Source organism: Diadema setosum, chromosome 9 (assembly GCF_964275005.1).
Source record: "Diadema setosum chromosome 9, eeDiaSeto1, whole genome shotgun sequence".
In the NCBI taxonomy this organism is placed as follows: Eukaryota; Metazoa; Echinodermata; class Echinoidea; order Diadematoida; family Diadematidae; genus Diadema; species Diadema setosum.
In genome coordinates, this window is record NC_092693.1 from 19,868,494 (window position 1) to 20,012,672 (window position 144,179).

General features: G+C 37.2%; 1 protein-coding gene across 2 annotated transcripts; it reads left to right on the forward strand.

The window, feature by feature from the left end:
- Positions 1–20,335: 20,335 nt before the first annotated feature.
- Positions 20,336–91,560, forward strand: LOC140233051 (core-binding factor subunit beta-like). Of its 2 annotated transcripts, XM_072313161.1 has the most exons (6): positions 20,336–20,512; positions 25,245–25,331; positions 28,432–28,548; positions 42,187–42,303; positions 43,252–43,365; positions 91,440–91,560. In XM_072313161.1, the coding sequence occupies exons 1-6, from the start codon at positions 20,426–20,428 to the stop codon at positions 91,509–91,511; spliced, it is 594 nt and encodes a 197-aa protein (XP_072169262.1). In that variant the 5' UTR covers positions 20,336–20,425; the 3' UTR covers positions 91,512–91,560. The 2 variants fall into 2 exon arrangements, with proteins under 2 accessions (XP_072169262.1, XP_072169263.1); XM_072313162.1 differs by lacking the exon at positions 91,440–91,560 and having other exon boundaries at positions 43,252–43,536.
- Positions 91,561–144,179: the final 52,619 nt, after the last annotated feature.

Below are 144,179 nucleotides of genomic sequence, written 5' to 3' on the forward strand. Positions count from 1 at the left end.
TAAAAAGAAAAGACGAGAGAGAGAGAGAAAAAAAGGACAAAATGAAAATCCATACTTCCTGTTGACAATACCTGTGAATCGTGTTTGTAATTATGCCGGCATCAGGGGTATATTCCTTTCGCGGATGTGCCTGCGATCAATTTCGTAATTCTCTCCAGACAGTTAAAAAAAAGTGGAAATTAAAAAACCAAAACAAAACACTATATAGATCTATAGGAAAGATTTTTAAGGATTGTGGAAATTTCGGCATCGCAGTTTTTCGGTCAAATTCCATCAGAGATTGGAAATGGAGAGCGAGTGAAAAGCATTTTAATTCTTATCTTATCTTGCTGGCATACAGTCCTACTGAAAATACTGCAGAGTTAGCGTCACTAAAGTTCCAAGTGCATACATGCTTTCGTGTGAAGTTGCTCTATCAAACCTAAGAAACTCTTCCGTAATCTATATAGTAGTTAAGGTTTATACCAGTGAGCTCAAAATGGGTCTTTATAGATGCATGTCGCAAAGCTCAGAGCTGTAGGGTTCACGGGCAAAGCGTTATACATTCCGCAGCATACAACTATCCTCATCACAAAAACAAAAATGTGAATAGGCCTATGTTATATATGCATATGTTCTTATATTAGTCTTTACGTTTATGTATGCATGCATGTATGTATGTATAATGTAGGACCTATATCCTTTTATACATGTGTATGCATACTAGTAATGTATATCAGGGCTCGACATTAGCATGGCCCGATGGCCTGGCGCCACTAGAAATTGGTGTCGGGCCACCAAATCATTTGGTGGCGCGATTGGGCAACTAAGATTCAAAATGGATTGTTACTTCTGCTTTTGTTTCGGACCACTAACCTGCAGAACATCAAAATAACAACAAAAACTATAGTGAGATCATCTAGTGACCACCAGACAAAAAAAGTTAGTGTCGAGCCCAGTTATATGTACTGTATAATATATTATGTCTATGCCTATGTGTATATGTATGTACATATTATGTACATGTTTGTTATGTGTTATGTATATGTCAATGTAGCCTATACGTATATGTACGTATATGTAAATATATGTACATGGACATGCACATGTATATGTATATATTATATATGTACATGCGGGTGTATATGTATAATATGTACGTATTTACTAGTGCAAAGGACGTTTGCAAGAATGTACACATTTATCTCTGTTAGAAAGTAGATAGTAACAAGAACGGGTGAAATATTACCTCATTGTTTTACATAGATTGAAGCCCCTGGATTTCTTTTTTTTTTCTGTTTGTTTTAACGGTCTACTGCCGTTCTTCGTATTCCATTATACTCACTTTCACTCATAGACCCATCAGATAATCCCCTCCTGAACTAAAGTTGATTAACAGTCATCCTCCTTGATGCAACAAATAAGAAAAAAAAAAATGAGACAATTCGATGATTCCATGCACGACACGCTGTCCCAACTTGACCCACGGGTGAGGTTCATTTTCTCTTTCCATCTGATTACTGCAAATTACTTGGGGGGGGGGGTCAAAATCTAGCCACTGAAAGTCACTTGAAAAGAATACTGCCTTCGAAATATTTCGTCTTCCCATTTCGTTGTTTTTTTGCAGTAAACATCCCCCGAGCATCCTACACGTGTATACATAATCTTCCATCACTTATTCTCTCCGAATGACTGCAATGAACTTTGTATCAGGTGGTGTACGTATCCCACCATATCACGTGACCCAACGAAAGTAGCAAAACAATGGGAGCGTGCACATAACCATGGACATGCAGGTTTCATACATGCATGGAAGACACACAATAATGGCTTTAGATTATTGTTTTGTTCGACAAAAGAGCTTGTTTACAGCATGATGATAGAACCATGAAGTTTCCATGACCCTTCGACAAACTTTCGCCATTACAAAGAGAAGAAGCACTCCAGAATAATGAACAGACAATCGACTTGTCAGAAAGTCGTGTCCGACATGTCATGAAAAAGCGCTTTCAAGCCAGAAACACTTGAACAAGTTTAAGAGGGCGTTCGGTTTTGATTCCTTAGGATTTAGCAGTTGACACAAAGTATACACTGCATAACATACATGCAATCCAAATACATCCTTTTACATTGATTTTGCTGTTCAAGGGGCATGCTATACAGTATCTCGCCAATACAACAAAGGGAGGGTATAGTTTTGTTTGAGGATCGGGAATTCAGATCTTTACTTTTTGCGAGATAACTAGAAACCTCCTATATGAAAGATGAAAGAGCATACAATTCTAGAGGAATTCAAAGTTTATTTGATGAGATTCGGTTTTCAGATGGCCGAGATATCAAAAAAAAAAAAAAAATGAAACAGTGGTGCCAATAAAAGGTGGGTCCCAACTTTTACTAGGATCTCATTGTTCTATTTTCATCAAATAAACTTTGAATTCCTCTTGAAATTGTATGATCTTTCATAATTTTTTTTAATTCATGTTCCGTATTCTACATTTCATATTCAGGTTTTATATTCCATTTGATTGCGAAAAAGAAATATGTTTAACACAACAGTCAATTTGAGATAGAACAGCACAAATGTATATGGACATAATGAGGAACCTACTGAAAAGCAAAGCTTGCAGGATGTAGGTTCCAAAGTTATAAGCGTTTAGTACAATATGCTAATCACGAAAGATAACGAAACATGCAATGATACAATATGTCATATCTCATATTTCATAAGAGGTTTCTCATTATGTCATAGAAAATTGGGAACCTGAAGCCCCATCTAAACCAAAATTATACCATCCCTGTAATATGCAAATTTTGGGGAATTGCCCGAGTTTTTTTTTTTTTTTTTTTAATATAAATCAGTCATATGGGCTGGCTTAGGTGTTCACAGTCCCTTCAAAGACTGTCACCAGTGACTCTGAGCATTGTGGTATACAGAAGCAGTGCGCTATTGCCAGCATTGCCGCGCAGAACAATATATTGTATCGTGTTTGCACGTTTACAATTCATTTGTCTGAATGTATTTATCGTAGTTATCTTGACAGGAGACAGCAACTACAATGACATTAATCTGCATTTTCCATCATAATTATCTATACTTTCTGAATGATGTCCACCATCAGAGTAGAATCAACAGAACAAGCAACTGGTTTCTCACACCAGCTTATATGTCTGCAATCTTGTGATTAAGTTGTTTGTTTGCTTCACTCTAAATTCCTTAGATTGAGATGAGGGACAAATCCAAAATTAGATTGAAAATCTCAATGTAATAGATTAAGAAGTCAATTTATTTTTTTCAGTCTAATTCTGGATTTGTCCCTAACCACAATCTTACAGACTGATTTGCAATCTAAAGGTGCAATCACACATCGCCGGTTTAGATGGCGGTTCATGGCGGTTCAGCAAATCGCCGTGCTCCGCCAAAGACCGTGTTTACACCGTACACAAACCGTGGTCATCCGTCACCCATCCGCCATGAACCCCGAGAACCGCCGGGAACCGCGGGGAACCGCCAGAAAAATTAAACATGTTTAATTTTTCGTGGCGGTCTTGGCGGTTTGAAATGGACCGTGTTCACATCGCCGTTCATCGTGTTAAGAACGGCATCCTCCGTCTTTGCACCGCAAGATCCGTGATAATACCGTGTTAACACCGCCATAATTTTCAAGCGAAAAGAAACAATGAACTTAAAAGAGAATAGTGGCTCCGGCGACACTTCGTGGCGGAGCAATAAAAAATGGAGATAAACGCAAAGATGAACCCATAATGCAAGATCGGGCAAATATATTGAATGCTACAGTTTCCTTACTTCTTTAACACATATACAGTAACAAATAAAGTTTAATGTTCAAAAAGTTGTTAGGTATGTTGAATAGTACATCATTTACATTAAAAGGTAAGTTCAGTCAAAACTTAACAGCTTTTAAGATGGCCAGCAACGTGTTACACACAGAAGACTTATGTAAATATGTTGGGTTCTGCTTTCGTGATTATGTATGCCATTTTTGTAAGACTGCATGTTGATACAGATATGTTGAAACTTAAGAGAGTAGAGGGAAAAGCAATGTTGAAACTTGAAAAAAAAAAACACCATTATTATGTTACATGAACCTGTAAGGAAAGAGGAAACTATACACATAATACTATATATGCTTCTTTGATAATGTATAATGTACATATTATGTCTTTTTATTGACTGTTATTAAATATATTATTATTATATTATCATCATTACCGTTCTTATATAGCGCATAATACCTTTGGCAAGGTCTCTATGCGCTTTAGAGGGGGAACAAAAAGATAAACAGGAAAAGGTAATTTCAGAAACAGTAACATGCTGCATAAATCATCATCTACAATCACTATGTTACTATTTTAACAGTTAAGTATTTAAAAACATTTTTGACTTATTGATGGAACTTGCATGTTCTATCGCTTGGGATGCTGTTCCACAGTTCTGGGGCGGCATAAACCACGTTTGCCATATTAGTTTGTCGTAATTGATCGAGGGTATCACATAAAGATTCCCCTTACAATTTAGGAACTCTCCTAGGCTCATATTTCACAAGAAGCTGTGAAAGATAAGAAGGAGCAATTTTGTGAAAACATGGATAAACAAGCAACAAGATCTTAAATTCAACACGCGACATAATTATGTGAAAACTTGATTAAGAAAGAATTAAAAAAAAGAGAGATGTTGAAACAAGCAAGTACTTGTACATCACTAGATAAATAAACCTACAAATGATCAGGAAACTTTGGAAACTATTTTGGATTCTGCTTTGATATGTATGTCTTTTTAATGACAGTTAATACGGATATTTTAAAAATTAAAAGAGAAAGAGAAAACTTGAAGATAATTGCTTGTTGCATCACTCAAATTGTGTTTATATACCTAATAAAGCAAAACGCTCCTTGTTGAAACCCATTGAGGACAAGTGAAAGGGCTCTGATTGCATCCAACTACATGGGCTTGGTATGGACTCCTCCACCTTCCGGGACGATACGTGTTACTACCGCGTCAATCCGCGTTTGCTCCGTGTTCAAAACGTGTTGAGAACGTAGTCAAAGTGCTTTCCGCCATCATTGGGACACGGTTCACGGCGGTTTGAGAACCGCCATGAACCGCCATCTAAACCGGCGATGTGTGATCGCACCTTTAGGTATTTAGACGGACTGATTTCCAATCTATGGTATTTAGACAGACTGATTTCCAATCTAAGGTATTTAGAAAGTTGCTTTGTACTTCGTCATCAGCCCGCTCCTGTGATTTGTCAATGTCATTATTGTGATCATGAATGATTTTGAGTGTACGGAATTTCTGAAAGAAAACTGGAGAAAGGGCGGACAACTGTCTTTTAAAATATTGATTGCTTGTCCATGTTGTCAGCGTTATGTCGAGGTGTAAACTCAACTGTGCGCGTGGAATAGTGACACAGCTTTGCAGGGAGATCTGCAGTTTTAATAGGCCATTAATAATCGTTATCAAAATAATCATTATCAAAATTCTACATTGCGTATGCAATCAAAACATGACTCATCACTGTATGCTGACATTAATATTTCATAAACCATTAAGGTATATCTTAAGAACACCATGACACGATATAAGAAGATTTAAGGTATTGTTTACCATTGGGAGCAGTGATTAAAAAAAATGTTCGAGTTATCACATTTGCTGCATAATGTGTAGGTCAGTTGTATCTCAAAACATCCTACCATATAAAAATCTCGCAATAAAGCCTTAAATAAAAGGAGATATCGCTATTTTTCTCAATAAACCATATCTGTAGACGGTTTATTCTAGAAACAATTTTGTTGTAACTATTGTTCAAATTTTGTATATCTAACAATACTTAACATGGGTTGTTCTGATTACCTTTTTAGATTGGTTGTTTCTCTGTCCCTAACTCACGTTTTAAAACTATTTTGAAGCACTTAAGCTGGGTTTTTGTTTCATCTGCATATGGTAGATAATGCCTTTAAAGGAGCCCAACATTGTTGTCAGGAAAGCTGGTAGATTATGTCGTCGGTATCTTTATAAACCTCGACGTACGAATAAACATATTGTCATGCGACACCTGAGATACATGAAAAATGCCACAGATCATTAATTCTGTAAATTTCAATAAACACTCCCCTCAACTTCCGGTTTTGCAATAATTATCATCCCTCCGCATGCAGAGGGATGGAGTCATTAAAATCTGATGTGTAGAAATAAAGGTGTCTGTTTACATAACACAACAGATAAATGACCTTCATTTTCTGATAGATATAGTAGTGTCAGATTTCCTTTAACACAGAAGACTATTCGAAACTGGAGGAATGTCAATTACGAATTACGAAACTAGCACTGTGAGGGTGACTGTCAACAAAAGCTTAGAACAATATATTATGGTGAATGCAATGAATTATAAAGAATCATTTTGAGAGTAGATCGAAACCCCCTTAATGGCCCATCCCTACTCATCGCGCAGCATAATATTATCGCACTGCATGACTATGATGTAGGAAACCATGGACCTACAAAACCTAAGGCTGAATATTTCACCAGGGCAACAGTCTTTGTTTTGAGACACGATGGTTCACTCACGTACGGGAGAAAAAAAAAGTGGACAGATAGTCAACAGACAGCCTTAAAGGCATAGTCCGTTTCAGCTAAGCTACATTTTCCATTATGCATTGTCTATATCCAGATAACACTCGTTTTACTGACTCGGGCTGGCGACATGTTTGGCAGCATACTGTTTATAGTGTAGAAATTTTACTCTAAATTGACATCTTTTAGCCAGTCTCAAAGAAATAGGACCTTTTTATGACACGTTGTGAAGCCTCATTGACTGACTAAAATGGCGAGCCCACGTCATGAGTGTGATTTTATACGTCTAAAATGGACCCGTTTCTTCTCTGCCCCCCTTTTTTTGTACTGCAATAAACGCTTCCCGACTGAAAGTTACTTCCTTTAAGCTGATCTCATCCTCATACACTTTTTAACAGGCCTTGGCAACGCCTGATTCGTAGGAGGACAAGAGATTCAAGTTAAATAACCGCGCGGTCTTGACAGCGTATAATGTACACATTTTGTCACATGATCACGATTGTCCTGGTAACCCGTTTGAACTCTTTCTTCAGTGACCAAAATGTGCACAAATACACACACACACACACACACACACACACACACACACGCAAGAAAAAAAAACTAAAAGAAGGCACGAGAATCTGACGAGACGTGTTTTAAAAACATAACAGCTAGATTCGAATTAATTGAGTTTGAGGCAGACCATCTATTTATATTCCACAGTCTCGTCTGGTTCCATGTTCTCGGAAAGCGCGGTCTGTTTTTAGACCAGGCCATAACCCCCATAAAAATGTCACATCTTCCTGTCTTCGCCCTTTAAAGGTATTTGCCCTTATTTAGCCCACGCTCGCGCTGTTTTCTTTTGAGACAGCATTGGCCGACAGTTTTGAAACGGGTCCATAGATCTGTTAAATAAGTCGAGGTTGCTGAAGGTCTATTTCCTGTCAATTGAAAAACGAAAGCTGCTTAAAAAAAAAAAAAAAGATACCTTCATAAGGTATCGTTATCAACCTACAGATGAGCTTCTGTAGGTTGGAGGTCGGTAGCCCTCATTGCGGTGCAGAAGCGTATGCACTTTGGTAACTGACACATACCTTGCACTTACCGCGGTGTTCATCCATTCATCGCCACTTCTCCCGATTCTTGGGCATGATATCGCAGCAAAATCAAAATAATGTTTACATATTGGTCTGTAATAACCCCTAATAATACCAAGAAAATGATGAATTTAGTGTGAGAATACTAACCTTAAGCTATCTTATAACACTTGGAGAATTTGACACATGCTTCTCCAGATACAAAAAAAAAAAAAAAAATCATGATTAAATTGTTCGATGAGCAAACGTTATTTCTATGTTGAATACACCTCACAATCCTTTAGTTGCGAGATGGAAGAGCCTATAAATCCTTATTTTCCATGGTGCGCGTTTGTATACGTAACTTTCTGCACGATATATGACTCCTTTCAATCTTGTTTCCGGGGGAATAAAGGCAACTCTAGGTGATGAGCTGGACATGCTTAAAGAACACCCTAGAAAAATTGTTTGGCGGACTTCAGGCATATAATATAAATCCATTACCGAACTGGTCTATATAGTTTAATGGGGATAGCAAAGGATTACCAGTTACTGCCTCACGATACCTTTAAGTTTAGCTCACAAAGGGCCACATGCGGAGGCGTGAAGAGAGGGTGCAAAAAACAAAAATGAACAGACGTGATATAATGTCACAGGTGGATAGTCTGCGCGTAGTATCTGACACTTAATCATCAACATTATTAAGCCTCCAAAGCGTCTGGCAAGCGCAGATATAAATGCTGTACAGCACACGATATATCCCCTTTCCCCTTAAATATGATTGAAATTAACCCATGTGAACATGATAATATATATTTCAATTTGACAGTTCTTTTTTTAGTAGTTTTATTATTTTGATTAAGTTATATTCAAACTCTTAAATAGATACATATAAGGTGGACAAGTGATACATCTTTAGTCCCTATATAATCTTTGCCACCAGAACAACGTATACATTGAAATCTTGACGAGTTGCCGTAAAATGAGTTTCATACCCACGAAATAGATTTGAATGCTTTAATTTTTACGTGTCCTGTAAACCATCTGCTTTCATTTGATTATATATTCCATGGTCATTACACGATGGAAAACACTAAGAACACTATACCTGTAGTTTCTGACGAGTATCCTTCTGTTCTAATAGTTCCTCATCCTTTACTTGCAAAGGGGGGGGGGGGTCGGGTCGGACTCACTCGCGTGTATCCGGTTGAGTATATACCAGCACCGATAAACGTATTTCCCTTAAAGGCATTATCTCCTTTTCGAAGCGTCCATTGTATAATCTTCAAGGTGAAAGCTTGAATTTCATCTAAAACTACAAACAACTAATTAAACAGGGAGGTGTTTTTATTATCCTCACTTTCCCTTGAATGCTCTAAAGTAATACCTGCTTCATTACACAATGTCATGTATATGAGAATAGGTTAATTGTAACAAAGAAAAACCCTGACCAACATACCTGTGTGTGTGTGTGTGTGTGCATGGTGTGTGTGTGTGTGTGTGGGTGTGTGTGTGTGTGTGTGTGTGTAACTATTTCTTGCTATTCATTCAGGAAGTTCCTTTTCGAGATCTCTTCATCTAATGAGTTGAGCAATTTAACCAGAGGGGAAATGATTAGTAGCCCATATTATTATAATTTCAACATTGGGATACTAACTTAACCATAAAACATATGTCTTATGAGGAACATTGTACGTACAGTCGCACTTATTTTGTCAACCAAACACGCAGTGCTGTTATTCTACATGTATGTATTTTTTTTTCCTTTGGAAGCTATTGATTCTTGCACCAAATACAATGTTGAAATCCAGTTGTTATACCTTTGATGAAATTTAGCAGGTTAAAACACATCTTGAAATTCATGGATTTCTCCCAAACGCTTTGATACTTTAAAACTTCAATCAAGTCTATGTGTGAGGTACGTATGAGACATGATAAGAAAATAAATGAACTTGAGAGGTCCTTCTTAATGGAAAAAACAAAGTAGTTTTGCGAAGAATTTCTTGGAACGCTTTGCTTCGTCCAAAATGGCTTGTATACCCTTTGGTTTTCTAAATTACTGTCTATCGAAGATGAAAATATCTACCTTCAATAAGTCGTGGGATATGTCACCTTGTCGGATGGATTCTCCGAGATTTTCAATTATTGCAGTTAGTTGTGAGTGAATCAGCTTTTGAGTACTCTTATCGCGTTAAATGCTTTACAAAAAAAAAAAGATAAAAACGACAACAAAAGGAATTCCCACCAGGATGTTCTTTGCAACAACCGATATTTCTTTCCGCCTGGAAGCGGTTTTCACCTGTAGTACATTTTAAAGAAAAAAATCCACTATACTTAGCTTCAGATCCAGTCCCTTTGATTTCTCCGCCTGTACAAATGAATTCATCATGGCAATTAAACAACGATGTTCGCATCAAAATATACAGATAAGAGTACTACAAGAATACTCAAAGGAAATTATGTGTATGCAAGAACATATACAGGTTCGAGATGGCCTTGATAGGACAAAGTAAAATAAAATAAATGAAGACGAAAGAGTTATGAAAGTGAACACATGTTCAAGGTTAGTCTTATATGCTCATAATTTATACCCATATTCAAATAAACGAGTAAACAAATAAGCAATTAATGATTGTACAAGAAAATTAAATTGCTTACTTTCACAATTCTTCGCAAGACCGTGATATCGGCCATTAAAGGCGGTGCTAGTTTCCTTAGTATACCTACTGTACTTGGTCAACATGTTCAAAATCATATTTATAAATCAGATGAGACGTTGATGTTATCACCTTCCGGCTCTCTGAAAACAAAATTAAAACAAAATTATCCCAGAAGACTAATTGCTCCAAAGACAAATAGAATAAATAAATAAACACTAGAATAAAACAGATAAATAAAAAAGAGATACAGGAACAAACTCCACTAAATATATCATAGTCATTCCATTTGATGGAATTTATTCGTGAATTCATTTGAAAATAGAAGAATTCAGTGAAAATACCGTGCGAACGAATATCTATAAGCCCAAATTTGGCGGAACATTACTACCTCTTCCAATTTGCAGGAGACACCTGAAACTTTATAAATTTCATAACCCTCTCCTTCGGGGTTAGATTGTAATGAAACTTTCACTATTTTGTTGAGTTGATATTGCCCCGTTTATTCCAGTCAAGTCGTAAACGAACTGGAGTGTTACTACAGGAAGATTCTTACACGTTCTTCGTGGTGTTTCCTTTTCTTCTTCTTCTTCTTCTTCTTCTTCTTCTTCTTCTTCTTCTTCTTCTTCTTCTTCTTCTTCTTCATCTTCAGCTGTTCAAGATTCATTTGATCACAAGAGATGTGGCGCTGTGACGTTCCCTGACAACATGGTGTTTCCTCTGTTATAGCGGCAAAGTTTCCATCAAACAGCCCCCGCCGTTTGAGATTGACTATTCCCCTGCAGTTTCCCTAAAAATTTTCCCTGGATACTTAATAGGTTGTCTAAAGGGCTTTTTACACTTGTAAATTTTTGCTTAGCCCCGGACTATCGGTGGGGCTAAGGGGGGGCCTTAGCCCCACCGATAGTACGGGACTATCCTTAGCCCACTTTCTGTTTACACTCGTTTTTGCCAAAGTGGGCTAGCCCCACCGATAGTACGGTACTATCTGGCCCTGCAAAATAGCAGGGGTTAGCACCGCAATTGCGGTGCTAGCACCGCAATTGCGGTGCCAAGCAAGTGAGTGTAAACAGAACGAAAAAATAATCCTGGGCTAAGCGACGGAGACGAAGTGCGACCCTCACTGACCAATCAGAAACGAGGTAATCAAGTGCTGCCGGTGCGTGCGTGTACGTGTACAGTACACAGCGTAATTATGAATATTCATGTGGTTTGGAAAGTCCGGGGCTAAGAAAGACGAGTGTAAAAAGGTCAGTTTTCTCCTTAGCCCCGGACAAGAGATAGTACGGGACTAATTGGCGAGTGTAAAAAGCTGAAAAAATTGGTACGGGACTAACGATAGTCCTGGGTCAGAGAAAGTCCGGGGTTAAGAAACACAAGTGTAAAAAGCCCTTAACAGTCGACCTTCCGTGAATTACTTTGACTGAGTAGTTGTATACAGTGTAAACTTTGGATCATGTCCAAGAAGTTCGTGGAACGTTCACAGAAACTGGACGACTTTGAGCTCCAGCCAGCGATTATCTTGTCAAGACTCTATCGTAACTGGAAGATGAATGCTACCTTTTCAAATAGAATAACTAACTTCCCTCAACCTTAAAGAGCAACGAAGAGGACGTCCACCCAAAAACAAATAAATTCTAAAAGAAAAAGAAAAAATTCCCTACAGAACGTTGCAAAATGACAAAAAAAGCGGACAAGAAATAATGAATAAATGGCATCATGAATTGAAAATGTCACATTTCTTCGGAAAACATTTCTTGACCATTCCTTATGAATATTCAAATGAGCTAGTCATGATGCCATGCACTCACAATTTTTCATGTATATTATGTATGAAATTCGGAAAAAAAAATTATTACTAGCTAATACAGGTAAGAGCATATTCTTATACGAAAATATATCACAGTTAACATTTGTTCTTCTTTATTATGGGCGGTTTTAAGACAAGTTTTATATTCATACAGCTGAAATATGACATTTTGTCATTTCTGTATATGAAATGAATTAGAAATTGTGAGAGCATGACATTGTAAACTTGCTGATTTGAATATTCATGACGACTGGTCAAGAAATATTTTACGAAAATTTTTGAAATTTAATTATGTCATTACTTCCTTATTTCTTACCCGATTTTGATGATTTGATTTGATTTGATTGTTCCATATCTCAAACATAAATACCATGATACAGTCGATAGAACATAAGATTAGACTAACTTTGTAATTACACGAGAACACAAAAGACAATTTTGCAAACATGAAATGTGGGGGACCTACTTAAAAGCAAAACTTGTATTGTATAGGTCCCTGGATGAAAATGTTGGTTTTAAAAACATACAACCTAACAACGAAAACTATGAAAGGAGGGAGTAGGACGTAAAAGAAATGAGAACAAAAAGAGCAAAGGAAAAAACAAACAACGAAAGCACATTGGAAAATAACGAGATAGTCACCTGTGATACGTTTACAAGATTCCTCGTCACCCGAGCGACATAGTTAGGTAACCATTGTAACTGTAAAAATGTGCAAGAAGCATATTATGATACATGATAATTTATGAATTCAGGAAAAGTCTTGACGTGAACGACTCCGTAAGAAGAACGAAAAGCATCCCGGAATACCTGATAAACAACGAATCCGATAAAGAAAAGGAAGTTAGCATTGTTCTATATACAGGGAACATTTCACTATCTCTCTTTTTTAAATGAAGTTGATACAATTATTTGGAGTGGATTTCTTCTTTCGGGATCCTCTTTCTTGCCACTGTGTCTATTCGTCTTCTCAAAGGAAGAGATCATGATCAATAATCTCTTCTTGGGTTTCCGACGTTTCCGAGAGGAATGGTTTCTCTTTGTACTCTTCTGGGTATGATAATATGGTTACAGCTCGTTATTCCGAAGGTTCGTTATTCCGAAGGCTCTGAAGTCCGAAGATTCGTTATTCCGAAGGTTCGTTTTTCCGAATTTCATTTTCGGATGAACAAATCTTCGGAATAACGAACCTTCGGAATAACGCCACAAAGATAATGTTCGGAGTAACGAACCCTTTGTCATTTTCGAATTAACGAACCTCTAGGTATAGGGAATTTGTGTGTTTCGGATTAACGAACCTTCGGAATAACGATCCTTCGGAATATCGAACCTTCGGAATAACGAACAGCACCCGATAATATACGAACATATATTTTCATATTATCTATGATCACCGGACAAGCAATATCCTCCATTAGTTAGAGGTCATTTGCATATGGCACGTCCTGTTGTCCTTCTGTGTTGCAGCATGTTTTCTGGCTAAAAGTAGACCTGTATACAATCTAGAATACACTTGAGAAAATGCAATTCAGAACACAAAGATGGCTATTAACATTGCTTGGGATTAACGAAACATGACATAGCACAAGACTTATGTTGAAGTACGCTTGAAACATCGGCTGATTTCTATCACATTTTAGCTCCCAAGTTTATGAATATCTTCAACTGACTTCATTTCTGCAAGTCGACATTCACAAAAGAAAATCAAAGGGGAAAAAATGTCTCAGTTGTCCGAGAAAAAATGTTTCAGTTGTTCAGGGGAAAAAATGTTTCAGTTGTCCGAGAAAAACATACCATAGTATTCTATTTGAAAGTCACTACCATGTTCCAGCGTAGATTTTCATTCGCTCCTTTGTAATTGATACCATCATTTTAAAGAATTTTCGTCCTGGGTCCTTTGATGAAAAGTCAAGTGTTTACACCTGCTTTTTTTTTAACCTGTGACTTTTTTTTTTTTAACGATAAGAGAGATCTGATTAAGGTATTTCAAACATCGGCTCCAGAGTCCAGGATTCATGATTGATTTCATGTTCCTATAATTGCAGGGTTGAAAAGAGTGTAGTCTTTTTAATGACTAGTGTGTCTTTGTTGTTGTCGTGGTGTATTTCATTTAGTAAGGGTTCGTTATTCCGAAGGTTCGTTAAACCGATCTCAAAGTCGATTCAGCATCGGCTCGACACATATTTGACTCCAGGTATTAAAGGTTTACCCTAGAAAAGAGAACGTTAAAGGAAACCCAAACCCAAAGAGAAATGTGGATTGAGTGAAAGCAGCAACATTAGTAGAATTAACATAATTATCAGTGAAAGTTTGAGGAAAATCGGACAATCCATGTAAATGTTATGAATTTTTAAAGTTTTGGTGTTGGAACCGCTGGATGTGGAGACTACTAGAGGTTATGGCGTCATGTGTAGACAACAATATAAAGAAAATATAAAAAGATAATTTTTCATGAAAATTACACATACCGTCAACTTGATACTGACATATTATGTTACGGGTAGCAATTATTTCCCCCTGCTTTCTGAAAGCGGTTAGTCAAGTGCTCTTTCATTTATGCTAGAAAAGTGAATTTTTGTGGAATTTTCTTTTAAAGAGAGCACCTTAGTGTACCTCCACGACCTTAGCCGAGTGATTTTCGCTGGTGTGCAACGGACAGGCATGACTGAAGGGACTTAGGGATGTGGACATGGTGATGTCTAAAACGTCCCGTTTGTGTAAGTCTTCGAGGAATTTTTCGAGATCAATGGATTTTTATGATAGAGACATGCTAGAGAAAAGACAAGCCCGGAATAGGAGTGATTTTAGGGTTGGGCAATTCAGCACTTATATACATATTACCAGTTTGTAACTCTGGAGATAAACGTATACGCTGTCAGAGGACGTCAAGGTATTGAAAATAGTCCGTCGTGCCTATCAGGGTGAAAAAAATCATTGGAGAAGACTATGCTTACACGTTGATAGCACCCCCACCCCCCCCCCCCCCCCAAAAAAAAAAAAAAAAAAAAAATGACCGCAGCTCTACGGTCCAGATACATGGTCTGGATATTTTACACAGAACAAAACATTATCAGAAGAATTGTGCGTATATCAATATCTTTAATCATGACGTTTAAAAAAAAAATATTTTAAAAATGATTTTGCCATGGTCATGGTGTCAACTGAAACTGATTGTGGCGACTGAATTATTGACTGATTGATTTATGATTTATATAAAGGTAAAATAGATAAGCAATTGCAGGCAACTGATGAATCGATCAACGTTTGAATAAACTATAGTGTATATGAAAACGATAAATGTTAATAACTAATTTATTGATGAAAACAAATGTGAATGAACGGCACAAAATGGCCAGATATGCAGAAAACATGAAAACTAGGCCTTCCTACCAATCTCGATCATATCAAAGGGACTCACGCCCATTTATATTAAAACGTTTTGTCATATTGTGTTGATTATCCTGCGACTGACGAATTGCATAACTTTCGATGGAGTTGCGGCCATTAAAGCGTAAAATTAAAACTTTTCAAATGGTAATCTAGACATAGCCGTAACGAAAAAACAACAGCAACAACAACAAGAAAACATGAAAGAAAAAGTTTTAAAACCTGCAGACAAAACAACAACAACATTGGTCAATTAGCAACATAAGTGAATGTTTATCACAGTTGGAGGGCGAATGCAGGGTGTCAAATGGCTGGCCTTAAAATCCACCGGATAAGTAGTGTTGCAGGTATGTGATATAGCTTACGAGATTCCAGTGGGTATACACATTTTATGTGGTGATGATGACCCGATCAACGGACGCCAGTGGGCGACGTTCGCGAAGACATAACATGTTAATAGCTTCGCAATTACATTCCTCTCAAATCAGTAACGTTCTTCTTCTTTTCAATGTCAGCGGTCTGGAATTGTTTGGACCTATTCAAAGGGGAATTCCTGACCATTTAAAATGTTATCTTAAAAGAAAGATTAAAAAGCAAACAAACTATAAACACAACAGTAAAGCTCTGATCAAAATCGGATAGAATCGGACAAATCGGGGAAGATATGAAATTGTGAAGTGTTTCTAATTTTCATCAAACAGTTCTTGAGCAGTAAAAATAATGCAAATGAGCGAGTTAATGATGTCATCGCCTCACAACTTGCCGTATAGTTCGTTAAAAAAAAATCTTGAAATTTCCATTTTGTTTTCAAGCGCAATCATGTCCCAGTCTCAAATCCGTACATCTTACTGATTATCATTATGAGATTATTCGGCATCACGTTTTAGCAGGAAAACTTAATTTTCGTACTAAAGGTACGAAATGGAGTTATTGTATCTGGACTTACTGTTTGAATTTCGAGAACAGTTTCGCGTGGGATCCTGGAAGCTTGATCAGCTCGTCTGATTTGGTGGCGGGAAACATGGTTGCCGATCGGCGCAGGCGCACAGCTTTTATCACATACCAAATGGTTTAAATAAATACCAAAAAAAAAAAAAAACTAAAGCTGGAGCTCCATTTTATGAGAAAGAGATGGGAAGAGAGCATTATTATAATGAGAAATAGAAGGAAATAGATAAGACAAGCTGACAGGAGAGAGGAAAGTAGAGATGAGAGTCGTGAAGGAGGATTGATGATTTTAAACAGAATATCTTTGTCATGATTTATTCCTGAATTGTTTCTGAATTGTTACTCGAACTACATACGACTTTTTCTTAAACTTGGGTCCAAGTTTTAAGAGCATCTGCTACAGTAATTTGAAGTCAGTTCGATGTATTCTGGATTGTAGGGACTATATCATTGTCACATCACTTTCTTTAAAGGGAACGTAAACCCCAAGAACAATGTGGATTGAGTGAAAGCAGTAATATTAGTAGAACACATCAGTGAAAGTTTTAGGAAAATCGGGCAATCGATGCAAAAGTTAAGAATTTTTAAAGTTTTGGTGTTGGAACTGCTGGGAAAGGAGACTACTAGAGGTTATGACGTATGAGTGGACTACAATATAAAGAAAATATAAAGGGAAATCAGTAAAAATTAATTTTTCATGAAAATTATACATTCCCTCAACTTGATACTGACATACAATGTGAGGGGTAGCACTTATTCCCCCTGCTTTCTGAAAGTGGTTACTCAAGAGCTCTTTCATTTTGGTAGAAAAAGGAATTTTTGTGAAATTCCTTTTATATTTTCTTTATAATTGTTGTCCTCTAATACATCATAACCTCTAGTAGTCTCCTCATCCAGCAGTTCCAACACCAAAACGTTAAAAATTCATAACTTTTGCATCGATAGTCCGATTTTTCTCAAATTTTCACTGATGTGTTCTACTAATGCTAATGCTTTTACTCAATCAACATTGCTCTTTGGGTTTGCCTTCCCTTTCATGGTGGAGAGAGAACGTAATCATGAAACAGGTAGATCTCGCTTAGGATTATGCACAAGGTCACACTCCCCATTCGGAACTCAAGTCATGTACGCCACTGGTTTCCACGAAAAGTCATAATAATAATATTATACACATACTGACATTCGGTTCCGTTTTACTCGTGTTTAATTATGTGGATATGTGGGTGGGTGCGTGTCTGTTTGTGTGTCTATCTCTGTGTCTGTATGCATGCCCGCCCGCCTGTCTGTCTGTCTGTCTCTTAACGAAAGGCGAAATGAGCTCACTCTGCATCTGCATTACTACCCAGCCAAGTCTGTTCGGCTGGACTTGGTGATAAACGGCTTTTTAGTGACTTGTTGGCAACAATGAGACATAGCTTGCTTTTGTGTCAGATTGCAAACAAGACATCTTATCCACAAGTAGATGCCTGATCAAAGCGCGAACCGACCAATATGATGATGACTTTGGACTTTGTTTGACTAACTAAATAGCCATCAATCGACCGGAGGGTTTTAGTGTTACAAACAGATATAATATGGCGGCGGATGATTGCGTCTAAATTCCGGAAGTGTTTATCATTTGTTTTGTAGGTCACGAACTCTGCATTGCTAGATTAGCCTTGGGTGATCAGAGGGACCCAATTAATTGCCTCCTGCCAGTGTATCTAGAGTATGTTTTGGGTGTTGTGTGTGTATGTGTTTTTTTTTCTTTCATTTGAGGCTTGACGTCACAAACTCTGCATGTGAGAGGTGTATCATACGATCCATGAATTCATATGACACATATAAGCAATGATTGTTAGTGAAAACAACAATATAACACCACTTCGACATCAGTTTTGTAATCCTTTTGTCACCCATAAAGAGATTATCTCTGGTAGAAGATTAATTAATCGTGGTGGCTTAATCCGCATCAGCGATGGAACAGTGTGTCTATAGAATCAGTCAAGAGTCAATTTGTAAAAGAGAAACCCGCTATCGGGCCATCAGGTTGTAAAGACAGAGTGAAAAAAAAAAGATTAAAAAGGGCGTGTCGTGTGTATGTTTCCTTTGTGATTCTTCCAGTTTAAAGGGATGGTATAGTTTTGGTTGAGACGGCGAATCGGGTTTTAACTTTTTACAAGATAATTAGAAACCACTTGTATGAAATATAAAAGAGCATACAATTGAACAGGACTTTAAAATTTATTTAATAAAATTGGTTTTGAAATCACCGAGACATCGAAAACAAAAGTTAAACAAAGTGGTCCTAATAAAGGTTGGGACCCAACTTTTATTAGAACTTCTCTGTGTCTGGATATCCCAGCCATTTCAAAACCGATTTTTGTCAAACAAACTTTTAATTCCTTTTAGAGTTGATATGCTCTTTTATATTTCATATGAGAAGTTTTGAATTACATTGTATCTCGTAAAAAGTTAATCCGGATTCTCATCTCAACCAAAACATTCCTATAAGCTCGTTCTTTTATATAGTCAGCATAATACATACTGAATGCATTTTCCTCTTTCCCTTCTTTGTATGAACACATTTCGTGAGATCGAAAGGGTTCATACCGTGTAATAAATGCTTGTCCCTTGTCCTGTGTGTTTCCAAGGAGCTTCATGAATATGAAGAAAAAAAAAATCACCTCCACGCAGTATTTCTTCTTCTCCCAACATTCCATCTCGTTAGTCATTTCTGTCATTATCGAAATTGAGCAAATATTGCAAAGTCATCACAATGTTATGTAGAGCATATACCAGACGCATGCTTCTATTTCGCAGAAAACATGTACTATCACATTTCAAGGGCCAAGAAACGCTGGTGTTCGAGAATGAAAGCCGCGGAAGACTGCGATCGCTGAGCGCCAGTCACACAGCGTTCCGTTCTCCGTTGACTTTGGCGTACGAACTGTTTTCTTCGCGTGGTAATTCTGGAGAACACATATCCAGTCTACCCACGCATGGCGATGACGTAGCGGTGCTACTACACGATGAGTAATAGGCAGCATGCCGTTCGGTGTATCAGCCCTTTCTGCCTGACTAATAGTTAGTCAAACGCGTTGGAATGTTGCGATAGGTAATTCGGAGATCGATTAACTCGTTTGTCGAGATAGAGACTCTCGACGTATATTTGTGTCAGCAAAGAGATCTACGTTGTAGTATAATATTCTCCTCTAAGAGTCTATAGCTTGTGAGAGAACAGCAGTGATGCACCAGGTATATGACTATGTGCTCTTTGAGAGAGAAGTTTCAGATGCCACAAAACAGAAACATAACGTCCCGTCAACCTGTTCCTTGATCCATCATACAATGATCATTTACCTAGAATCTATTAATATTGTCGCACTTTGTTCGGTATGTTCCATTCACCTTTTAGGGAAATCAAATCGTTTGTTGAACACCCTACATAAATTGAACATGAATAGGTATAGCTATAGAATAGAACCAGAGTAATATGTTTATTTTATTAGTGACTTTAATGACGAATTCAGAGATACAATGTCCTGGGTTAGAGCAGGATATCCACATGAAATCAGTACAAATAAGTTTACCCCTACATTGGAGTGCACTTGCCAATCTAACCTAGCAGTGGGGTGTATGGGCCATTGATCCAATCACTGTGCAATTGCCTGCAACGTCACGAATGTGGGGGTGGCTTATGCTAATACGGTAGTCGGCTATGAATGAGCTCGTCATCGCTCTGTGAGCACGCGCGAGTGGGGCTTCAATAAATTCCTGTAAACGGGTAGCGACTAGACCAGCTGTGACACGCGTGCATGTATTGGAAGCACGGTTTGCTGGATCGTCTGCCTTCGGTATTGGGAAATACATTGATCGGTGTGCGCCTTTACAAAACCGAGTGATACCCGTGCTAAGTACGCAAAGGATTGGCCCACGAGAGAGCGAGGGGAAAGCCTACCTTTTCTTGATTTTTACTTCTACCGTGCCGTGTAACACAGAAGCAGTACCGATGTCAACTATGCCAAGAGTGGTGTCGGATCAGAGGAACAAATTTGAGAATGATGAATTATTTAGGAAATTGGGTCGAGAATCGGAGGTACGTATTCCAACAACGCAGTGTTACACGAAAAAAAAAAGTCTCGCGCGGACTTTAAAGTAACAGAGAACTTTATATAATAGAGCGTGATGATTTTGATACTTGACTTTGTCAATATCATGTTATCGGACACTTATTCACAGCTCAGATTTCTCGTTGATATTATTATTATTATTATTATTATTATTATTATTATTATTATGAATGTAGTACCGCCTCAACGCGTATTTTCTGTCCGGTGTGAAGAAGTGTATTATTAACCGTGCTCAGGCGTACTCGTTCTGTTCAGCACGTTTTATCACGAATGCGACTTTTCGTGCGAGAGCCGCACGTTGCCAGTGTGTGTGTGTATATACTGGTGTATCCGTTCCGCGTTCCGCTTGGCGGAGTTCCATGTTTGGCATTGCGTAATTTCGCAAACCTTGCCCTTATCCCCCAACAGAACGGATTCAGCACAACAAAACAAACATCGTTTCCTCTTCCGCGAATTATACTTACTGCAAAAGAAGTTCAGTGACACGTACCACGTACCGTACGAGGCAGTAGTAAACAGTCTTCTTGTTTCGTGTACCCATTGCCAGGCAAACGCATTGACATTGTTCAGGCTCAAATAGGACATGATCGCATGATGCATTTGTTAGGCAAACTTGATCTCACTTTACCCAGTGGTATGTCACTTTACCCAGTGGTATGAAATTGCACTCTAACTGTTGCATTTATGCTGTAATCAAATCATCGATGCTGAATAGGTGCCATTGTTTCAGTTCAGATCTGCGATAGGATGTCCAATGGGCAATAGGAAAACGTGTATAGTAGTTAACGCAATTCCGTACTTTCGATTTGACATTTGAATCCGGTGATAGCAGTGATAAAGAGGAACCGATTGCGATAACGCATCAGGTATATGTCGTGCTATCATGTCGTACACGTACATTTCTTACACATGTTGTGACCTAGTACTTTGACTTAATGAATGTGAAATACAAAGGAAAGTATCTCTTCCCCTCAACAAATGGGTGATTATTTTGTAATCAATGTAGAAGCGTCAAAAGTGCCCTTAAACAAGTGCAAAGCGTATGAAAGTCAAAGCTGCTATATGCTGACTGTATTCTGCCTCTACAAAACAATGATAGGTATTTTGTGACGTGATGTACAAAATATTAATTGACTGTGATTTTGTATAGCTGAATTCTTTTACATCCTAAGCTACAAATCAAATATGTGATTTCGACCTAGTAAATCTACGTAATCAGGTAATAGCTGGATAAAAGAATAGGGCAAGGTGTTGAGTCTAACGTCTGTAAAAAAATTACTCTTTATATCTCCCCTCATCTGTCATGGGTTCTAATTTTAATGCCCTTATGGTTCTAGCTTGCCATATTATCTCTCCATTAAGCTGCGGTCATGGTATAAACTTCGATGCCATCTTTTCCATCTTATTCTCGAACATGGAAATATCACTGATTTCTGATAAATGTTCAAATGTGTGTTTTCTTATGATGTGGTGGCTGGTTTCACTTTAAGTCGTCACAGTCGGAGATGAGAATTACTGCTTTACCGTTTAACAAACAGGAAGAATAGGGTGTAGGCCTATCTGATACTTGTTCACTTGGGAATTATCATGCATAACTTTATCGGGTAGCTCGGGGTTAGGATAGATTGAAATAGTCACCAGTAGTGCTCACTTGCACTGCATCATTGGAGTATGATCATTGGTGACAACACGCGTGGTATAGACATTTTTTTTTTTTTTTTTTGCGAACAAAGGTAGAGATGCATCGTCTGTTCAAGGAGGTATCACAATATCATACCTCCTTAACGATTTGCATTGTATTTGTAAACTACCGACTGAGGAATGACCCATATCAATTCATTTCTGTTCATTTGTCGACCATAGTGGCATCTATATGGTGGGAATAGAAACTATCTTCTCTGTAATCCAGTGTGTCAGCTTGGGGAATCACAGGACACGTGAGGAAAAGGTCTCCACTCCACGAGCTACCATCTCGGGCTCGGGGTATGACCGGGTGCTGGCGTCGCGTCGGCTTTTGACGTTTACTCGCATTGTCGCTGGTAGCAGCCGAAATAGGACGCTGCATGAAAGGACAGTGGAAAATCTATTTCAGTTCATTATTATGGCCATGGCGTCAGTTTAATCACTTTTGTCGGGTTATCAGTGGAAAAAGGACATATTTTGTCTTGTATATCGTTCATTATTTCGACATGTCATGCTGATTTAACTACCGGTTCGGCGCCTCAGACCTTCCCCATTACACACAGTCACGCCGAGCTGACGGGCAAGTCACCGCACCATTCTCCGACCTGAGCACCAGCAATTCATACATGAGATCGCGAGAGCGAATGGATAGGAATAGAAGGGGAACCAATGGATGAAAAAAAGTGCAAGCTCCGATTGCACCCGCCATGAACTCGTCGGAGTGTGACGGGGGTCTGCACCCCGTAGCGAGGAAGGTCGTGCCATTATAACAAAAGAAATTAATGAAAGGAATGGAGGGCGGGATGTTGCCTACGTGAGTCTCCAACTCGATCATGAATGTGACGAGATCAATAGCAGTATTGACGAGTCAGAAACCTTTACAATAGGTTCCGGTCTGGCTGCGATGGTCAAGTAATAATATGATGGCGTAGTGGTCTCGCAAGCCATCGCCAGGACTTAGGGCCGAGCCGAGCAAGCGTTCGTGGCGCCCTGTCCCAAGATGGCTGCTGCCTGCCCAGCAGAAAGAACCCGTCTTCCGTGACAGGGCTAATTCACCACGCTGATTTCCCCGCCAGGGAATCCCCACCGACTCAACCAGTGTACCGTTTCCAATTTCCCGACTGCTATGTCCCCCAATAAAATACAGTCGATTCACTTCTCGTCGCTGCCCACAAAATAATGCAATCTTATCTGATTAGAAGCTCGCTTGCAGACAATCACCACCCAATTCCAAAATTAGATCTTTTTATAATGTGTTTTTTTTTTTTTTTTTGTCACAAAGATGATTTTATCCTCAAATAACCACATCGATATCTTAAAATAGATTTTCTGGTATACTGTAGTAATGTTTGATTGAGCAGAGTATATTGCAGACATATTGAAATTGTAAAATGACATTTGTTTTTATTGCAATGTCAACGTAACGACGAACACATTCATTACAGTTCTCCCCTTGCTGTGTACAGTGATTATTACTTTTTGTCACACATGTGCCTTAGACACGAATTAAAAATTTCAAAGCCATTGACTGAGGGAATAGATAGATATGGACATGCGTGATGAAAATAAGCCAGTCGTTCTGATCTCGCTCGGCGAGCTTTATAGCCTTTCTGTGCAGTTGGAAATCTGTATACTAAGGTGTCGCGTTTGTTACCAAATTTACGTTTAAAGCAAATAACCCAAGTCGTTATGATCACAGCGAACTTCTCCATTGAGTTATATAGATCTGAAGATGTCCAGCTTGTTACCAAATTTACATTTGCAACTTTACTTGATACCTTCACTGAGATAATATTATAATGGTCTAGTTTGGGGGTTTGTTTTCCCCCTGAAATCCTTCATCGAGTGAGAGTGGAGTCCAATTGTCAAGCCTTCATTCGGATATGTAATGGGTTAATACTTCAGTCATTCAACAGAGATACCAATTGTCACTATTTAACAGCATTTTATTCTCTTCTTTGCCCCAAAATACAACAGGTTAGAATATTTTTTCTCCCATTTCGTATTGCTACGAATGTCTATATTGCAGGGAGGTAGAAATACTGCTCCCTTCTCCCCCCCCCCCCCCCAAACAAAAAGCCTTTTCAGCTATTACAATACTGCAGTGCTATTTTACAAGGTTGGCATCCTAAGTCAATGTCGTGATAACTCTCTCTCTTCAAATTCCACTTTGTGACGGGCACATGTATATATTTCTCTGTGAATAAAAAGAACATTTTCCAGAGTTGGAAAATTTAGTTCTATATCTGGTGGATACGACGTTAAAATTCACGAGTGATAGTCATTTGCTGGTGAACTATTTTCATGGAAATAACATGAATGTTGATAAATCCTTGGAAACGTTACTGCAGGCGTTATCGTTCATATTAAAACTTCCCTGAGTCTCTCATTAAAAAGGAAAATATGCATCAATTGCTTTGAAATGTCGCTTACAAATTTTCTGCTTTCCATGGCCGTTACATATAGTTGAAGTGCACTTCTATAATTTCGTACGATTCAATCATTCATTTAACAAAAAGCATATATAATGAAAGGCATATTACCATGAAATATATTGCCATGGAAACCACGTAATGATGCATATGTGTAAAAAAGCAGACCTATGTAATAGGCAATGACGAGTGAAATTTGATTTTAAGTTTTAAGAGATATAATATTTCATTCACACTTATAATAAATAAATCAAATATCATGACCATTCCATGATAGTGACTGCACTTGTTAACTAGAGATAGATAGATAGATATAGATAGATAGATAGATAGATAGATAGATAGATAGATAGATAGATAAACAGATACGTAGATAGATAAGGGAATAGATACATCGATCAGATAGAGAGGGGGAGGGAGAGACAGGGGAACGGTATATATATATATATATATATATAAGGTGGATATACATGTGACTCAACTATATATATGCATTTATTGAAGGATTATGGTGCTGTGAGTTCAATAACCTCTCTATATTTTCTCTCATTCCCTTCCCACTTTTGTTGAATGTCTTCCTCAGATTCGGTATACAGGTTATCGTGACAGATCGCAAGAGGAAAGACAGATGCGTTTTGTCAACAGCTGCAGGGAAGGACACGCGCAATTAGTAAGTCACTGTCCATCAGAGCAGACACCACTTACACAAAATGTTATGTATACATATATTTATGTATTCATATATTTATATATTTATATATTTATTAATTTATATATTCATATATTTATATATTCATATCTATTTATATACAAATCCTCATTTTGAGTAGTATTATCAATGATCGGGTCATCAGTGGTTTTGGTACTATCACAACATCATAATTCTGATTACCACTATCATCATTATTATCACCAATATCATCGTTATGGTCAATAACCTTACAAGGATGATTATTATCATTGTACATCATATTGTCATCACTATGTACCTGTCTTCATCATTAATATCATAATTCTCGGTATATTCGACGTACTCCTCTTGTCACGTTAGCCTCGCCACACACTTAAAAGCTCTCCCAATGTTCCAGAAATGCGTTTCACACATTCATTAACATATAGAATATAGCTCAGTTATAATATTCTTTTCTCATGTCTTCCGAGGTACATGTACAACTGTATTTCGTCGTGATTGAAGGTCTTCCCGCATATTGCGAGACCTTTATTTTCATGAGGCTAAGATAACGACAAGATATGTGAATTTTAACTTCAGTATCTAAACCGAAACCGTAATTCTCCAGTACTGCTGGATCCATCCTAGATTGTATAACAAGATCGAGGCCTATGAAGATAACCATAAAGGTATACAGCGTTGACATGCCGGCATTTTAAGGAGCTGTCAAAACTATTGCTCGCTTGTGAAATGTATAAACATGACTTGGAACTGCCAATGACAGACACATAGGCCTATGGTGTTTAATGTCATGATTCTTAAATCCTTTTGTGAACAGCCAAATCTTTCCATAGAAACACAAAACACAACTGAGCATTATAATACCAGGGGTTTCAGTGATATGATACACTAATTCTCATCAAAAAGACCGAAAGAAAGAATGAGCTGATGAAATGATCTTGATATAACAATATCACGCCGGTACTTTAATTCCATGCAAATCTTCTATTTGTTGATCAGACAGTGTTTCACAAGTCACTCTTTTTTTTTTTTTTTTTGTTTCTTTCATATACTGCTCGACCTTTTTTTTTTCATTATTTTCATAAGTTTTAACCGCCAATGCTGTTCCATCAAGATGCTTTCTGATGATCGATTGCAGGATTATTCCTCCGTCAATCTTTATGCTGTGCTTACCAAGATTTCATTTCTCTTATGGTCGAGAGCTTATTCCTTGAAAGGAGACAAGATTATGACGGTGATAATGATGGTGCTCTCACAAAAGGAGTTGAAAGCTATTGTTGGTCGCATAAATCATGCACAAACGAGTACATCCATCGCTATTAGCACGAGCATTATACTAAAGGCGCATTACCTCATCCAAAACTCTCAGCTGTGTCCGCATCACGATCTCGTACCTCCTACCTATGCCTGTCCGCTATCACAGGCTCACTCCTGGCTACCCCAGACGGCCAGTGACTCGCGCTGGGGCTTCTATACCGATATTCCTTCTCCTCCCAGTCGCGTAGGATTCATATCCTACGCCTAATCCTAATAGCCTTGGGGCCTTTCGGTAGAGAAGATCCCTAAATCCCCCTTTCCGTGATTAAAATACCGTGTATTAACAGAGCGAACAGAAAACAATGGTCTGCGAAATCGTGACGCGAAAAGAAAGGCGCCTGTCCCTCGGGACTCGCATCTTTAGAGCATGCGTGATCTTTTCTTTCTCGTCCTAAGCTTATAACTTCGTGCCTGTATTTATCATACCTAAACCTTTCTTGGATACTGCTTTACCTTAACTCAAGCGCATGTAGGAATTACAATCCTCAGTTTTAAATTCATTAACAGTATGCATCGAATTAACTCAATGATTCCAGTTTATCGTACTATGCCTTTCTGTGGACTATGATAGTGTGCAAGTCAAGCAGGCACGAGGCGGCGGCGTTCTGATAGAGTTGCAGAGAGTGCAGTTTGAGTGACGGTCATACTTTATTGTACATATCGCAAATTAATAAGCTGAATGAATTTCGCAAGAAAAAAATTATATAATATTATACTTTCTAATGTACATTCTGTACATACATAGATTCTCCGAATGACAGTTTAACCCTTGTCCTGGATGCCATTTCACCATACCCTCCTTCGATAGAATTTCATGACTGTCACTCTGCTCGCACCCTGATTTTGCTGTAGGCTACCGTCCCTATACCACTGCCAAATCGAGGTACTTCTAAGACAGTAAATCGTCTAGTAGTGTAGCCTGTAGCTACGTGCCTCACACAATTTTCCTTCAACAAACAGCGTGCACATAGAAAAAAAAAATATATATTTCCACAAAAAGAGAGAGAGAGAGAGAAAGAGTGTACACCTAGCTGAGAAATATTGACTGATTAGTTCAAGGTTGCCCTTTTTCCCCAAACCTTCGACGATCTAAGCAGCGGAGGACGGCGGACGTGTATACTGTGCACATGCCCCGCTCGAAGGGCTCCCAGCCGCCGGCAATGCAGGCACGGGTGTCCTTCCCGCTCCCGTTGTGCTCTGCCTGCGACGACCTTGCTACTTCCCTTGTTTACAGTGAACTTCTACAAAGAAATATAGCTGCCATATTGTGTGTATAATGCATTGGCGTATATCAACTCAAGATAATGACGATAATCGAAAGAAACAAAACAAAACAAAACTGCGTGTTTGTTAATGTGTGTTGGGGTAGGGAGAGGGTGGTGTAGAAGCAACGCTGCAGTCCTTGTTTCCAAATGAATGTGGGTGGTTATTGTACTATTTTCATATCTCTTAGTAGGACGATTTGCAAATAAAGAGATCATGGACAATGTCTATGAATTGACATGGTTTTCAGTATTCGCGTCTTTTTGCAATGAGGTTGAATTATAGGTCTTGTAAACGTGTTCAAAAATATTGTTAGAAAAAAAATGTAATGCATTATTGTACTGTTTGAACCTGTACTATTCAATGGTTTCTCATTCTCAGTACAACCGCTAGAGACCCTTCTGTGATTCAAAACCTACCTTTGATATACCAAGAGGTATCACACCTTTTATACTAACTTTCCATCTATTTTTCTCCCTCACTCCCTTTCGTCACCCAGTCCTTCGTAGCAACCGGCACAAATCTCCACCTTCAGTTTTACCCCAACTCATGGAGCGAAACGAGCGACAGAAAACCAACCAAAGAGTACGTCGACTTCGACAAGGAAAACGGAAAGGTCAGTGAGCAGGAAAATCTGTCCGTCTATATTTCATAACCCCTCCCCTTACAGTTGGCTACAATTACAAACAAAAGTGCTGATATTTGATGAACAAGAATACAAGAGCAAAATGCTGGTCGAATTTCATTTAAGTAATAAAGGGAAATACAACTTGATAAGATTTAGCAATTTCCTTCGGAATTTTGCTCATTTACCCCCCCCCCCCCCCCCGAACAATTTTGAAATACCATTGGAAAACCACTATGTCTGTAGGGCAGTTCTTTTTATTTGTACTGCCATGCTTTTATTCTAAGTTTCTGAGTATGCAGCCGAATTATTTATAAGTGTAAAATGTGAAGTAGTATAAATCCAAGGAGTTCAGTCAAATAAAACAATTTTAGTACTATCTTTGTTTTTTCATCCATAAATCTTTGACATTGTAATTCAACTGATTGTGTCATAAACACATAACTATTTTATTGTTGAGGTAGTTGTAAAACAGTAAAAATTGTATATGTATCACAAACAGCCCTTGCCTATGATAATAATATACCCGACTGATTTGTGAATTTGTCAATGTCAATAAACACTATTGTAAATGTTTGTGTGAGATATCCAGCTTGACGTTAGCGTACTTAGAATAATGATGCTGCTGCTGTTTAGGGAAATTAGGTTTGACATGTATACAGTTTCATGGCAGTCCCTTTATGTCCGTACCAATGAAGAAGACTAAACAACCTCATTGTTTAGGACATAATTGTGCCAAAGACTCTACACCTGAAATATCTGGAGGATCATGAAAAGGAACATGGCCTCCCTGAGCCGCTTATATGCTTATACATTTAGTGAGTAGCTGATACCATCTGCAATTTAAGTTGACAAAGATAATATGTATGGGTTTAATGTGTAAAATGCTAGTGATTTAGACATCAGTTTTCATACACTCCATTGCATTGACATTCTCGTTTGATTTAAATGCTTAGGAACTCACACACAGCAAGCTTGAAAATTTGTGTTAAAAACTGGATAACATTTCAAACATTGAGGAAAAACTGATCATAATCATGATGAGATCTTTAAAAAGGAGAAAATTTGTATTAAGAAATTGGACATTTCTAACATTGAGGAGAAATCAATCATAATCATGGTGAGATCTTTACAAAAGGAGAACTCCGAGAGTACTTGCTTGACAATAAAGTCGACAAAAACGTTGAGGGCATAAAGAAATTTCAAAACTAAAAACATTCGTGACCGCAAAGATGATTATATCAGTCATGAACGTTGTATTCCTTTTAACCTCCACGCCATCAAAACAGTATAGGTACAATTATCATTTACATGTTTGTAGTGTACATAAAACCATGGAGGTAGATTTTGTGTAAAGTTAGACATAATTTTGCGCGGCGTAGTTTGGCGGAGGTTTTCTTGAAGGGCAGGTACATTGTCAAAGAATCTCATTTTCTGAATCTTATCGAAAAGAGGGGAACTGTTACTAGGAGAACAAAACTTGGTGACTGACACAAGGTGGACGCGACTCCCAAGAACACGGGAGCGACACCTTGCCGGTTAGACGAACACTGATTATCGGCTCAGCCAGTATTTTTTCATTCTTATCATTCAGGCTTGATAGATTACAGGATGAAATGGTGTGAAGTAAGAAAGAGCTGTCTATATTTAGTCTGCAGTATCATAACTATGTTGATATCAACCGGGTTTTTTGAAGGTGACGTGTTTATAAACACCTATCGTCATTCAGTGGTCTGTGGTGTCTGCTACACCACGACTCTTGACTCGGCCGAAAAGAAGGTCGCCAACTGGACACCGCAGAGCATGCCCGCGATGAGTCTCGATCATCCCCCACGACCATCGACAAATCTTCCGTCACTAAATTTGCTTTTAACCCCACTATATGAAACAGAAGTTAGAGTGCTATAATACCAAGATTCTCCTTCGCCATAATACTGTTGCTCTGTAAAACATGGAGGAACCGAGGTTTTCCTCGGTTTAAAAAAAAAAAAATAAAAGTACATTCTTTCCACATAGTATTTTCTTTCACCCATCGAGGAGCAATTTTTAATATCAAAGGAAGACCAACTCACCTTATTTCGGTGATAAGTAGATAGGAGTAACTGAATAACCTATATCGGGTATACTATTCTCACGAGCACAGAATTGAGTCTCGGTCATTTCCGTCGGATAGTTTTTGTACCATTAACACACCTGTATTTTGAAAGTCTTGGTATATTGGGGGCCTGTTGTAGCACACGACGTAAGGCTTTCCCTCTGTCGGTTGTCAGCAGACGAGCAGACGGTGGTCTTCCCTCGTAAATTTGTTATCTACCATAGATGAAGAAGTATGATGCGCACGCGCTGAATGTAAGGAGAGGTGCGACGCCACTCGTTTCGGTGATTATTCCCGAACCATTAGGGCCATGTGGAGAGAGTAACACCATACGTTATTACAGAACCCCTAAAAAACATGTGTGAGAGGATTTATATACTCTTCCTTAGCGCATTAAGATGTTTTCATGCTCATCGTTATTTATGTAACTACCTCTGCAATTTGTCTGCAGAAGGTATAGATGTACATGTATGTCAGTCTAATGCATGAACCGTGTTATATCGCGCGGCTTAATCTATGTGTGATATTATAATATTTCAACTGCAGTCTCCGTCTTTTGGGAGAGTGCTCAATTATCTTTTATGGTCTTTGTCTCAGATTTCTGTGGAACCCTCTCGACTCTATACAAACGATTTTCTATCATCTGCAATTCTCCGTTTAATGACGTGTCACGGTCAATAACTCTAGGCGGGAAGTGCTCTTGACCCTGCAGCATTGACCCATAAACCTGTGTAATGGTCACTCTGCTCTGTCCAAGCAAGCTTGTAGCGGTCACTACGAGTGCATTATGCAGCTCAAAGTGTGCATAAAACGCTGTCATCGTTATAGGATTGGCTTAAATAAAAGTTAGGAAAAGAAGAAGTGATAGATATTGCTTCTGAAATTATAGAGTGGATGGTTTTGGGGAATGCGCAGCAAGTATATGGAAGGCTTCCCGCGGACGATCGGGGCAGATGTTTCACAGACTACCCGAGTAGGAGCCTACATTATATCAAGACATGTCTTCCATTCACTTCTGTAGGAGACTCGGGTCATTGGCTTTAATTCACGAGATTAATCCGCCCGCAAACATTCGATAACTGCTTTACACTGTTAACGACATCATTCTCTGCTATGTTTATGACCTGGCACGGATAATGATGTGATACTTGTCAAGGCAAACAATATCTGTGCCATTATCATCATCTATGAGCGTGAGCCAGAGACCGAGAGACAGGGCAGAGCGGAGGAGAGCCTAGATAATGATCGTTCGATGTGCTCCGTGATGTCACAATCTAATCGTTGATGCATTGATATTTCGCAGCATGGCGGGGGGAATAATAGACTTAAGCGACTGCTCCTCGGTCTCGCGTTTAACAATGACAAAAAAACGGGTAAACATCTCACCTGCAGATAATACCGTGTGACCTTCATCATCATAGGCCAGAGCTCTGGCGTAGCCTTTTGTTGGGGGACTATGATCGTTGTTACTCAGAACCCAGCGAGAAATAAGTCAATGGAACCGAAGTGGATCCGCCATTTTCTGTCCCTATTGCTTAATTCTTCCTGTTTTCTCTCTTGCTTTCTAGTCTCTTTTTTATTATTGCGTTTTGTAGCAGTTTCTTTTGCCTCTACCCCACCCTCTCCCCTTCCATTTTTCCTCTATTTTTAAACGCACTGGCCCTGACAATAGTTCATAACAAGCCTGCATACAGTCAAATATCGGGGAAACATGATGGAGGCAGACCTCAGCTTTGCGAAGTGATCTGTGAATGTTCGCGGTCGTTGCACCCATTTTGTTTTGGGCAGCGTAATCTCCCTCTCAGTCCTTCTCTCTCACTCTCTCTCTCTCTCTTTCTTTCTTTCATTCTGTCTTTCTATTTCTTTCTCTCTTTCTATATCACTCCTTTCGTAAGGCAGGACTTTTCAGTGCTTTAATAGCATAAGCCTTGTTGGTGTACGGCTTGATCAAACAAAAGCATAATTGCTTTAAACATAGAAGAAGGAAGATAGACGAGAAGGAGAGATCGAGGGAGAGATAGACCGGGGAAAATCTCTTATCCTGATTTGTAATCATTTCAAACACCAGATGAATTATATCCGAGACTGTTACTCGGAGAATATCTAGGTCTAAAAGAAGACTGTTAAAAGCTGTGATAGAGACCATATCCGTCGCGCAGGAAACCCAATTCTTAAACTACAATTCTGCAAAAACTTCATGTGGCAAGATTGAGTTGCCGATTATGCAAGTTTCTAAGATGCGGCATGGTTATACATTTATTAATCTGCAATGTATAAGATACGATTATGTATATGATATTATGTATGCATGATATATATTTGTTGTTTAAGTATATTTCTTTTTGCAATTGTTTTGTCATATGTCTTTTTTCACACTCGACCATGAAAATCGACGAGCACAAATTGAGGCGGAAGATCAAAAGTGCGAGATTCATAACGCAATTTGATTCTTTACTTTTGAAAATGCATTGGTATAATATGATATGCTGGAAAAAAATGTATATGACTGTGTATAATACTTGAAAATTGGTCTTTGATGTGGGAATTTGATGATGATATCCGGCGCGGAGAGGTCCATTGTACCCATGTTTGCCTCCAGCCAGATCCTAAGACAAAATTCATTATGAGAGATATATCATTGGCGGCTTTGTCAGCGTACAATGGCGCACGATAATGAACTTGTTTGCGAAGAGGGGCTCGGTGGCCCTATACAAGAATACGATGTTTGTATTATAAAGATGAGCTGATGTCTCTAATAAATCTGAAGGAGCGGCTTCGACCCCTGGCTTCCCCTCTTTTCTTTTGTCGTCGGGAGTCGGGATTAGGGCGACGATCTTGTCTGCGAGCCCCCAATGTCAACGCACGCAATAGAGTATTAACAGGAAGTGATGGTTTTGATGGGATAGACGTATAATTAGTGATTCTCAATAACGCACAGAAGGGGCTGTATAATTTGCCCACGCTCCCCGAGGCATTTTGCGGGCCCTTACCCATATTATATTGGGCGAGCGGTACTTGGGGTTGGACTGTAGGCATTCAGAGCCCCGGCAACAATGGACGCAAAACTCCGGGGCGGAAATGCATTTTGTGCTGTTTTCATGGCGGGTAGGTTTTCTGAAAGTCGTCATGTTTAATAGCGGCTGTCATTTCGCGAGCCATTTATCATCATAAGTCTGTATATCTCTCACTCTCCTTTCTCTCTCTCTTTCTCATTTTCCTGCCCCCCCCCCCCCCCTTCCGTCCCCTCCCACCCCCTTCCCCCTTCTCCCGGCTCTGTTCCAGCTCTTCTTAACAAATTCAAGTGTGCAAGGGGAGTACGACGGCATGTTGTGTCAATGAACTCGTGGCAGAGAAAATGCGTGTTGATGTAGCGTAAATGTATCCTGTTTAGGCGCGCAACGTTTCACCAACATGGCCAGAGAGTTTGGGCAGTGAGATAAGCAGTCGCCCGCCCCTCCATGTCTGGCGGATCTGACCGCGATTTTTCATGGAGAAGAGAATGTACGGCTGGAGTAGGAAAAATGAAAGCAGTCGTTTTGACCTCGGTGACAAAGCAATGTCTGTTTGTTATTTGTGTCGGTTTTTGAGGCAGAATGTTCATACAGAACAATATTTAGGCAGAAATCGTATCGAAGAAGAAGATGAATGATATTCCTTTCCGATATGGAACTGTTTATAGAGGGGTTTGCGGATTCATAGCGTAGTCAGCTGTGGCCACATTTAGGTCCGTGTAAAAGACAAACTGGTGTCTTTAAAAATGAAAAAAAAAATGTATATGCCGGATCTGAATTTTATTTTCCTCTTCTTGATTTTGAAAACGTCATTATAACGTTCATACTTTGCAGCAGTCATGAGAAATCCCTCCTAAAAATCGTAATGATGGTGATGTATTAACACTGTCACTGCAATGTGCAACCTTCTTGGATACAATAAAATTGGATGTTTGACATGATGAGGCCGAGAGAGTTAATATTCATCGGCTGTCTAGTGGGGAATCCAAATGCATGGTATATTTCCTACCACCTTCATTTCTGTGGCCCTAAGATTTATAACATTTCGACTATCAAAAATTACTACGAATCTCACCACGAAGAAATTTGCGACTACACTGTCTTCACGAATACCTGCAAAGCTATGTCCTCTGTCAGTTCCCAGTTAACCCTTTGTGCTCTTCAAGGGCTGCTCGACACGGAAAGCCCCACTGAGTTGTACACACCGTCCAAAGTCTCTGGTATAGAAAGGGTTAACACATAATTGTTTTTGTGTGCCTTGAGTGTTGATTGGCACAGAAAATCCCCAAGCACGATGTATACACACTGTCCATTAAGTTTCGTAATGTTTGAACACACACTGCTGTCCAAAGTCCCGGCACAGAAAGGGTTAAAATCACGTAATTTCACTTTCGCAGACATTGTACGATGACAACATTAATTGCCATGCATGTGATTGCATTATGTTAATCATTATTGCCATGTGACTGTATGATCTCAGTCTACGTTGTGGCATGTATATTCTTCACCTCATATTATAGTAAGGTGTAAAATGAAGGCCGCAATCTGTCGAATGCGACATGTCGAATACAATAAAATCAGACAAAGATGGTGGGATTGTAAAAATGGCGTGAATTCCCGCGCTCACTTTCGGTTTTTGTTTTAATTGAGAACTTAATATCGAGCAATGTCAGACATATTGTTGTGAGACGTGTAAAATTCAAGCTATTGAGGATAAAGTGTGACGAAGAAGTTGAAACATCCATGGTTTCATGAAATAGGATGGATGATCATCTGGAGTGTGACATCCATTTCAATTCAATTCTATCTTTTTCATTTCTTTTCCCCACAAGTAAAAGCTGTTTCTAGTCATAAATTTTGATATGAAAAGTCCGCGGGTGAAAACCAAGAGGAATAGCGAGTTTGCAGTCAGAAAAATACATGAAGATAGCATGTGCTGCTCCTTTCCGTAATCACTCGAAGTAACCGAAATCGAGCTTGTCAGTTGAGGGGTAATTTGCACTGATTTTATGAAATTATTATCAAGTAGCATCGATTCAAATGTAAACACAAATGAATAAGCCTAACACGATATGACGGCTTCTTTCCTATTTCGCTCGGTAATTGAAATAAAAAATGCAGAATGCCTTTTCTGCGGAAGAAGATTCTTATGTACGCCATCATCTAGTGGCGCTAACAAGGGCGAAGCAATTTGCTGGCTAATGCCGAAGAGGAGGAGTCATCGGAGAAGCATCCCACGTTGTTCTTCGCGCCAAGAAGTGCGCTAAGGAAAATGCCTTCCGTGCTTGACTACAGATCGAAGCCAATAGATCACGTCCTGCCGTTTAGACTAGATAGGTTTTCCTCTTTGACACGTCTGTATTGTGACTACTCCTATTTCCATTCCAACGCCATTAATAATACAAGCACGCTCCATACAGCGAGAGCGATTGTAAATTAACCATTGTCCCCCTTCGCCATGAAATCGTATTATTTTTTCCCCGCTCCTTCGTGCATGCTCCCTCTATTCTATTCAATTGGCGGATCGGAAGTGCGGAAGGAAATCAATAGGTATAAAACGAGACTTCACAAATGATTGGTTTCTGAATTACGGGTCGCAGGACGCACGCACAACGTCATATACTCCGGGAGTGAGTATACCAACCAGTCAGGGGCAGTGCGGCACGGCACATTGGTCTGTGAACCAACGGGAGCCACGGGGGGAGGGGAGATGGAAAAAGTAGGTAGCGGGCATTGACATCGCTGGCTGGCCGGAAGTATAGCAGCGAGGTTTCGGAGAATTCGTCGCGCGGAATCGCCCGCATGATCCTCTTTATTTCTCTCCCTCTCCTCCTCTCTTACCGTCTCTCTTATATTCTATGTTTCTTTTTTTTTCTCTCTCTCTCTCGCTCTCTTTTCGCTCGCCCCCGCAAGCACCGACGGGCCGTATATTCACTGGTGCAACACAAGGTTTCTTCCAAGTGCGACCCGCTTCCAAAACGGCCACGCGGGACACGGGGTAATTACCCGAAGCCAGCAGGGCACATATCGTCTGCAATTAGCCCTTTGAATGTTTGACACTACACTTTCGCTTTCCGTTCATGCTGATTTCCTCACCGGCAGTCACAGGGTGTGCGTACAATAAAAGTGTTCCCTCACAGCCGAGGCTTTTCATCTCCCCCCACCCCCCCCCCCCCCATGTTCACGGACAACTTTTTCTTCTTCTTCTTCTTCCTTTCCAACCTGTTTTGGGACTGGGGTAATGTGTTACTGATTTTCGCCTGCACTGCTGTTATTTGATAAACAAATCTATCTTGTTTTCCTCCATAAAGCCGCATAGACGTACTCAGACCTCTTGAAAAGTGGCATTACTATGTTTCTGTCGGTCACTCGTAGGCCACAGTCTTGACCGGAGCAATTCCATAAATTGGCCTGAATGACCACAGAATGGTACTTGTCCTTCGAGAAAATAAACATCACAGGGTAATGCGTAATACGTCGGAGCAGCATTAACGTAAACGGTAGGACGATTGCTCTAATGTCATGACTGTTGCTTGTCTCATTTAGGAAGATGCTCATTTACCATCTATTTGGCAGAGGTATAGGCAGTTGAATCGTGGGTGTACCAGCCAAATTTTTTGGGGAAGCAATCATAAATTTGATTACAGTGATACGCAACTGAAGATTATCATTTGTCAAAGTGAGGGTGAAACTTAATACTTTCCCTAAAAGATATATCTCACTACAAAAAAAAAAAAACAACAAAAAAACAAACAAACAAACAAACAACAACAAAACAAGCAAAACAAACACACAAATAAACAAACCAAAAACAACAACAACAACACGCAAGGTATTCAATTCTGATTCATGACATAATTTTAACGATAAAGATATTTATTTTTCGTATCTGGAAAAATTTAAAACTTCAGGATAGCAAATTTTCGAATTGTTTCTTCAATTGTTTGTGTTTGTTTGTTTGTTTGTTTGTTTGGTTTTTTTTTTTGGGGGGGTTGTAGTTGTTTGTCCTTCAAAAGCGTAAGTGCGATTTGCCTAATTCACATTTTTATGTTGTAGTACCAGAGTGAGGCTGTCTGACAATTTTCAGTATACACTGCAGAGTCTATAGGTATATACAGAGTATGGGGTAAGTGATTCAAAAGGTCGCTAAAGGTCGCCAATTCTAAATAGCGTTCTCACCCCCTTGGTCAGATTGAAGGGAATACTCGATTCCCAGTCAGCGAAAAGACATAATTCGTGCCATAATTTAATGCGCCTATGAAATAGTGGGCATGGTGTAGTTGACACGTTTTTTCCGCTCCGTCTACCCGATTGATAATGATATCGACATACATATGATAGGTGTACGACTGGATTGCACCGACCATTAATACGGCCCACGACCCATTGTAGCTGACGACGTTGTATGCGTCATAATTCCGGGAATCACAAACACTTTATTGTTTGAGCTCTTGAGAGGGCGTCGTTCGTGTTTGTGCAACCGCGCATCGACCTTCGCCGGCGAAACGAATGACTGACAACGTTCTTTACGGTCGTCGTGCCCCTGCCGGGGCATATCGCGCGTTATAATATGTCTCAACATGTTTCAGTAAATACTCATTTAGTGGGGCAAAACAAATCTGGTGTGGTTACTATCTCTGTACCATGAATGATGAAATTCGAAACATTCTGGAGATTTGGTGAGGATATTATGACATAATATGTGTCATTTGCTTACAAACGATGACCCGATCTTCCGTCGTTGCTGAGAGGCGCTCTTATTATCGCATTTTCATCATTCTCCTTCAGTACTTCGTGGCGATCGAGATATGGACGCGGTTTTGTCAGCATCATCAGATCCGTCTCAAAAAAAAAAAAGAGAGAAAAGTTTACACGCTTTGTGTGACAAAATCATGCTCAGTTAACTCCAACTTTGGCTACTTCATTTCCTGTTTTTCCCTCTGCAGTGTATTCACAGGACCAGACGAGAGTCGCTTAAAATGGACATTGCTATCTCTGTTTATTTACTGAACCATTGCATCAGTCAGACCGTGTCACTGCCAGGGAGCCAGATCGACTTTCAAACCAACTAAAAGCAAATTATATATACAATTAGATGTAATTACGTATATACAACCGTCCAGACTGTATTTCAGTTATCTATTATACTGTCGCTAAACTGAGGAGTATCGAAATGAAATGAGAATCAGAGATACAGATGAATGGTTCCGGCAACGAAAATGCATCTTTTTCTACTCGAACTCGAAAGCTGGAGGAAAATTTAATACCAACAACCAAAAACATAATCTCCTCGAATGAGTGATAACGCAAGCATGGATGCCATCGAAATGAGTGTAGTATTAAACTTGATGAACCAATTTCAAGTACTTTGTTGAATGTCTTGCCGTGATGTATTAGTGGGCTAGCTTTAGAGTGTGTGTGTTTGGCATTGTATTTTATTATTATTATTATTATTTTTTAGTCAGAATAGTTTTGTCAACAAAATGACGCAATGCCTTTCTCGCTGCAGAAAGTTCGTCCTTTCAATAGCCATTGTCCTTGCACGTGATTGCGTGGTTGTCATCCTGTGTTTATCAGGAGATGAGCTTATTTTTTTAGGGTTGTCAGAATATTTCCCCAAATTGTTTACAACGTTTAAATACAAAAATACTCGTCTTGCATCCGGCCATTATCTTACCTCCCCTCCCCCTCTCCCCCGGACAAACCAAGATTGAGGTGAGATCTTCCTTTACAAGCTTGTGAGGGTATAGTTTGTTTTGATTTGGTTCCCTGTTTATATGTTTGTTTGTTTTTTGCACAACCTTCACTGTGTACATTGTATATTCGCATTAGTCATACAAAGGCATTTTCAGGCTATGGATCGCTTTACATGTCCTATAGCATCAAATAACTCTAGTAAAAAAAAAGAAGAAGAAAAAGACTGAATGAATGAATGAAACTTCAGCAAGAAGTAATAAAAAATACTAGAACAATGGCAATCGAAGGCTGCTATCTTTGTAGTGCTGCCATAACATATTCAGTGTGATTTTGCTCTTCATAGCAACTCTAACAGGTCTTTCTGTTTGGCTACCAGTGAAAAATGAAATCAGCTGTTCTTTCTTCTTTTTTTTTTAAAGGATATCAATATACCAAATAATTACCATAACCATAACGGTGAATGTCGAACGTTGAGGCAAACCTATATTTCGTCAGTGCTGTCTCCTCCTGATAACAAACCGCGAGATTGTTATAAGACCCTGATGCCGGAGGAACATGTACGTCGTGAATTCATTACAACATCGCGACAAAAAACGTTAAAGATATCCAGAAACAACAACAACAACAAAAACCCCAAACATGATAATGTGAAGTTAGCCACAATGAATTGAATCGGGAATTTACAATCAAACAACAAAATGAATAAATAGAAGAAAAAAATGAGAATACGGCGCACGGGTCTCTTTGACACGTCGTTACAGAAGCTGGAACGTCGAACACGCTTTCTTGATTGCCAATCAGTGTCAGCGGAACCATTTCCGTCAAAATTCCTCTCTTGCTCGTTAGATCATAGGAAAAATTTATGAATAATATCAATTTCACACTCGACTACCCGCACGCCGCTCTCTCTGTCGGTGTACAGAGGCCCACGTCACTCCGCGCTTTGTCTACCCTTTCTTCCATCCGCAGCCACGGTGTTGTGGTGTCAACGACAGAACAAAAAACAACAACAAAAACAAGAGACCCTCGCGTCGAAATGAATAGAAAAAGAGTGCAATGAGGTGTACCAATTATGGACTTCAGTATAGCGGTGTGAAATTTCACCCTTTGCATCTGCTTATCATTTGTTTCAGATTTCATATCTAGTTATTGACATCATGAGAAAAATAAACATATCGTGTTGAAAAAAAAGTGCGTCTCTAGGTAAGATTGCATGGACCACTGAAGTAGAGAATTATATCAATTTTCCAATATGAATATGACATACTTTAGACTGATTTAAATCCATTCTGTATCATGACTTTTTTTGAAGTTCAGTCTTTATACACTGAATTTTCAAATACTTGTTACTATTTATTGATCCGCACTGTAAATGTATTTTGCGAGTGTAATTTGAGTGGATAACTTGATAAAATGAAATGAAATGGAGAAAATTAATTGATAGCAAGGATTCGCAATTTGTCTGACCTTTTCGAGGAAATTTCAAAATCTTTTGATTTGAGTTTTGTCATCCCATGAAAAGACCAAAGCATCTGAGGAATTTATTTATGGAACATATTATCATCATTCCTTGAAATGAGAGCTAGGCGTTTTGCACTTTCTGGCATTACTTTTTTTAACACAAAATGATACCGATTAAAACGGACTTAAACCTTTTACTTGCTCACACACACACACACACACACACACACACACACACACACACACACACGAGAGATGAATGGGTGAATGGGTCATTGACCGGGTATCGCATAAGATTTTGTCTTATGACTTGCATGACTGTACGAAAAAACATTACGCTTTTAGAACGAACGCCACTTGAGGATATACAGCGCTCGTACACACAACAATGATTGAGAGCCTTTGAAGCACAGATACCCCAGAGACAAACGGGCAGACAAACATACACAAACACAGAAATACAGACAGACACATAACACATACGGTTGCATACAGAGACAGTAATAACGGGCAGGAAGAACTGCCATGTCACCCCCTCCCTATATAATTATCTACTTGAGGGGAAATTGTCATGGTTATTGGTACGATACGCTCACCAAAGAGCTGCAGCCATCGGCTGTGTCCCACGCGCTGAGCTAGGGGGTGAGACAAACCGAAGTCACACCGACTGTTTGGCGGTGGTGCTCCGTTCGTGTTTTGTCTCGGGGTTTCAGGCAGCTGATATGACTTTGCCTTCATGGATGGCTCTCATGTGGACATCTACACCTGAATCATAATGCACTTTTGGCTAATTTGATGTTCTATACTATGAGAAATAACCTCAGAAACAAACAAAACACCCCAAACATTTTGTTTTGGATAACATTTCATTAATATTATTATTATTATCATTATTATTATTATTATTATTATTATTATTATTATCGTTATTATTATCAATATCATCGTTATTATTATTATTATTATTATTATTATTATTATTATTATTATTATTATTATTATCATCGTCATCATTATCATTATTTCAATAATTTTAATTCTATGTTTACCTAGTTTATACGACATATTGCCGATTTTTTTCCCCTTTGAAACATCTTGTTATTACTTGCTTCTCCACTTCAAATATGGTTACAATGAAATAAGCAAGAACTGTCGATAACATGTTATGGACTGACAACACAAAGAGCTTTACCACAACAACATATAACCGCAGCCGTTCCCTTTCCTTGTATAGTTTACCGATCAACCCTCAGTCCAGTGAAGTGTTGCTCCGTCTTAAGCTCAGAAAGAAAACCAAACTCGTCACAGTTATTTAACGTGTAGTCAATTTCTCCTTTTTTTTTTTCTTCCCCTTGTTCCCAATAGGTATACCTGAAGTCACAGTTCATCCTCAACGGCGTATGCGTGATATGGAAAGGCTGCATAGACATCAGCCGGTTAGACGGGGTTGGCTATGTGGAGTTTGATGCCCAAAGAGCCAAGGTAAGACAGAGCCAACCACCCGACCTCCACATTACACAAAATAGTCCAAGAAAAAACAGCAAGTAATATGATTTATTGTCACCTTGGGTGTTTCTTAAAAAAGAAAGCAAAAAGGAAATTCATAGAAACGTGTTTATCTGTGTTTATTGCAAGGCATGAATCATAGTAGCATGAGTATACAAGCACTTTTCTTTTCTTTTTTTCTCGTGTCAAATAACATTCCTTGGCAATGTTCTTGATAATTTTAATGATGATAGCAGGTTTATGGTAATGATGATAACGAAATACAACACGAGTTGTCGTAAATATTAAGAAATAACATGATAATTCATTATTGCCGAGGATGGAAGTATCTTATTAACAAATGCGGTTTGGTCATAACGTTTCACGGATCGTGATTCTGTAATTATTCTCACTGACTTTCCTCGTAAAAAAAAAAGAAAAAGAGTCTTTTTGACATAAACTGTAATAACACGCAGCTTTTAAAAAGAAAATGACATCATGATTATTTGCAAACGTTGTTTTTAAGGCTCTCCTCTTTGTTCCAAACTAACCCATATTATCACAGCTGAAGAGGGGATATTTTATATTCGGAATTGCGTCTTTCGCCGCCATGCGAGTGTTTGTTCCGTGGCACGCAGATAACTTTATTTACAAGAAGGAAGATGAAATTATAGGTCCACGTGCTATGCACACAGAACAGAGCGCTTAGCGGGAGAAAAAATGAATATGACGGTCATTAAAAGGTCAGATCAGGCAGTCCGATGACACTTTGACCTTTAAAACCCACCAGCATAACAAGTCTACGTATACGATGGCATAACCTCATTGCGTCATCTCTGTTTTTGTTTTTGCTCACTGTCATCTCAGGTATAATTTTATTTGTTATGTGTTTATTATTATTATATTTTTCGCCCTCTCCATCTATCCCCCGTTCCTGAATAACAGGAAGAAGACATGATATACCGCGCCACGATGGAGCAGCAAAATAGGCGGCTTCGAGAGTTTGAGGAGAGGCAGAGGTTACACAGGGAAGAGATCGAGCGCGCGGTGGGGACAGAGGTGAGCACTTGAGCCACGCCCTCTCTCTCTCTCTCTCTAGAAAAAGAAAAAGAAAAAAAGAACGAAAACCAAACGAAATAGAAAACAAATGGAAATTATGACTCGTGTTGCTATGGCAACGCCTTTTGAACCGTGATCTGTGCCATAAACGATGTAGCCTTTCGCCGTCTGAAGGAGGAGGAGGAGGAGGAGGAGGAGGAGGAGGAGGCTGAGGATAGGGAGGAGGAGGAGGAGGAGAAGGATGAGGAGGAGATGTAGAAGGAGGAGAAGGAGCAGTTGGTGTCCTGGTTGTTGTTTGGAGAGTTGGGGCCGCCCTGCGCTGGAATTTAGTTGTTTCTGAAATGTGTAGTTGTTCATGATTTTTTTTTTCGTTGTTCGTTGTGTTTCTTCTTTCCGTCTGTTATCTATTGTGTATGTTTGTATGTATGTATGTATGTGTGATTGTGCTTCACACAGGAGAACTTTCCCCCTTGAGTGTGTAAGCAGATGTGACAAAATGATTCCTGATGCCGGAGATTTCAACTGAATGGATAGCCTATTTTTATCATGTATTTATGTATATTTATAAACTTTACCATCGTTCTTAATATGTTGTATGTATAAAGTCATAATTTATTTTTTGAGCCACACTGTATGCAACGCATATTATGCAAGCGTACAGTTTCGTCATCGGTCCATGGACTAAAGGAGGCACGGTGTTTACGATGGAAAAAAAAAAACTTATGACAACGACGAAAATGACCAAGATTCCATGGAAAAGTGCAACTTTACACAGCTAGTCTGTGGTCTATGTTAGTTTGATGCTGAAAGTGATGTTGTGTGGACGACACCCCGTGTGAATATTGCTTTTGTATATCCGTTCGCACTATTTCTTCTGGAAGAAATATTACGTAGTCTGTATGTTCGGTTTCAACGTGCTGATGTACTGTAAAAAAAAACAAAAAAACAGACATTGTTTTTGTACATAGAGTAGTGCTTGTTCTGTATCGAGATATGATATAAACCACATTGTTCCAGTGGTTTGGTTTGTTTTGTTTAATTTTGTTTTCTTTAAGGCTCTGAAATGATATTGACAATGGCACAAAGTCACCGAGACATCAATGTTTGAAGTAGTTTGGAGACAATGCTTTAAACTGCAAACAATGCAGTTTTAGACAACATTTTGCTTTGCGTTCTCTCCGAAGTTTAGCAAAAAACTTTCGACAAGTGTTTAGCAAGCTGGCATCATATTTATCTCTTTCTTGTTCGACACCATTTTGCACTCTCTCGTAGCTGATGTGCTCAACGCGGAAATTTCCCATGGTTTCTGACCTTTCTACATCTCGGTGGAATTTTTTGCCATACGTAGCCAGACATCATCTTCTCTCTGATAAAAAAAAAAAAAAACCCTCAAAAACAAACAGAAACACACCAATGGACAGGAAGTGACGTGTGCATTGTTCATTCACACAGGAAGCAATATTTTAGGAAAAGTACACCACAGGAATGGAAGAGCCTTTTATTTATTTATATTTTCAATTGATTCCAACAGCTCAATTAGTCACTCGACTAAATTGGTGGTTTCTCTATTGGTATAATGTGATGTATTCGTAATTTTGTCCCACGTTTGAAGCTGTTGGACAATCGAGAAACTATTGTCGCTAATTTCTTCTTTTTTTTATTCCCACAACCACATAGAAAGTGTAATGCACTTAAGGAAGGTCTATCAATATATAATTAAGCACAGATTATTCACAGTTGTAACCCAATATTACGTCGCAATTCAGTAATTGTATTGTATTTCACGAAGACGCATTGTGTGAAGTTGAGGTTTTTGATCGAAAGACTCGCTTGTATGAAACGAAGGTGCTGAATTGCGTTTTGTTTTGTTCTTTTTTTTGTACTGATTTTTTCAAAACACTAGATTAATCTTATATATCAGTCTTCCTGGTACGTGATTTAGTGATGAAATGTACCGACATTTTTTTAACAAGATCTCGAAATGTAAGTAATAAAGGTCATAAATTATGCCTCCATTGAAAGAAACATACCTCTCCTGGTTGTGATCTTGCTGTATTTGGTCTGTATCTTTATTGCTTTTTATCCCAAGATTAAGAGTTTCAATCCTTCAAGAATATATATTTATATTTGAATATTCATATCTATAACGTTTAAATTATTTACAAACATTGAAAAAACCCTGTAATCTGCTTTCGAGAAAACAAGAAAAAAACAACCTTATTCGATTTATAATTAGATGATATTTCATATCTCTTCAGCCGTTCCGCTGTCCGAGATTTCTGCTCATTTTAGGATGGTATGGAACTGAGTGTATGATATAACTGCATTTTAGGACTTTTGTTGCTTGCTTCAAGGAGTAGGAAAAAGGGAGAAATAGAAAATGAGGGAGAGCGAAGAAAGAGAGAGAGACCTTTTGAGTGAGAGGAAAAAATGGGGAGAGAAAGAAATGGAGGAAGAATGATGAACAGACAAATATTCGGAAACGGAGATAACAATATATGTTTGTCGGGGTATGTAGGCAAACACCAAGACAGTTGAACTTTACAATATGCTTATAAATCATTCGCAAAAAACAACAACCCACAATCAAACAAACAAAAATTCACTGAAAGGAAAATGACTCTACATTGAACCAAACTGATGCCGTCAATAATCGTATATGTATGTATGTATATATATATATATATATATATATATATATATATATATATATATATACATACATGAATATTTCATATATTCACGATATATTCACAAATATAAATATGTATATATCTATAAATAGGGATCGATCATGATTTACATGTATATATTATATACATATTACTATACATGCATAAAATTTTATACATATACACATATTCATATATATATACATATATATATGTATATACTTATTTAGTATTCAAGTCACATGAAGAGAAATAGAGGTAGAGAGAGAGAGAAAAAACCCCATGAACAGCTTCTTTTTTTTTCCCTGTTACTAATAGTACTTGACAGTATATGTACTTTTAAAATACTCAGTCTTTAAGTCTCAATCAAATTGCATACGTAAAATAATTAATCTTATATTTTGCAGAATGAAAGTTGGGAACGTATTAGTTATTAGCATCTCAGCAAAACATATTCTCGACCTGTGACGTGAACTTCGAAAGAACACTTATGTCACAATTCTTTTATAAGAAACACGGGGCAATATGTAATATTAAAGTAATACTCTCCATTTTGCCTTCATATCACAATTCTCTCATGATTAAAAGAAACACGGGTAATATATAATATTACAATATACTCTCGATATTGCCTTCATCACCAACCTTTTTAATTTCCAAAATATATGAACTCATTGTAGAAGTTTTCTTAATAAACCACCCATTGGAAAAGAGTAAAACGATCTTGCCTGAAATCGATACCTACGCTTGCAGTGTCAAGTTAGGGAAAAACCCTCAACAGTTTCATTGTCATTGTACAAAGAGTATCAATCAATATCAGAAATATTATTTCACTTATTTTTCCAATACAATGTTTTTCATTCTTCATGAACTTCAATTCAGGGGGAAAGGAAACATTGAGGTGTTTTTCTCACAGTGGTATTTAATTTATTGAGGTGATTCAACGTTCAAACAAATAAAATACCGTAATCATACTGATATCATGATTGCGTAGTATAAATTTAATTTCACAATTCAAAAAATTTGTATTTCTTTATATTGTTCTTTAGTTGCCTTTAATTTTGTTACCCTTTTCAAGAAATTTCAAATTAGTGATCAATTCTCTTTTGAATTCTGATAATAAGAAAAATCTGAACACAAAGTTGAATTGTTTTGGAGTAAGTAACATGTACACGCTACATATATCGTGAATTGTACGAAAATCAAAATTACGTTCGTGAGAATCACATCTTCATTTTCAACATCATAACCACTCGATAACATTTCCTCATCAATTCTAATATTAACATTGAATTGATTACTGATTATTTTTTTCGTTGTTGCCAGAGTCAGTTTACATGTGGGTAATGCACAACAAAGCACGAACAACTGTTTCAACAACTTTACAATGAATTCAAATCACATCTGATGTGAACCTCAATCGTGTCAATCGAACTACGTGTAGATTTTCCTTGAAAGGTAAAATCCTATGAAAAATTGAAATTATGTAGCTTTACTCAATTATGAAATAATTTTCCAACTTTCAATTTAAACAATCTACTGCACAATTATATTCTTCTGGAAGATTCAGTGTTTGTTGCCAAAATATAACACTTTTGGATAAGAAATTCTTGTTAATCAACCAAATAAGCATAAAACTGCTTCGTTGTGATATTGCAATGCCACCCAAAATAATAATCACAAATTCTATTTGAATCAATCTATCATCTTATATCATATGATTATCACATTTGATTAACACAAAGAATTCGTCAATATCAGATAATTTTCCATAATCCATTTCAATTAAATGATTGATCTTTACAACACTTTTTTCATGTCATTTAAAAAGATATATCATAATCTGTTTATTTTTTATATTTAAATTATTCCAAATAATTTCATCTTCAAATCTAGCTACTTAAAATATATCATGATGTAATTCAGCCTGTACTAAAGTGAGCAATTCTGAATGATATCGTCACTATCATTAATATTGTTAATAATGTCATTCATTATCGTATACTATCATTGTCTTCGGCATTTAAACCAAAGGAAGCAACAACATTTTGAGTAAATAGAATGAACGAAAAACAAACCTTGATAATTCTGCTGTTTTTATGTTTGGGGTTAATATCATACGTAAATTTCCTGCTAGGGTAGTCATGTACAATTGCAGAGAAGCTATAAAAAGAAAAATCATAACAACAACAAAACTGTTGTCTGTCGTCAGACCGATATGTGCGACATAGCACCTGGATGAATCATAAAATACCAGAGGTCGGCTTCAGAAGCCCGCCGCGACGGGCGGGCATTTAGCTGTATAGACAGAGACGAGGACGTGTCACTTGTGCTGTACAGTGCGCGACCACGTGCATTTTTAGCTGCGTTTTACCACACGGTTTGTAAAATGCAGCATTAATCTGCTGAATAGTGGTGCAATGTTAGATACACAGATAACAGCAACGGCTTTTCCGGGAAACAATACGTAAGATTAAACTGTGACTAACAGAGTAGGCCTACATCATGAATGCACATACCAAAGAGTTGTACTGCAGGCATTGTTGATACAGGCTACGTGAACAAGTTTACGGTAAAATACAGTATGTATAGGATAAACACCAACACAACATTCACCATTTTGCCAAAGCCGTGTGCCAATCATGCCATAGCTAAAAGCAAGAATAACATTGCATATACTGTCAATGCTATTTTAATAAACGTTCAGTGTGTATGCCAGCGGATGCCCTCAATTTTAGCTTTAAAAAATACTTAAATTTGTTTCTGAAAAAATGTGCCGACTGGAGCACCTGAGTAGCAACTTGAAATGTGTAAAAAAACATGATCATCACTAACACAATCACAAGAATACACATACATACACACTCCAAAACTCAGCATAATAGCATACCAACATAATCTTAAAGGCATAATTTACCATTTGCAGATGAAACAAAAACCCAGCATTAGTGATTTAAAATACTTGGTTCTAAAATGAGAGTTAGGGATAGAAACAACCACTGTAATTTTTTAATCCGTTGGATCAGTATAATCGATGTTAAGTATTGTTAGATACACACATGTGAACAATAGGTATAATAAAAATGTTTTCAGACTAAACCGTCTACAGTTATGGTTTATTGAGAAAAATACTGATATCTCCTTATATTTTAGGCTTCATTGCCAAAATTTTATATGGTAGGATTTTTGTGATACAACAGACGTACACATATGCATCAAATAATCTCATCTTGAAAACTATTTAACAAATCACTGCTCCTAAAGGTAAACAGGACCTGTAAAACCACGCAACACAATGACAGTCATCTCTGCATATCCCACGACGCTCTCCGTTGTTAAACTATGGTCAAATTTGGTATGCTTTGTATTCATTCCATCATGTCGCGGATGATTTACAATAGATTTGAAAGAACCGACTGTAGCAACTTTGTGATGAATAGGGATGGTATCCCTGGTTCACTGAAGCCTATCCTTCACTCTTGGATATCGAGGCATTACTTGCAGCTACAGGGCGTAACCCACATAATAAACATGTAGCCTACACATACACACACCCACACACTTTTTTTATTTGTTTTTCAATAATCTTTATTATTTGATTTATATAATTTCACACGACAACACATTCATCTTTAATGTATGCACACAATACACGCGCGCACCCCACCCACACACACAGCATGAATTGGTAACTCAACTTCTACATCTAAACAATCCTAAATTAAGGAATATCCCTCGTATCCGAAGTATAGTATAATTATATATATATATATATATATATATATATATATATATACATTTATTTATTTATTTATTTGTTTATTTATTTATTTATAAAATAGATAATGCGTGGTGGAAACTGTGTGATTTTTAGCCTTCATTGTCCACTGTCATTAAGTGTTTGAAACTTCTCTTCGTTTAATGCCATTCCTTTGGTTGAGACATAAATATATTTCATTATGATCCATTCAAATAAAATGGAATGTTTCTTTCGAAAGACGAGCCAACCGAAAGTATCATGTCAGCGTGTGTCATAACTTGGATAGAGAATTCTGTGCATTACACGTCGTCAGGAATGATAGGGCTTGGCGGAAATTCCTTGAGTTATTGATATTTGTTAAGAATGAAAGTTTTCATTGAAATCACGTTACTATCAAGATTAGCGCGAACGGAACACTATATATGTGACATTTCCTTGGATCAAACAGCTGGCAGAAAGCAATAATTTTATTATATACCAAAAAGTTTCCCGCGTATCAATTCAAACACGACAAAAATTAACATTTCTGCGAGGTTCATGTGACTCGGGAGGGCTTATGTTATTGTTTTATTTCTAAGGTAAAAAGCATCATGAAGAAAGTAATATATATATATATGTTTTACATATAAAGCTCTAGAATAAGAAATATATATATATATATATATATATATATATATATATATATATATATATATATATACTGAAGTTATTGTAGTGGACCCGGTTTTACAAAAAATATTACTATACGACCTATAACACGCAATATCGAAATTACAGCATTTTTAGAATACATCTGATTGAAGGGACGAGGAAGTGTGTGGTAACGTAGTGATAGTATATGGGAGAGTAATGACGAGTATCGTAAAGTGAGAGTGAAATGAGCATCACATGTTCCGAGAAACAGAAAGAACTCTTTGAGGGGAATTCCGAACCTGTTAAGTGTTATAGTCTGAAAATATAGCACATAGCGCAACTGTGACAGTTTCGTTTAAATCGGAAAAACTGAAAATTGAAAAGTTGTGAGGGGATGATATCGTCAGTTCACCACTTGCATAATTATTCATAATGACTGTTCAAGAACCGTTTCGTGAGAATTAGCGAAACTTGACAATTTTACAGATTTCTTAACTTTTTATCATATTTTAATCAAATTTTCATTGTTGTGCTAACCTATTATGATCAACTTTGATCACGCTCTTGTGGAAGCGTCTGTCCATTATAGGTGATGTTTTGTCAGATTTGGTAAGGTTTGGATACCAGTGAGTTGTCAAAAGCATATACACCCGTCCTATAATTTGGTCACAAGTGTACTATTTTTTTCTTTTTTTTTTCTGGTGAATGCCAATGTTAGATGAGTAATGAAATAGGCCAAGGTTGGCTTGTTCCACCTCCACTTCATTTACGAGTCACTTCATAATATAAACAGACTTGCTGTTCTGCTTTTCCGTCGTGTTGAACGATCTAAAATACACGAATTACGATTCACACAGTAACGCTTCACTGTTAATTAGTTGTCACCATTTTATTTTCGCCTACAGCACAATAGTATAAAAAGATAGCATCCGTACACTGGGTACACGGAAACATACCGTACATACTGTAGATGTACAATGTATTAAGGATTGGTCGATTATCAAACCATAGAAGGATTACTGTGCTTATGTGACCACGTGAATTTTCTTTTCAAGACATATTTAGGGGAGGGGGGGGGGTGGGCTCAATCAATAGTTGCCTGCTTCTCTTTCGTAGACGAAACGAGTTTACTCTCTAAATGGAGGAGAAACATATTATGATGATAATAGGGCCTATATACTCCGACTGCATTTATCATTGGTCAAAGAGGCGCTATCTAGCTCTTGTTTTTGTATATAATGCAGCGGCTCCCCACACACAATCTAGGATGACAATCGATGTGGTAGATATTCCTGCGACACTTAATCTATTTGGAGAATGGGATCATTTTCTTCATGAGAGTTATCATTTTAACCTCCTAGATACTTCTTCTTCTTCTTCTCCTCCTCCTTTTGTCTTCAGAGGAATCATTTTTATGCTGAGCACGCGAGATGACTGAGTTGATATCTGACGATGTGAGATGACTGAGTTGATATCTGACGATGTGAGATGACTGAGTTGATATCTGACGATGTGATGTGCCAAAGCCATTTTTGAGCGAAATTTTGTGATGCTGTGTAGATATCTTAGCAAAGAGAGTTACTATACCTGTGACAGTTTTCGTTTTGTCCGTAGATCCAAGGTATAGCACCATTTTAGTGTCATCAGTGGGAGGTATTACTCAAGTCCTTGAAAGTAGTGATAATGGCGCCAAAAGCCACGTCTTACTTGTTATTGACCTTTCAATAACCCGCCCTTCGGTAAACTTATTAATAGATCATCTCGTTCGTCTGTCAAATATAATCTGCATAGCATTCTGTTGACCTAGGTAATCGAACCAAGTTCTCGTCTGTTATCTTTTTGATGGACTCTCTGTCTCGACGCACTGAAAGGCGGCGGGCAAAAAAATGTCGTCTGCTATCTGATGACGGCCTAAATGGAGGACCACATTGAAGTCGCTCGTCGTTGAATTCCTCGGAAACCGCGCGCTCCAGTTTTTTGTCTTCTTGTGGTTTCTTGCTTCTCTTCAGATGTGGTCTCTTTTCGGTATTTCTCTTTCTCTTTTCCACCCTACTCACGACCCCCCCCCCCCTCCTCCTTCTCGTTGAACAATGCTTTACTTTGAGATTTCCAGGTAGGAAAACAGTGGTGTCTTTGTACCTTGTGTCTTGTGAGTCACGCTGGTGGTATTTCTTTGTGCACGTAGGACACAATATTTTTTTTCGACGTCTTGTTTTCGGCGTTAAAGGACGTTTTGAAGATAACAGTGATGATAGCTGGAACTACTGTATGTAGCAAACAAAACATGTTGATAAATCAGCTTTCTACTTTGAATGCCACGACGCTCTTACTGTAATACTTACACGACTCTATCTGTACGCGTATATGCCAGGCTCCATATTTCAAAGACAAAAGCTGCATATTATTACGCATATTTCACATTGCTTGCATAGCAGACGCATGATTCCTAATTCGTCCAATTATCCTTTGCCTACAAACATAGTACATGTATAGCTTTATTTCAGATCGGTAATGAACAGAAAGTTAGCACTAGCTTATCATGACAAGATCGTGATTGTGGTGTCGACATGCTTGATATTATATGCAAATGGATATCACTGAAAGCAATAGGGGGAAGCAACGAGCAGGTTTACTTCCCCTATAATATACGCATCATCATTTTCTGTTGACCCCTTGTGTACTATGATAGTATATATCCGGAGTGCCAATCGGCGCAGAAAACATAGCGTTGTACACACTCTCCAAAGTCCCTGCCACAGAAAGGGCTACCCCCCCCCCCCCCGACAGGGGTGGGGCAAGTATATACCACTTAGCATATGGGTAGCAAGCGAAACTACATGTATAAGAGGCGGTTGTCGATTTCATCTCCTTGATGACAAGAAAACCGTGACATTAACGCAAATCCGGAAATCATGGTATAAACATCGAGTCCTCTCACTATATCATTTAAAGCAGCTATACTACAATCATAAACAAGATGTAGAGAGAATATAGTCCTTTACACAATGCCAAGGAGGGATATAGTGTTCAAGTTAAGAGGAAATTATCTTCACGAGCAAAAGTTTAACAGTCAAATTATTAGAATAGTATGCTTTCTATGTGCGGAAAATAGAACTGTTTTAAGTTCAAAGTCGGCTAACGTCTTTTGCAAGTTATTCAGATTCCCCCTTAGTTTCATTACCTGATTTTGTACGACATAATTCCCTTGACCTCGTCGGGGATTATTCAAGCATTCAGGATTATTAGGGGGATGTGAAGAATAAAAACATTTTTAGATATTTTATGCGTGAGGGTGATGTGCAGTGGAGGTGTTGTCGTATCTTTGAGATCAGCATCAATACTGAAATTGAGGGATAATTGTGGTAAATGATGTGCATGATTTCTAATGGTGTCAAACTATGATTCTCATAATGTCTTGATTCTTATCATAGTAACAAATTATATTCGCTTCATTTGTTACTGTCTTCAATCTACCCTGTCATATCAGGCGAATATTACGAATGAAAAACGGTCAGTTTAGAGACTATTTCACCTTGTTTGACGGCACCGTCTAGGCCATACTTGTTAACTAATGCATAAAGAAACACTGACGTGACTGAAGCATGTACAAGTTTTCAAAATTATCCATACTGACTAAAATGACTGACTGACTGTCGAAATCTGTAAACATAAATGTCACAGAAGCATTGTTTTTTAATAATTTACTGTTATTCTCTGTCATATTCTTGCGCCTTCGCCCATAAAAGTAATTTTAGATATAGTGATAGCATGCATGTGATAAATACCACGCAAATGGGGTCAAAAGGGACCTGAGTTTTCGATTCTAGCAGAATCTTCGCAACTCAACTCAGAAAATTTTCAATGATGTAACGTTGTTGAACAGTGGTCAATTTGACTACTCATCGCGAAACGTGCAATGTCGCGTCATCCTAAACAGGAAATCATGCGCGACGGTATGATGACGGCCGGCAAACAAAAGAATAAGGGAATAATATCCCCGTTTTTGTTTGTTGGGGTTTTTTTTTACTAGCAAATTGATGTCAGTTGCATATCAACATACTGCTGAGTAGTGGCGATGCAGTGTCATGGTAAAGAAGAGAATTTTGCAGTGTGTTTTCTTTTTTTTTGGACATAATTATCATAATACTAACTTTCACAGTTGTCACTGACTGGTTCGTGAAGAAAAATTATGAATCGGAGGACACGTAAATTGTTTGTTTGTTTGTTTGTCTTAAGAACAAAACAAATGAATGGGAAAAAAGAAAAAATGTAATAATTTATCGCTCTCTTTTGTCCCAAGGGACGTATCAGTTTCTCCGTTTTCAAACAAACAAACAAACAAACAAGCAAACATCAAACGAAAATACGAACAAACTGTTAAAGGAACTCTGCTGGTCAATGGCGGATTTAACACAACCTGTAAAAAATAAGAGTAGTAGAACATAATCACGTGTTTTCAATCCGTAGTATAGATAATGGTCCGGCATCACCTCTGGAATCGTTTGTTTGTTTGTTTGTTTGTTTTGAGGGGGGGGGGGGAGGGAGGGGATGATAAATCAAAAGAAACGAAAATAGAAATAGATTGTAGAAGAAACTTATTTCACCATGAATGAATGCGCTTAAAACCAACACAGTTTGTTTGGTATGAATGTATTGGCTCCTATTATTTCTGTTGATTGCATTTTGTGTTTCCCCTGATGATCAAACCGTAAGGGGAATCGTAAAGTCATGGACAAAGAGTTTTCTGACCAAATATATTCTCTGCCGATTTGTCAGTCAGTCCCCCCCCCCCCCCGTCTATCTCCTCAGCTATATTTATCTGTTTGTCTACATACTTCTCCCCGCCCCCCTCCCCCCCCCCCCCCATCTCTATACATTTCTTTCTTCTTCTTTTTTTACCGTATTTGTCATTAGCACACACTTTCCTGGTTGGTTGATCAGTGGCTGATAGTCATTTCCAAAGCGCTGGACACAGCCAACCACTAGTCACGTGCTTTAGGCACGAACCATTTACCAAAAGTGAAAATGCATCTTTGTGTGTTTGTGTGTGTGTGTGTGTGTGTGTGTGTGTGTCAAATCGCCAAACTTCCTTTGTAAAATCACGCCATTTCTCGCTCGCCACAAACTTGTTCCAACTCGTCTGAAGAAGAAGAAGAAGAAAAAAAGAAAAGACCCAAAGCCAAAGTGAAGCGTGCAATCTACATTTCCGGTATTTCGTTATCAAATTGTGTCTATACACGTATTCTGGTTTTGTCTTGTCTGCGAATTTTATGACTCAGGGCTATAGCCGTATAGCAACGTCGCCCCGTCTCGTTTGTAGGATGCGATAGCAGCAAGATCCACCAGGTCCAATATGCTATGTGCTGATTAGCGCTGCCCGTTGACAGCATTGCAACTTGCATGAAGCATAATGTGAGTCAACTTGAGGTCGGCAAATATCGGAATCGGAAGGGGTCGTACAGTCGGTCTAGGTTGGTCTCTGGAAAGAAAATGATTCAACTCTTAACGGTTAATCCTACACACTTTGTGTGTGTGTGTGTGTGTGTGTGTGTGTGTGTGACAGCGTTCTTTGAGTATTCGCCACCACAAAAGAGGAAATTATTAATAAGGCCCACGAAGTGTTATTCTGGTTTGTGTATATCATTTTGAAAATGTTACCATGGCGTGTAATATCCCCCCGCATAACAAGGGAAACGGGATAGACAAGAGTACTACGTGTAGATTATTATATCTGTGGTGTGAACAACGATTTTGGTTTTTGCGCGGTCAATTAGTGTATACGGTCTATTTTCGTGACTTGTCCTTCGCACGGGTATCGATATGAAATGCGGCGTATACGAACTGCTCGTATAGACGTGAAACACAATAAACATTTCATATTGTAGCAAGGTTTTTTTAAAGTGAACTAAATGCTTTGTTTTGCAACGCAGCTGAATTCTCAAGAAGAATTATTTTGTCATATTGTCGTCTTATTGCGTATGATCAAAAGGTTCCATATGTATATATACCAAACAGGCGTGATTTTGTAAAGCAAATGAGTTACACTTATAGTTACAACTCTTTGACGGCACTTAATTGTAAACATTGTAATCATACAGCTGTAATGACGCACACACACACACACACACACACACAAACCCAGACACACACACATACACATACATACAAGCATACTCACACACTTTCCCCCGTAATAAACTATCAAGATTTCATTCAAATCGTACAATGTAATCATCATACAACGAAATTCACAGACATGCATTCGACTCTACGAAAACGAAAATAAAACAGACACACACATACACACACACACATAAACACACACACACACACACACACACACACACATAGACACATAGAAAAAGCTATAGTAGTATTCTCAGATTATAGTCAGTTCCGCTATCTAATGTCAAAAAATGGAAATAATTTGAATTGAAAAACAATGTCAACTTTCCATCCAGCTTTACGAAACGCTGCCCATTTTTTATTTATTATCATTTTTTTTTTTTTTTTTAGTAGGGGCGACCATGAAAGTTGGAACCTTGGCGACTACTCCAAGTTTGTTTATTTTAGCGCTATATTTTTTGTGGCATAAAGAAGTATACGAAACTGCATTTAACGCTTACATTTTCCCCCTCACGCTGAAGAGAAAAGACACTTCGTATATTATGATTTTTGACAGGTGCAAATGAGAAATAATTTGTCTATTTGATATACATATATACATAATTATATCTGCAAGTTTGTAAAGACTTTTTTCTTTACTAAATGCATTTAATGGGCCCAATATTATGTATTATTTTGTTTGCGTCGTATATTGGTATGACTTATTTTATATATTCTACATTCTACGGGTAGCATAATTGCGATACTTGATTAGCCACCGCAACAATATTAAACGACGTACTCAAGAAAGTTGCGCGGCTTACAATGATTATGTCCAACTCATGTGAACGAGTGGAATGGGGAATCAATATGCGATGCGTCAGGATGTACGCAGTGAAAATGTTCTTACCTTTTACACTTTTGAATCACGAAAATGCCTCCTTTGTTTAAGGTATAGCCACATTCATAAGGTAAGAAAGTGTGTGCCTGTGTGAGAGTAAGGAGGGGGGGGGGGGGGAGGGGGAAGGGGTGTATGGAGACTGCACCGGTAAAGTGGCCGTCAATAACGCTAGTGCGCAATTTGACACCGCTTTCATCTAAGCATACGCCTTGCGCATGCTTTGTCCGCACCACGCCGTTCAAAATGAAAGCCAGTTTTCTGCGTGTGGGACCACTACACGCTAACACGTCTCGAACAATGCCAGTCAAAAGTGCCTTCGAAATTACAGAAGAAAGAAGAATGGACTCGCGACAAAGGAACGTGCGGATTTGTGTATTTTGTTTGTCTGTTATCCGCTGAAAGAACTTTCTTTCACGCAGGCACGCAGAACTCAACCCAAGCCAGAAAATGTGTGAACCGAGAGCTGTACTTTTGGGGGCGCCCACCACGTGGTGTTAAGTGCAGCATTTTCTCTAAGCGCTTGATTTAGCTGCGCGGTCATTCAACTTGCCTCGCTAACCTTCGTGCGATTCAGCGATGCGACGTGGCGGGGCCTGCGGGCGGAGCAGGCGGGCATGAGACAGCTGAAGCCTGTTGGTCAGGACGTGGTTTGCGTCTGCAGTATATATCGCTGCGCTGTTGCTGTTCGAAGTTGCAAGAGCCTCCGGGTCTCTTTTCTCTTTCTCTCTTTTTTCTCTGCCTGCAAAAAAAAAAAGCTTGAAGATAGGAGAAAGCAAAGAAGAAGCGTTTAAGAGAGATAGATTGAAAGAACAGATAGATTGAAAGATGTTAGTACCCGAAAATTCAGAGACTGATCGACAGATGGAGCTACACAGATTTGCACAACTTTGTGCATCAGTTCGAGAAATAGAAAAAAAGTTCGAGTCATGTCTAAAGAGTGCCAGTTATGGAAGTGTTTCATTTTTAAGAAATCAACCACAGACAATATTCGTTGTCCATGCTTCAAGTAGCAGGGACCTTGTTTTGCGATTCTTACGAAATGAGAGTATCATTCTTGGAGTGCCCAGTGATTTCGGTTCATCCACTGCCTTCATTTCACTCCTTTTCGTCCTCAGCCTGTCAACTCTTTGAAGAGAATACCTGTCCTTAAAACAGTCTTGTCAATTTGTCTTGCCTGTAGTGTTTAGTCGTCCCCCCTTTTTTGCAGGTCAAGCTGTGCGGACTTGTTTTTTTATGTACGAATTTCCCACATTCACTCTTATGTATGGGCAAGTTGGTACCATACAACATTCAGCAATTATTTTGCTCCACACACTAATCTTAAAAGTGATGGTGTTAATCAAGAGCAGTCAGTATAGGGACAACAATGATGTAGTCGTCGACACGTATCCTGGAGCTACGACACGTGACTTAATGGCTATTAAGTTAAATGAAATGATAATGTAAAAGGGTCAAAGTCCATCATGTATAAAGGTGACACCGGACAATTCGGAGTCGTATCAAGTACGAACGATAATTATTTTTTAGCTACCGGAAAGACACATTATCATTGTAGGATTCTAAGTTTAGGAAGTTGGTTTAAGCAAGGAGGTATGAGAGAACATACCTCCTTGGTTTAAGTAATGAATCAAGATTGCTGAAGTAACGTCGTATAGGTAAAAAATAAATTGCGATCTCTCTGATTGGATATCAGATATCATGGACTATCGAGTAATACCACCCTCTTATTGGTTAGTGAACTAGTCACGTGACGATCCTTACTTTATCACTCCAACTGTATATGGGTGATGAATCTGTTAATATTTTCCAGTCTACTTTAATATTGTCCTCGCCAAGTCGCCGTGACGCTTGGTATATCATTTGAGGTTTATCTCAATGATTTGGGAGATGAAAGCACGAAAAAAAAAGGAGATTTATACAGTCTTCCATTTTTGGATGTAACCATGGTAACTGGACGACTCAACGCGCAATACCAAGATGCGCTGGTAATACCTCTCTGTCTCCCAGGTGTTTCCCTGGTTAACCACATTTGCCCGTCCAACTTCATTACGGAATCGGAAAGTCAAGAAAGACCTGGGGGTGTCAAAGCCCAGCATTTCTCTTCTTGAAGTTTCTGTCTCCCCTCGGAAAAAAAGAAGAAGAGAAAACCGAATCGAGCGGAGCATCAACCAAAATAAGGAGATTAATTGACATTTTTGGTTTCCAAGCCGGACGTGTGATCAATGGTGTGGTTTGGTGCTGACATCGCGAATGGTCCCACCGCGCGAGACACCCGGGTTTGACACTCTCAGTTAACTGTCAGGTGACGCGGTGGAATCGCCATCTTGTTAGAACTGAAGAGAGTCAACGCTGGACGGTACTTTCAAGACTTCTTTTGCAAATTCTCTCCCCCCCCTTCCTCCTTTTCTTCTTCCTTCAATGCTGCTGATGTCCCTAGTATACAAGTCATATTAAAACATATTGAGATTTGTATTAGATGATGGAAATTCTCAATTTCGTTGTGGCAATAGCAATTTAAACACTGATCGTCTGCACAGAGCTTATTCCAGTTAATATCTTGTAGGCATCCTTAGTGCTTCTAAATGATTAATTTTTTACCCTCACAAACCCAGCGTGTACACACTATATCTCATGTCCCTTGACGATTTTAGCTCGAGATGTAACTAACATGACTATACTCTCTTGGATTGTTTTCTTCGTAAATATTTTAATTTCTTTTAGCTTCCTTACAGTCAACTTAAAATCTCCCACTCGGTGGAACACATTCAGGAACAAAAGAAAGAAAGAAAGAAAGAAAGAAACAAACAACCACATGAAATCATGACGTATAGTAAAGAATGCGTACGCTACTTGTTGCTCGACTCATGACGCGATATACTGATACTCTTAATTGCAAGATTTAATTGCAAATTGGTTTGGAAATCGGATGCCACTCTTCCAAACTGGATGATGTCAACGATGATGTCTGACACGTACTATTCCTACGACACTGGCTTTCTTGGGTTTGGTGTCACAACACATTTTACTTTAAGTGAGGCGTGTCATGTGCACACACTTACCCAATTGTATTTATGATAAAACACAATATTTCTTAATGTCAATTCTCATTTTCTAATGAAATTGCGCTAAAACAGGAAGACCTTGCAAGATTTTTCCTGCTGAAAAACAGGGATCGCATTTCGGTTAGTTTCGACAACCTCCGGTGGATGTCTGAAGTGGTTATCTTCACTGCTGAGTGCCGGCAAATTTGAATCGTTAAGGTTGAACATCACTTCTTCTTCCTTTTTTTTTTCCGAGCCAATATGGGCCTGTCTGGTCTGTGAGATCTTTTCAAAAACCAGCCCCAAATAAGATTTTCCTTGCCTCCCTCTCCCAAATCCAAACTCCTTTATTGGTGACATCACGCCTGGGTGGACCCTTTACACCATCTCATTCTGTCGGTTTGCTTTCTCGGTAGGCTTCTTTTGACGTTCGATTGTATTGTGACGGCTTTCCACGGCGACAACAACGTCGTTTCCCCGGCTTGCAAGTAGCTTTTTCCTGCCACTTTTCATGTACATTAGACATCATTTAAAGCCAAATAATGTATCTTCTATTGCCCACATGTGTCCGTCTGTGTGTTTCTTTTTGATGTGAAACATTCAGGAGCGTATGCGACACACAATAAGAGTTTGCTTACGCCGAACCCTGACCTGGCATTAAAAAGGACTGCCTGCCTACATCTATTATTACCCTCCCTGCCCGTCTAGTGCCATCGATTATTGTACGATCGCATGGCTTGAATTCAGTTAAGTCGTTCTGAAAGCTGTGAAAACAACTTTCAGGTTTGTCTCGTAGACAGCGTTATTGTTTGGTCACGGGTAATTGGATTGCGTGCGCGTCTGCGTCCGATGGCACTTGTTTAACCAGTATAATGCGCCCGAGAAGGTAGTGGCGTGCATGTTTCTCTCCAATCGCTCGTCCACTAGCTTTCCGTCTGCTCAATGCACACTGACGTGTCCAATCGCAAATCCCTAGACCAGTTTTAACTCCTTGTTTTTCCTTTTTCCCCCTTTCCCCTCCATCTCGCCCTGACGATAGTTGCTGCTTCGTAGGGCCCGTGTTTACTTTGCCGTCACTCTTGTCTTCATAATTGTATTTATTTTCTCCCGCATTTGAATAATCGAATCGAAATCAGATATACGAGTGTAATGGCCCAATTATCATGGGCTATGTACATAGACACGACGATGGCAAGCAGTGGCACCGCACCTACAATAGTGCAGTGACACATTAAGCTTGGCCCTTTTCCTTCTCCCCTATCTCCCTCTCCCGCTTTCTCTCCCTGTTTCTCTCTCTGCAACGTGGCAATGGCCGTGTGCTCTCAAGTGATGGGCATATGTGATTATACACTTGTTGAGTTGGAACAGCGCGCACGGGAGGACGATACCGGTGTGGCGACAGTTTCAAGTAGTTCAATTTTCCGCTCCGTCGTGTGTGTTGTTCGAGATGCCACGCGGGCTGCCAATCGCCGCCATAAATCTCCATGTTTGACGACGGCTCTTGCCCGGAGACGAGTTAAGGGCAGCCCGGAGGAAAAGCGCGCGATGGCGTGGAGGATGAAAGTAAACGGAGAGCCATCTGCGAATCTATCCATCTCGTTTCGTTCCTCCAGCAACCGATCTCCCCGTCTCTCTCTCTAGATGAGTGGAAAGGTGCTAGAGGAGGTATGCAAAATGAGCAGATCATGACATACATGATATGACGTGTATGAGAGATAGAGAAAAAGCGATGAAAGGCAATAAACAGAGTGTAGAGCGGACATTTTAACACTCCGATTAAGTGTGCGACAGATTATCACACTGAAGGGGGAACGAGCTGTATGTTTGCTCAAAATGCCGTCTTAAGAAAAAAAAATGCTGTAGGATTTTAGGAAGAATAAAAAAATGGTGATAGCCACTAGTTCAATGCAAAAGCCCTTATGAAGAAGAGTAGTCATTTACATAGGAAGAGAGTTGATCAGAGAATGATAGGAAAGTGAGAAGGGTTGAAGGTACGACCCTGCGGTGAACCGTGCTTTTCTTCTTCTTCTTCTTCTTCTTCTTCTTCTTCTTCCTCTTCTTCTTCTTCTTCCTCTTCATCTTCTTCTTCCTCCTCCTCCTCCTCCTCTTCTTCTTCTCTTTAAGGAGCAATAGGCTCCGGAATCACAGAACTAAAAGTAATCATCGATCATTAATTTCTTTTCCATTTTTGCAACCCCAATATTCCAATTTTCCAATTGCCAGGCGTATTTTTGTATCATTGTTATAATCGTATACTGCAATTCATTTACGCCCATTTTTCGCCTAACTATCATGTGACAAAAGATAATTCTAAAAATCGTGATGTCAAGTGCCAGTGCCACGTGTAGATGGAAAAAGTGAACCTATGAATGGCATGGACATTTTTCCATGTTTACAATTTCAACATACAAAGTAACTTCCAGGCATATTATATTTCCGTTTGTGTTACGTAATCGTACAACATTTTACGCCCATTTTTAGTGTAACTATCAGTTGACAAAATACAATCCTTATAATCGTGATGTCGAATGCTAGTGGCACGTGTGGAGAGAAAATTTATCTATGGATGCTGATTAGGACACATTAATTTGTTTGAAAGAGATTGGTTATGTTAATCTTAATTTATATCCTGTGCTAAGTGTGTCAGAGCTGCATGTAACTTTATCAGAAGAACAAACGAGATCTCCATCTTTAGCAGAGACGGATGTAATATAACATGACTTTAATCACTGCTTAGTCATTATCCAATAAGTTGAAAAACTGTCATGACTGTATTTAGCCGAAAAAAAAGAATCAAAGTTTATTCTGTTATCATATTTGCGAATTCTCTTTTGTGGGGGGGGGGGGGGGGGTGTCCTCCTTACTCTGTGCAAGTTGCACTTTCCCCTGTAAACAGTCGGCCTGTTCTTGTAACTCTGCATTACGTCAATCTCTTATAGGAAATGATGATCTCATTAACCACATTGAAGGTTTTCAAGGAAAAGAATATTGGGGAACTACGTGTATTGTTGGCTGTGATGTATAGATTTCCCCCTTTTAGGCCTACATGCTTGAACGTGTGAACAAACGGAGGCACGAAAGAACGATATTTACGAATCCTCCGTGAAGAAAAACGTAAGATTAGTCGGTTGGTTTTTACTGCTAAGTCCCTAGGTTATTCATCTGCAGGGCCTCACTTGAAAGTAATACTAAAGATGGTCATTTTTCATTGTGGTGATCGCCTATTCTCGACAACGCTTCCCCTGTTACGGACACGTGTTACTGAAAGAACGTTGGGAATCATCCGTAATGTCAAACATTTTTTTTCCGCCCACCCACGAGCGTTTAAGAATTATGCTTTATTTCTATCCACTAAAATCTTTCCAGTTATATCAAATTCTCTTTGATACCCAATATCTTACGTTATGTTAAGGGCAAATATTCTTTCGTCGGGGTTAGATGTGAAGTTATAGGCAAATGTGAAAGTTTGAGGTGGAACAGTGGGAATGTAAGAGGCTTTTTGTTATGTTAATTGCAGTCGATTTAGCAATTAACAAATCACCTTTGAACCATTTTAGTTAATCTTAACATTAATTCACAATATTATGTGGCCAGTTTCGGGACATGGTGTTCACGACTTTAAAATCTAGGTTGAAATGTAATGGTGTAACTGACGTGTAAACTGGATCGAATTATTGGACAATAATACTGTCCCTGTCTTCAATGTCTAAGTAGTTGATGAAGTAGATAATGCAAAGTTGAATTTGATGTAAGTGAAAGGAAATATATAAAGTGGCAAGATGTTCTGGACACTTCGTAGGTGGCATATACTGTTGAAGTACAGCCGTATCATGATGACTGTGGACAATGTTGTTGTTTTTAGAATCTTGATATAGGCATTTTACTATTGTTCTTTCAACAACAACAACAACAACAACAAAAACTGAGGATGTTATAGTTTTGCTAGTAAAAGCAAGACATTTCAATTTGCAAAAATGCTCTGTCTGAATTTCACTCCGACAGGGATAATATTGTCTCACCTGTCAGAATAAGAAATGTCTATGCAAGTGACAACATTTAATAGTAGTGTGCGTGATTCGCTATTATGTACATCCTCTCCAATCAATGCGTGCGGTTATGTGCTTCTATTTGTGACGTGGTAATTACTTTACTTGTTTTTTACATTAAAGAGCCATTAAAGAGCGTTTAAATTGATGTTTTGCCATCGGGGGGGGGGGGGGGGCTTTACAGACTTATGGTGAAAATACTTCTTTATGGAGAGTATGATCGATACAACGCGACCAACCGCGCGACATGTTTTCAGACAGTTCGTCGAAACCGGCGCCATCTTGACATAGTTTGATATACGGCATACTCATTCCACAGTCCAATATGCCAAAATGCTGTGAAGACTCAAGAGCAGTTATGTAGGCACCGGAAACAGTCCGTCTTCGTGAATGCTATACGATTACCCTGTTATTGTTGCATGCAGTAAGGCTTGTATTCAAGTCGGACAAGCCTCCCGATGAATTCTGGCATGGGGAGAATTCTTCTATAGGTACTGATTTTGACCCCCCCCCCAAAAAAAAAAAAAATACATAGACGCACTGTTATGTTGTTCTGTAAATACACGTTCCCTTCAAAAATGTATCCAGCATGTTGCCTGCCAAGTGATCATAATAATAGGCTCCCGAATTTGATATAATCTTCTCAGGTGAGTGGCAGGTGTCTTTACAAACACGTGATTGCAACGCCAGTGCAACAGCAGCAAAGTCTGTATTCATTTCTCAATATGAATTCGCACAGAAAAACTGATGATGGCAGTGACAAACATGCTTTTTGTTTCAGGCTATAGACATTATAACTTATTTCCACTTTATGAGTGCTGGAACAATATTTCAAGAAGTATTTCATGTCCACATATTATTGTGTGCTGAGAAAACTCATCAAAGTTTAGGTTGCTTTTTTTCTCTTCACCCAAAAGACTCCTCATCTTAGGAAGGGATACATTTTTTTTTTTTTTTTACTCACTACATTTTTGACCACCGTACGCTGAAAGCTTCGTTTTTGATAGGAGAAAAGAGCCACATTTGAACTGTGTAATGAATGTATTGCCTTGCTTAGGAAGGGGATTAATGATACCAAGTATATTTCAGCACGCACAGAACGAAAGAGGGAAAATGAAAGAGAGGGAGAGAGAGGGAAAAGTAGCTATGAAATCTGAGAGAACTATGTAAGCTACTGTATCTTCAGCCATCTTTTGGAGGGCGCAGGGGGAAGGCAGGCAGCCCCGAGTCGGTCGATCGATGGGGGTGCTGCCGCTGCATCGCGCTCGCCAACGCGACGTAATTTGATTGGGAGGGCTGGGAAAGGTTGGCGAAGCGCGTTTCTACAACAGACAGCCTTTGGCGCCATACTCACAACATGCACGCCGGTCCCGCAGACGACCTAATACCATCAAACCTGTTTTAATTAGGCGGGTTCAATGACCGCGCGCACAATCTCAAATCAGACATAAAAACTCCTCACTCTCTCTCGTGCAGCGTTTTTGAACCTTCTTGTTTCCTCCCTATCTCTGTCATGTTCCACGGTGGGTCTGGACGGGAGCTGCTGGCTGACAGTGAATATTATCAACGTCTAAAATCATGTACCAGATCCCTTTAGTTCAGCGCAAGAGCAGCGGAATATATTTGCATCCTCATGGAACTCTTGCCTGTGTTTTGGAGTCGTCTGTGAATGTTGCATCGAGTCTAGAAAAATCATTTCCTAATCAATATTATTAAATTTACACCTTTGCGTTGGATCAGATGTCTTTGTTTCTCTTGTTGAACGGACGTCTCAGGTAAGACATGCGCTTCTGCTGTTCATATGATTATGTAGTTGCGAGTTAGTAAGGTGCTGTTTGCAGCAATTAGTAGTGTGTCATAGGTTGGGATGGAAAAGAGGGAGCGATAGAAAGAGAAAAAGAGAGGGGGTGGGGGAGGTAACTAACTGTCTTTAATGAGACAAAATGGAAGTGTTTTACATGCGTAATGTGTGTACGTGTGATTGTGTTTGTGCGTCTGTGTGTTGAGGGTATACACATGTCATTATGTGCCTGTGTTTAGCAGTTCATGATAACGCAGATGGACTGTCAATGGTTACGAATTTTTCCCATGTTTTATGATTTATGATATTATAATCCACTGATTTTTGTGTTCGAATTCGTTGTATAACATCCGTCAACGGCATTTTATAAAACAACACAATATAGTAAATATCTATCGACAGTGCCGAAAAAAAAAAATCGGCAGGCAAGTCAATAGAAACATAAAAAAAAAAACAGGATACCTTGCTTCAAGTAATAAAAATTAAATTCACACGGCTAGCTGGTGACTCTATACCGTTATCCATTCAGTGATTGGTATGGTTTATGCCATACCAAACGAATTCAGGGAGACAGTGAATCATGGATTTATTTTTCATACAAAATAACCCTAAAATGTTGTTCAGTCATATGATTCAAAGTAGTGAATGATGCTACAAAATCAAGGTGGAAAATAATTCTTAATTCACTTGTTTATGCATTTAAAATATAATTATATGTATATATGTATCATGAATATATTATTATATTTGTAATATATACATAACTATTCGTTCGTATATAGCATGTATGAATATTATCTGTGCATAATTATGCATGTTCGAATGTTATATATATATGTATATATATGTGTGTGTGTGTGTATTATATCTAGTATACAACGTATGAAAACATGCTTTAAGTAGACAAGCGTTTATATAATCAGCGGGAATTTTAATTTTGAGTTCGATTTTGTTTCCAATGTGAAATTCGCAAAAATAAAATCACTAAAAACCATCCAGGAAGACTACACGTTGCCTGGCTTGAATTGAAGCCGGTGCATATGGGTATTCAACCCGAGATTCCATGCAGTCTATTGCTGGAATTGCATTAACCGTTTTTGTTACGTTTAGACTTGGAGTTCACGTCATTCCCGTCTGTGAAAATATCGACATACTGATTCTTTCAATAATAATAATAATAACTGGCACTTGTTTATAGCGCATAATTATAAGTCCCATATATTATCATTTTTCTGATTATTATAACCAATTAAAAACTGCTCTGCATGCGCTTTACATACAGCTCTCCAATATTGTTATATCGCAAACAAAAATAAGTATGTCTCTAAGTTTCTCTTACAAGATTTTGTTGATGAACAAAGTCGTAAATGTGCTGGCAAACTATTCGACAGTTTTGGGCCACAAAATGAAAGCTAGCCTCTGCACTTTTTGAAATAACTCTTGGAATATTATGTACAATCGATGTGTCTTCACTATAGAGCACAGTCTGCCTAACGTGGTCTGTATGGTGGGGACAGTAAACTATACGAATATTCAGGTGCAATTCATGTATACACTTTTATATACAATCAAGTCCTTTTCAAATAAATCAATGAATATGTTGTTATACTCTTATGTTAGTGCCCTGATGCAGCTATAGAACTTCGCGTTCATGTGAATACCCACATAACTCTGATTCTTTGGATATGATTTTGTGTATGTTTATGATATTTCTATTTTCGTTGATTTCTTTCGATAGGCGAAATAATGTTGACCAAAAGTTTTTTTTTTAATTTTTTTAACGAAGTGTGTTGTCTTCTTGCATGCAATTCGATGCAACTGTCCCCTGATTTTTTTTTTAAATTCATTCATTCAATTAATTCATTTTCCCTCTCATTTTTTCAAAAAAAAAAACACACAACACAATAAATCAGGAATTAATGCAACTAATTGACAAATTGCCCAACATCGACGTAAATTTCACTAATTTGAATAATCAGGAATTATATCATAGACACATATACATTACACTGTGCGAAAGATTAATGACAGATAACAAAATATACATGCATATCGGCAAAATACTAAGTACTGTTTAGAGGAAATAAAAGAACTGAGAGGTCCGCTAAGAAGCATGTTTGTATATTGTTAACCACTCACAAATAATCTTTAAAAATACTTACTGTAATTACAAATACTTAACACAAAAATAATCTAAAACAGAATGGAACGAAACAGCAGAAACACAACAGCATGGCGTGATATGAATTACTATCTACGTAAGATGTACATTGTGCATGTGAATTACTATCTACGTAAGATGTGCTTGCACTTGCATTATTTTGGGAGTCGCTGTGGCTGAGTGGGTGAAACTATGGACTATCAATATCCTCCAATGGTTCGAATCCACTGGGCGGAGCGGGATTGTGCCCTAGGCAGAGGCACGTCAATCTTAATGTTGATTGTCCTTTTGGAGTCTATTTTCAATCGTCGGTCCTGAGGTTTCTTATGCATACATTTGAGCTTGAGTTTATTTGTTTAAAACAACAATAACAATAACAATGTATCACAGCAGAGAACAACTTACCATTTCTAGTATAGAATTTACAGCTTTAACTATTAAAATTACTTTAAGGTAACATGAGAATACATAGGATTAAGATGAATACATAGAATGTGACCTATATGCATGTACCTAATATAAATTACTTCACAAAATCATTTTAAAACGTCACAGTAATTACAATAGCAACAATACTATCAAGGCTACATTGTTGTTACAAAGGAACCAGAGGGTAGCACAGGTGCTATATAGTCGAGCCTGATTCCTTCAATCTTTGGTAATGTATGAAATGAAATTTTCCTTTATACGTGCAAACGCTAGAAAAATGTTTGGAAATAAAAATTGTACATGTAATATAGATTACTACTTGAGTTCTCCTTATAACAAATGAATCATAGAAATAGGAATATATTTAGACTAGTCTTATACTCTATTCAATTTTTTTTTCTGTTTTGTTTTAAAATCGTTTGCCAAAATCAAATATTTTTGTAGTTGTATTTGAGTATAGGCAGTTAATTCCTTTTTGAAATTGTTTATATATTTCCTCTCCCTTCATGTATATGCATCCATTGCTCCCTTAACGTGAAATGAATTAAATTCTGAAGGTGCCTTGTCTGTTGACTAGATAACTGTGATCGTCGAAATATGATATCATACCTGACGATGGTTTACGTTAAATGTCACCGACGCTAGATATCGTTGTTGAATAAGGAACATGCCAATTAAATACGCATTGCTTTAAATCAAAATGTGTTTTCAAAGGTATGTCGTAGGACTATGTCTATGTATGTCGTAGGACGTAGGACTACCCGATACCTAAACCGTATCTATAATCATGCGTAGTTTAGGTTATTAAATAATCCTTTATGTAAACATTTATAGTCCACATCGTCCCAATTTTTTTCCATTCATGAACCATCTGCCCTATAATTATTGTCCCTGAATGCTTTGCAAGTTAATTGAGTGCTGAAATGTGTATCTCTTGATTGTATCTCTTAATTGCAAGTGTGAGCACTAATATTAGGTTAGGAGGGGATTTTGTTGTTGTTGTTGTTGGTGGTGGTGGTGGCGTTTAAAGGCGCTTCATTCAGTATTGAACATTACGCCTTATATAGAGATTTATACTCAAATAATCATTTTTGGAACGAAGGAAAAAATATTCCACTGCTAAACAACTAAAATAATAAACATGATGATAATTTTGCGCCGGGAGCAATCTTCACGCCTGTACGGTTGAGACAGAGAAGAACACCTCGTACAGGACTCGCAAAATCTGGTCAGTCCTGGGATTTCTCAAGTCGACCATTTAAACTAGTCGTCACAATAATCATGTTTGCCTCAAATCTCTGGAATTATTGCACACGGACATTGCGTGTTTGGTGAATGATTACATCTTTAAACTCATTGAATGTCTAATTGTAGACGTAAAATGAGGCAAAATCAAAGAAATGAATATCTTTAAAAAGTAAGTTGATCGCGTAGTATAAGGATGAAATAGCCGCACATTACAGAGGGTAGTGGTTGTTGCTGAAGAAGAAGAAGAAGACGAAGAAGAAGAAGAAGAAGAAGAAGAAGAAGAAAAAGAAGAAGAAGAAGAAGAAGAAGGAGAAGAAGAATCAGAAAGAAAATAAGTATAAGAGGAATTAGAAGAAGAAGAAGAGGAGGAGAAGAAGGAAAAGGGGAGGAAGAGGAAGAGGAGAGTCTATCGGCTAGTGGAGAGAACATTAAGAAAAGCAGCAGGGTATATATTTTATACCATAACGACGAAAATACACACTGAAAAGGTCGTTACAGGTGTACCACAGACTGTATCAAGTAACTGTTGCATTTGAATGTGAATTACACAAAAGGAAACAAAAAACAAAGCAAATCGCAGCAAACCGTGAGGGCAATTAATCACGCAGAATTGGCCAGAAGAAGACGAACCTAGAGAAGCGCCGAAGCAAAACAGGTTTATCAAGTTCGGGAACTCGAGAACCAGCGTATATCGGTTTCTGAGGCATGCAATTTCTATTAGGTTGCCACGGTTACTTAAAAAGGGACATTGGTTGTTGTTGACGGGTTTTTTTTGTTTTGTTTTTTGTTTACATGTATTTCATAATGAATTGCACACCCTTCCAAAAAAGAAGATGAGCAAACAAAACGGGAAACTCGGCATACAACATTGTCAGGAATTAACTACTAATGTAATTACAGAGTCTGGCTCAACGAGGAGGTATAACGAAGGGAAAAGTGGGGTGAATAGTAGCTAGAATCAAAAAAGGAGCTCAGACAAAACCAGTGGAATGGAGATTTTACTAACACCCCTTTTTCGAGCACGTCTACATATAATTCGTCTGTAAGGATACTAGAAGTATGAATAAGATCGCGAAATGTGGACAATTTCGGCAGAGGGACAGTATAAGGAGGGGGGATGAGAAAGAGCGGGGATACATTCTGCAATGATTGTTAGCAAGTGGAATGGCGTAAAGGAGAGAGAGAGGGGGAGAGAGACAGAGACATGGAGAGTGAGCGGAAGAGGGAGAGTTGATTGCCCTTGAGTGCGTCTATATGCTTATTGTGTTCGCCGTTTATGCTAATGGCAGGTGAACGTCCTCCCTCGTATGGCCCAGTTTAGCTTTGCCCACAGTAAATCGAGTCTGGATGGGCGCACTGCGCGTGCCTGTCTTATATACTTCCTCCTCTTTTTACAGACGCACACAAAAGCTCACCTTTTTTGTGTGTGTTACAACCGTGGTCCTTAATGACATATAGCTCCGGGCAATGTTGAATTTTGCATGGAAATACAGATTGAACTGTGACACGGCTTTTCACGTAACAATCACCGGAAAACGCAGTAAAGTCAAACCCATGAAGCGGTGAACCCACCAAAGAAAAACAAATGATGGCAACTTGGGTTGGGGGGGGGGGGTGTTGGGAGAGAGAAAGAGAGAGACTTGAGAGTTAGACAGCGGGGGGGGGGGGGGGGGGGGAGGGGTGGTTTGAAAGGGTTCTTTCATTGCTCCTAGGTATTTTGAAATCACAGCTATTAAACCATTTTGTATTTAAGAATAGTGGAAAGTGATTTTCCTCTAATTTTGTCCCTGCATGAACTACAGTTGCTTACAAAACGAAAACAAAAAGCAGAATGAAAATTATGTGGTATATCCAAAAATCATACAAACAAACAAACTTAAAAGAGCATAAAGCAAAAGAGATATAAAGTTCCACTAATCTAATTTCAAGTAAAACGTTAATAATGCATTTGAATATAATTATACCGACGCTTTCTACCTGCCATTGTCATTCACAAGTACAAAGGGGGGGGGGGGGGGGGGGAGGAGGCTGATTACACAAAGCCCCTAGAACAGAATCAGACGTCATGTTTGTGGTCCTTATAATAATACCTTCTCCTTCATTTTCTTTCTCTTCGTCGTCTTCTTCTCTTCCTCCTTTCTCCTCTTTCCATCCCGCAAAAAAAAAAAAAAAAAAAAAAAAATCGTCCATCGGACTGCACTTGCATTTCAGTCGGGCGGACAATGAACCCGGTTACTGATCAAGACGTCTTGGTTACGGGGGGACTCATGAATATTCATGCCATCCGCGTCACCTTGTTCAGCACCTGGACGATACACGCGGGCAACGTAAAAAAAAAAAAAAAAAAAAAAAATGCGCTCTCTACACAATTTGGCGGGAATCAAATTTTGTCGGTCACGGGAGTGGCTAATCATAGGCAGTTCGATCTCACACCAGACGACATCGACAACTTTCAGTCAGAAGAGGAGAATGAAATCGACGATCGTGTGCTGATAAGCTAAATTTAAAACCTTACTTGGCAGATAATTGCTCGGCCGATATGAATATATTTTTTTCTAGTCTTTCTTTCACGAAGAGACATTGATAACGTCTACATTTCTTTTTATCCCCTCAGCGAATGTTACAGTACCCATTCTACCGTCACGCCTTTTGCTTGTTATAGAAAGACCAAAGCTTTCTAATTGTTTTTGGTTATCTGGTTTTCTCATGTATTTGCTCTTATGTTGTTTCATAGTTTTTTCTGCTTTTCCAAATACTTTTTTTTTCCATTATTGGTCTGCGCATGTGCATGAATAAGCGGCGCACACTTCATCTGAGAACGGAAGAATAAACTCTTGCCCCACATGCAGTCATGCACCCAGTAATGTTCAGCACACAAGCGCATGAGAAAATCTATATACTTATACAACAAATATCGCTGGTTTAATCGTCCTGCATAATCTAATCTTGGCATAATGCTGCTTGTATTTGTGATCAGGAATTGGTAGTATATACTTCGATCATATTTTACAAATGTCGTATTTTAGCCTACCACAAAAAAAAAAAACATCATTATTTATACGGTCGAAGTTATTGTTGAAATATTTGATATAAATCTTTATAGGATAGCCCATGAGCCGCAGTGAATGGTTTGGATATCAGCGTTACGATGAGGACGAAGCTCGAAGAAAAACGCCCTTGATACTGATTGATCATTTCCCCTATTGAATCGAGATCCGTCATGCAAGTATTTTATCTTGTTGTTGTTGTTGTAGTTTTATGACGGAGAAATGATGATAAAGAGGACATCGAACTTCACTCATATCAGTGTAGCACAATGACACTCGGAGAAGACAAGGTGATTTTCGGTGATTCTTGATCGGGATTAGAATGATGCCTAAAGTTTTACATATTGAATAGACATCAGGACTGAGGAAATTCAGTGTTCTAGAGCATACTATAGGCAGTGTATCACGGGTAATCATCGTCCTTTATATGCTAGTGTGATAAATGATTACACTTTTATGTGAATTTAAGTTGACAACCTGAATAAGTGTGTACGTAGGTGCGTGTGTGAGTGTGTGATGCGTTGTATGTGTTTGTGTGTGTGTGTGTGTGTGTGTGCCTTCATATACATGTCTTGTTGTTGTTGTTTTTTTCTGTGAATGTATGCTTCTCTGATACCAATGGGGTTATGAGGGTGCGGAACAATGTCCTTGATTTTTCGGAGTGGGCGCTTTAGCATGGAATACACACCGGAAGAAATGCTTTGGCTCCCTTTGTCTCTACATCGGAGCGGGCTTAACGGAACAGATTCCGTGCGCAGTAAATATCGCATGTAAACGAAAATCTGTCGTTGTTTTCCCTAGAAAACTCGAGAGCGAGAGGATAATACCCCGTCAGAATCGACGGATAATTAGGATTGAAAGTGATCTTCTGTAGCAGTACAGAGAGAAACAAATCAAGCGGCGCAGGTAAAATATTCCGACACTTTTTCGCGCTCGTCATTCGATTATATCGGCGAAAGGAAATACGTTTGGTATATCAAGAGGAATGGTGTCGTTTCGCTGCATTCCCTTTCATCGGGAAAAATCCTATTAATCCCCGCCAAGTCATCCCTTTGTGTGACATACATACTCGCATGAGACCAAACATTGATATGTTCTAATCTTCGTCCTTTCCCGAATCAACCATGTCTGTTTCATCCACACGTGGTATCGTTGTTTCCCTTTTGTTTTTTCTATGTATACGCTCCGTGTTTTTGTATCTTGTTAGGTCATTCCTTCTTTTTTTTTCTTTCTCAGAGTGTACTGGCATTTATTTGCAAACCATCGCAATTCCATGCAGAAGTTAAAAGAAGACGATATCTAATAGCAATAGTGGAAAAAAAAATGTTAAAATTCCTGGAACAGACCTGTGTTCTCTTTGAATTTCTGATAGGGAGCTCTAGATTTGGGACGCGGACGTTTGAGACAACGGTTGTGTTGGACGTTCTCCTCTCTCTCTCTCCCTGCGTCGTGTTGCAATTTAGCTTTAGATTACGCGAGGACGCAACCTTTAAAAAAATTGGCGCCCCCTTACGATCCGTGCACCAAGTAGCTCTCTGCGTCGTGAATTGAGCGGACGTAAAGATAGCCCAAAACGCGTCGTGAAAACTCTGACGACGCGAGCTATACTGTAAAACGAGGAATTTTTGCGTGCATTTTGATTTCGCGAATTTCGCGAGCGCCAAAATTCGCGAAATTGAAATGCACGCGAAAGTTTTTATCTACACTACATGCATTGAACGCCAGTGGCAATTCGCGAAAATTTTATGCCACGAAAAAGGCTGTCGGCTCCAATTCGCGAAAATTTCATGCCGCGAATATATCATGTTTTACAGTAAGTAGATCGATTGTGATAAGCAATTTTGCGCGTGCTCAGAACAGGTTCTTTTCCTTTGAACGTCCGCGTCGCGAAAATCTAAAAGCTCCCTAATATAACGAACCTGACAGTCACCAGAGTCTTGTTGCATCAGACCATCTATCGTTACACGGACGTCTTTGATATTGGGATGTGATGTATACATCAACCATAGTGAGCTGTCATTTTTTTTTTCATACACTGAAATGGCAATCCATGTTGAAATTGCATTTGACAATGTTTAAGAGTCAAAGTAAACAAAAGTTTCATGGAAAACCGGACGCGGAATAAGACAATAATAACATTTTGAAGTTTCACTTTGATCAACGTTAATGTGATGATGATGTTCGTTGACTGCAACCATGTGAACCCAATAAGTTGATGTTATCACTTCACAAGTTTCCCACTGAAAAGCACACACATTTTCATTAATTTCTCTCTTTTTTTGTCTTTAAATGAAAATAATTTGCAATTGTTGCAGAATTCTCGTCGAAGACGGTAGCTCATGGAATGAACTGACTCTTGAAGAATTCATATACTTTTTTTTAACGGATTGCACTATCATTTCTCAAACTCAATGAATGTTTTACTAATATCTATTATGCATTCGCTTAATCCACACTTATATGTGGGGAAAACTTTCCCTTTAGATGTCATAGATAATATTGATCTCCACCAACTGTGACAATGTCAGTTGAACGATATGGCATTTTACTCCTTTTATACTCTCATGTTCAATCTACAGTGTATACAAAGTGCTATTAGTAGATTATCGTATATCACAACAGGACAAATTTATTTGAAAACTTCAAACAATTTGACTGAGTGCTTTAATTCGGAGCCCAGAACTTAAGAATCAATCGTGAATAAATCAAATCAAATCAAATCAAAATCAGTGTCCAGGATTTTCTTTGTCCTCCATCAACAATGACTCAAAGTCGTTGTACATTGCAAACATTGTTTGTTTGTTTTCGCTTCGAATTTTAGGCTCGCTACTTCCTTCACGTCAAATAACGATGTAGACTGTGCTTGATGTCGAGCCGGCTCAGTGTACGTATTCTCACCGAGTATACAAAGGTCTCATGAAGATGAGCGGGAAAATCCCCGTATTATTTTCTTAGTCGAGATTGGTTGCACAACGTATAGATAAATGTATGACTTCTCGAGGCTTAGGATGAAGTGTTAATTCCACGCGTTAGGTCAGCAAAACGAACTCTGTAGTCTGAGCTTGAAGACGATGAATAAAACAATCAGGGTGTAGATGTGCCTTCGTCCCTGACTCTCTCCGGTAGTGTGAAAAATATCTTGCCACCTCTGCTATCTCGATGATATTCTCGATATCTCGATTGGATCACATTGACCACTACACTACCCACTCTCTCTGGCGAGTGTGATGAAGCAATAATCTCGTCCAATTAAACAACATGCCAGAATACATAGGCTGTTCATATATAGGTCGCCAACGGGACACCAAGATATATCTCGGATTTCATCCATCGTTGTACTAGAAAAGGTTATAATGTAATGTAGTCGAGACGGCATTTTCATGCATGGTGCAATGTAAGATTAGTTGTGTGATTGACATGAACCATTGCACAATCGTATATGGTACATCATCATAATCAGTGTAGCCTTCGAAGTATCGAATATGTTATCACTCCAACCTAGTGTGATCATTTTTTTTTTTTGGGGGGGGGCAACTTACAGGGATTGTACTCTTTGAAGTTATGCTTCAAACACGTGTAGCGTAATTAGCATTAAGTCGCAAAAAATAATTGAACTGAAATAAAGAAGTTTAATCACAGAAGACCTGCTGGCATTTATATAGCTTCAAGAACGCAGACAAACGACCGTCAGCTACACATTCTCAGTAATGATCAAGGTTTGAATTTCGAGACTAATCATTAATGACATTGTATAGTTACGTTCAGACGGTGATCCTTAATCTCGAGGATAAGCTAACTTCGAGGATAAGTTCTATGGGTAGCCAAGTGTCGCACCCATAGATTTCGTTACGAAATCGACCGTGCTACACTTGGCACCCCATAGAACAATTCCTTGAAGTTAGCCCATCTTCGAGTTAAGAACCACAGTTTGAACGTAACTTTTGTTATTCATATATTTCAAGTGCAATGTGATTTATTCTCATTGTCAATAGATATATTCGAGCCATCTGTATGTAACATTCAAAGTCGACTGTAAGGAATAAGAACGAAAATCATCAAGTATCACATCTTCTATTTCAGACGGATAACTTTTTTCATTGTTGTGGATCGGTCGATATGATTGTGTTTATGGCTATAATTTGTTACAAACGAAGTTAATTTTATATGGAACAGAGGAGTTCCTTTTTTTCTTCTGAAATATTTTCAATCCTATCAACTAAATTTAAACGATCAAGCTTCAAATCAACAAAGTGCAATGAACATATCCTCCTTTCATATCATTTTGGCTGCGGAATTAGTTAATGATGATAATCCTGTGTTTTCTCGGTGTGGGGGTTGGTTATTCTTGAAGATTACTTTTCTGTACTTGAAGATCTCCTATCCCAATAACGTAAACGTCTTGAAAATGCAAAGGGCAATCATGAAATGAAAGAGAACAAAATGAATGTATCTTTCGCATGACAAGGTTATCAGATTTTCTGGTGATGGAAGGAGAAATGCAGTATTTAGGCCTACCATCGAGATGAAAATAGGGTACATGACTTCATCAAGCCGATCCCTAAATTCGATCTTTTTACAACAGTCGCAGCGGTGTCAAGAGCATGGAAGGTATTTGGTAGAAATCAGCAAGCTTGTTCTAGCTTTCGCTGAAGGTTAACCGGATAAAACCGCAGAAAAATAGCGAACGAGAGTAAAAAGAGAAAGTGAGTGAGGCAGGGATTAAAGTGACGCGGGACAGAAGCTGCCGGAGAGCTATCAAAAACCTTTTAATTCGCCACGAAATACCGCGCAGAGCGATCCGACGCGCTCACCGCTGCCTATTGCACTCGAGGCGAGGTTAAGTATTCGTAAGCAATATTGGTTACATCCGTTATTCGTCCACGGTGTGAGGCGATCAGATTAGTGGAAGAGTTCGTCACCATACCAGCCATTGTCACGGGGAATTTAGTCCCTCGTAAAACGGCACCATTTTGAGAACATCTTCATGATGACGGTCCGTAGCGAAAGACGTGTTTGTCAAACAATGCAAAAAATTAGTTTTCAGATCACCAATATAGCCTTCTGAACTATCAAGAGATATATTAGTATTCGATTATTTTTGACAGAATCGACGTCATTTTCATTCTCTCTCAAAACGGAGAAGCACAAAAGATGAAAAATTCTTTTCTTTTGTACGAGCCACATAATACAGTGCGTCGTTTCTTTTTCAAGTAAATGACAATAAACCATACAAAAAGTACGTCAACCGTGTGATAAATGCACGTAAATAGTCATCAAATGAGAGCTGGAAAACAACTTCAAAGAAGTAAAATGAGTGTCCAACTTCGCATCTTTAGATACTTTAAAGTGTTCTATTTGGTACTTCCTACGAATATTAACATGCGAGATGATCAGAAGGTTTCGTAATATGTTGAAATTTATTTATCATGATAGAGCGTCTAAGATTTTCACATTGTGGTAACCCGTTATATCACTAAAGGTATAAACAAACACGCACATCTCGTTTAGCTTTAACTGTCGTGTGGGTTGTCGTGACTTAACTATCGTGTTACCACAACAGAAAGTAGTGTGAAGTATAATAACGATGGTAACCACAATAATGTCAAATGACCATATTCCGACCAGAGTCATGGACTAGAGATGCTTTATGAACAAACTCACTCAACACGGAAACAATGTTTATATTTTTACTGTGAAACACACTTTGATGAAATTGATTTTTATTTCCAGCTAAATTTAGAATGGAATGGAATGGAATGGTTTATTGATCAAACTTTGCAGCCGAACGGCTGAATTGTGTCTGATTTACATCGATAAAGATACAGTTAGACAAAATAACTTACATATACAAAACACGAACAAAATACAATCATTACGACAACAACAAAACAAATCATCAGTACATCAGTAGTGGAAATACATTCAGTATATAAATTATATTGCAACAGAAACAGAGTTGAGTGAAAAAAAAAACCGTTTTACATAATTATATGTATCTTATATCCTCCATTAGTGACGTATCCTCCATTAGTGACGAAGAAGACAGGTTGCTGATTCTACACTGTGTGACAGGTGTGTTTTACAGCATATGTATTTTGATCTTTTCATGATTAGTCAGTTATCTAACGAGCTAGATTTACCAAGATGGTCAGATCATTTTGTTTATATAGATTCCGTTTTCGCGATCATATAGGAAAACGCAAGACACGTGCACGAGTTGATAAACAGGCTAATGATAAATGTAGGCCCTGTATACAAAGTAGAATGCGTCATAATTTCTATGTGCATTATAGAGCAAGCCCACAAGACACATACCGCATAGTGCAGACAAACAAAATACTTCGAAGTCACAAATGCACATATATAGGCCTGCACATAGACAGATATACAGACACAGATCCGCACACATCACGCACAGACGGTACACACATATACAGTCATACAACACGCGAAGTTTATAAACAAGCAAGCCAAATGGATTTCCCCAGTTTGAAGGAGAGAGTTGAAGCCACATCAGTTGACATAATTTCTGGAAACATTTTTCCTGTTCACCAGCCCTGGATCCCCGGGCCCTGAGAAAGATTCTGAGATCTGTCGTCCGGTTTCACCGAACATAATGTATCCCACCGTGAAGATAAATGCGTATAATAGATTTGCGGCGGGAGAGCTAGGAGGCGGGCTGGGGAAAAATGACCGATTTCTGTACTAGCCGGTCCGACAGTCATGTGTCAGTGTGTGGGAAGACGACGGCGGAAAGCTGATCACCACGGTCGCTCCCCCCGTATATCTCGTCTGACCGGATCAAAAGCGCGCCATCCGACAACTATATAGCTGACGCATCGCGCTTGATGCAAGTAGACATGGCTGAGGATCGGATGCTGTGAGGGAGGGAGGGATGGAGGGGAGGAGAGATTCTCGGCTGTTCAGCGATTTAGAGACAGGGGTGACTAACCGGCTAGTATGTATCTCTTTCAAATCTTACATCACTTGACGTGTCACTATAAGCCTTTAAAGGAGAACTCCGGATGATTTTCAGACTCTTACATAATTAAGAACAACCATGAATTGGTTATACTGCGTTAACTGGGTACAGAGTTTCAGAATTTATAGTGATTTTTGGAATAAGAATGTTTTCAAAATTTATCACAAATCACAATGAACAAGGATGATGACATGGCAGCCTCACGATAAGCATGCATGAGTAGGGGCTCAAGGAAGCAGAACAAAAGAAGACAGCATGCATAAATTCTACACAGATGAACTTTGTTCAGCACGTGGTATTGTAATGGTATTACATTTCTGCATTTTTGAAATATTTGAGGCTCCTATGTCATCATCCCTTTTCAGTGTAATTTGTTTTGAGTTTTTCAGAATATTATTTAATTTCTCTGCTCAAGGACCACAATAAATTCCACAAATCTATACATGGAGATGTTGATTTATGTACTCCATGATGTGAAAATATAAAAATTGTCTGGAATGCCCCTTTAAGCAGTCAGGCCTAAAGGTAAAATGGAAACTTGTTCTTTTTGAACAGTCCGTGTACTGAGCTACTTCAATTGCAAAGAGTCATCACCATTTATGTAGCATACACATAATAATCATAAAAACCGAAGTTAAACAGCACTTTGCGGTCATTGCCGTAATTCTTTTAATCTGTTTGAGTGTGTAATTGGTTTCAAATCCCTTACTTCATCGTTTCAGTTTCTGATAATTATGCCCGATAAAGTTACGTCTACACACTTTTTATGATGTGTTGACAATGTACAATTGTCCATGTTCTTGTTTTGGTATACATGTAGGCAAGTGACCTTGAATCGAAGCGTGTGTGACGGGTTAATTGACAGTATTTGATTAGTTCGCGTTCAATAGATTGATAATGATTATTAAGCTGAAAATTTTTTATTTTGAATGATGTGGTGCCCACAGCGTTAAACGCTTGGCAAATGGATATAGTCAGGCAAACAAGCCTAGAAGCATGTTTTCTCTGTCAGTGTGTATTTGTTTTGTGTATGTGTATTTGCGTATATGTGTGCGTGTGTGTTTTTGTGTGTTTGTGTATGTGGGTTTTACAGATAGCCCAGACGAATTAAGATCCATATTGTGTGAGGAAATCTCCGCGATCACGATGATACCATCAATTAACTTTCAATATCCACATGCCTGCTGGCTATGTACTCTTTGCATCTTTTTCTTCACTTTGAAGCAATTGTTTGCAGGTGGCTTATCAGAAGCCACAGGTGTGTATCAACATACTAGTACGTCACGTTATGTTAGCCTAAACCTTACATGACCCACGCACACTCGCGTGAATTTACGTATAAATTTGAATAGATGGCGACGCATATGTCGCATATCTTCCGTGAACGTCGTGAGATAAACCAAAGATATTGTTTACTATTGGGAGCAGTGATTTAAAGATGCTCGAGTTATCACATTCTGTGGGTCACTTGTATCACAAAAATCCCACCATATAAGAATTTCGCAGTAAAGCCTAAAATACTAGGGGCTATTTTTATCTTTTCTAAATAAACCATAACTGTATAATGGTTTATTCTAGAAACAATTTTATTATAACATACTAACCCAAACTCTAATCCTAAACCTAACCCTAACTATATAAATCTTTACTCTAATCGTGTCACTAACCAGTATTTAGCCGGGGGTAATTGCCCTGATACGGTTCGTTGCTGTCGCCATTGGTGTAGTTATTGATATAATTACGACATTCATCAGTTGACGTTACATGTACTATCTGTAGCTTATTGAAGGGAATAATCCAGAAGCCATAACAATGTGTGTGATAAGCAAGTACATGGTCGTATGCGTTATTATCTGGTTTTCTTTTGTTTTGTTTTGTTTTATTCATTTTCAAATCTTGCTGTGGTGTTTGCTGTTACTGCCTGTTGTCTTGTTACCATGGTAACTGAAATACTTGTTGTTCTTCCTCTTGATATTACCATGTTTCACTGAGCTAATACAATTTCTTTTTTTTTAACCATCGGAGTAATCCAAGCAGGAAAAAATCTATGTCTGATAAAAATAAACATCTGTTGAAAGCTGAGTAAATAAACAAGCTCCCATCAGCGTACTAGCATAAATTGCAAAAACACTCTGTATTGCTTTCCTGTCGGATTTGTGATTAGAAATTCAACCCTCTCTCACTTCAGATTAGAACTTTTCCCTTTCTTTTTTGCTTTCTTTGTCAGCAGTTTCAGGTCTTTTTTACTCTTACGTATACGTCAAGTCATCCTTCCTTATAGCAGGGACGACTGTTGCCTTTCGTCCACCTCAGCGAGGCTCTTTAGTGATGTGTGTACTGTAAATCGTCGGTTTTACGTTACCGCTCGATTGTCAAGAACGTGCACCTCTGTCGCATACAAGCGACGTCGCCTCGGCGCGTATTCGCGTCAGCTCAGTCTGTTCCCGACACTATAGCCGACTTCGGCGTCGGGTCTATCAACTTGTAAATATTTGGACAACGATTGATTTCATGGTGCTCGATCTCCTTACTGCTGCAAGTTGTTGATAGCTTCCTCAAACGCGAATCTAGCTCAAATATATGCTAATTCTCTTCCGCACTCCACAGGTGTTCTGCAAGCGCTGCATCCATTTACATCTCAAATCATTGGCGCAATCTAACTTCTTCTTTTTTTTTTTTCATTATCGATGGGTTTAATGCCACGGTATATATGCTGCTTCTCTTTCTTCGAAATATCTGTTTCACTAGATTCATCAACAAATTGAATTTTGGTTTCCCAGTCTGTTTGGTTGTTTTTGTTTTTTCTTGGAGGAGAGGTTTAAAGACGCTTTCAGGAACGTGTAGATAAAGCAACATTAATTCAAATACATCATGTGATTAGATATAACGCAATTGCGGCAAATCTTCAGAAAACAACCCACGTCAAAACACACAAAGACATGAAACAATACTATTTGAGATAACCACACTGCTAGACTCCCTTCAGATTTGCTTTTACTGTATACATATGTATATATGTGTTCATTCATTTATATATTAATATATTACATATCTATACATGATATTCATGCATATATTTTCATAAACATATATATATACATTTATCAAGTAAATATATACTACATATCCATACACAATATTCATGCATATAAATTCTCATAAACATATACACCTGTTTATATGTATATGTGTATATATATATTTACATATATATTATATTAGCTTACAGAAATACAGGTCAGTATTGGATTAAAAGGTATAGCCATCATAATATATTGTAAATGTGATTATACATCGAAAATAAAAAGGAAAAAAAAAACTCAGGCAACCAACCGATCAAGACAGAAATGAAGATAATGTGTTACTGCTCCCCAAGTGGACTTTAGTGTGACGCATTATGAACGCCACAAGCAAATACATCGGTGAGATATGAAAGACGGGCACGCGGCGCTTAAAGACAGCCTGCGGTTCTTCCCAGGGGAGCCTAAAGTAAAATTGAGGGTGGCGCCCAAGCATTTCATTTCTTTCCTTGACGGAATAGGACGCATATATATATATATATATATATATATATATATATATATATATAAATGTATATAACTATGAAACATATATCATATCTTTAGATAACTGTATCCAGTATGCAATATCACAGGTTTTATGTGAATTTACTATTTTCTGGTATAATCTCACCGTTTTCTTCTCTAACCCCTATACTGTCATGTAACAAATAGATGAATTCATCCATACACACTCAGACGAATAATAAACTAGAAGTAGGAAGGAGCTGATAGGCATTAGTTAGATTTCAGAGTATTTTATAAGGTTATTGTAGGTATTCTATCGGCCGAGCTTTCGGTCCGTTAAGTGGGCCTTCATCATTCAGGGCTACATTAACATGCAAAAGGAAATGACTCCTCACAGCATTACTCTGCTTAAAACAATAGTTATATACGGGTAGGAGAATTACGATAATTATGATATAATATATGTGTGATAAATTTACATGTGTGGTATCATATAATAATGATATAGTCATAGTGTACACGAACTATAAATCAATATATGATATGCTTTAGTATGCGTGTATTATAAATAGTTATGTTATTATGTATTAATTATATATCTATTATATATTTTATAATTTCATTAATTATGGATATATGGGTGCGTACACGCGTAACTGCAGCAAGTATCACGATTGCAAAGCTGCAAGTACGTCATGTAACTGATTTTCAAACATAGTATAGACACACTCGGACATTTTTCAAGACGTGTGTGTAGACATCCAAAGCCGACTCCCCACAGTGTCGTGTAACATAACACACCGAAAAACTTGTCAACACACTCACAAAATACCCTCCCCCCCCACACACACACACACATACACACTCACATACTGAGCATAATGTCTAAGTGGTGTTGATCGGAATTGAAAACGAAAAATAAGGAGGGAGAGAGAGAAAAAAAGGCAATTAAACCTGACCTTGTTTGATTGAGGTTATTCTCACCTACAACGCTGTTTATTGTCGATTGTGGAGGCAGCCATGCAGTCTTGTCTAAATATTAGCATTTTCACCAATGTTGACCCGGTTTTTAGTCACCGATTTACAGCCGTTTTCTGCATGGTTTTGTAAACAACACTATTTAGAAAGCACTACGACAGCCCCCAGGAGCCTACTTATGCGATTTGTATTGAGAGCCGGGGAGAGTATGAAGGAAGATGGAAATAGGCACATACAATGACGCGTTGTATGGGCAGCATGAATGAAGTCTTTGGTTAAGCACATGAGGAAATTGACAATGGCTAGGTATACATGTACGTACATTTTTTTTTTTTGCTGCTGCTCTGTGAATGATTATCATTGATTATTTTCAGTTCTGTATCATGTTTTGAGTGAGATCGATTGCCATCTATCGTTTCGATTACGATGTCTGTGACGTCACTCTCACAATATCATTATTATTATTATTTAACTATTATTATTATTATTATTATTATTATTATTATCATTATTATTATTATCATTATTATTATTATTATTATTATTATTATTATTATTATTATCATATCATAGTCCTTATGACAAAAATTATCATTGCATTATTATCATCATTTTTATCACTATCATGATTACTACTAATCATCATGTCTTGGTTATGATCAAATCTATGAAATACAATGTATGTAAAATGAAAAATCAACACAAGAATACTAATTATACTGCACAAACCAGGAATGTTCAAAGGCACACTTTCACGGATGGCGAAAACACGAAATTTTCTATTGAAAGGAGCATTGAGGTTCCATGAATAGATTTATCAACAGCGTAATCACCTCCTAGTTACACACGATGCTGAAATCTAAGAACCAACACAACAGGAGGGCATTTTATCAAGCGTTTTGTCAGATTTTTTTTCTGACATTTGCTCTCAGCCAATCAGATGCAAGAATTTCCGTAGCTTAAAACAGTTTGTCAAGAAAAAATATATATCTTACAAAACGCTTGATGAAAAGCCTCCAAGGTTAATATAATAAGCTAGCTATCAAATCATCCCTTGATTTTTTTGGGGGGCAATACAGTGTATGCATTATTATTATTATTTTATTTGGCAGAAAACATACAATACACAATCAATTACAAAACTCAAAATAATCAATCAATACAATAACACAGAAATACCCAAACACTGGATGCACCTGAAGGGCTGCCAGGCATTGGGCAAAGTTAACTAAATAACTGTAGTCCGCGGACCGCCCTAACCTATATCCCTTCCAGGCGCATCCAGCGTTACAGATTTATGTGCCACTGATTATCATAATAAGATATTCATAACAATACCGTTTAAAATCTCTTGCATAAAAATACAAACTATGTAAAAATCCTTGTATATTTTCCGACAATATCAAATCACAATTTACAAACTCATGATCACACCAAGAAAAGGGTGATATAATTATAAAACGGATCCCTTTACTTTCCCAACCCTCCCCTCACTCACTCCCCAATTAAAAATCCAATCACACAAAAAAAAAAAAATCAACCACCCGTCCCTCATCATAATTATTACCTCACAAAATATCTATTCATTAAAAAAAAAAAACCCAAAACCTGGATATGTGTCTTTAACCCCCTCCCCCACACACAATTCATTACATTCACCATACTTCCAAATCATTCACCATCACTTCCAAATACGATATTGAAAAGAAATTAAAAAAAAAAGAAGAAAATGATCAATCTGGATATTATGAATAAACCTAAACATACTGACCACATTATCTTAGATAGTAATAAATACTGCAATGGACAAAATAGTAGAAAAAAGGTACTATAACAGGCATGTTATTTTACAGGAGAATGCAAATTAATTATGAAACTTAATTGAATGTATGAAACTTTATGAAACGCAAATGGAGAATCTCATAGGCTCACAGTATTTGATATTAAACAATGAATATGCTGAATAATCGTGTAAATGTGACCATGGTGCATGACTGTGCAAAGTATAATATTATGAGCTTCATGTATTGCAGGATGTATTATTACATAAATTATTTTCCCTGCGTGAATAATAATTTTGAAGGGATCGTTACATAAATATAAAATCATACAATATGATATTGATTAGTTTTACGCGATACCCACTCGCTCAATATACCTCATTTTACAGGGCACAACGAGCAACAGCACCTAAAAACAACTACAAACGAACCAACTAAGTACACGGAAATTTAGTAGATCAAATTAATTTGCGCGCTCTCTTTTTATAACCGACGTGGAGAGGAAGTAATTGGAAGGCAAGAATATTATATCGGCCCTTTATGTATGTATTCTTTGTTTCTCGCTCTTGTCCCGTGCATATTCATATCAACTGAACCAAATCTAAGAAATAAGGACACTACTCGATAACGTTAACGATTGTTTCAGGTCTGAATGATATTATGCAATCGCGTGTTCACTTACCTTGACCTAGGGTCGCACGATCGACAACGGCCGTCTCACGAATATCCCACATCGCACCGTGCGACAAACTCATCACGACTGCCATTCGTTTTTTATTGGCGAGACTGATTACTGTACATCTATAATAGCTTTCTATTTTGTAATTGCCACGGTCTACGGGTTGATGACCCATTTGACAACAGTATTCACATCTACTGAAAACGGATTTTGAATGACACTGTGCGAATGATTATTATAATCATCAAACCACCTCGAGACAGTTTTAAGTTTTTTTAGTCTAAAAAGTCAAGCAACGATATTTTCAACTCTTTCATGGAAATGCATAAGTACAGTGTTTGTCATTGTCATACCGCGGTACTCAAAATACCAGCAGTGGTATAGAAATACTGATGCGTGTCAGTGGAAGTGGACAAACCAAATATTAATGATGTTGCCAACATACAGTTCACAGTAAAGGGCTCATCTATTGAAAAGGATTCGAGTCTTTTAGTTTAAAAAGAAAAGTCAAGATGAAAGAAAGTGTTACAAGAGAAATTAGCGTGTTGAACGTTTACTGTGCGTGTAAGCAAATGACTTCAAATCTGTACTCATGGAAATACTTGTATGCTAAAAACGTACACATGCAATGATAAATATATATATATATATATATATATATATATATATATATATATATATAATGAATGAATAAATAAATAAATATATAAATAAATGTAATGTATACATATAATATATATACATTAAAATAAACAACATTTTTTTTTTTTACGTTTTTAAAGAAAGGTCGTCATCAAATAAAGCCAAATTAAATCCTTTCAGTGATACTTTACTCGTCACATTAAAAGAACTAGCTTTGAAGGTATGATTAAAATCATAACATATACTTATTTTTTATACACCAATAATTTTTCTCAACAGTTTCAATCTCAGATATCTCAAGTTGACAAAAATAGATACATCGGTTTTGATATTTAAACTCATCATATATAAGATACATAACTCTGGATCCAATTTTAGGTTAACATTCTGCATACTATAAGCAATGTCAGCAGTAAATCATGCGACTGAATGGGATACATGATGTAGTCAAAAACGTTATGGAGACACAACGTGTCTCCCTGAAGGTCCTGTGTCTTGTGTCTCCATAATAAAGTAATTATCAACACATAATGTATCCCTAAAGCTTGATCCTATAGATAGATAGATAGAGAGATAGATAGGTAGATAGATAGATAGATAGACAGATAGATAGGTAGATAGATAGATAGATAGACAGATAGATAGGTAGATAGATAGATAGATAGATAGATAGATAGGCCTAGGAAGAGAGAGATAGAGCATTTGTAGAGAACGGGAAAAGGTATCTCTCTGTCTTTATTTTTATGTATGATGAAAGCGACCAAACGAGAAACACAAAATGTGAAAGCGCGATAAGCGAGCACGTAATATCGACTGTCTACCGTCCGCATTCTTTTCGGTCTTTTTAAAGTACAGAGACCTACAGACGTGCTATTATTGCTTTACGTGTGAATTTGCCAGTCGATCAAACATTTTTTTTCAATCATCTTCCCGCCACATGAATGTGTGGTAGCGTACAGATGATGTTGATGAAATACCCAAATCAAGTACTTGTGTTTCTCGAGGAGGTTCTCTTATTGTATACGGCGACTCTTTAATGAACAACACATAAAGGAAAACCGCGATATAGTGATTTAATTCCATCATTTGCAGATTCGCCACCATTTTGTGAATAGTGCCAACAAGAAAGCTCTTGGCAAGAATGCAACAAACACACACACACACACATACGCACGAACGCACACGCGTTTATAAGTATTTCGTGTTATTAGATTCATGATTTCATGAAGTGTTTGTTCATTAAAGTGTGCGTATATCTCTCATCATATTGATAGCTGACAAGTCTCGTGTACTATGAGCGTGTTTTTTTTTTTTTTTTTTTTTTTTTTTTTTTTTTTTTTTTTTTTTTTTACAGCCAACTTGACCACAAACCAAGAGAATGTGATGTGCACTCCACAACGGTGTACCATACCATAAATACATGCATTAGATTGTTGTGAGCTGTAAAAATAAGGGAGAAAAAAACCCCGACAAAACGATGAACAAAAAAGCTAAAAACACGGGAACTAACTGTCGCGCCTCTCGCACTGTTCTCTCAGCCGCCAAAGGGAAAATGGTGGCGCGCAGCCATTAGCAAAAACGATTATATGGAATTGATGAGTGTCACGACTCCATGGTAGAATTATTCCCATGCGACTATCGACGCTCATTCATTCGGCTGAATATATCACGCGCTGCGATATTGATGGCTATGTCGTATCAATAAAGAAGCAAGCATATCAATTCACCTCCATTTCGTTGATGTATTTGTACATTTGTCTTTTGTCAGGGAAATGCAAATTCATTTGATTCTATTTTGTATAAATGTCATCACTTTTCAAACAGAGATGTGCCATAATCTATTTTCTTGTTTGCTTTTTTCTCGTTGATTGCACATTGCTTACGAGAAAATCGTTTCGGCAATCATCAACTATGTACTTGTCTTGAAACTTACAAAATTGTATGACTGTTCGTACTTTGTTTCTCATTGCATTGTTGTATCATTATTATGTGCATTCAAATGTTATAATCATATGTGTTGGAAGTGAAATAAAACGAAACGAAAAAAAATGGAGCTTTTTAAAAGCTCCCAATGACACGCCTATAAAGGCTGGCGCTGTTTTGTCAAATCTATGGGCTTCTTGAATTGTTCCTTGCGATAGTTAATGGGAAAAAGTGATGACTTTTTTTTTTCTGCAGAAGTTATTCTGAAGCCATATCACGTTAATACATGAAATTTCTGTGATGTTTCCATTAGAATTTTTTTTTTTTTCGCATCATAGTCATGATAAAGCTACCGTATATGCCTGTCAAGAAATCTGAGGTCTGAAATGTAAGATAATGTGACGAGAAAATCGCCTTGAGTATCTGTCATGGTTTATATCCACTCATGTACATTTCTTTGCTTAGCCTCCACGTATTATGAAACCAATCAAAATGACTATGGATGATATACTTCTGTGCAGTAAAAAGGGTCATTTGTACACGCAGGACATGTCTGTTTCTAAATTCATGGAGATAAGCATCTGGGATGTAATGATTATTCAAGTAATCCTTATAAATGATGCCTGCTAGGACATGTCCACCTGACAATATCAGTGGAAGAAGATAGTTAATACATTCAGTGCAGAGTAATGAAATGAATGTTTTCCCTCATTTAACGTTTTTAATTGATTGACCATTATGGTCACCTGGCCTACGCAAGTTCACCCTTTGAACATGACTGATGAATTCATATATTGTTACGTTGGGCAAGCCTATGCATTTTGTCGCTTTAAAAACGAGTGAAGTGTCTTACCAACTGAGTTAAAAAGAAAGGTTATATGTCTCCCTATATAATATGCATGTGAGCTAACTCCAAAATGGCTTATTTTCACAAGCCTCTGTTGATTAATTCTGCCAAAATTTAACCAGATAAAGAAATTACAACTCCACTGTATAGGCACTTCCTTCATTTTTGTCATAAGTAATCTGTCTTACATCGCTTTAATGCCTGCATCTTGCCATGTCACGTTCAGGTATATTCACACACTTTCTTTTTTCATGATATTTTTCATATTCAATATCAGGCTCTTTTTCACGGTGAAATTAGTTTGAACAAGAATAAGCACCTAGTCTTCTCATCTGTACTGTTGAATCACATTCTTTTTTTAAACATACAATACAATATTTGTATTTACTTTTTTTTTTTGCAAATCAAACCATGTATACAAAGGTGATATAAAACTCTGCATAAATCCCAGAAAAAGCTACCTTGATCAATCTGATTAAACTAATCAATATCTGCTACATAACACACACACACACACACACACACACACGTCTATTCACAAATGCAAATGTATATGATTATTACTCATACCTCTGTATGTATTTATGTGTATGTATGTTTGTATGTATATATAAGTATACATTATTGTATGTGTGTACATTTTTGTGATTCCCCTGTCGCTGTTGCAATATCAGTTATCTCTGCAGTCAATCGTATACAATTACATCTAATATTACATTCTTGTGCAGCAAAAGCCACTACATTTTGAACGTTAAGTTCAAGATATGTATACATGTATGTTGGTCTAAGTCTGAGTCCATATTATGGAATGACAAAACCCCATTTGATTACCACTAGCTCATCTGCCCTTGTCTTTCTCCATTCCTTGCAGGCCAGGCGTCGGGGAGGCCACACGGGAGCGATGGCCCATTGTAACGCCGCGGCCAGCAACGCGCACTGTTGACAATTACTGCAAGTGCGAGTCACGGTGCGCCGCTGACGATGCCGTTATTCGAAGTCCTACAGGGAGCATCATCGAACTATAATAATAATACACATACACACATGAAAATGGCGCTAATAATGCTTTCGAGTTGGCGCCCGGGTCAGCCTAGTATTGAGATTCTGCACAGAAGTTTCAGCATCCAGATACACTTCTTCGAAGAAACATATCTCCAGGGATTTCAATGGTCACCTATGAAAACTCTACTGGCTTTCGCAAAAAGCACAGCCCCAATCTAGGGCACTCCAAACGCGGAATACTCGCTGATGTAAAAGGTCGCCAGCCGATGCAATTACGCCGACAGAGCGGCGTGACTGAGACCATTTCACCGACTCTTTATCTACAGCGAGGGATAGTCGACGTCTCATACTTGTAACAAGGCATAGACTTTATTCATTTTGCGTCTATTCATTTCTTAATTTCATTTTTAATGAACATGAATTTCTTTTACTCACAAGGAAATGGTGGGACAGTTGACACTAAAGGAGACATCATGGAAAGTGTTCGAGGAAATAAGACAGGACGATGAAAGTGGGAGTGAGATTTGAGAAAAAAAAATGCAAACCATTCTATCTGTTTTCATTCTGATGAGTGTTAACCGAAAACGTTAATCACCACCCTCTTGACGGATTCAATGAAATCATGCTATCGCGGATTTGCTGAGAACCGCAAAGCTATAAAATATTCCGCTTTGGATTCGTGAGCATGGATATTTTGCAGAACACTTTTATCCAGTCACAAATTGTTTGCTTGTTTTATGTGATATTGCATCAAGACATGTGGGGGGGGGGACGACTTGGAGTTGATTAATTTTGAGTGTAACACCTGTAGAATTTCGGGTACAAATTGATAAATATTTTTATCAAAGTAATGAAGTTTATGTGATACCAGACCTGTTTTAGTTGAGTTTGTGACGTAACATATACAAATCATCACTTTTTAGCGATGTATACCTCCCCCATCTTTTTAAGTCTTTGTGTGCTTTGGGTGCCAATTGGCGCAGAAAGCTGAATAGCATTATACACACTGTCCCTAACACAGAAAGGGTTAAAAGGGAAATGTAAATACAGTGTATATGATTTTGACTTAGCATGATTACCCAGGGAGGTATTCAGCGACTCCGTTGGCCCTTTAGACCAAATGCGAATTAGGGTTCATGAAATGACGTCATAATACGGAGTGGCCATAGCGTCTTGCGGTGGAAAAGTCATGCATTGGTTGTTTTGTGTGCGTTTATTTTTTAAAGTCATTATGTTTCATTTCATTGTTATGCTTTCGTGTATCTTTTTTTTTCGTGGTGGTCCATTAATTTTGTTCTCATTTACTTTAATACTGGGGGATCCGTTCAGCAGTGCTCACAAGGTTGCCTCCACACTAAGAGAATTCCAGTCTCCATGGCCGGTCTTTTTCTTCGGAACAGGATATCTGTGTATAATCGGAATGGGTCATTGTTTCACCATGAGGAGAGTCTCTTATAATGATAGCCCCAGTTAAGGAAAGTGAGTTCTACCAATATGGGCATTATATCATCACATAATGCAGTGAATACAAAATAAAGCCCCAGTACTTGATCTTTCAGCGACTGGTGCGCTGAAACTACAATATGACGATGAATCATCAGTTTGTTCCTTGATAGAACGCGCTTGCTCACAATCACCTATTATCTTCTCTTTTTTTGCATTCTTTATTCAAAATTCGTTCAATAGTATAATGATCATATAAAAAAGAGACGAACACACAGGCACAGGTATATTTATATGATATTCGCTGTGCCTCCAATATAGAGAAATGGCTCTTAAAAACATTTAGAAAATTTAAATCTTACCCGCAGCTTTTTTATTTTTATTTTTTTTGCGCACTAGTTAAACAGTTTTGCATTTTAAACAATAAAGTGCATGTCAAATGAATTATACCTCTATCCATGTTGGTAAGAAGATATATAGTTTAAAAGCATTCAGTAAATGAGAATGACAACAACAACAGCAACAAAAACCTCTGTGTATGCAATAAAATCGAATTTGTGAAATTTATTTTTTGTGCATAATTATTATCGTCCTCTCTGCAGCGAAATAAGGATAAGTATACTTGGATTTGTCTCTTTGGAAGTTTTATATGTAGGCCCTATATTATTTTGTTTCTATAGATACATGAATAAATGACTTCTGAATGTACAGTATGGGATTTATGCAAAATTGTAAAGGACAGATCCCAATTGTGAGATTAAAACGCGAAAGTGTCCGAGGCATGCTCAATTTCCTTTGTCGCTATTTTTAGTTACCGATATGAATGACACGACGACCGCAAAACATACATACTTATGATAAAGTGCAGATCAAATTTTAAAAGTAATAATGGCTTCGGGAACGAAGTGGATAGCACCTCGTTTTCGTAGAAGCGACCAGGATGTCGATGTATCCATAACAAGGATGGTTCATCGTTTCATTCATTGCTGGAGAATGTTCGGAAACGTATTGTATAAAAATAGTTTACAGATGTATGCAGGCAATGTGCACTCATGTGATGTTTTTCGGCTTTTGAAATTGATGATTTTTTTTTCGTTGCCATGGTACCTTCTAGAGGAAAACTTTTTTAAAGGAATACAAAGAAGCAATATTGCTGTTAGTGTCAGGAGAAAATTCTACGTGTCATCGATTGGAAATGGCTAGTACATCACGTATAATGGATTAAATGTGCGTTCGTTTATTTGCTCCGCATTCCTTTGTGATGAGAACAGTTTATTAAGCTAATGCGATGAAAGCTTTACACGAAGCAGAGAAGTTGCGGAATTACCGGACATTACAGGGACAGTTTATCTGCATCCATCAACCCATGTAGTGATCATCACGAGAAAAGTTTTGTAGACTGTTACGTAAGGCACTACGATACTTCCCTGTGACGTAATAACCCCTATACTAATACTTCATATGGTGCGAGCCAAACTTCAAAACTTCCGATCGGATTCACATTATTAAAACCTGTGTTCCGTTTACGCAACAATCTCTTACTGTATGCATTTGGCAACAATTTTCTCTTTCACTGACCATTTACATAGATGTGTGTGGGGTGTTTTTTTCAGATTTCTTTTCGCTGTCACATTTTGATTCAAAAAACTTATATTCTTCACTTCTCGTTCACGCGATGTCTTATGATATCATATTTATTTCTTCCCTCTTGCTGCTTATTATCTACATTTCATTTTCATGAATGATACAAAAAAAAAGCTCCCGTTCTTGTCTGTTTTTAAAATTTTGTTAAGCTTGATGATGTAGTGTATATGTGACTATTTTATTTTTAAAAAAATTCAACACTTGAACATCACCATGTCTTACGCAAAATGCGGAGGTAATCGGAGAGTACGTGTATATTTTCTCAATTTTAAAGTACTTGATTGTTTCTACGCAGATTGATGGTGCTACTTTATGCTCATTTGCTACGGGGAATCAGTTTCAGAATTCTTTTCTCGTTTTCTTTTGTTGTCCGGCCGAGTGCAGAGCGTAGGTCCTACTGAGGAATTGTGAAGCCACTAGTATATTATGAGAGAACGTGGTTATGTTAATGATCGCCAAACAACATATAATGTGGTTGTCACTTACGTTCAATGCTTGTTTGAATGGACATGCTGTCCAGTTTCGACTAACGGATTCCATGAAAAGCTCTTCAACGCTTCTTTCTAGCGTCTGTTGAATACTGATATTATGTTTGATACAGACCCATATATTCATTTCTGTGTCCCCTCTTTCTCTCGCTCCCTCTATGCACATGTATATGTAAAACTATCAAACTCGTATCTGCCAAAGCAGACCGATGAAAATGTGTTGTAACTCATCGTTGTATTAAATAATAAGTCAGTAGATATTTCATGAAATAAATATTGATGTGTATATAAATGAGTAGCGATTTTGTCTCATGTCGCCCCAAACAATGTATACTTGTAAATAAATGCTGCCTTGTACAGTGAATGGCTCAATAATTCACATTGTCTATATGATTGTTATCATTCTATCAACTGTGCTGCTTCGCCTTAAACTCCGTCATGGTCAATCACGTAGATGTTCAGTTTTATTTAGATTTTCTAATTTTTAATTTTATTTTTTTATCGTTTCTGTCACAAAATTCCTGAGATTACTGTGATTAAAGGTTTTCCAAGGACAATGATAGATTACTATTCCTCACTACAATATTTTTTCGTCAGATTTATAAAGTTCAACTTCGTCATGATTTGTAATTGCACTTGAAATCGATATCAGTAGTCACTGTCTGAGAAGTTCGGCTTGAAAGAAGGGTCCTGTGATTATTTTTGCTTCATCTTCTTTGACAATTTTTACAAAATCTACCCCACCACTATGTTAGTAGTATTAATGAAAGTTTATTATCCGTTTTTAATGTGTCTTTCAAACTCTCAAGACTTACGCAATTCGCGCAGAATATCAAAGATGTCCATGTAATATAGCGTCTGCGCTTATTCAACCGTGTCTACCAGTTGCATTATAATGGCTTCACACTACATGACGCCAAGATCTCGTGAAAAAAAAAAAATCCCTGTGAAATAAATATGAGGAAATTTGTGATAAAGTAACAGGTTTTTGTTACCTGGAACACGCACTTTTGATGATAAAAATATCACTGACGCCAATCGTTACCAAACTGTCACGGTATTGCACAATCACAATTCATATCAAGATCTTAGGTAATCTTCCGGATTGTTGTTGTTGTTGTGTTTTGTTTTTTTTACTGAATCAAAGGATGCTTGGTTTTCAAGGTACTGATCTCTTTATAATCGTATTTTGCTTAATTAAAGGTACTGTTTACCATTTGGAGCAGTGATTTAAAAAAAAAAAAAGGTTCGAGATATCACATTTGACGCATATGTGTAGGTCAGTTGTATCACAAAACTTCCTACCATGTAAAAATTTTGCAGTAAGGTCTGAAATATAAGAGGATATCACTATTTTTTCTCAATAAACCATGACTGTAGACGGTTTGTATTCTAGAAACATTTTCATTATAAGTATTGTTCACATTATGTATATTTAACAATACTTAACATTAATTGTACTGATTCAAATTTTTACGTTGGTTGTTTCTATCCCAAACTCACATTTTAGAAATATTTTGAAGCACTAAAGCTGGGTAATGGTAAATTATGCCTTTTACATGCGTTGCTGTGGAAAAACATCCTAGCCTCTGGTTAGAGTACTATATTCCGTAAATAGAAAAACCTCTTCAGAAATGTCAATCAACACCAATGCATCGCGTGATGCCTCTTCGAGGACGTGTGATTTGCTATTACATTTTGAAAGTCAGTTTGTGAGCATTTTGTCTGATTAAAGTCAAATGGCTATTTGTTTCGAAAGCAAAACGAACCAACAAAATGATCGCAACCAAATACGGAAGTCCAAGAGTCAGATTGGCTTTTCAGAAAATGAGAGGGAGTTTTGAGATGAGCGAGAGAACCACTGAAACACTTCCTCAAAATAGTCCTTGACTTGACCAACTCTCACTGCTGGCAAAAGCCTGCTCTTAAAGTAGCCCATCCTCCTCCATTTCTCAGCTTTTTTTTTTTTTTTTTGTTCACGACGAAAATGCAAGGTTTCCTGCTAGTAATTCACGCAGTAGTCCCCGTGCCATATTTTGTATTTGTTTTGAAGCGAACTTCCATTCTTGTTTTGTTTCTTATTGTATTGTAGGGTTATTATAAATATATAAAAATTATGTGTATATCTTTTGAAAGAACTTCTTATATTTCTTCTGAGATTTCGGGCGGGGAAATTGTGCTCAATTATCATTATCGTGATACGATGAATTTTTATTCAATCAAAGTAATACATCATAGGACATAAAAAAAAAAAAGCCAGGGACATAATACTTGTAATCCAGTGTTATTCTACGATTGCTGTTCGTATGTAATTTTGGAGACGACAATGCTGAGCTTTCTACCAATAACTTATTTCTTAATGTCAGTTTAAAAAGGTGTCTTATGACATGAATATTAAAAATCAATTTGATAAAATGTGCAAATTATGGAACAATAAGACAAAAGAAAGCAAAATAACAACAAGACGTTCATAATCAACGCAATAACAATTAGCATTTCAACTAGTCCGTCTTAAAAAAAAAAAAAGAAAAATCGTATCCATGCGTTTGTGGCTTTGGGAGTCTTCTATAAAATTTGTTGATCCGCCTGGTCCATTTTGTACGTGTGTGTGTATGTGTGAATAAGAGTAATGTGGCATCATTTTTTTTTTTTTTTTGATTCGAATTACACATGTTTACCGCATATATGAAGGTAGAGTTGGTCTTTAATGTATTTATAGAGTGGTATCATTTTCTTTGTAGTTCACTCTACTGATCTCCCTATACCATCAATTCTTCGCAATAAAGTAAACAAAACTTCATAGTGTTGTTTATATAACACGCACCGCAAACCATGGCAAGGATATAGTGCATAACACAACAATCATATGTGGCTGCGGTTTTTCTCAGTTGGGCATTTGATTACATTTCTTTTGATAATATAAATTAATCTAATTAGACATTGTTTTGTGGCTTTTTTTTTTAATTCTTAAACTCTAATTGAACATGAATGCATGTGATACAGCTTATGTAAGGCGAACGCGGAATTCTATGTTGTCTGTTTGTTCAGAGAGACTTTCCGAAGACTTTCCATGTTCTCCGAGTTGTTTCCATATGATTTTAACACACACACACACACACACACACACACATACAAAGTCACATACATTATACGCTGCTTGACAGAGTTATCAATACTCGTTCCAAAAACACTTCAAATCTCCATGAAATTTCCCCCGCTGTTTTGGTTAAAAAAAAGTCGATCTTTAAAAAAAAAAAAAAAAGTTAAGATCAGCTTAAAGTTACGGTATACCACTGGCTTCCCTGTTTAGTTTTATCTGCCTTATAGAATGCACTTAAAATTGTTCTAAAAATTCATAGAAAATTCCTTTGCCACTTATTTTATTTGTACATTAATGGTAGCCTGAAAAAGTCTCCAAACTTGTAATTTTCATCAGGAAGTGAGAATACCATCGAAGATACATACAGTTAACCATACTTTAAAGGTTGATCTTAACTTTTAAGATCGATTTAAATTCTTTGTGCCCCCCCCCCCCCAGCTTGCGCCAAAATCCCACTGTAAGAACTCAGTGAACAAGGACAGTCCTATTCCCAATCTCACAGTCCTAAACAAAACAAACAACGAAGACAAAACAGGCATTCAATTTAAATTTTGGTTTATTGCTTTTAACTCAACAAACGTGATATCTTGTGCAAATTTACCATGTATTCATTGGTATATACCACACGAGTACATTTTGAGATAGTGTTAGCTACATCTATTTCTTTTTTTCTCGAAATGCTCCAATATGATATCTGCATGTGACGGACATGGAAATCTAAGTAATTCTGAAAGCAAATCATAACACATGATCATCCAAATAAGAATCTTGCTCTATATATACCATCCACTTGAGTGCGTGTATATAATTTTAACTACATACATGCATACATACAAACACAGGCCTACTGAATATACTTACGTTTGGTATCCCCCAAAGTGTATGCCATGTTGTGTGTATTATTCAATCCAACCATGAATTGCATTTCCACAGATGCAGTAAACCTAAAATGACATACAATGCCAAAGGTAAAGCTCCAACAATGATCAAGCCAAGGTCCATGCATGATGTCATATCAATAACGAAATTTTCTTTCCCAATTCCTTTCATCAAATCCAGACAGGAACATGGTTACATGGCTCAGAGCAAAATCATCTCTTTTCTTGACATTGCTTGAATAACACCTTTTGAAGGCTCGTTATTCCGAAGGTTTGTTAATGCGACGATGAAGTAAGATCAGTCATTCTGAAGGGTCGTTAGTAAGAACCTTTTTTTTTTTTTTCGGATTAACAAACCTTATTTCGATTCCGGTTTAAGGATTTAATACATTCGGAATAACGAATCTTTTTTTTTTTTTCATTTACGGATTAACGAACCTTACGAATAACGCCACATAAATATGTTCTGATGAACAAACATCTACAACAAGTATATGGAATTTGTTTGTTTCGGAATAACGAACTTTTTCGATAACAAACATCAACCCTTCCTCCCTAACTCCCACTCCTCTACCTACAAGACGTAAACTGTATATATATATATATATATATATATATATATATATATATATATATATATATATATATATATAAGTAACAAAGCTGCAACAATGTTCATGCTGTATTCACCAACGGTTTATTTCTTCACATAAATTTTCGAGCGTCTCGCCGCCCTTGAGAAAGGGCGGCGAGACGCTCGAAAATTTGTGTGAAGGAATAAACCTTTGGTGAATACAGCATGAACATTGTTGCAGCTTTGTTACTTATCTTTTTATCTTGCCAACACGTGGACTACCTTATCAACATATATATATATATATATATATATATATATATACACTATATACCATCTCCGTCGACATAGTCATTTGCAACACCCTCATGCTGACATCATGCATCAATTCAATCAAGAAAATGGATCCTTAGCTAAAAAGAAATCAACCTAATGCTAAATGCTTATGAGCGAAATTGGTCATTCAAACAGTCATTTTGTAAAAATATTTAGAATTGCTTTAGGTGATAGCCAACATATTGACATGACATGTAGAAAGTACAAATGTTTTCTGAGAGTCTTTATATACACAAAGCCGTTGTTTTATGTTAATTGTTACAAACACACACACATACACACACACAGTTTAGCTGATGACTCCTTGAGATCTATTCCAAGAAATTCGAGTATTTAGTCTTTGTTTTCAGCTCCATGATAGACATTGCACAGCCTGAGCATCATTTTAATTGCTTACCAATGTTTTTAATCTGCATACAACACGTGCGCATTGAAGATACCATACCTTGATTCAGCTCATAGCCACAGAAACTTGGCCGCAAGGCTTCGATTTCTAATAGTCTGTGACGCATTCTAAGCATATATCACGCATGAACGGAATAATGGTGTAAATGATAGTGTTCGTGCTTTGTGTTCCTAACCGCTCAAACAACGACGTTGAAAATGATAACTTTTTTAATCTTTATCAACGGATCGCGTGTACCATGACTCACCACAGGTTCCTCCTCATGTCCCTACGAGAGTAGCATTTCAGATATATCTTTTCCATTCGCCGAAACATATGTGAAGGTCATTTGGCTACGTTTTGGAAAACATATCATTTCTATAAATAACATGTCACCACAGAAATCTACACCAGCTGATTTTGAGTGACAGAAGCGTTACAGGAAGTCCCTTTCTCTCCGAGAACCCCCGTGTCGAGGTAAGGAGACCTTTGTCCAACGTCACCGGCGCACGTCGCTCGGGGTGGTGGTGGTGTTTGTGTGCCAGGCGACGAGCGAGACGTCGACGGAGAAATCTACAGCCTAACAAAATGTTACCACGTCGTCATTACGGCCTATTTCCACATTCTTAGGCTGTCACGTCACAACAACCCCCCCCCCCCATTTCCAATCTAATTCCAAGCTTACTAAAGAATGTACAATTACGTGATTCTGAGTTCGATGAAAATGACGATAAACAATATAAAGTTTGAAAATGAGGACATTAAAGACAGTTAATGGTCTTGTCTGTCATCAACGTTTTGTTGCATTCATTAAAAGTAAATATCTTTCCGGCGATTCGTACGTATGATAGTGCATCATAACTTTAGGCCTAAACATTTTCCAACCTGTGATCTCAGAGGGATGAATCTTTCTTTCATTTTTTGGAAGCAAATCTTGCTGTCATCAATCACACTGCGCTGCGGTGGCTAATATATTTCACAAAACGTTCCCATCTCAGCACTACGTGCATGATGGTTAAAAGGCAACGAAACTGTAGCATTATTTTGCTGATGGGAAAACAGGGAGGGGGCACAGAAGGGATTCGAATCTAATCTGATCTAATGTTATGCCAAGTACAAAATCTCAATCAAACTTAAGTTGTTAAAGACCCTCGCCCTCTCTCTCTTCTTCCTTCATCTTCCTATCCCTACCAACGTATCATGCTCTTTAAGTTTTCACAAGACGCAGATGATGCCTTTAATGACATCATCTTACCTACTACATAATCCCTAAAACACTTAGTTGAGCAAATAAACGATGGGATCTAATATGGTGTCTCAAATCTAGTCTTAATTTCTAAGCATTTTTGCGGTGTTGGACCTGGAGTTTACGTGTGGATGCTGGTGCACTTCAAAAGTGGGGGCATGTCCGAGAGTCGAACCCAGGAAATACAACGATAACAACAACCAACAACAACAACATCAACAAATTATTGAGCACGACAAATACATGTTAAGCCCAAGTGCAGTGTTATCTTGCCGAGGCAGAAGCCCGGATATGATACAAAAATACATGAGGGCTATTATTGCCTTTCGAGTGCATTATATTCTAAAATGGTGCACGGCAGACCATTGACCAATAACTATATACATTAAATAAAGTGTATCTCGGATTCATTTTCACATTGCACCGTGCATATTACCGAGAAAAATATAAGATGTCATCATTGTCATGTGGTGCTAAAACTTAGCCAGTCACAAATCATTTTAGGCATACACTCTTTACCATATTTTGGTGTATTGTTGAAGTTCTTGATATTGACACGATTATTGTAGTCAGGGGTATAGAGACAATTAGGAGGGTGACGATGATTATAATATTTCAAAGTTTAAAAATAACATGAATAAAGACTTTGACATATGATATTCGACCAAAAATTATCTGTTCTCACACAATTTTATTCCATTACCATATAGCCACTTGCTTAACAACATCGCCTGTGTAAAATTTATTTATGCTTTCTTCTTTTGTTCTGCCTCCATTAGCACCAAATTTTGCATTCTTATGTGAAGCTGCTATGTCATCATCCTCGTCCGCTCTGATTTCTTTAAATGAATTTTGAAAACATTCGTATTCCTCATCGCAATTGCAATAAATTCTGAACCTCTGGACCCAGTACAGTATAACCGGCTTATAGATGTTCAAATGCTATAAAGCCTGGAAATCATCTGGAAGTCTCCTTTAAAAGAGAAGCATTTAGTGGGCTACCATCGTGCTGGATGAGTTCCCTGATTCGTAGGATGGGGGACGATTCTTGAAGCTATACTTACCGCCCACCCCTTCCTGCTCTAGTTTTTGTAAGACAATCGCTTTGCCATAGATGCCTGAACGCAGGGTCAGAGATGACGAAGGTTACACGAAAGAGGGCATTAATGTCATCAAAGGCTTCTGCAAAGATCATCGGTGAAGGGGTCCTTTCTCAGGTCAGATTCACCTCCCCCCTCCCCCCCATAAGGCTCGGAAAGATAAACACATATAGCAATGATGTTGATGTGCATGAGTCAAGCCGTCAAATACTCTTTCAAACCGTCTCTAACGAAGTAACCACGAAGCTGACCAATAAAGATATGTAGAAATAAGTTTTAAACACACACACAAACACATCTACTTTCACAAGTCACCTGGGTGATTTGGAGAGCAGTAGAAAAGCTTGTATCACCGTGACCACGTATACGTTGTGGGACGATAAAATAACGTTGTGCATGTACATGTACGTATGTGGTGGGGCGTTCAGCGAATTCTCTTCTTCTTCTTTCTTTCTTTCTTTAATGATTATGCCATTACTCCTGCTACTACTTCTATCTTTTTCAATACCGTTTTATTATCATCGACGTCTGTATCATCTTCATCATCTTTAATACTACCATTATAAGTTTGTTTCTTATTTTTAAGCCGAAAACAAGGAGTATGTTGTTGTTGTTTTGAAGAACGAAAGGAGAGAACGAAAGGAGAGAGAGAAAAAAAAGAGAAAAAAAAGAGAAAAAAAGACAGAGAAAAAGGAGTATGTCTATAATGTGGTGTGAAAGCCTCGACGAAATCATGGTGATATCCTCCTATGAAAGGAGAACATCAAACAAACGAAAAGTCGCACAATTAACGTGGGTTTGCCTCCAAGAGTGTTAAAGCGTCTTATGTGACGGTACGATTGAAGTGAAAATCGACATACAAGTAGGAATGTCAGACCTAAAATGACAGGGGTCAACATTTCAGAGGTAAAAAACAACAACAAAAAGAAATTGTTTAGTTCAAGTATCTCCAATTAAGTGTCACTAGATGTGAACGCCATTGTTAATGGCAGAGTTTTTTTTTTTCTGAGACTTTTACTCTTGACATTATCACCTCTGACATATTTACTTCTTGACATCTGACAATGTCACACAACCAACCGACGACACCATTACATTTGTACACGTGTATTATCAATCTTCTTGCGGGGTTGGGGTGGGGGAATCTTCCACAGCGATGGCGTAAAGTGAGGTTAACAATTTGGGTGTGCTAGGTATACATTATTAAAGTCAATATCACATTATATCTTAAGTTTGTAATGCGTTACTGCCCGCACATTTTTTTTTTCAAGCATCTCATGCATGGTTTTTTTTTTCAGCTACATAAAGTAAAGCGATGGCTGCTGAAATAATTACAAAAGTTTCGTATTCATGTGCAGTTACAATAACAACGTGAACACATATCTCTCAGACGAAAGAAAATGCCAATTATTTTCAGTTTACGTGAAGAATGTCTTTTGTGCGTAGCACCGTATCATCAAAAACCTTTCCTGCTTCAATTTGACCACTGCTTTGTGCAAACCCTGTCAAGAATCAAATCATGTACTGTACGTTTGGCATACTTGAAATCAGATTCATAATCACAAATCCTGATCCAATTCGTATGGAACAATAATGAAGACATTTTGCTCAACGAATTTGATTTGCGCATAAAAAAGAAAATGGGTCATCTTTATACGAAGTATCTGCAGCTTGCTATACTCATTGTCATTTTTTTTTGTAGTTGTTGTTGTTGCTTTTGGCAACGACGGCTACGACTTAGTACATTAACTTCTTCATTAGATCACAGTGCATTCTGATTTCTTAAAGGTATTGTTTACCATTTTGAGCAGTGATGTAAAAAAATGTTCGAGCTATCACATTTTGATGCATATGTGTAGGTCACTCGTATCACAAAACATCCTTCCACAAAAAAAAAAATGCGATAAAGCCTAAAATATAAGGAGATATCACTATTTTTCTCACTATACCATAACTGTAGACGGTTTAGTCTAGAAACAATTTTTTATGACTATTGCTCACATTTCATATATCTAACAATACTTTTGATTTATACTGATTAGAATTTTTACATTAATGGTTGTTTCTATCCCAAACTTACATTATAAAACTATTTTGAAGCACTAAAGCTGGATTTTTGTTTCATCTGCAAATGATAAATAATGTCTTTAACTCTTTTGGCTACTTGTACAACAAAATTGTAATAGCAGTCAGATTGTGCATGAGTGTTCGCATTAGCATTTCGCGAGGAGATCACCTGTGAACTTGTGTCAAAACACCAAGCCCTTCCAGACGTCGACAAATTTACTGATAAAATATTTTTCCTGACCCCCGCGAGAAGTCAATGTACACGTCTACTAATCGTATTTTTTGTCCCTTCTACAATTCAAATCTATTGAGAAATTTCTTGGAAAGGGATGAATGAAGAGCTGTTAGGGAAGCCGACTTATCGCGGCCTTGCCGAGTGAGAAACTGCTTGACTTTATTGTCTGCCTCTTGGAGGGGTATCGCAAGGGTCACGACACTAGTCAACGAGTATCAAAGGGGCTCAGCTTTTGATCGTGACCACAGGTATGTCTTCGTAAGAAGATGGAGATAAAAAGCAACCAATTCAAGATGTCGCGAACTTTGCCTTGTCTTCCTGTTTACCTTGTTTTGGTTTCGTTCCCATTTTCCCCTCTCTGTAATCTTTTCCCTCCGTCCGCTACATATTTTCACATACCCTCCGCGGAGTCGGGGGTTTGACCACATCGCAGAGACAATAATAAATTTCCCGGAAAGTATGCGAGATATTTGGACACAAGTGAGACAGATCTTCCCCTGACAGTAACGTTTACGACGAGAAAGGAAAGGTAGGGAGCTCCGAAAACCCAGAAAAACAGAGTGTGGTTGGAGAATGACGCCTCGAAACGGCGTCATTTTTTATGAACAGATAAGAATAGAAAGATAGAATATATATTTGCCCCTCATTGAGCCCTCGGCGTGCGCGTATTCCTTTGATTATGATTGCAGTAGTAGACATGATTCATTAGAATTATGATATGCTTTAAGCTGACAAAATCACAAACATGTATAAATTCATATCCAGAAGAAGGTGATATTATTTGTCAGATGTAAACCTTACGCAAAGGGTGAAAAAATCTATATATGTATATATATACATATATATACAGTATATACATACATGTAAATACTGAGCTGTTATTACGGCGGCGTCTGTTCCAGGCACCAACTGTGGAGGGCGGTCTGTGAAGCTGAGCAGCTGCATACACGTAGCTTGAAAAAATCTCATTAATACGGACACGACTGTCAACAAATACAAGTTTGTATAAGCTTTAGTGTACTATTTACAATATGTTTTTATATATACCTCCATCATCTCATTTGTGAGATATATATGTTTATATGTTTTGACATATAGTTTTTCGAGTGCTCACGTTATATAAGCTAATTCGTTGTGTGTGTGTGTGTGTTTTTTTTAAATAGTAGATCACTCTTTTCAATTTCTACTATTATGCAATTTACTTTTTGTCACCAAAGTATAATACATGCATTTCTTCGATCAATATAATTTATTTGTTTTATATTTTGTATCAAACTTAATGATTTTGTATTTATGTTTTTTATGATTTGTACTTATGGTATTTACGGTTTATGAATGTATACTTTGTACTTGTATTACTTTTTGTTGGCTTGAACTTAAGTACAATTGAATTAAATTGAATTGAACTGAATTGAATTGAATTGAATTGAATTGAATTGAATTGAATTGAACTGAATTGAATTGAATTGAATTGAATTGAATTGAATTGAATTGAATTGAATTGAACTGAATTGAATTGAAACTATATAAATCTATACCTAAACTACATATCCGTATCAAGACGGACACGTGTAAACAAATTCTCTCGGTAGCCATTATTTCCGTAGTATCATCTACTCATTCTATAGCACACAGATAGGAGACAATATGAATCAAACACACACTCAAATACTCACACACACACACACACACACATACACACAATCAAAATCAAAACCAAGCTTCCGCTGAAGATGGTGGTTTCCTCCATTTTCCGTAATAATTCTGATTGAATACTTAAGTATTTTCCCGTTGTTGGTGTATTACTACAATTTACGCATACTGTATGATTAATTTTGTATATATGCATTTTTTTAAAATGTATGATTATTTTTGGAATTGTTTTTTTTTAACGTTATATTTACTTTGTGAAAAACACAGAAATAAAAACCAAATCAAACCAAAATGACAAGGAAAAGTTATTTGTGTGATGTCTTCTATCTCTTGAAGTAAAAATAAGCAAAAGATAAGCAAAATCATCTTAAATCATGCTTATAATATCAGTTTTTGTTCATCGCTGTTTGTGTTGTGCTTTGTTTCTTTCCTCTTTTTTTTTTCGTAATTTCGTGTAGTCCAAAAAGATTATTTTCCACTTCGCTGTAGAGCATTGGACACTGAAACATACACGTTGTGACTGAAGCAACATTCTCAAACAAATAAATGAATTCGTCATGAGTAAAAAGATATATATATATATTTTTTTTACGTAACCAACAACTTTTTTTCACAGATGCCGAGTCTTAAATAGATTGTTTTTTTTTTTTTTAAATCAAAGAAACAGACCGGTAGCAGTTTCATTACAGTCCGACCTTATTATGAAAAGCGAATTTGTAAGTTTTAGTTCCATAACACTTATTTTATGCAACAGAGCAGTAATAATTCTCTCAGTTACAAAAGCCAGCTATAAAACGCGGTATGTTTATGTTATGGCCTAATACATGTCTTAAAGGTCCAGTTTACCTTTGGGAGCAGTGATTTCAAAAATGTTCAGGATATCACATTTGATGCATGTGTGTGGGTCTGTTGTATCATAAAACATCCTACCGTATGAAATATTTGCAATAAAACCTAAAATATAAGGAGATATCAGGGTTTTTCTCAATAAACCGTAACTGTATACGCTTTAGTCTGGAAACCTTATTATAACTATTGTTCACATTTTGTGTATTTAACAACACTTAACATCGATTATACGGATTCAAATTTTGACAGTGGTTGTTTCTATCCCTAACTCACATTTTAGAACTATTTTAAAGCATTAATGTTGGATTTTTGTTTCATCTGCAAATGGTAAATTATGCCTTTAAGTCTCATGTTGACTAGCGCACAAATCTTTGACTATTTCTTCGATGAAATCAAAATAGTACTAGATTGTATCATTCGTCTGATATCATTGTACCACATAATAGCTTAGCAGAACATGAGAAACAAGCTGAGCACTCGAGCACATGAGGTGGCAAGCAATCACTGTTTCATGGGGAAAAAAAGAGAGAGAGAGGCAAGTTTAAATTCCGCATTTTTTAACTTAAGTTCAGTTTCAATGAAACTAAATCAGTACCGTTTGATTTGACTCCGTTCATCACCTTCAAGTATATATCACGGAGCGGTACATCAAAGTAAGTATAGCTTCATTAGCAATGAGACGTATATAACCTAAATCTACATGTCAGTATCCAATTCAGAGATATCAAATAATGAGAAACAGATTTTAGGGGGTAAAACTGACTGTAATAAAATAAACACGCTAATATCTCACTTAACAAAAATTATTCTCCAAACAAAATTACAGTGTAAAATATCTCCGGGGATATTAGCTTGTTCACTTCTGTTTTCTTTCATTTATGAAAGAAGGCTTGACTTTCAGTCTTGGTTAAACAAATAATGTTTAGTCTTGGTTAATTATTAGTAAACAACTTGCCCATGTTTATTTCAGTTCAATTCAATTAATCTTAATATTTCCATTTTTCTCAAAGGAATAACAAATTTATTAATATTGAAACAATAGATAAGAATATAAAATGTATGTAAAGAATGTACTGAACACAAACTGGTCATGTTATGATATAAAGGTATGCCAAAGAAGTAATGGGAATATGATGGGGCCTACATAAAGCTAGCTTATAAAACTATCTGTCCCAAAATTCATAGGTGGGATAATTACGGAGAAAGGATATGAATGTCTTGACCAATCAAAATTATTCCAATATTAAAATCAATGTTGAAGAATGAACTTGCATAGACCACATGTTCCTTCGACCTAAATGTTAAATAAATTCACACATTTCATGATTTTAAATCTGTAAACAAAATACTATACATTATGAGACCTTCCATTGTCATTATATAACGTTACACAGCGAACATGTATTGTGTTTATAAAACAAGATAATATGATTAAATGTGATTAAATCTAAATCTAAATTTGGGTATAAAAAGTCAACTTCCGCAATACAAACCTTACAGAACTATAGGGAGTTTGAGATTGATGCAGGTTCGCCAATGCTAACGAATCGCTCTATACAAACTAATATGAAATCTAAATAAAAATAACGTAATGTTTCTGCAATGTAATCTACTACGCTGAACGGAATGTTTTAACTCTTAACAAAGCTGAATGACGCTATTTGACGAAAAGAGATTGATGTTGATATTCTTCCCTTGTGTACTTAAAGGGACTGTACAGTACTGGTTGAGGTAGGGATTCATGTTTTGAACATTCCTAAGTGAGATAGTGAAAAACCTCTTATGAAATATGAAAGAGCATGTAATTTTAAGAAGGATTCAACGTTTATTTGATGAAAATTGGTTTGCAAATGGCTGAGATATCCAAAAAAGTGCTAATAATAAAAGGCGACATGCCCCAACTTTATTAGGATCTCTTTGTTTCACCTTGTTTTTGGATATCTCAGCCATTTCAAAACTGATTTTCATCGAATAAACTTTTGATACCCCTTAGAACTGCATGCTCTTTGACATCTCATAGAGTGGTTTCTGAATATCTCGCAAAATGTTAAAAGCTAAATCTACACCTCGACCAGAACTGTACACACCCTTTAAGATACATACTGTGTACATTTCACTTCAAGACAATTAAAAAAAAAAATCGCAATGTGCATTATTGATGTCATGTGCACTTGCCGTTGACAGTTGAGATATCCTTTTTGTTGAAATTCAGGAATCACCACATCCATTTTGAATGGGCTTATTTGAACTTTTTCACTGACATGCACTATTTTTCACTCAATAATTTGCGATTACCATAAACCATTAAATGCAAGGAGAATGATCAATGTAACATAGAGCCTGTGCTTTTGTCAGGGGTATTACTAATTTCATTCCCTTCTATAAAATTCGTGAATCACCAAACAAAAGCTTAATGAATAAGCTTATTCGACAGTGGGACGTCGGATTTAGGTGGATGCTATCAAGATACGAGTTGAAGATTTGCTTTAGATAGCTTTATCCGATGGAGTGAGGAGCATAAGACGAAAGTATTAGGTGAATCGATAATCTTTAGCAAGCAATATACTTGAAATGTATGTGAAGTTTCCTCTACTGATGGGAGTGAACGATCTATGTCGTCCATTAGTGGTGCAAACAACAAGATCGAAGTACCGCAATTAGCGACTCACACGGAAACTCGCCGCTGATGTGGTTGCCAGTGATGATATAACTTCCCGCCAAAACTGTGGCTGCTGTGAGAGCCGGGCCTCGCGGTGAGACGTCAGTGCGGTACTCCAGCAGGCTTTTAGTAGAAAAGCCTGAAAATGTGTGGGGCTTGGTATCTCTCGCCCTAGTGTCCACCGCAAGCTCGGAAGAAGCCCCCGCTGAAATCGAAGCGATTTATCGCACAGATTACTTGCAAAATTGCTTTCTGTCGACTTGCCCCCATTTCTCTCAGTTGTGCATCTCGAACATCCGTGTCGATAATTCGTTTTGTTCGATCGGCATCTGTGAAAGTTGATATTACATGATTATGTGATGTCATACATATATATCGTGTGCAAGAGATGCCTTGCTACTTGCATTTTGGGGAGAAATAGAAATACATGTACACAAACAGAAATATATATGTGTGTATATATATATATATATATATATATATATATATATATATATATATATATAAAGGGTTTTATTGCAAAATGAGCTCAGCGCCATTTTTAAAGGTATAATTTACCATTTGCAGATGAAACAAAAACCCAGCATTAGTGCTTCAAAATAGTTCTAAAATGTGAGTTAGGGATAGAAATAACCAATGAAAAAATTTTAACAAGTATAATCGATGTTGAGTATTGTTAAATATGCAAAATGTGAACAATAGTTATAATAGAAATGTTTCCAGACTGAACCATCTACAGCTACGGTTTAATGAGAAAAATAGTGATATCTTTTTATATTTTAGGCTTTATTGCAAAATCTTATATGGTAGGATGTTTTGTGATAAAACTGACCTACACATACACATCAAAAGTGATATCTTTAAGAATGTTTAAATCACTGCTCCCAAAGGTAAACAAGACCTTTAAATATTTCAAAGTAAGTCAATCATCAGATAGAGCAAAATTAAACCTTTCTAGTTATACCTCACTTGTGACATAACAACGAATATTATGAATAATAATGATAATATTACGAAGTTGTAATTAAAAATATCCTGTGTTTTCTTATCATTTTCTTTGTTATTTAGCATATTTAATCACAAATATTTCAATTTAACAAGAATGGATTTTGCTCGTTTTGCGATAAAACTTTTCAAATATTATATATATCTTTAGGGCAAATAATCCAGTTCGTAATTTGCTCATGTTCACACTTAGGAAGGTGACCTCTCTTTTCACAATTCAATTCAAATCTGTCTTCATCTTGCGATAAAAATATAACATTTGCTTCACTCTATTTTGTAACAGAGAATAATGTCATCAATACACTGTGAAATGAACAGAATATACAACAGCAGCTTAAACATTTTCATTGATGAAAACTTGTAATATATATCTTAAGTGAAGTGGAGAATATTCTATGGTTGGTTAAGCACTTAATTCGTTATCATAAAGTGACATCATTACAAGCTTGTCCGACGTAACACTTTATAAGGCATTCATGTCAAAAAGAAAAAGAATGAACTTGCGTAGACCAGGTGACCAGAATATAGTCAATTAATACTTTGGGAAAACATTCATTTTATGTGTTGTTTTGCATTGAATGCATTGAAGAACAAATTTTGTCCTATATCATTATTGCTCATATATGCTTTAATGACCACTTTGTTGCTGTCAGTTGCACGTGCTGCCAAATGCCATATATAAGGATTACATGAAAAATGATCATATCATTGCAAATGCTTATATCGTGCATTGAATTTTAAAACCAAAATGGCTGTATGGCATTTTCAACATAATCTAGTTAATATCACTTAAATGGTTTCACAAATTTTTGCATGTTTACATATCATTTTGATAAATTCAGAATATGTTCATTATTTTTTTGCATGATATGTTTTGTGCATTTATATTTTCATTGAAAATGAAAATGAATAAAAGAAATGAAATGGAATGGCAAATGACCTTTTCTGCTCATGCGCAAAGTGGACCCAGGAGTTGGCTGATTACACCTCCATGATTTCTTTCTGCTCCGAGCACATCCTGTCTGTAGGGAGCCGGGAGAGGGACCCATCCAATTATCTGATGTCTCGTAGACGACATACCCCTGTGTCAAGACAACCAGACAAGGAAAAAACACCCCGTGGCAGATTGTCGAGAAGCAATCAGAAACACCTATTATGTTGCCTCGGAAATTTTCATTATCGCGTGAGCAAGCCATACACCTTTTTTCTCTGGCAATCAATTATTATTTGGATTGTTTTGATGATAGGAAATGTTTGTGTTAAAACGGCAAGTGAGAGAGAAGGCCCAGCTACTGTTATAGGCAAAACATTCAAAGAAGATTACTTACAAGGGATAATTCCATCTAATATCACTTGAATATCATAAATCAGCTACTGGGTCAAACATTCAAACAAGTTTACTTACAAGCTATAATTCAATTTGATATCATTTGAATATCACAAATCCTCATATCATTTTAATTCAATCTCGAAATAGTGGAAATAATAGCACCCCATGCTGAAACCCATATAGTAGTTGCGATTTACGTACTCGTCACTTGAGTTTGCCTACATCGTGAGTATTTTCTTTTTCTTTTTCAATCCCGTCGTTGGATGATTTGATATAATTCTCTTCACTCATTTTATCAATTGATATATAAATTCCACATCGATGTATCAATGTCAGGTCATCCCAAGGGGCTTGTGACAGATTTTCAAGGCCTGTTCCACTTTCTCCTGTCTATCGTCTGCTCTGGAACTTACCATGTTCGTTACAAATAAGTTTGGAGAACGTATAATTGTGGTGAATACCAAAATGAGATAAACATCTTTCTCTCCATTTTTTTTCTCTCTCTCTTTCTTCCCCTGTCCCCAGCTCTCCATCTAACACTTCCCCACACCCGATTTTTTTCTCTCTCTCTACCTCTGTTTCTCCTCCCTTCTAGTGCCTTGTACATTTCTTCTTGGCATTGATACTTTTCGGCGCTTGATTGACATTTTAGTCGTGTACGTGGTTCTTGCATGCGTGGTTTCAAATTCAGCTGGCAGAGTGAAATGTGCATAAAGACTTTCAAAGTCATCAAAAAATGTTAAGTTTCTGGTTGCCTTCTCCCCCACCCCCTCCACCACCACCATCACCACCACCACAGGTGATTAAAAAATGGGGGTCTGGGAACACGTACTGCAGCGCATCCCTTCCCCCCCCCCCCCCCCCATCCCGTCACCAACTACACTACTGGAGGGTAACCACTCCGCCAGCCTTGTCAAAGGACACGTGTGTATCTTGACAGCGCAGACACTGATAAAACTATATCTGTCATCATTTGATCTGTCATCATCAGACGCCTCCGTTACGCTGTCGAAGAGAACTGCACGTCAAAGTAACTTGACCTTTTCGGAGGAGGGTGAGAGTGAGGGAGAGCAAGCGACAGGATGCAACACCAACGAAACAGTCTATCACGTTTTCCACTCACGTTTTTATCTGCGACTTGATTACAGTTTTCTTGAAAATATCCATTTGACGCGACATCACGTTGGTAACATCATATTTGTGGAGGGATCGCTATAGAAAGTCATCGCAACGTTTGGTAATTTATATTTACAAATAATATGTAACTTTATATCTCATTCGTGTTTAGGTTGATATTGCAGTATCAAGCTTTATAACGTCGACTGATAGGGACCTGCCCAAAAAACTAAAAACAAAACGAAACAAAGCAAAACAAAAAAACTTTTCTATGTGGTTTACAGAAAGGCCTGTAAAAGTGTTGAAATAAGCAAGTAATTTGTAATCAATATCAATGCAACAAAACTATAAATTTACTCGCCCTTTCTGTTTTCGAAGAAATTCTTGACGACAAGAAGGTGTCGTGGTTTTATGAGACTGAGCACATCGATCAAACTTAATGGTGCGAGTGTCACCATGGCACTTTGCTGAATTCAAACTTAATGGGCCATTTTATTCATATCAGCAGCTCATCTCCACCCAGAACTATCTAAAAGGGGTATATTCTCGGCTGAAGACGAACGCAGAGCGTGTGGAAATGGGTGTGTCGCGCCAGCGAGAGCTGGGGCTGCCCGCAGTGCTCCCGGTGAAGGGGGAGGAATGAGTCCTGCATGCGTTCTAGCGGGTTTGATTCCAGTCACCGGGTTGAGAGGACGTTGTGATGTGGTCTTTGAACCTCGCTTTGGCAGACACACACACACACACACTAACTAACTAACTAATTAACTAACTAACTAACTAACTAACTAACTAACTAACTAACTAACTAACCAACTAACTAATTGCTCTCAGTTTTATACTATTACAATGTACAAAGCACCCCAGTATACTGAAACACAGTCCGCACCTTCCTTTTTGAACATTTTTTTCTTGTAGTATCGTTCATCACTTTTACCGACAAATTTGGATTCGACGATACTTCTCTTGCTTACACTCCGTTTGGAAAAATTAGATTTCCAAAGTTCATTTGACATCATAAGTTCTTATAATCATTTATCAAATTATTTCATACTCAACAGATCATATTGTATGAATATATTTATCTCATCTATATACTATAGAATGCAATATGATTTTAAAATGGAAAGAAAAATAACCAGATTACACTGTTATGTAAATTAAGAGACTTACTAATGAAATGACAGACGCTTATGAAAATAAACGTAATAAAGCAATGGTTGGAATATCAAATGACATGCACTATATACGCATATAACATTTTAAACGATATGAAATTCAGTTTTCCGATTATAAAATGAACAACTTTTCCGGTAGATTAGGTGTACGGAGAGCCTCTGAAACGGGAGAGCAGACGTAGATAATTGTGTGTATACACCGCTACATTTTAGCAGTCATTGTTTGCTTCTGCGGAGAATGAAATCATTTGCATATGAATGTGACTTTTTGACTTCACATACTTAGCTGTCGTGTTTCACTCTATACACCGGACGGATAAATGATATGACTAGAAGATAATGTGATGTTATATTTCGGGGGGGGGGTGTATTTTTGCAATTGGCAAGCAACGGGTGAGGAAGACATATTAGGGCCTTACGTACACAAGGTGCCTGAAGCCGATCCTGCAGTAGATTCAGGTGGTTTGAGCATGGATCAACATTTTAAATGCCACTCACTGTACAAGCTGATTTAATTGAAACAGAGTAAATTCAAACTTAAAATAAACTTATATGTTTTATCAAAATCGCGAGGTAAATGAGAGCGACATATTGAATAATGAAATTGTAAAGTTTCAGGCTATATGCAAAGCAGTTGTACCGATCGCAACATTTGTAAGTTTGATGAGGGGATGCTATTACCTCACAATCTTCCCACTTATTTGTAATATTTCTGTATAAAACATTATATATATATTTATATATATATATATATATATATATATATTGTAACAAAATGATATCTATTTTGTGTAGAGCGTAGTGCATTTCCTTTGGAATTTGTGCGAAACTATTGTTAGAGCGAAATTTGTTCATAGATATTCAGTAACACAATGTAGTCGTGGTTACTGTACTTTGTGCTGATTTATACATGTAACAAGCTATGCATTCTAAAAGAGTGTTTGAATTGTTCCTTTAAGTCAGCCTTCTGTACTGATGATTATTTGTCAATTAGTGGTTTTTGTGGAGATTCAGATAGTGATAAAAAGTATGGATGATAAGTGCAGCGATAATTCCTACAGTAAGTTCAAAGTTGTGTTACAGAGGTTTGACACACACATTTAGCATTGTGTGTGTGTATACGTGTGTATACAGGTTGGCCATATGACACATTTTAGACAATTAACGTTGATTAATTAGTAAACATGATCAGTTATGGGACTGAATATGGTGTTGATGTTTGATTAAAATGATTTCAATCAAACTGTGAAGAGTTTAAAGGGATAGCTTAACTCTGTGTAAAATAAAGTAAGAATAAAGGAAATTTTAGGAGAAATTAATAACCATGCCTATAATAATTCAACACAGGTACTATTAGCTACCTCATTTTCCGTGCAGGAAGTTATGTGCTTGTATCACACTTGCACGCTACTCTGCTCATATTCTCAGTGCTCGGCAGTGAAGAAGAGAGGCTGATCCTCGGGATAGCATTGTCTTTCTGTCTTGTACTCGGTACGAGTTGTGAACGTGAGTATGTACACACTACCTGTAAATAAACAAGTTGGTGTTCCGGTACATCGCCTCTGAAATTGTGATGCATTCGTGTTCAGTATAACATAAGTACTGGTTGGAATGAATGCTGGTGAGACTAGGATGGCATCCGGTGGTTCTGCAGCAGAAGACAACTCATCCAGCAGCCTTTGCGAGCATTCTCGAGCGGGCTTTGCTGCACCGTGGGATAACTGAGGATCCAGAACAGACGTCGGAGAACGAAGTTCAGAACTTTGGAAGGAACAAGTACGTCCGACGTACTTCCAGAACAGACGTCGGAGAACGAAGTTCAGTACTTTGGAAGAAACAAGTACGTCCGACGTACTTCCAGAACTGACGTCGGAGAACGACGTACTCTAGAAACGACGTCGGGAGTGAGAGTGAAAATTCACTGGTCAGTGTGTTGGGTGAATTAGATGTGAGAAGTGAGAATGTGCCTTTGAATCAGATAGTGTGAAGTGCAAGGTGTAGACTGGTGACGTACAAGTGGTGGGAAACTTAAGGTTTTATCCTCTTCATAGAGTGAACGTATATTTCGATCAAACGGACGGTCGGCTCGGTCTGCATAAGTGCCAAGGCCCCGTTGTTCGCTACAATATATATATATATACATATGTGTATATATATATACACATAAATATATATATATATGTGTGTGTGTATATATATACATATAAATATATATATGTATATACATATAAATAAATATACATATATATATATATATATATATATATATACATATATTCATATTTGTGCAAAAGTGATATTTCTAGTGGATCATTACTCATCTCCAATTCCCTCATCAGCGAGAAAGTCTATATGAGAGTTGTGATGCGATGACATCCGATCGTCATATTTCTCTTCACAAAATTTCATATTATTTTCTTGTTTTATCTTTCCCCGATTAATAGCATCTTTAAAAAAAAAAAAAAAAAACTTTTTTACCTAGTTTTACTCAGTTTTAACTTACAGTGTATTTCTTTTTATGACATAAATCTCGTTATGTATAGATAATGCGTCCGTTTATTCTAAAAACTCCCTCTTACCCCAGCCAAAAAAAAAGAAAAAAAAGCAAAAGCAAAAACAAAAAACTAACACATCGATACGAATTTGTATGTCTCCGCATTATCCAGCAAGTGCAGATTCAATGTTTTACGAATCTAAAACGCTTATACTAGAAGATGATATTCATGTATTTCAAACGGCTATCTTTATGCTTGAATTCTCTGAACAATCTCTCCATTTACTTTTGAAAAATTGCAATAGTGAGTAATTGATTTCAATGTCGAGACCAGATAAAACTTTCTCTTCTGTTATTTTAAAACCAAGTAAAATTCCCACTGAACAATAACAATATTTCTCCACAAAGCTAAAATTCCCATAAAGATTCATACTGAACCATTACACTTTGCACACATGGTACAAACGTATGCAATTTCAGAATACATTATGCAAAGAGGCAAATACAATTATGCTGACATTTGTTATCTGAATTCTCCATACCCATACGTATGTATTTTTAGGGGGCTGCTATCGCTTCAAGTAGCTGCTTATGAGAGTCTCGCCCTCGATCTGCACTAGTTAAAATTTTATCTGTCTCATCAATTGAGGTTTTGTGTACTGTATACTGTATTATTTGCGTCTTTATCACCTAATTCCTTTATCATTTATATAATATCAATATATCTAAAACACTGCTGGAAATAGAAGCGAGAAAACCTCTATCAGAACAAATACTGTTAAAAACACTCAAAATCAGTTACTATTATCTCTACACTCAAGACATGACTTTGAAACGTGTGTATGAGAAAATGCATTTGATGCATTTTCTAATATTTTTACAAACTCCGAAAGGTAAATTTCGGTATTGACCAGTTATCATCTAAACATTGTGTATAATGTGTGTGTATCATATACATGTGTGTGTGCGTGTTCGCGTGTGTGTGTATTCTTTTGTTAACTGTTGATAAAGTACACAAAGTTGTGCTCACGTTATTCTTCATGTAACCCGATGTGAGAAGTACGAATTAAATTGAATTGAATGGAATGGAATTGAAGGAATGAAATCGGGGTATGCGTATGTTTCAAGCTATTTAATGAATGTATAATCATCACGACCATCTGTCATTAAAAGTTCAGTGCACAGAAGTGCACAGTGCGTATAGAGGTGTGACACACGCTCATAAGTAAAAGCAGTGGATAAATGGAAAATCTTATCGAATTGATTTGTAGAAAATAGCACGTGTAAGATTTAAATGTCAGTAACTTTTGTGTGACTTTCATTTCATTCATTTAATGTCTTTTTTTGTCCAAGCTATGTGTAAATACATGGAATGGATATTTTGTTTTGTCACACGTTCACTATGGAAAATTTAAACAACATAAAAAAGAAAAACAAATTACATTACATATAACATCGAATGGATACTCAAAATTGTTACAAGAAACTAAACATTCAATCAAAACACAAACTCTTATAGTTACGTAGTTGAAATTATTGAAAATATTGTAATTATCGTAAATATTGGTGAAAGTATTGTAAGTATTGCGAATATTTTTACTTGGGTTATTTGGGTAGAATTTGGGTAAAATGTTCATCTCTCCGTTTATCATGGATTAAGAAGTATTTTTCTGGGGAACAAATGTCATGGAAGATTTTGTTTCAATATTGGACCAAGAAAATTGGCGTAATGCCTTTGTGTTGGAAATTTAATTGCAAGAAAAATGATATATTAAGAATATGCAGAAGGAGAAAAATACCTGAGATTTACATTGACCCTTTCTGTTCATGGTCTGAGTTAAAGTACATAGATATGTTTAATGTTCATGATATAAAGAAAGAAGTTGTTTGGAATAATAGTCATATTAGTTATGAAAATGAAATGTTATGTTTCCAGAGTTGGATAAAGGAAAATGTTATCACAGTGAAACAGAATATAGAAGATGGGGAGTGGAAAGACGTTACATCCATAAATGAAACCTTCCGAGACAGGCAGCTGTTCACCTCATTTGAATTGTCTAAGTTAAAAAAAAAACATTCCCCAGGTTTTGGTTGGACAAGTTACGTAATAACATACAGACTCCTGTACTGCTGCACACAGAAGAATTTGATGCCATTGAGTTGTCAACAGGTGATAAAATCAGTGTACAGAAAACGTCAGCTAAACATTATTATAGATTATTTTTGCATAAGGAAAAACAAGAACCTTCATGTTTATACCTCTGGCAAGGTTATTTGAATTTACAAATGTATTGCAATATAAGTTTCATCAGATTAATGATAACAGACTAAAACAATTTAATTTCAAGCTTTTTCATGAAATACTGCCCAGTAAAGACACTGAAATTTTGAATGATAATTTATGTACTATATGTAATTGTAAAGAAACCACTTGTCGTTTTTTGCTGAAATGCAAAAAAAAAAAAAATCAAAATGTAGTGGAAAGTGGTTTCGGTTTTAATGCGAAATATTTTTGATCTTGTAATAGATATCAGTGTAAAAGTCATTATTCTCGGATATGATATAGGTAACAAAAAGATGAAATTAGTAAACCTTTTTTGCATTATGTCCAATTCATTGTCTACAGGAATTATGTCAGAGAACGCAATGAAAGAAACAAATGTTTGTTCAATGTACACCATTTAGTAGAAGATTTGAAAGCGGAATTAAGGCTTTATATCAGTTTGAAGTGCAACCAAACAAGATTCGATGATATTGGATTAAGAAGAATACGCAAGTATTTTGGTTGGTATCATTGATGTACCCCTTAATTATTTTTTTCCTGTCATAATGATTATGTTGAACGTCTTTTGGATACTTGCAGATAAAATGATTGTAAATATGCGAAGTTATGTGGAAAAATAAAGTACCTCGGATGAGGAAAATAGAAAAAAAATTGGTAGAATTCTTCCTTTCAAATTTAGTTCTGAGCCAGCTTTCCCTTTGCAGTGTCTAAACTCTGAAAATGCTTCTTTCTCTCGAGTGATACTAAGTAGTGAGCATTCAAATATATCATATATATATATATATATATATATATATATATATATATAATATATATATATATATATATATATATATATATATATATATATATATATATATAATATATGTATATATATGATGAATTGCATTTCTTCTTGATTAATAGACACATATCTCGAAGACACATACAAAAAGTGTGTTTTCTTTTATTTATTTACATTGTCTCATACATATTGATAGATCCAAGATAATTAAGGATCAAAGAGGAAAAGGTAGTGAAAAGAGAAAAATTTTAAGAGGGAAAGATCAATGGTCTGTGTGTAAAAAGCAATATATATATATATATATATATATATATATATAAGACTAGACAATAAGTATCTAAAATATGAGAGTACTCTTGGGCCGGAAAGTAGGCTATAAGCAAATAATGTAAGAACAGACAGACAGACAGACACACACACACATTCACCAACACTCCTAAAAAAGTTTTTTGTCGGTATGCCTTTTCTTGATGTCACAAAGCATCGTTAAACTTCATTTATCGTGAAAAGAGTCAGAAATTTGGTTTGAAAGTCATGACCTCAGTGTACAGAACAAAATGAGTAACGCATCCTCCGGGCATGTGCTGCGTCATTAGTGGTCAAACAATGTAATGATGCCTTTGGGATAATGACTCAATGCCAATCAAATTTTCTTTAATGAATACATTCGTTCCGCGGTTTCGTTCAAATTCACACATTTTATTATATTATGGTATAATTATGTTCGTAAGTTTTACTGTGTTTATTCACTGTATACTGTATTTTTCTTTCTCTCTGTGGGGTAAATCGGCATTAAGTTCGAATGTTTCAGTTTGTTTAAAAATTCGCCCATACCACAAACAGAAGTATAATAGTCACTGATGCAATCTATACTCTGTATGAGTCACATTCGGCTCCTCGGAAATGGCGGGTGATAGTGATAACCCTCCTACCTGAGTGGAACCCTAGCCGAAATGTCCGGCTGATGTGAAGACAAAGAGTAGACAGGTCGCCTAGCAGTAAGTACTGGGCTGTTTTGATTTAAATGATTTGAATTGTATTGAATTGAATTGAATTGAATTGATTTGAATCCGAATTTATTTCCACTTTCTATTCACAGAAAAACAAACATAGCTGAATTGCAATGATTATAACTATTAACAATAACATTTTGTCTTTTTACGACGTAAAAAGATAATCGAAATGTATTCAATTAATAATAACGAACTTTTGCAACAATGGTATGGTATGGTATTGCATAAGAACAAAAGTGTGTGTTTGTGTGTGTGTGTGTGGGGGGGGGGGGGGCTAGATTAAAAGCACACAGCTTGTGTTACTTAGGCCCCCGAAAATCAAATACCGTCTTGACGAAACATATACCAAAATTATTTATATAAAAACGACAAACGTTTTTTCTTTAATTACTCTAAATCTATGTTGCGTAGTAGGGCCTACTCACGTAGGGTCTAAATGTCATAAAACAAGAAGCGTTAAATGTTGTCCTTCTCTCTTTTTTTAAGAGTGTTATCTTCTCTTTTTAATTCTATCACAATTGCAAAGACTGGTGAAGTTTGACACCGTCTTGGCAATCGAAAAAGGGACATGACTTTAAAACCTCATGTAAAAAGTTTACATTTCATCAAATTAGCCCACGTCGGCTACCTTACTTTGCACATACAGGTAGCTGCAATTGACCATGTTAACCCCGGTCAATCGGTCATCTTTATGTAAAATAAAAAACAACAACAATTAAACAAGTAATGTATATTATTGTCTTCACAAGTTTGTCGCTTTGTAACAACTTATAGGGATTTTTTTTTCAAAAAAGGAAGTTCTAATCATACCTACAAATCATTATGCCTTGAAGGTGTATGACCTCCCCCTCTAGGACTCCTTTTCTTTGTTTGTAGATTCCGAAAATTGCTTCTGTTCAAGTTTTCTTTTGCGCTAAACTTGACTTATACTATGTCTTGACAGCACGTTTTTATAGCTTTATCACTGACAGCTTTGTTTGATATAGCTGAAATTCAGTCACATTGATTTAATAGAATTAAAACAAGCTGCTTCTGCAGAAATTTTGAATTCCTGCTTAATAGCATTTTGGCAAGAGTAATTTGACTTCTGCTTCAAAAGAGTTTTACGAGACCGGTGAGGAAGCAGTTAAACACTTTTATAGCCGTGTCAAAGCATGGACTCAAAACAAGAAGATAACACACTTGTGTTTTATCTGCTCAGGAAGGAAAAGGCGTTTCATAAAATGTTCTCATTCATTATAAGATTTGTACTAATCAAATAATGCCACCTAATATATTATAAATAGAACAAAGAATGGAAAGAAATTTAAGAAAAAGCCCATGTTCTCAGATATCAACATGCTCTCTCTTTCCAAACACCTGCAATGGGCGAGTATTTGATGAGTCCGTGGAGAAAAGAACATGTATTTCACTCAAAATTATTGTTAGAGAGATGTTGAGCATACGCTAAGGAGGGTCGATTAGGGTGATCCTATTTTAGAATGTCAGACTTTACATCCGTTTGCACAACACGCGATGATTATACATGCACACACTGGTTTGCCTCGCGGAATTCAAATTCTCGTAAAAGTGCTCTTCATGTATTTCCCTTCGTCAGATCTCACTTTTTGATATTGCTTTTTATGGTGTGTTAAACAAATATAACCGCATTATCATAATTGCTGTGTACTTGTAGAACAGTGAACAACGAAACCACAGGGGGAAAAGACAAACACTCTGCGCAGAAAAATGAGAAATAAAGATGAGAGAAACAAGAAAAGAATTGAGCAGCGTTCAAACCACAAGGGAAAGATAAACACAGAGAGAAGGGAAGGAGGAGAATAAAAGAAAGGAAGACTTGAGAAAATGCGCAAATTTGCCGTTGATTTGCGTTCCCTGGTGGCCGATCATAAAAATTAAAATCGCGCCGGGAACATTCCCTCGCACAATTTGACAACTGCCGCTGCTTCGGGGGAGGCGTCTCCGGGCAGAGCGCCTACAGGAGCAGCTGATTGCACTTTGGGGGATTCCAGAAAGGGAGCCGAACGCGGGCTCCAAATTTGACAAACTTCACTTTCGTTTTTATAAGCTCATCCGCAGTTGCGTCACAATCGATTTCGATGATTAGGCAGAATGGCATATCAGATTGTACGCCTTGAAAACGCCATGTCAGTAACTGAGAGAATAAGAACAAAAATATATATGTAAAAGCAGGCAAAAGAAAAACTTTCCCAAGTAACTGTTCCTGCTGTATATCCGAGGCGTTCCATTTTTTCTTCACGCATATTGTTCAACAATCAAGTGCTCCGGGATTTTTCGTTTGTGTTATTTCCCGTTCTCGTTAGATTTGTTGCGAATGATTAGGGACGCTGGACTTGACATGTCTTGGTGCGCCTTGTGATTACTGCCTATACGCTGACTCTAATTGGTTTGACATCTTTATTGTCATTTACAACCGGATGATAACAGCCCCAAAAGTCTGGTTCAGAAGCTTGAACGGTCCTGCCAGCAACAATTACAAAAGATGAGGTGCCAGATCGACCTCCACTTCGGTATAACCCAAGCAGTCGGCGGCAGCTCCGGGTCAACAGGAGTACCACGGGACCGACAACCTGCCAGTCTTACAACTCCGCGTCCCCGCAAGTCCCGGGAAGGAGTTATTTGTTTAATGCCTTGTTAAAGGTAGCTGCCCTTATTATTGTGAAATGACTCGTGGGTATTGAAATTTAGACACTTCAGTGCCCAATTACGCCCTGACAACCGTCCGAGAAGAGGAGAGAAATTCAATAAGCTTTTTACGAATACTAGTCCTAATCATGAGGACATCATCTTTTATTTACATTTAACTAATCACTGAAGATAAATAATTATATATATTTGTATATTATATACATAAATATATGCATAAAATTACTGAAGATACATAACCCTATACTTATATAATACTTTATAAATAAATATATATATATATATATATACGCATAAAATCACTGAAGATACATAACCCTTTTCTTATATAATATTTATATACATATTACACATATACATATGATATACATATACATGTACATATACATATACATATACATATATAATCAAAACTCGCAAAAATTGTCTTAAGATACACTTAATCAAAGCACGAGACTGTTTCACTGAATTTACTTACTTCACCATTTGTACAGAAGGGAAACAAAAATTCATATTGAGTTCAGATGCCGGCATCGATCGTTAATCTCACTAATGCAAAATGGAGTCTTGTTTTATTTTGAGTCTTCAAAGGCTTCAAAGGTAAACGAAATACGAAAGAGTGGTATTTTCCACCACCGTCTCTAAATTTCTTCATTTCATTTCATGTAATTTTATTCACTCTCATTTTCTACAAAGAATGCAAATGTACAAAACATATCATGCAAAAAGTATATAATTTTCTGATTTATTAAGCATAAATTCAAATTCTTTCTTCTAAATCAGTATCTGTAGCCTTTTTGTTTTGAATCTTGCTGAGCACTATTTAGGTTCATGCAGTTACATTTCCTTCAGTGTATCAGCCTAGTCTCGCTCGGGCGATCACCCAACTCTTTTGTATAGTTAACTATTATTATGTTATGTAAAGGACTTTTTAAAATTCATTAATATTCTACCACTCATGCATTTTCCTCATTTTCATACTTTGTCATTATTTTTTCAACTGAGCATTTCATGCGACATTTCATGTAAGAATTCACTTTTTCCTCTCTTCCGGGAATCTGCACCTTAGAATAAACAACGCTTTGCAGATTGCTCATAATTATTTCACACATATTAATAATGCTATATCGTGCTGCGAAAATGTGCACATTTAATTCTTTATTTGTTTTTACTTTAACCGTTAAAAGAAAATGTGAAATATGGAACAATAAAAACAAACAAACAGTTTTCGGCTATACCCCAAGCATGATCTCATAATAGGATGATTTGATGTCAAATGCCCCTTTTTCTTCTACTTCACATTCTGTCATTATATCAAAACATGTAATTAAACGCAATATTCATTATCTGAACATAACATTATTCATGATTTGCATATAAATACCATCTCCAAGAAATTCTCCTAGAAATCTCCTATTTATCCTGGTTCACTTTTTATTATAGTAGGAGTAGTAGTAAAAGAAGTATTACTTACATTGTTTAGTGTCCCATTCATAAATCATGTTCATTTGTTAACTCAACATCCGGACACTTGATGTGTGCTTTGCCATGACGCCTCAGATTACTTAGCACAGCCTGAACTTCTGTCGGTATACCCTCCGCATGGTTATAGTCGTAGACATTCTGTTCCAAAGAAAGCAGGTATACCCCTGTCTTCATCTCCGCATAAGGCGTGAAGAGAACTCACAATGGTAGATTTTGTCCCCTCGTGCAACGTTCTCTGATGAGCCAGCGGTGAAGTCGACCACTTCCATCTCTCTTCGTGGCGGCCTTTTCCTAGCTGCCTGCTCCCCCGTGATTGCGGTGCACCTACTCGCGTCTGGCCCGATGGCGGTTAGCCGTGTCTGACGAAAATGGCGGTTTTGGGGGGAAAAGCCTCGCTGTTGCTTTTTGGCTTCCTCCCTCATGATTGACTCGACAAGGAATTCCTCCTTGTTACCAGAATTTGCAGATTATTTTCAGTGTGGACAAAGATTATTAACTTCCTTACAAACATGAGTCGATTTTTCTTTGTTGTTGTTGTTGTTGTTGCCAGCAGTTAGGTGTGATAAATAGAATTATTTTTAAAGACTCCATTTACCAGAAACTAAGAGACACAATTAAGATCTTATAACAATTAACAACAACAACACCACCACAACAACAATAGCAGCAGCAGCAGCAGCAGCAGCAAAACAACAACAAGAACAGCAACAGAACAGAATAACAAAAACCCGCTTTCAAATAATTGTATCTAATCATTAATGGTATGATGTAATCACATTGGCCACTTTCATACTTTTTTAGTCTTTAATATTTTCAAGAAGGCGACAGCTGGTATATTCATTTTCCGGGAAAAAAGAAGAAGAGGACAAGATGCAATTTATTTTATATATACACTTGATGGAGTTTGTTGAGAGCAATTAATTACATTATCGTGTTTTCTCATTGTCCAATGCGAAGCAGACTGTCCCGTCGCATGCTTAAATAGATGATATTTTCACAGCGAGTCGATAACTATTAAGTTACTGAGTGCAAATTCATTTTGAAACAATGAATGAGCGCGTCTGAAATGTAATGAACCCTTCAAAATCTTTCCTCTGTATATATTCCATTAAAAGAGTAGCATATACAGATCAGTGTCTTCCTTGTTGTTAAATGGCATGAAAATGTTCAGTTCTTTTTTCAGTTACTGCTTTCCAGTTTGTTCCCTTCTAAATTTGAGGCAAATCATACACATAATTTGGGGGATTTATGAACTTTTCTCAACATGTATATAGTTATATATATATATATATATATATATATATATATATATATTATTATTATTATTATTATTATTATTATCATCATTATCATTATCATTATTATACAATAACGTACTACAGGACATCGATTTTCGTTCTCGGCTTTTTTTTTTAATCGTATATGATTATAAAACAACGGCACAGATCCCTAACACATCTGGACATTGATAATGATGTGATTTTGAGCATGCGTTTTTATTGTTATTTTTTTTTCGTCAATTTCTGATCATTAATTGAGTCAACATCTGCCAATGGCTGCAAGGCTCTTGGCCAGTTTGAATCGGTGCATGTATTTATTTTTTTTCTCTCTTCTAAACAAGTTCCTAACCGCCGAATCACGACGGGTAATTGCCCGCAGTTGGAAACGTGCGGGAGCGTGAATGGCACGGACGTGTCTGCGGGCAGCAGGGGGCGTGTGACACGGGTCGTATGCTCGTCACGTCGGCAGGAGCTCTCCGTGTTATCAGACAGGGGGGAGGGAGTTAAGTGTATATGGTTTTTGCCGGCGATTTTATGACCGGTGAACGAGGAAATTCAATGTTTCCCCCCCTCAAATGACAATAGTTGCAATAATCACACACAAATCACGTGAGTCACCATCTCTGAGGCTGCCTGTTTTTCAGTCGCCGAAGTGAGTTGACAATTATGCTCCTGTACTTTCGCCCCAGGTACAAAATATGATTCCTTTCGCCCCTGCATGGGCTTCCTTTATCCTTCCTTTGGCTTTGTCCCTTTTCATATCCCCTCCCCCCCCTTTTTTTTTACTGTGGCTAAACTTCACATTCTCCGCCTTCGTGAGCATCAACCTGATTAATTACTTCAACGCCGCAGTTTTGCGCTGTTACCACAACACCCATAAATTTGCTCTAAAAACGTTTGCTTCTCATTATCTTGGAATTTTTATTGCAAACTTCACGATCTGATCATAGAATCTATCTTCGCTGTACCTTTTAAATCATTTCTCAGAAAATTATTGATATTCTATTAAAATAAACCTGTCTTTCTATACATGTATAGATACATAATGTATATATATTATATTATATATATATATATATAATATATATATATATATATATATATATATATATATATATATATATATATATATATGTATATGTATATGACCGTACATTATATATGTATTTTTTTCTACCCATTCCCATTTTCTTTGAGTGTGTTTTTGTATAATCATTGTGATTTTCATTCCCATTCGTTTTTACCAACACAGGAATAAAGTTGGTTTCTTCAAATCCCGTCTTTGCTTCCGTAATCAATACAAACAAAACAAGGACTGTAGAAATGCAACTGACCATGCCAAACGTATAGCCAGTCAATGTGATAGATGTATAGTGTAAATTAGCGATTATAAAATTCGCATAAACTGCATTTGGTATCCGCGTTGCCTGAAATTTTGGTATCCCTTAAATTCAAGTTAAGTTGTTGTTGTTGTTGTTGTTGTTGTTGTTGTTGTTGTTGGTGGTGGTGGTGGTGGTGGTGGTAGTGGTGATGGTGGTGGTGGTGGTGGTGGTTGAAGAGCGTTAATGGTTTCGAGAGCACTAGTGATGAGAACGGCATCGAAGTCGAATGACGGGCCACCGCTGGCGCTGGCCTGGCAGGGGCGTGCTGGTCCCCTCCTATCGCAACGGCTGAAACGCCTGAGACATCCACATTCCTGGATGAACAAATCATCTTGTCGACTAGGCAATCACATCGGAATTTCCCCAATATTCAGTGCATAAAAATAAAGGTAGTACATATTGATGAAGTTTGAGGAAAATCAGACCATCAGTTTAGAAGTTATGGATATTTAAAGTTTTGGTTAAATCCATGTGTCGTCATCGCTGGATAAGAAGACTACAATTCATGAAGTCACAGTAAAGAAAATATAAGGACACACTACAGATATTTTTATTTTTCCAGCATAATTAAAGGGCACTTCACTTACATATTTCAGAAGTCAGGGGATAATACACTTGATATAATTATGTCAGTAACAAGTAGAAGGACTATGTACTTTAAATATTTAAAAAAATATATATATTTTTTAGTAGAATTTTCTTTGAATCGTCGCCCTACCTGTGACATCACGAATTGTGTTAGTCTTTGTATCCAGCAATGACGGCATATGAATATGACCAAAACTTCAGAAATTCATAAATATTTGAACGAAATGTCCGATTTTCCCTTACACTTCACCAATGTATATATATATGCTCATGATATTCCTATACATTCACTGAATCCACATGTATATAGGCCTATGTCGTTTGAGGTAAATTCCCCTTAAGATTAAAAAAAAAAAGAAAGAAAAGAAACATGGAGGTACAAGTCCAAGAATACAAGTTTACAAACGAAATCGAATGAAAAAAATACAACATATTTCCTTCCATGGCAATCCACCGCGAAGTGCCTAACGTGATAACGATGAATGTAAGTCGAAAGATTTCCAGTCACGAGATTATGATTAAAAACACACACATACATACACACACACACCACACACACACACACACACACACACACACACACACACACACACACACACACACAAACAAACAAACAAAAACTTGGACAGTAAGGGGCAAAAAACATTACATACCCGTAGGTATTGCCTATTTAGAAGTGCAATATAACACTAATTGACATCCCCGCTTGAGTTATATTTTCCCCAAGAGATTTTATTTTCCCTGGGATGAGGGCGGCGGGCTGCGCTGAGGGAAAATAATTGGTCTCGAGGGGAAAATGTAACTCCCAAGGGACTGCCAACTGTCAAGTATTAAAGTACAACGATAGACAGGGCAATATTTCTTATATCACATGGTCTACATAAATGCACATATACAGCTAGTCAAGTTCTGGGATTATACATATATATATATATATATATATATATATATATATATATATATATATATCCAGACGTGACGTCACTGTTCGCAATATACTGTTTATTGAATTTGATTCTCGCTGCATTAGTCACGTGATTGCATTATAACCAATCACCACCAGTATTTAAGTAGTATTATGATAATGATGTATTCGTTAAAGTGATTTCATGTCAGGGGTATATCCGGTTTGTCGGGCTATAAACAAAATGACCATAATGTAACTATCAAAAGCCTGAAACAAAACAACACAAGAACCTACGACCATTTCTCACGTGAATTAGATTGAAAGAGAGTATTCAATGCAAACGAACGAAATTTTATTGTAATTAGATAATAAATTCAGCTCAATAGCTGTTACCACTTCAATTCAATTCAATGTTTTTTATTTCATTTTTCGACAAGAACATAATATAGACATCACTTTTTTGGGTAACAGAAAATAAGGTGCGTAAAACTATGTAAGATGAAAAGAATGTACAAAGATTGTAGCACCTTACAGTAATTATACTTTATCATAAAACTCAAGTGATAAGGAGTAAGTAAACAGAATGCAAAATTCGAAAAATGGAATAATGTCTTAATCACCTCTCATCGAGAGAGGGTAAAATTGGGGCTATGAGGTTGGCTGTTCGGTCAGTACATTGTGTGAAGGAAAAAAGTGTATTGACATTTTCTATATCATTGTTACAATTGTCACTGGATATAGTCTATTTACGTGTCTATTTTCTTTTCTCTTTTTTTGGCGATTTGGGTGAGAAACACGTCAAAACTATGTATTATACCATTATTCTATTTAGAATCAGTAGGACCCGATATAGCGTGTGCTTCTGGTATAGTCCTTACATGTCAATTTCATTATTATCACTGCCATTGCTAATTGTAGGACAAATCATATTCGTATGATCAATATGACATTATCAATATAACTCATGATGACTGCCTTACAATCGCAATTGATAGTTATAATGACTGCAGAAATAAATGAAAGCAAGGACTCGAGAGGAGTTAACAGTAGGGAGGGGGATAATAGTTGGAAAAATATCACCATTACCGGGGAAATAAATTTACAGATAGATAGAGAGAAAAAAAAAATGATAGGCGTAAAGTAAGAGCAAGAGAAGTATATAGATAGAAAATGAGAGATGGGAAAAAGAAAGGAGAGAGAGAGAGAGAGAGGGATCGGAGATAAAAGGGTATTTATATACCTAAAATGTCAGTGCTCTGTTCTCGGCATTAGAAACTGGTCCGAGACAACGCGAGTTCATGGTGTGGGCCTGGGGGTGTGGGCAAACTGGCAAGGCTATTACGCGAGTAAACTCATGATGGCGCTGTGATCGGTTACAACTCGCTATTGCAAAGGTTCGACTATAACCCTGGTTGTTCGTTAGTCCTGCGGTCCTGTTTACTGGTTCAGAAGGTTTTGTGTTTCCGAAAGGTTCGTTAATCCCTAATAAAAGGTGGATCCTAACCGGAAATTTAAAAAGGGACTCTCGTTATCAAAAAGAAGGAGGCCTATTTCCTTCTTTGTTACTCCAACCATAGAATAATAATTGGATATAGTAATCATAATTATGTGGTGGATTTTTTGTTTTTCAATGTTGTTTCGGATAATCTTATGCAATTATAGCAGTTTGCTACATTAATCATTATTATAAATGAGCGAAAACGTTATCACGTTTATCCCCTTCTATTCAGATATTACGTTTCATCCACACATTTGAAGTTGCCTTATCAAAGGTATTGTTTATCATTGGGAGCAGTGGTTTTAAAAATGTTCAAGTTATCACATTAATATGATGCATGTGTGTAGGTCAATTGTATCACAGAACATTCTTACATATAAAAATTTGCAATACAGACAGAATATAATATGGACATATCTCTATTTTCTCTATAAACCATAACCTTAGACGGTTTAGTATGGAAACAATCTTGTTAAAGCTATTGTTCATATTTTGTATATTTAACAAAACTTAACATTCATTTTAATGAATACAATTTCTACATTGGTTGTTTCTATCTCTAAATCACATTTTAAAACTAATTTGAAGCATAAGAGCTGGGTTTTTGTTTCATCTGCATATGGTTAATAATGCCATTAAGTTTAGAAAACTTGAAACCCATTGACAATCTTTCTACTTCAAATCCACCTGTTTTCAACGACATCGCTATGTGAAGACATAGCTATGTAAGATAAGATATCTCTCCTTTTTTTTTTTTTGCCGTTCCTCAACAACAACAGAAAAAAGACGAAAGAAAAACACGTACATGTAGTCAGTTGTTCTATTCAGTGTGTCATTGACATAAAGAAAGACGATATATCTCAATTAATAACTATAGATATAGTAAACAATTAATGTAAAAAAAAGAGGTATTCTATTCTTCTTGCAAATTACTTAAATAAACTTAAAATAAATTTTCATTCTCAGTGGAGTCAGACCTACTTTCTCTATCAAATTTTCGAAAATGAACTTCCATGTTTCATTAGAATGGCAATCCAACCAGTTTGCAAATCATGACCAGGAGCGGATCCAGGAGGGGGCGCCTTCACAAAATGATAATGGGGGCGCGCGCACCCCCATTTTTCTTTTTATTTCTTTGTTCTAAAAAAAAAATAAAGGGGGTGCGCCCCCGGTGCTCTCCCCCTGGATCTGCCACTGATGACAAACAAAAAGGTTGATCTTTAGCATGTAAATCAAACATAACCAAACAGCCTCTTTCGAAAGGATTCAGTACCCGGTCCTCTAGATCTCTTTACCATTATTTTTTTTTTCCTCGCTTTGAATTCCAAAGAAAATTGTAAATCTTTTTATTCGACTGTGAAGTCAATAAATGTAAAGAAACATGCACACATTATGAAATTATCAATGCTTAGAGAATTAACACGTTGCCACATATTGTTAGATTTCTCTTTTTCCAAAACCTCCAAATGAATTTCCCCGTTTTTGATTTTGAAAACCAGATTAATTGTATAGATTCCTTTATGTTCTTTGTTGGAAATACAGGCCTACCCAAGTATCTAACAGGGTCAGTTCTCAAATTTGGATGATTTATATTGTACTCCTGAGGTGCTGTTATTACTGCTTTTGCTTTCATGACATTAGGAGTTGGTCCAGCAATCTGCCCAAGGTATTTAATTTCGTAACTGTCTAAAGTGTCATGTGCCAGAGAAGGAAAGATAACAAAAGACACCTGGAATTAAAAAAAAAAAAAAAGGAAAGAAGGACAAAGAAATAAAAGTCAATTTACAAAAATGCAGAAAAAAAGGGGGGGGGGGTGTGCAGTTTGAATGACTGATTCTTTTAGGAGACAACAAATCACAAAGCAAGGTACCACGAAGTAAAGTTAAACGAACATCAGGTGGAATGCTAATAGAGTTTCAATGGGCACTTTGCTATGGACAGGTTTATGTCGCCTGTGACTAAAGATAGCACAGCGCCATCTACGGAGATATTATTATACCGGCCCATACGTTGTGCGAAAATGCTTACTTCGTCATCGTCATCGTTGATTAAGCCTTTGTATACATGTGTTTTTGAAAGTGCCGATTGGCACAGAAAATTCCATAGTCAGCTGATAGTGTTATATGCGCTGTCCAAAGTTCCCTGGCAAGGAAAGGGTTTACAATATGTCTAATTGTCGTTGATGTGAATAAACAATAGCATTGGCTATATTTCGAAGCAGATTTACATCAAATGATTGTTAGTCATTTTCTTAATAATAGAGAAAGTGTTTAATCTCTATAAAAAAATAAGTAAGAACATATCAATATGTTAATGACAAGAAGGCTAACCTGCTGAATTGTGAACAATACTTCATGTTATAACGTGCAATCTGGGTAGAAATGATTATGATATCAACTCTTTGTAATTATTTTCGTCATGATGATCATTACCCTACCTTCACAAGAAATTACATTCCACGTAAAATTACCCCCCCCCCCCCGGATATATCTGGTAGCGGGGTATTATGTTGCGCACATACACTGTCACGCTAGAATTTTGTAATAGTAACCACAAGTAGAGTTAAGTGGTAGTAACCGAGTATGAATGTGAGGGTATGTAAACGGAACATGAATCGGAGCGAATAAGCCAGTTCGTAATTAGCTCATGGGCACGTTGGTACAAATGACCTTTCTTTTTTCTCAGTTGGTTAGGCACTTCAATCGTTTTTCAAAGAGACATTATGGGTACCGGTAAGCTTGCCCGACGTAATAATTAATGGAATTCGTGTTCAAACAATGAATGAACTTGCATAGACCAGGTGACCAGAATGGTCCGTCAATCAACCGTCGGGGAAGCATCCATTTCATTGTTTTGCATTGAATGCATTAAAAAACTGTTTTATTCTTATTGCCAAATACCAGGTTTGCTGTCAGGTGGATGTACTGGCAAGCAACATTTACAAGGATTGCATGAATAATCATTGTATGACAGATGCTTATCTCAGTGAATTTAAAAACCAACTTGCCTCTTGGTACAAAAATGACCTTTTTTTTTGCTCATGCGCAAAGTGGAACTACGAACTGGCTTATTGGGCTCTGAACCGGAGATGACAACAGCGCCATCCGCGTTGATGTAACAAAACTCGCAACTCGCTTCCTGATACTGAGTGGTTTTACAACAAAGATAAAAGATCTTTATGGCCATGAACGTTGTAGATCCAGTAATCATTATTACTACAGTGACCAAACGGAATGTGTGAGAAGTAAGGCTTATACTTCCGCCAGTACTGACAAAATTCTGTTTCTCGGCAGAGCGATAGGGAAGAATGGAAATGAAATGAAATGAATTCTTATAATGCACATGCGTTATGATTATCTCTTTTGAAATTAGAAAAAAGAAAGCAACACACTTGAGCTTAAAATTTGAATCAGTGTAACCTGCAGTATGATATGTCTGATCGGTTCGTTGATTCAAGCCCTTAAAAGTGGTATGTTTGTTCAAATCAATCGATGAGAAAAATTAATCGTATACACATCTGAACATACATAATTACGCAGTGAAAGGGATTGTACAGTTTTGGTTGAGACCTAATTTCGGGTTTCTAACATTTTTTGGTGAAATAATGAGAAACCTCCTATGAAATATGAAAGAGCACGTAAGATCGTAATAAAGTGTGGGTCCCACACTTTATTAGAATCGCTCTTTTTTGTTTTACTTTGTTTTTGGACGTTTCAGTCATTCCAAACCCGATTTTCATCAAATAAACTTTGAATTCTCTGTACTATGTCATAAGTGTTTTCTTGGTATCTCGCAAAAAGTTAAAAGCCCAATTCTCATCTCCACCAATACTGTACCATCCCTTTAAGTCAGTATTTTGAGAGTACCTTACAATGAGTAACGATTGGACCAAGAAATCATGTTCCCAATCAAATCGCGATGGAAAAAATCCAGCTGGACAAACTGAGCATCCTATCTGCCTATAACAACAACAGGATACCTAAGCAACAAGACAACGTAACAAAATCCACTGAAGAAAACAAGAAGGGGAATTCAAAAATCATACAAAAAAAGCTCATACGAATACAACGAGAAAAATCAAGAACCTGATTTATTTGCAAGACTGATCCTTACGATGAATGAACAGAGCTATTAGGGTGCGAATAATGTAACGATGTTATGTTAACAATAAAAGACTAATGATTAAATATAATTTGATTGGCTACGAATGATAATGCTGCTTGTCACAATCACTGACAGTATCGAGGTGATGCTGTTAATATCATTAATAGTATTATCTATCGTCAACATTATTATTATTAATATCAATTCATTGTTGTTTGGGGGGTTATCAAAATTCATTATCCATACTATTGCTAAGTTTAATTGATATCATTTTCATTAATATTTTGTTATCATCATTAATGATAACATTAAGAGGAACGTCATTTGCATGCAGGCGGATTCTCATGCAGACACATCCGCCTTTCGTTACGGGACGGACTACAGGAAATGGAGCCAACCATAACAAACGTGCATCTGTCAGCACGCGTAAAAGATAACCATACTTCCGAGAGAGTATCTGACAGATCATAAAGTTTGATTGCCATACCGCATTCAGTTGCCGCGGGGGGGGGGGGGGGGGGGCAAGGCTGACGTGTTCACATAGCCAGATGTCTTCACGAAATATCCGGGGCACTGGCGGGATGAGGGCAGGCCACGAATAACGATCTTTGCAGACGGCTTGTAAAGTGCAGTCCGTGTGAACAGGAACTCGGTGTCCAGGAGGAGCTTTATTGTAAACAAAGATAATGTGTTTTAATGGAGACCTTATGAAATACATGACAGTGCAAACAGACCTTAAAGTCATATACAACAGCAAGAGCATCTTAAAGTGTTGACAAGCATAACTTCATATTTCTATATTTCTCAATCTAAGCATTTTTAATGATTCGTGAATACCCGAGTAACTGAGTATTGGTGTTATTGCCAGCTGCTTGTAGGTGCTAACACGTTTCTGCGGTTCTTATTCGTATCTTTTCCCCCTTCACCATTTTGTTATTCTAAGCGATATAATAATAGAAGGAATATTATACTCCGGACACATCATTAATATCACTTGGCATTTGATTTGATTTGGTTTGATTTGATTTATTTATTTCAACACGGTAAAAAGCCTGCTATCAGCTTTAAAGCTGCTTTTCAGCAAGGCCGTGTATGAGAATTTACAAAACTGAACAAAAAAAACAAAACAAAGAGGAACAGGTACAAGAATGATAAAAACTGACGAAACACAACATGATAATAATATAGCATACAATGAACAGAACTGAAATTGGAACAAATATGAATACAAGCATAAAATGATTTGTGATGACATAGAGTACATTTCGGTAACAACAATCTCAAATGTGACAAAAAATAATGTTCGTAATTAAAAAAATAATAATACAAAGATTTGATACAAATGAGTGGCAAGAAAAGATTAATATATTATCTGGAAATTCACTTTCTGAATTGCTTATGTAAAACAACTTAATTATTTATCAATATTTCGAATATTTTGGGGTAAATTATTAAATAGCTTAGATGCACTGTAAAACGGACTTCGCATTTTGTCTCACCTCCCTGGCATTATACAGACATACATGTACACCCATACATACATAATCAATCACCTAAACTAATTTCTATACGTGATTTCCAAACAGTTTCCTTGTGTTTTGGAAAACAAGTCACGAGAACTCCAGAATTCCGTATAGCTTTGTTACTTTACAATGACCATTGTGATTGTAAGAAAGTGCCATAGACCACTTTGTTTAGCTTTGATAATGACGGAAGTGAAGTCCGCCGTGCCACTGCACTTCAAGATCACAGATGACTTCCATGGCAAAACGTCACGCACCTTTACAAAAGTTCTCCGCGACTATGATCGGAAGACCAGTTCCCGCCATCACGGCACACATGTTGACTACCGGGTGTGTATCCCTCTGATTACGGCTGTATTCATCTAACAGCTGAACACCGTTATTCCCGTTGTCATGACGACACCAGCCTTGATTCGCGCGTACTGGTCGGTCTCCGTCAACTTGACTATATATACACAGACGTGCGTACATGGGGTACTAATGAGCAAATTGGCATAATTAGCAAATTGTAGCATATTCAAGGGTAAAACTACCTTTTCCAAGTTAACGACTGTCAGGACAGACAACCAGATACCCCTTTTCCAGAACTTAATTGGTCATGGGTAATTTGCTTCATGAAGCGGATAATTTACTGTAGTAAAAGGAGCACACAGAGAGAAATGTGATATCACGAGTTTTCATTTTGCCGGGTGTTGATTGACAGTATATACGTCACAACAACTTACAAAAATTAGTCCGACAAAGACCCCTTTTCAGTTTAATCGAGCTTGTATTATGTTTAATACAGAACAACTTGGCTACTAAAGATTTCACGCTTTGCGCAGATGCCCAAATTACAATATTACGTGCAGTGAGTGTAGTAACAATATGTTTATATAGTTGTTGTTGTTGTTGTTGTTGTTTTGATCTTGCAAAGGCTAATTGATGGAAATGTACAAGACTTTCACCATGACCAAACGATTTCTATGGAATCTTGGGATCCAAATTTGCACGGTGAATGGACGACATGACACTTCCGTGACTTTGTTTCTTTACGTCTGATTTTAAAGAAAGCGCTATTTGTTTGATTTGACGGAAGTGATTACACGGTCCGCTGTGGCACTGCACAGACCCCCAAATCGTGTAGTTAAGTGTAGTAACAATGATTATGTTTGTATACAAGTAATTTTCTTTGATCTGGCAAAGACTATCATAATTATTATTGATCAAAAACAATGTACAAGACTTCCATCGCAGCCACACTCTTCTCTTATTGTCTTTTTCTTGTACTGACGATTCGCAAAAGTTTTAGTATAATTTGATTAAAACAATAAAAAAAAAAATAAGCTTAACTATGATTTTAAGTATATTCTTATAGTATCTTTTATTATTGGGGACTACAGTACACTGCCACTTTTAATGTAACCATTATCATCACCGTCATAATTGTTGTTGTTTTGTAGACCTACTATTTGCAGATACGTCAGCACGCCAGATGAACGGAAAGTGTCATATCAAGATTCTCTGAGAGTCGTTTGGTCACAAAGCGTATCAGTATGACGGCACTTCCTCTTTGGTTTCCCTATCAACGGTATTCCCATCGATCGGCGACCACGGATTCATATCAGAAGTTTGTTAAGGTCTTGATAAGTAAGTTAGCCACCTGATCCGGTTCAACGGATTGATATGTAATTACCACGAAACCTTGACCGAGTATGATAAACCGATACCGATTCGATCAATTGAAGTAATTCCGTGGGAGTTTCTTCTCTGACATTTCGTTGATAATTAATTCAACAAGTGTATAATAGCGTGCAAAGTAAACCTCATATTGTAGGGTCAAATGATCTTGATGAAAAGACTGAAGTCACGCAAAGAGCATAGAGTAGGTGTCATGAATGTTGGACAGAAAACAAAACAAAAATGTTAAGAAATTCATTTGTATTTAGTTTATTTAAATTCCATTCAAAGATTATTCTATTTCCATAAATAAAGGACATACAAGGTGACACATTTAATCATTGAACTGTTCAACAATTATTTGAAAGGACAAACCATAAAGTATATCACAATACAAACGAATGCTAATGTAACGGAAAGAAGAACAATGTATACTTTGCAAATTTGTAGTGTTTCCATGAAATTAACCGTCAAATCGGTCGGAGTCACTAAAGAATATATCACATGACTATAAGGTTGCAATTTCATATTTCCTTCCATATTTTAGCAAATAGACTATGGAAGGTAAAATCATATCAATACATTCGTGACAAATAATGTCAAGAAATGTAGCAGGATGCCATATTATTTTGAAGAAGCTTTCGACATTATGTCTTTCTCAATTTTATTGTTTGTCCCCACACATACATGAAATTATATAAAGAAATAAACATTAAAAATTATATCTATCTGTCTTTCTATCTATTGAATCGAATTGAATTGAATTGAATTGAATTGAATTGAATTGAATTGAATTAAACTGAATTGAATTGAATGTTTTATTGTCCACAATGCGAATGTGGAAATGTGCCTTCCACCAGCGTTGCATACAAGAGATACACACAGACAACAATTATTCAGAGAACAACATAATTATGCGTGACACATTACCAAAAAAAAAATCAAACAAAAATATTTTGCAATGATTGTTGCAGAGAATAAATATGATAGCCATAATATTCATAATACATATGTACATCTTACATACATCTCATTTAATTCAATGATTAAAATAAATTCCATAATCATAATAATTATCATCATAATAATTATAATCAGTAAGAATCCAGCAATCAGACAAATCTTCCTCTTCTAATCAACAACTTCATCTTCTGCTTTATTCTTCTTCATCTGCAACTCATCGTTCATCTTCATATCTTTCTATACACAAATGTATCTTAGATTAACATATTACAACATTAATCACTACATGATGATATATAGTCACAACGTTACGACGCAATACTGCAAACAAACAAACAAACAAACAAACATTAATTCATTCATAAACATAAAATCCCCTGTTGACATGACAATTAAACACAATTATAACAACCCTCATACACAGTACAACAAACAAGCAAACAAACCACATACTATTCATTCATGAACAAAGAATTCCCTGTTGGCATGGCGATTGAACATGTGTATGGAATTTGGAACGAATGAATGGCGGAAACGAGTACGATTGGCGCGAGGCACTCGCAATATAAACCTGATCCCAGAGCGATTGTACGCATAGTGTACAGAGGGTGCTATCGTCCCCAATGATCTTTTTGATTTTTGACAAAATTCTTTGTTCAAAGATGTCTTTCATTGTTGGCAGTTCCCTGCCTACTTTTGTGCCACCCGTCTTATACGATCAATGCAATTCTGGTTCTTTTGCGTTTGAGAGCCTGGTGAAATGATTTCAGGATTGGTCGGTCAACATGCAGATTGTTTCACATTCGCAAAATGTAAAGCCTCTATTTTTTTTTGGGGGGGGGGTGGGGAGAGAGGATGGGAATGTTATTTTTAATACATCAGTGTAAATGCATACACAGTTATGTTCACATATTTGACTAAATTATTTTCCTTAAGAAAATAATCATACTTTTCGCATTAGCTTGTTGTGAAGTTTGGTTTGATTCGTTTTGATTTGATTCTGATTTCTTTTGACATTTATAAATTGTTATATAATATGAAAGTACGCATATTGTTAATTGATAATGGAATGTTACAAAGAATAAAATACATTGATATTTTTGTATGTATTATGTTCCTGCAACATATTATATATATTTCGAGATTTGTGTGTGTGGGCGCATAATTATGTGCGAGTGTAAATGAATGTTAGAGGACTTGCTTGTGTGTTTGCCTGTGTGTATTGCTTGCAGTATAAAGATCTAATTTGTTTGGGCGCGTTTTTATGTTAATGTATAATTTCCAGTCATAACTGGGGGCATCCGTATGTTTAACGATACTGCTGATTTAACTGCACCGGCATATACTATAGTGAGGCACCCGACTCATATCTCATTGAATCATCATTTTTCCCCCCATTTTGGAAGACCCCCCCCCCCCCCGTTATGACCGACATTACAGTGTTTTAAAACCGTATAAGAAAATCAGAACATTATAGTCTTTCAAATGAAGTCCGTGCTGCGCCAGTTGGACAAAAAAACAACAACAAAAAAACGTACATTTCTATTACATTATGTAAAACAGTCAAGAATCTAGACTACGAGGATTGCGACCGGCGTGTGCATGGTGTCACGTTGCTTCAACTAGGATACAGGATATAATACGGTGACTCAGTGTCACCACCCTCAATTCAGGGGGATTCCCCTTGTCGTCAATGACGTCATTCTACATTTTCGTCGACACCTTCCCCCCACACCCTCCCCCAGGCTTTGCAATTTACTCTCTCCCCTCTCTCACACTCTCCTGTGTGTTTGCGTGTGTGTGTGTGTGTGTGAGAGAGAGAGAGAGAGAGAGAGAGAGAGAGAGAGAGAGAGGATGTGAGTGTGTGTGTGTGTGTGTGTGTGTAAAAGCGAAGTTATATAAGCTTCTTTAATGAATCATCTATAATAATGTGCCAGTCGAAATACCAAAGACAGAAAAGGCTGTGATTTTCTGTAATATCAAACATTCTAATTCAAAGCTGCCATGAATTGCAGGCAGCATCTTAACCAGTTTGTGTGCATAGTCCTTATTCTTCCTTCCTGTATACACGGTCTCTATTTTCCATTTGCATTATGAACTGTATGTCATTTATCTTTTTGTCTGTCTTGTTGAATATACAAAGAGAAGTATACAACACATATCAATATTCATTTGTCATATATATATATATATATATATATATATATATATATATATATATATATATATATATACATATGTATATATATATATATGAACACAGAGAGAAAGAGAGGAAAAAGTCCCATGCAAACTATTTCGACACGTAAGTCGTATTTTCTGAGTCACCAGCCAGGAATGACAAAGAAGTCACGCCCACTTTCAGTTGAACTTAACCTACTCACGGAATTCGACAGGCTCATGCCTAAAATATTTCTACCTTCAAAAAACAAAACAAAAACAATTGTGCATTAGCAGACAACGAAAATTTAGTCCAAACCATGACAAGAATCAAATGTTCTTCTCATATTAATGCTATACTTATTGAGCATAACTTGCCTGATTAGAATCCCTAGACCTGTTATTTTGAATTATCCTCTTTCAATGCATGTATAGTTTTGCAGTGTAAGCTTACTTTACCTCTGGTTCCAGCGTTTATGCTTCCATATAATCACTACACTGTACTCATACTTTGAACTCGTTCAGTCGTTATGATTCTAGATATGCTCGTATACATGTGTATTTATGTGCTATGCTTTTTTTACTCAGTTCTTATTCTTTTTTTTTTCTTTCTCTTTTCTTTTACTTCTTCTGCCCTTTGTACTGTACCTTGCTATTTTAGCTTTCACATAGTTTCGTCAGTAGCACTTTGTGTCCTATCTCCATTGGAAAACGAATCTACGTTGATATTTTTTTTCCTGGAACCCGCGATTACAAGCTTTGCTTTTACGGGTCATGGTCATGTTAAGGAGATTTCCTTTTTTTTTAATGTACATAGTATGCTGACACACTTTCCTAGTCATGACCAGCCTTATATAATATTTTATATTTTGCTTGTTTGTATTTTTTCTTTTGTTGCTTAGTATTATGAATAGATGTCAAGTGAAATATGAAAATAAACGTGCTGGACCTGTTCACTGTGTCTCGAGTGTAACGCACCAGTGCAGTTTCAGTATGTAATCTGATAAAAAAAGAATGGTAATAAATGATATTGTGTCTCATATAGCATTATTGTATGTCTGTTTGTTTGTGTGTGTGTGTGTGTCTGTTTGTAATAATTTTTTCCTCAATTTTATAGTCTAAACAGGTATCCGTGTTCCATATTTCCCTATTAATTATTATATACCTGATTTTCTCCTGTGACCTGTAACTGAACAAGCTTGCTTATTATGGGCCCGATCATCCATTTCTCCTATACTTTGCAAGAATATAGTCTAATACCTCTTTCATCAGACCTTTATGTTTATTTTTATATTCAGACAGTGTTGTGCATTCAGGTGAATTTTAGGTTTCACCTAAATTGTACTTTGTATTTTTTTGGTATTGCGTAATTATATTGCTTTGGGCATTCACTTAAATTATTATATGCAAATAAATTGAAACTGAAATAACGTACCAACATACACACTGATAGAGGAAGAAGGGAAGGAAAAATATCGCAATATGCATGCAATTTCTACACTGAAGCCATATAAGTTTAGTTTCTGAGTCATCGACCAGAAATGACGTAGAGGTATCGCCCACTCTGCTGAATTTATTTTACTCCCTCACAAAATGTGATTGTGCTGCCTAGAATTTTACCACCTATACAATTTTCATAAGCAGATATAATAATCTACCACTCCATGCAAACCGAGAACCGAGGAATGGCAATTCATGTTCCAGCATGCTAGCGACACAACAGTGTTACTCAATTGTTCTATGAACGAGACGAACAAACAAACAAAAAGGGTACAAGTAGTTTGCCCATTCGAGGTCGTTGCTCTGTCCCACAAGTGAAAGCAAACAACAGGAAGGCAGCATGTACAGGTTTCAGAGATATAGGCATAGTGAATACGTGGAATAGTAGCATTATTATGGTATATTCATTGACCATTTCAAGGAGTATTATAGAGTTTAATGCGAATCTCTCGATACCGTGTCAATTCATTATCACCATGCAGCTACAATGATACCACGAAATATCATAGGACCAACCCTCTCATAGAATCCAGTTACCGTATGAGGGGGGGGGGGGCGTATAGAAGGGGGATGGAGAGAGAAAAGGGGGTGCACGGGGAGGCAGTGAGACAGATAGGTAAAACATTACCATAAAGGTCGCAACACTTCCTGGAATAAGAGACAAAAAGCACTCAACACAAGCAATGACAAACTCATGTTATTTATGTAATTATCCACATCTTACACCGTGGGGCTCAAACTTCTGCTTCGCCTTCCGAAAAGCTCCATTTTTTTTTTTTTTTTTTTTTTTGGGGGGGGGGGGTAAATGTGGCATTTTGATTCCTTGTCTTTTTGACCGATATAATATTCATTCCATAGAGAGCTATGACATGTTTTGATCAACATGAGTCCTAGAAATATGCTCCAGTTTTTCATTGTATAACTGACAATGGTTGGAGTCACTATGGTAACGACGGACCCCACCACGAAAGCTGACTGGCCACCGTGATTGTTGTAATAACCATCATTCTGATGGCTTTATTTTTTTTTTTACGT

What these genes read in the sequence shown, in the direction of transcription:
- LOC140233051 (XM_072313161.1), top strand. Translation starts at nt 20,426, where the DNA reads ATGTCAACTATGCCAAGAGTGGTGTCGGATCAGAGGAACAAATTTGAG. An exon ending in TCGACAAGGAAAACGGAAAG is followed by an intron (nt 28,549 to 42,186) that starts GTCAGTGAGCAG and finishes TGTTCCCAATAG; the next exon opens with GTATACCTGAAGTCACAGTT. An exon ending in TTGATGCCCAAAGAGCCAAG is followed by an intron (nt 42,304 to 43,251) that starts GTAAGACAGAGC and finishes CCTGAATAACAG; the next exon opens with GAAGAAGACATGATATACCG.